The 144,179-nt window shown below is 39.4% G+C and overlaps 5 protein-coding genes and 1 pseudogene across 7 annotated transcripts; 2 read left to right on the forward strand and 4 right to left on the reverse strand.

Annotated features, from left to right (window-relative positions):
• Positions 1–740: 740 nt before the first annotated feature.
• H1-0 (H1.0 linker histone) lies at positions 741–3,224 on the reverse strand. The gene has a single exon (XM_026694910.2). It carries the CDS (start codon positions 2,511–2,513, stop codon positions 1,935–1,937), a length of 579 nt encoding a protein of 192 aa, XP_026550695.1. The 5' UTR covers positions 2,514–3,224; the 3' UTR covers positions 741–1,934.
• Positions 3,225–8,216: 4,992 nt separating this feature from the next.
• Positions 8,217–68,208, reverse strand: TRIOBP (TRIO and F-actin binding protein). Its single transcript, XM_087969068.1, has 22 exons — positions 68,095–68,208; positions 63,467–63,619; positions 61,661–61,783; positions 60,924–61,098; positions 57,849–58,221; positions 56,135–56,267; positions 52,858–54,240; positions 52,040–52,126; positions 47,247–47,474; positions 25,210–25,266; positions 24,667–24,735; positions 24,262–24,351; positions 23,014–23,123; positions 21,811–22,354; positions 19,919–20,014; positions 17,400–17,547; positions 13,974–14,085; positions 12,184–12,343; positions 11,411–11,521; positions 10,753–10,839; positions 9,442–9,595; positions 8,217–8,945 (listed from the first exon to the last, which is right to left on the reverse strand). Exons 1-22 carry the CDS (start codon positions 68,206–68,208, stop codon positions 8,941–8,943), a joined length of 4,512 nt encoding a protein of 1,503 aa, XP_087825194.1. The 3' UTR covers positions 8,217–8,940.
• A 6,025-nt stretch (positions 68,209–74,233) lies between these two features.
• On the reverse strand, positions 74,234–81,926 carry NOL12 (nucleolar protein 12). 3 transcript variants are annotated; one of them, XM_087968336.1, is made up of 7 exons: positions 81,766–81,897; positions 79,563–79,705; positions 79,271–79,376; positions 78,611–78,659; positions 77,611–77,747; positions 76,241–76,326; positions 74,234–74,686 (listed from the first exon to the last, which is right to left on the reverse strand). In XM_087968336.1, the coding sequence occupies exons 2-7, from the start codon at positions 79,577–79,579 to the stop codon at positions 74,515–74,517; spliced, it is 567 nt and encodes a 188-aa protein (XP_087824462.1). In that variant the 5' UTR covers positions 79,580–79,705; positions 81,766–81,897; the 3' UTR covers positions 74,234–74,514. The 3 variants fall into 3 exon arrangements, with proteins under 3 accessions (XP_087824462.1, XP_026550696.1, XP_087824463.1); XM_026694911.2 differs by lacking the exon at positions 79,563–79,705 and having other exon boundaries at positions 81,766–81,926; XM_087968337.1 differs by lacking the exons at positions 79,563–79,705; positions 81,766–81,897 and adding an exon at positions 81,585–81,728.
• A 1,046-nt stretch (positions 81,927–82,972) lies between these two features.
• ADAP1 (ArfGAP with dual PH domains 1) lies at positions 82,973–99,986 on the forward strand. Its single transcript, XM_026694912.2, has 12 exons — positions 82,973–83,191; positions 84,418–84,611; positions 86,604–86,734; positions 87,912–88,003; positions 88,106–88,185; positions 91,501–91,613; positions 91,889–92,035; positions 92,891–92,974; positions 93,247–93,309; positions 94,920–94,991; positions 96,787–97,018; positions 98,879–99,986. Exons 2-12 carry the CDS (start codon positions 84,467–84,469, stop codon positions 98,905–98,907), a joined length of 1,188 nt encoding a protein of 395 aa, XP_026550697.1. The 5' UTR covers positions 82,973–83,191; positions 84,418–84,466; the 3' UTR covers positions 98,908–99,986.
• Positions 99,987–100,683: 697 nt separating this feature from the next.
• Positions 100,684–101,973, forward strand: LOC113430396 (urotensin-2 receptor-like; annotated as a pseudogene).
• A 5,650-nt stretch (positions 101,974–107,623) lies between these two features.
• LGALS1 (galectin 1) lies at positions 107,624–115,044 on the reverse strand. Its single transcript, XM_026694913.2, has 4 exons — positions 114,982–115,044; positions 112,371–112,450; positions 108,747–108,918; positions 107,624–107,838 (listed from the first exon to the last, which is right to left on the reverse strand). The coding sequence occupies exons 1-4, from the start codon at positions 114,985–114,987 to the stop codon at positions 107,692–107,694; spliced, it is 405 nt and encodes a 134-aa protein (XP_026550698.1). The 5' UTR covers positions 114,988–115,044; the 3' UTR covers positions 107,624–107,691.
• Between the last annotated feature and the right edge of the window lie 29,135 nt (positions 115,045–144,179).

Genomic DNA, 144,179 nt, shown 5'->3' on the forward strand with positions numbered 1-144,179 from the left:
TGGAGGAACCGATGTATTTGTTCCTTGAAAGCACTTTCTACACTCCAAATATTCTATTCAAGTTGTTCCTATCTCCATTGCAAATTCCAAACCAGGCCATGTGGAACCATCTGATGATTCTAATATCAAATGTGTTTGCAATCTATGATAGTATGTAACAGAGTTTTCAACATAGTAGCAGACAATTGTGAGACACACACACACACACATTTTAATGTAAATGCAACTTTGTCTATAGTTCATACAGGGTTTAGACAAAGAACTAAATAACAGATTGGCTATTTTTAATGTAAAACACATTTTCATAGTAAAATGAGATTATGTCTTGTTGGGCTGACATCTGGTGGCGAAGTGATATTGATTTTTCTGTGATGAAAACTTATTTTCAACCTGTCAAATATCCAATTCCTTAATTTGCCACCAATGCTATGTCTATATAGAATTATAATAAAGCTTTCTTAAACTCATGCTTCCCAGATCTCTTTGATGGGAGGAAAGGGGGGGGGGGAGAGAGAGAAGTATCTGGAGAATACCCGAATGGAGAAACCTAGACTTGGGCAGTTTTTTCTCTGACTGCTTTGTTTTCATGACCAAAGAACTGTCTCCTTTTTCCTTTCAAGTTAACATATTTGATCAAGAATAATGCTCTTGATTTGTCTAGTGTTGAGGATATATAACTCAATTTGCAATGTTATAAAAATGATTTTTACACAACATAATGTAAATGAATAAAATGTTAGTTTGTTTTACATTTTATTTTAAACCCTAAAATTACAAAGACAGCTAAACCTTCCTTGCACAAAATTACACATACAAAGTAAAATGAACAATCAGATATCAATCCTATAAGAATTTTCTTGTTTAAACATAAGCATACTTAATTTTTAAAATCTGGAGTACTTAAAATTGTTTTTCACTCCCCTCTTGGGGAAAAACATTCCAAACCTTAGCAATAATTGTGTACAGCTTCCTAGTTTCAACATTGGCTACTGTTTGTGTTATCTATTATCCCCTAACATTTGTTCTTCCTCCTTTACCCTCAAAAACACCATAATTTAAAAGTGAAGGTTGGAAGGAATCTTGTAGATTATTCTCATATAAAAGTTGCAATTTTACATGGCAGTTACTGCAGAATTGGGAGGCATCCAACTGAGTCCAATAGCAGGTAAGATAGCTTTTGGGACTCTCTTGAAATTGCCAGAATCAGATGGTGGTCAGAGTCTGTGAACACACCCCCTCCTGATTATTTCTATTCTCTTTTGAGGAACAGAATTAACATCTTCACTTTACTCCAATGTGGCCAACATGTACAAATATTAATAGGGAGAAATTCAAATATTTGCAGTATTTTTCACTGACCCCATTTCAATCTTCCCTGCAAATAGCACATGAATGAAGTCAGTGGAAAGCTTATTAACCTCAACGAATCCAGCCTTCATTAGGTCAAGAAACAATCATCCACCATATCAGCTAAATTGGAAGCTTATTTATCCATGATAAAACAAAGTTGTTTTTCTCAAAAGCCAGTTACAATGATCAGTTGTGAATATATTCAGTTGAGGAGATCCAATTAAAGAAGGCCCACCCATAGCACATCCCCTCCATCAAATATTTCTCAAATTTTCCACAAAAAAATAAGAACACTAAGATTTCCCTCATTAATCTTCCCTCATGCTTAAGACACATGTATTGCATACCTTAATAGAGAAGGGAAATAAAATAATGACATAAAAATCTCTTTCAAATTACAATAGAAAAACAAAACCAAACCCCAAATGTAGCTTCCATATGAATTTTTTTTTTTTAAAGTATAGGGCAAGAATTGTTCAGTCTTTATAAAGCTGCAATAGAAATGAGTAGAGAATAAAGAAGAAATCTATTTACAGAATAGAGGTCAAGAAGAAGTTCCAAGAAATAAGTCCCAAACTTGCCCCTCACTTTTTCTTGGCCGACTTCTTTGCACTGGACTTTGCTTTGGGTTTGGAGGCTTTTGCTTTTTTAGGCTTGGAGGCCTTCACCGGCTTGGCCTTGACAGTCTTTGGCTTCTTGGCTTTCTTTGGAGCGGGTGCGGGCTTCTTTTTGGCTTTCTTTGCTGCAGGCTTAGGCTTTTTGGCCGGGGACTTGGCAGCAGCTTTCTTGGGCTTAGCAGCTTTCTTGGGTGTTGTAGCCTTCTTGACTTCCTTTTTGGCCTTCTTGACTGGAGCCTTCTTGGGTTCATCATTTTTGGCCAGGCGGAAGGAACCTGAAGCCCCGACACCCTTGGTCTGCTTTAGGACACCTGTTGTGACCAACCTCTTGATGGACAGCTTGATTTGGGAATCTGCATTCTCCCCTACCTTGTAGTGGCTTTTGATGTATTTCTGGATAGACTGGCGTGAAGAACCAGCCCGGCTCTTTTCAGCCTGGATGGCAGCCACAATCATGTCAGAGTACTTGGGGTGGTCCGTGGACTTCTTGGCTGCCTTGGCCCGCTTGGGTTTGGCAGCAGGTGCCGTGGTAGAGTTTTCAGTCATCCTGCTGCGCAGTCTCCCTTCAGAAGGACAGGTCTGGTCTCTAAGCCACCAGTCTCGGGGCTGGTCCTAAACTTTCTTTAGACACGTGGGGGACTTCTTTCCAGCAGCCTGCGCGGTACAGAAGATCCTGCTGAGATGTACTGAACTTTGACAAGAGTTCCTTTTTAATGCCCAAGGAGGATGTCACCTCCTGACAGTCTTTCCAGGCAGCTGGTGGCAGGGCGTGGTCAGGACAGTCTTCTTCGGGAATGCACCCTCCTGAGAAGCAGCTCTGGCTAAGGCCTTTCTGCTTCACCAGTCTTTTCAAGGAAGCAGGTGTCCGCACTCAGGCTTGGGGACGGCTTTGTGCCCAAGCCCAGCTCCTGCTTGCCTTCTTCTTTCTCTTTTTCTCTCTGGGACTCAATTCCCCACCTCTTCTGACAGCTTCTGCTGCGCCCTGCCTCCGCTTCTTGCTCTGTGTCTGGCTCTCTAGGCAGCAGCCGGCGCATCCGGGTATTTAGCGCTCAGGCGCGGACCGCGGTGAGGACAGGGTTGCTGGCTGCCTGTTCAGGCCCCGAATGGCGCCGCGCCGCCGACATCTGTGTTTCTTCCGCCGCCTAAAGCGGCTTTTTCCCGCTTCTCCCCGTGGCTCTTGGGTTCCGCACCACTGCCGCCGGCTGCTCCGGTCCTTGAGCTCTTGGTCCCAGCGGCCGGCTCCCTCTGCAGCCGTCCTCCGCCGCTTCAGGGCGCCCCAAACGGCGCTGGGTGCGAGTGGGGCGCCTCGACATTTCCCCTTTGCTCCCCCCTAGCGAAGCAGCCGAGGGGAGCCCAGCCAAGAGGGAAAGCGACAAGCAAGAGGCACCCCTAGGCCAACGGGAAACCCCCGTTCCGGCACTCCAAGAGCCCCAAGAGCCGCGCGGGGAGCCCTGGAGCAGACCCCAACTAACACAGGGAGCCCCGAGCCAGCCGAGACTCAGCTAAGACCTGGCCAGGAAGGGTGGGGGGAGCGGCTCCCCCCGGGTTGGGGGTGTCTTTGGGGGGACCCTCGCCCCCCATACTGTGGGTCCCGTCCTCCAGCCGCCCCCTCCCCAAGTCCTAGCGCTGAGAAAACTTTCCTTTTTGTTAGATGGGAAGTTTGCAGCCATCCCCTCCCCCAAGGACCACTTAGCAGCCCCCTGCTTGGAGTTGGGGGGCACCTAGCTTGGGGACGCATCTGGATCTTCCTTTTGACTTCGGATGAAGAGGGGCAGAATGGGGTCTTTCTTCACTCGCCCCCCGTTACCCCAAAACGCACTTCATTGCCTGCAATGGGATCAAAATAATAAGTGTGTCTACATAAGAGGGAAAGGGGAGGGGGACACAACACCCCCATTGCCTAAGTACCCCACTATCGACTTATCTCAGACCCCTCTCACCACACCCCAGGTCAACTTGCCTTCGTACCCCCGGCCCCCCGATTTATTTTGTCCCCCACTAAAAAACTGTGGAGATTTATACGAGCTGTTGTTTGGGCTTTTCAGGGTGGAATCTCTCCTCTTACTTAAACACTTTCTCCAAATAAGTTCCCGAGAAGGAAAGGGGGTAAGAGGCGACAGGGGCTCGAAGAGCCATTTCCCTAAATGAATTAACCCTAATTTGCCAGCCTAGGCGGAGGGCTTAACTGTTGGAAGACTACATGTACGTGCAATCGCCATCTTGCTGGAAGAACTGAGGTTGTTTTTCCCCCCTTCTCCCCTCAGGAGTGTTGTTGTTAATAAAGAAATTAATGAAAAGCGTCGTGGATGCAACCTGAAAGACTCGGAGCTGCTAAGTGTCGGTTGGTGGTATCGGAAAAACTCGGGAGGAAAAGTTAAAAAAAAAAAAGCACACCTCTGAATACTTTTTTAAAAAGAGGGAATTATAAGATCGAACTGGCATCCTAGCAACCCGGAGAACACCACCCCAAAAACACATCTAAGTACATTCGCACTTCTCCCCGTTTCCAAAACACCCCGTCGCTTCTTAGATCCAAAAACTGAGTTAGCAATATGTCTGTGTGGTTTTTTTTTTTAAAGCACAAAACCATGAGATGCAGTTTTATGGCAGCAGTAGAATGCGAATAACAAAACGTCAGCACCTTTGCAATGCCTGCGTCTTTTCTCTTGGGAAGCTTCCTTAGACTCTTTCAAAAAAGAAGGGGGAAAGCAGGCGTTCCTCGATTTGGAAAAAGTAAAGACCCCCGTGGCGTGGGGCATGACGCGGGTGTGTGTATTATAGAACAGATGAATAAACCGCAAGGCAGCTTGTTCTACTACCTCCAACTCCCGATATTACTCGAGGACTTCCAAGTAAGTTGATGGCAATAGAGGGGTGGGGAAGGGTCTTGGTCCCAGCCCCCGGCCCGTCTCTCTCGATTTAATTGCTTTGACTTTGACATCGTGGAAAAGATTGGGATTGCTAATCGTATTGTTTTGTCAAATGATTAGGCTCTAGGCTCATTAATGTCTATCCTTTATCGCTATCTCAGTATCATGCACATTACTGGAAATATTTTTTTTTTTTAAAAATATCCAGGCTACTTTTAATTTGGACAGTTGAGGAAAAAAATGGTGGGGTGGGATACACACTCATGTAAAACTTCTCTTTTAAACCTGTCTTTTCCCTTGACTCATTATACCGAAAAACTGCGAGGAACGTAATAGAGGAAAAGATTGCGCCAGTAGATTAAATTTCAAATTTACCCGTATTCCAGGATTGTAAATAGGAGGAGGATATAGAAAATTAATCGGTGAGATCGAAGGTTACTTTCAGGATTCACTAAAGATATAAAAAGTATAAAAATGTTACATAAAATTCTAAAGTATGCTTCCCCGAAAGTTAAGAAATAACGTTTAATTTATTGAAATTATAAAGTGGGATTTTGCTTCTTTAGTGTTTATTACGAGCCAAGATCTCAGGAAAGTAGTTTTCTATGAGCCGTGTTAAGTATTTACTGAAGAATTTAAAAGGATTGCGATAAGGGCCAGCGATTAAACAGCCCTGTGGGATGTAATCGCGTTGACAGTTCTCTGTTGACAATAGCAATAGTTTCTTTGAAGAGCTCTCAGCAATCAGCTGATTAATTCTTACCGAGGGAAAGGAATCGGTCAAAGTGGTTTCTATGGCTAAAGGGCCGCCGTACAACCTGCGAGCAATGTTTTGTGGGAAATGTAGTCGGAGAAGGAAGGCTTCTACCTTACTTGACAGCGCCAACATTGGAAGGATCGAAGAAATAGGAATGTGACTCCTCCCTGCGATTGGAAGGCGACAGTCTAATGCTTCTGGATGGTCGCACACGCTTCCTCTTCGGCACAGACTACACGCATCGCCCGAAAGAGGCTAGCCCCCCTTTCCTTTGTTTCGCACGGCCAGAGATGGGTACTGGACACACGTGCCGTTTAGTTCCTCAGTTGCTTTACGACAAAATTTAAGTTTAATTTAGCCGTCATCCTTTAAGGACCCCGTCGGCTGCTATAGAAAGGCATTGCGAGGGAGGGACGCGTTACGAAATGAATGAGAGAACGGAGGAATGGCCGGATCGGGGTGGGGGGCAACGCATACGCGACTCTCTTTGCAACGAAAATTATTTTTCAGATGACCGGTCACAATTTTTAGTAGGATTTCTTTAAGATGAATTTTACCTATTTAAAACCCAGCCGTATCTTACAAATATAATTCGAAAGAGCTACGTTTTCCCTTACATGGCTTTTCATGGCTGCGACAAATTGATTCACAACCACCTTTCAGCCAGCGGAATCTGCAATTCAAGTCCATGCGATGTTTGATTTGGATAGAGTAAACTATTGTTAATCAGAATGAGGTTGGAGAAACAAAACTCTTCCTTAGCTTGGACTCCAGTATATATGCTATATTCTCTTGGTTCAGTCAAGGTCATTTTTTAAAGGGAAAGAATTTAAGTAGTTATAAAATACCCGTTTTTCTTACAAATGAAATTACTGCACACATGAAATTGCTGAACATTTTTAATATATCATTTTGCCATATCTTGTGAATGAGAAACCTGATATGCCAGTTATAGAAGGGTGCTTTTGTGTGTGTGTGTGTGTGTGTGTGTGTGTGAGAGAGAGAGAGAGAGAGAGAGAGAGAGAGAGAGAGAGAGCTAGTAAATACAAGAAATGTTATGAACTTACTGGAATGGTCTCATGAAAAAACTTGGATAAAAGCATGCATGTTAAAAAACATGCATCTCTGCTTGTTTTATATGGGAAAAGGAGACCAATTTTGTGCTATCTAATTAAATTGCATGATGGAATGGTAGTGTGATGGTCTCAATATTTATTTTTAATTTTGAAATTTGATCTTGTGTAATATAATTAATTCAAAGACTACTAAATGCAGAGCATTTTTTTTTAAAAAAAAAGAAATTATGGGTAGGAGAATATCTGAAAGAGTAAAAGCATCTTTCATAATTTTTGGAATATTTACTACTGATAACATTTTAACAAAATTCAAAACATTTTTATATTATATATATTATGCATTTATACATTTTTATAACGGATTTGCAATCTTCATCTGCATATTTTAGTTTGCAAATAACCTCTGCATTCAAATGTGATATGTCACTGATAGAGGGCTCAGCATATGATAGGAACAGAGAAATAAATTCAAGTTCCTAAGTAACGCATTAACATACAAAAACTGGGTGACTTGGGGTCAAGTTCAAGATCAAGTTTGGACATTTTAACTCTTATGCTTTCCAAACCTTGGTATATTCCCAAAATTGGGTAAAAGTGGTTTTACTTTAGGTGACAACATACAAACCCAATCGCAAGTGGGACATTTAAATTGACTTGAAAGTGTTTTAAATTGACATTTAAATTGACTTAAAAGTGTTTTTTTTTTGTATTTTTTTTTGTATTTTTTATAATAAAATAAAAATGATGAAATAATGTCTTATTCAATTACAAAATAGGCCATGCCTTCCGAGCCAGCCAAATTCAACTTGATGCTACTATCACTGTCCTAAGGTACAGGAATATTAGTGGTTTACCTATCATGCAGCAAGATTTTATTAAATTATTAAAGATTTTATAGTTACTCTTCCTTTTAATTAAACAATGAAAAACTATATTTGCAGAACAGATTATAACAGATGAATTTAGGAGTAGAAATTTGTTCTTGTTGCTATTGCCAACAATTCAGAGTCAAGTATTTGATATGTTGCACGGCTGTCAAACTGGATTTCTTCGAGGGCCGGATCAGCACTGTAGTTCTCATCTGCAGGCCGGCCAGGGTGGGGAGGGGAGGGTGGTTGGCCAGCCTCCGTTTTCAGTGGGTAGAGTGCTGCATGAGGCCATGCAGGGTGAAAATGAGGTGCGCATCCCCTCACATGGCCCGTTTTAGCCACCAGAGGCACTGCAGGCCAGTCCTTTCATATTTCCAGGCTGGCCTCATGGGCCAGATTTAAGCACCCCATGGGCCGGATTCGGCCCATGGGCCTTGAGTTTGACATCCCTGATCTATTGTAAATCATCCCAAATGTAAATAAAGGGGCCCACTGCCCCCATTTCTGCTTAAAGATTTCTAAGATTAGAGAGAAAACAGGGAAAGTACTTTGAACTTCCAAAAAGCATTAAGATCCAATAATGTTAATATAAGAAGAAGTGGTGCCAACCTTTGGGGAATGCAAAATGGTTCAACATTTATACTTTCTACTGCCAAGCAAAAAAGCACACATTTCTGTAGTCAATGATTTTATTAAGTTAACTCTGCAGAAATAAAAGAAAATTAGCCACCTTCATTGTTTGGCTCTGCAACATCAGCAGTAAAATTTCTCCCCCTGAGAACACATTAGTTGAACCCAACTTTTGGGGAGGAAGACTGAGTTTACAATGGGATGCACAGGCATTTAATCAACATTAAAAATAATCTTCCGTTCTGAAAACAATTGCTACTCATAGATCCTAAACATAAACTCTGCATGGTCTTTGGACAAACCAGTTCCACTGACAATGTAACTAATACAACGTTCTTTCGGCACAGCGTATTTCCAACATGGATTGCTGTGAAGCAACACTATACAGCCTGAAGTTGAGAGTTATGTAATTTTGTTTCTCCATTTAGAAGAAAACTGAAAGCAGATAAATACTTTAAATGTAAATACAGCTAAATATTTGGAAGAAACAATTAGATCTAAAGGAACGTTAGGGAGAAATATCTGGCCCACCTTTGTGGTTAACTGCTGGGAAACTTAAGTATAAGATTTTAAAACATATCCCCAACTCCATCCCCAAAATATAAAAATTATTTTCATGTATAAAGTCCCAAAAAGGTGCTAGTAGTAGGATCCAGCCCAAAACATGCCCAAGTGACACAGATGCATGTGCTGGCTATTTGGTAAAGTCTTGCTCAGTGCTCCTGGAGAGGAACGCTGCTTTATTCTCCAAAGTGGTGCGCCGAAAAGTAACTAACCTATGGAACAAAGAAAAGTAGAATCAAGAACAATACATTGTATTCAAAAAGTGTACCTTTGCTACATAGTAGGACTGGTGGCCATGCTAATGGTAATGGAAGACAGGTGTTTAAAACATTTCAAGTGTCCTGATGATGACAATTTATAGATTTCAGCTGTAACATCCTTGGCTTATAAACTTATTTTAGATGCAGAATGAAACTGACTTGGACTAGACCAATACAGTAGCTGTGACCAACATGTAGCTTTCAACTTGATTTCATGGAGCCTTCTACAAGCAGTTTGTTTATGCATTTGTCCTCTGGCATACAGAAGAGGGGAGGAGAGAGAAGAGGAGGCAAGGAGAAAGATTTTGAAGCAATCAGCAAGATAGCCAATACAAGGTGCATCTCTGCTGTTGAGAGATAAAAGGGGCCCCAATGCCTTCTGCCTTTGCAGTTTGGCTAGCTCTACTTTACACAACCTGTGTCTTTAATGCAAACATGTCTTTCATACCAATATTGTTGTGCAGCATCTCTTTCTCTTGTAGGGCTTCCACGGCCAGGCGCAGATGCTCTTTCAAATGTTTAATCTCTCGTTCTGACCGTTGCTTGATGTGATTCAGCTCCAGGTAAATATCATGGTACTTTCCTGAGGCAAACTTCTTGTCCTGCATGGGGAAGGAAGTACCATTGTTCAGAAAAAATAGAAAGCAAGGATACAAATGAAAGATACTGGCATCTTTTGAGGTAAAGTACACGTTATTAATTATAAACAGACTTGAATTATGGAATTGTTTGTGCTGGAGTTCGTTGCTCAATATAATAACAGTGGTATATAATTGCAACAAAGCATATGTAAGAATAAATGCTGAGCAGATAACTCAGTATTGAATGGAGTGTAAGACAGGGATGTTGGATGTTTTCCTGGTTGTTTAATGTACAGTATTTATGGACTTGTAGAGATGTTAGACGAATACTGGACATGAACCAGAATATGCAGATGATATTGTGTTGGCTGAGAAGTTGAATGATTTGAACTGAATTTGAACACAATCTAACACAAAGATAGCTGTGGATAACAGGAAAATAACAGGGAAAATGGATTAAATGTTTGCAAGTAGTACAAAAAATAAGGCAAATGTATGATTTGTACACCAATATTGTAGAACATTAATTAAAGATGGGAACCTGGATAGAAAAATTTTAAGATGTGCAAATGTTTCTAGAAAAATAGTAGATAGGTCTATTGCAAGAAGTGAATGTTCATCAAAAGACAATAGCTATATATAAGCATACTTTTGCCCACTGTTTTATGTTAGGTATATCAGGAGAGAAATATAAAGTTGAATGCAATGTAATATAATGAGATCAAGGAGAATTAAGAATGAATGTGGGCTGAATATTAAGTGACTAGTATGGAAGAAATGTATTAGTCATAAACAATGAGAATCAAATTACAAAAAAAATGAAATAAGTTGAGAGGAAAAGAATGACTGAGAATTTATAGAGATTTGAAGAGATCCTCAAAAAAGAGAGCCTAATAATTTAAAGAATAAAAGCCAGAGTATGAAGCAAGGCATGGATATGATGGAAGCAAAGGTGATTTGCCAGGGCAGAAAGGTATGGGGCAATACAGAGAATTTGATTTGGTGCGAAACAGCTTTAGCTGGGTTTCCTTTTCTACACGATGCCTTTAATTTCTTTAGTTTGCTACTTTTCTGGATAACACAGCATACCATTACAGGGAATGGAGTGATCGGTTTGCGCCTATGTGCGTACACACTTCTTGCAAACCGGCAACTCTGATTTGCTTTTAGAAATCTACCTTCTGCATCATTTGGAGTTCATCCCTCAGACACTGGACTTCTTGTTTCTGATACTGGAGTTCATTCTCCTTCACTCGAAGAAGCACCTTCAGAAGAAAGATGGAAAGGGAAATGTTCAGGACACAACTGCCCACTATCAAAACCACTTTCAATGTGGTAAGATGGGTGAGATACTGCCCTCAGAAGACAACAAAAATCAGGTTGCCCAAGCATTCCCCTAAGACTAAAATCATGTCTGATACAAAGCAGGAAATTGATAGTGTTCATAAACAAACTGATTTTCTGTGGCTTAGTTTACCTGAGCTACTCAACCACGTTTGTTCAACTATACCTTATTGCCTGGTAGATTTCTTTTTAAAAAAAATCTTACAAGTTTGACAAAATAGAGATTGATTTTCTTTTTTTGATTTTCTTTATGTCCTTGATTACCGTTTCTACCAATTGTCTTGAAGAAACATTAAGCTGGCTAATCTAATTTTCCCAATCTCCCCTTTAAAAGAGCTATTTGTTGCCACAAAAGCTGTGTGCATCTGCTTCTGGATTCAGCAGAGATTTATTTTCATTCACAATACTACATAGCCAAATTAAACCTGAAACAAAACAAAAAACCTGCAAAGTTTGACAGGCAAGAAGTAACAAGCAACCTTTCCTCCTTACCTGTAGCTCACAAGAACTCTTCTCGTTGTGTGAAGCATTGTCACGTGCGCCCCGAGCAGCAATGAAGTCTCGTAACTGGCCAATCTCTTCTGAAAGACGCTTCTGCAACTCCTGGAAGAATGAGGATGAAATAGTTTAACATATTCATCAAATATAACAGGTGGAGGAAGACTTTTTGAAGCTGGTAACCATTTAAACATTCCCCCCCCCCCCCAATAATTGAGGGCCACGTAGGGAATACACTTAATGTCCTCAAGGGAGACAGATTGTTTCTGGCTTTGCGCCTTCTATTTCTTAACTTTTTAAGTTATTAAAAGATGAGTTACATATAGCAAAACCATGGCTGTCTAACTTCTTATATTGACAAAAGACTCTGGACAATTGCACCATTTTTACACAATGGCCTGCTACCATCTTCAATTGTGCAGCCTTGAGAAGAAACATCTTAGGCTGCATGTTGCCTGGGGCTCTCTACCAAGCTTGACTTTCCAGAGCTCAATAGTGTTTGCTATTCTATTGCTCAACTTGACTCAGCATTTTAGGGATCCCAAACAGGTCTATGGCTGACATCACAATTTTTTTTTTGCTAAATCTCCCAGAATTAGCTGCTAAGATAAGGACCATCAGGTAAGAAGAATGGCAAGCTCACTGGTATTTAAATTTAATTTGAATTTTAGATTAAGGAAATTGCAACTGTCCTCCTTTCATGAATGCAAGTTTGTCACTGTTTTTCCCTCAGAATTCCTGCTATTGGCAGCACTACCAGCCCTTGCCTGGTTTTGCCGAAGCAGCTCTTTCCCCTCCTGTTGACAACGCTGCAGCATTTGTTCCTGTTCTTCTGCCTTCTGCACCAGGCCCCCGATCTGCAGGCACTTCTGGGAATACTGTTCTGAAAGCACTTGCAACTCCCTCTTCAGAGACTCCACATCAGACCTGCGGCAGATATCAGGAGTTCACCATCAACACCACCTAAGTTTTCTCTGCTAGTCTTCCATCTGGCCTGTCCCCTCCAAAATAAGAATCTTATTTTGCAAATCCTGAATAAAATGTGACCGTCATGGGACAAAAGCCGTTTGAAAGGCTAATCTATACCAGCAGTCGCCAACCGGTGAGCCATGGCCCACTGGTGGGCCGTGAGAAAATTTTGGTGGGCTGCAGAGAAATGTCACCCCCAGAGAACCTCCCAAAGCAGTTAATCCAGGCTGCACAGAAACACAAGGCTGCGCCGTACACATGGCCCGCAGGAACGCTCCCTGCCCACTCACTCCTTACCCAGCAAACTTGCCTGCTAAATTGCTATTTTTCCTTTTTCTGACCATCATCTGTTCTGCTGTGCCGGGAGATTTAGATTAGCTAGGAAGCAGGAAATGGTTGGATTTCTTGCTTTCTAGCTAGTCTTTAGATCTTCAGCTCTGCTTTAAAGTACAGTCGAACCTCCCTTAGGACTGAAGGTTCTGTTATTCAGTGCAGACTCACAGCAAGCAAATTTGAGAGACTGAGCTAGCTGATGGCAGATAGATAGATCACTGAATGATTCTGTGAGCAACTCAATCTGCCTTTTGGGTAAAAGTTGCTCCTTTTCTAAATAAAAAAAATCAGTATTTACATGCATGGTGTTGTGAGTTAATTTTGTGAGTTTGCTTGCTAGCAAATTTTATGAGTTTGCTTGCTAGCAAATTTTATGAGTTTGCTTGCAAGCAAATTTTATGTGACAGACTGAGCTAGCCAATGGCAGATAGATAGATTTCTGAATGAATCTGTGATTCTGTGAGCAACTCAATCTACCTGCCTGCTTTGCCTGATTTTGGGTAAAAGTTGCTCTTTTTTAATAAAAAAATTCAATATTTATATAAATATTTATATTTACATACAAGCCATGCCTAGCCAGTCACATGACCACCAAGACCACCACAAATTAGGCCACGCTCACAGAACCAGTTAGTGGGATTTAAAATTATGACTTTGGTGGTCCCTGAGGTCCAAAAGGTTGGCGACCCCCGATCTATACAAATATAGCTTACTGCTAACATCTCCATTTCCAGGTCTGATATGCATCTTTTTGAATTGCCAGAATTCCTTTTCTAGGCTATCTATGGTGCAAAAGGGCCTTAAGTGGTCCTATTTAACCTATCTTTCTGACCTATCTTTCTGTCTGTTGAAAGAAAAACAAGCAATGGCTTCTAGTGAAAACTGAAAGCGCAAGGTCATTAGCTTTTCCTGTAAAAGGGTTGCACTTAGCTGAATGAGCTAGAGGGGATGCATCCCAAAAGCACAATGGGGTGAGTCAAATGACATATTATAAATAAAGGTAGGACAAAAATTGAATTTGATCTAAATGAATTTAAACGAACACACAAATTAATAGGACTACTCTCCAGCTATTTTATATTTTTCTTTTCTCTATTACACTTACAATTGCTGGTGAACTCAATTTGCTCCCAAAACGCACCCAAATATTTTCATCAAATGCTACAGCAATCAACATTTTGATAGATAACAATTATATCTCCCACCTCAATTCACCAATCAAGATTCCCTCAATCATTTTTCAATCGTCACTTACTGATGCTGTTGCTGAAGCCTGTTTGGATCTGAAAACCCTTTCTGAAAGTTGCGTGTTCTGCCCAACTCCTTGTTCATTTCTTCCCTGTGTGCCTTCTTCAGAGCTTCAATTGCTAGAGCAAAAGGAAGGGTAGGAGCAGAGAGGCAAGACACAGAAAGGATTAGTAAAGTCTGCTAAACTGGTAATTTATGTATCTTATGTATTCCAAACTAAATTAGTTTAGTTTAGTTAGTTTACTTTATTGTCACTGCACCTCGTACAATGAAATCAAACACCATCTTCGGTGCACATCATGACCATGACCATGAAAATAAACACAAACACACATCCTTCACCCTTCACACATTGAACCGGAAACCCCCGACACTACACCAACACTGTACTATACAGCAGAATTCAAAAGAGCTACTGCCCTGGGATAGAAGCTGTTTTTCAGCCTATCTGTCCTTGTTTTCATTATTCTGTACCGTCTGCCAGATGGTAATAGTTCAAAAAAAGGGTTCCAATGATGAGATGGATCTTTGAGAATGTTTTGAACTTTCTTAAGGCAATGGGAGCTATACAGCTCTTCCAAAGAGGGGAGAAGGCAACCAATGATCTTCTGGGCAATGACATTAACCCTCTGGAGTGCTGTCCTATTTGCCACTGTGCAATTGTCAAACCATACACAGGTGCAATAAGTTAAAATACTCTCCATGGTGCAGCAGTAGAAGGTCACCAGCAGTTTTTCATTCAGTTGTTTTCTGAGAAGTCTCAGGTAGTATAATCTCTGCTGGGCCCTTTTGACTAGGGCTGCAATGTGGGCACCCCAGGTCAGGTCCTCTTTTATGGTAACACCCAGAAACTTAAAACTGGCCACTTGCTCCACTCGGTCTCCACTGATAAGCAAGGGCTGGATGTCAGATCTGTTCCTTTTATAATCCACTATAAGCTTCTTGGTCTTATTGGTGTTGAGGACCAAGTTGTTGTCTCCACACCATGAAAGCAACTGGTCCACCTCATCTCGGTAGGCAGACTCATCCCTCCTGGAGATAAGTCCCACCACTTTAAATTAAATTGTCTTGGGAAGGAGAAAAATCCAGTGGATTAAGTTCTGCACTCATTGTATCAGGTGACAAAGAGAACATTGGCCCACCGATGTTTAAATAATGGAGATGTCAGTGGCTAGAGCTAAACATGTTATATGTGAATTATACATTGTATTTGATCATTGTGAATATTCTTTACCAAAACGCACTGCCATAATATTAAAAGGATGCTGAATTATCAGGTTATTCAATTAAATGGAGAAATATCATTTATATTCCCAATTATAATTGCTAACAAATTAGGTTTTACTTTGAGGTTTTTCTTAGGTTTCTCAAAACAATTATTTGAAGAGAAATTCACTTGTTTATTGGACTACTGGCGATGGTATGGCGAATTAAAGACAGTTTTGCAAAAGTGGTGCTTACAGCCAAGACAAAGAGAGGTTGGGAGATTGGCCACATGTGCTCTGGACAGCTGCTCCTCATGAGGAGATTCAGGACAACAGGTTTCTGTGGATTGGAGCTCCAGAAGACGAGATCAGCCATCTCGCTTGCAACCATGGTGGAGTCTTTTAAAGCAGGGGTCTCCAACCTTGGCAACTTTAAGACCTGTGGACTTCAACTCCCAGAATTCTGGGAATTGAAGTCCACAAGTCTTAAAGTTCCTAAGAATTCTGGGAATTGAAGTCCACAAGTCTGAAAGTTCCCAAAGTTGGAGTCTCCTGTTTTAAAGGACACTAAGTTTGTAAACTTCTCTTTCTAATCACTTTAACAAACTGCCTATTGACTATCTTAAAGCTATTAAAGATTTTTGAAACCACAAATATGAAGTCTTCATTAGGTGAGTTTATCTTGATTCAAAAGATTCTTAAATATAAAATTGGAACCAAGAGTCTTCCTTTTAGGTTTAAGGGACCAAGAACTTGAAAGAAAATTTGGAACCTTGCAATTATATGTTTATAGTGGCAAGAGCCTGATATGCAGAAAGATGGATAGATGCGCTAATGGAGTTAGGGGAGATGGCAAAACTGTTTTACTTAAAGAGAAGAATTTATCTAGTTTTAGTTCTACTTGGGAACCACTTCTGGACTTTTCACTTAAAACTGAAAAAAATGATACTTTAATTTTAGGTTTTGATTATTAGAATACTCTTCTTATTATAGGAATAGCCTGGGATGTTCTAAAATGTAAAGCAAAAGGTTGAGGTTGTAATTTTTTTTTATTTTTAGTTTTTGGTATCTTATTGAGAGTAAGTCGAGTCACTACTTTTTTCTTCTTTCTTTGCACTTCTCTTTCTGTCAGTTTTCTAACTTTTGTTTCTTTTTGTATTTTTATTTTATGATATTTAATAAAATGTATTTAAAAAGAATGATTTATTACAAAAGGAATTTGAATTGTCTAAACATGCTGGATGGCAGCATATATCTAATTAAAACATCTGATGATTTTACCGTTTGATTTGGATGCATTAGCAGTTCTATAGCTCCTAAAGATTATCAACAATGAGATGCATTTTAGATTACAAATAACTAAAAAATATTTTTAAGATGGACATCAGGATGCCCAGGGCTAACAAGTCAACAGCTGCGAGTTCAAGCTATTAAAATGCGTGACCTAACAGAAAGGCAGGAAACCACTTCAATGAATCCAGTCCTACTTTTTCCAGGAGTCAGGGCAGTAGAGGACAAGGACCAATAAAAAATGAAGTAACAGTTCCCCCAATTCTCTAATGGGATCTCTATCAAGAATTTTATAGCTTTGTTCAAAGCTGAGTATAAGATATCTAATATAAATTCCCTTTAACTTCCCCATCCTTTGATTTTCCCTTGCCTGTTCTTCTTTTGTTCCCATTCGTGTCGTCAAGACTTATTTTCTGCTTGTTTCCACCCTGAAAATATTGTTGTGGTTGACAACCATATCTTCCCAAAATTTTACATGCTCTGCCCTTGGCATTTAAAGGGATAACTACAGCCTGAGGACTACAATTGTTTTTGATGTTTGCTTGTTTTCTACCAAAGTACATGTTTTGCCTCTCCTCATCGAGAGAGGGCAGCACTACAGGATTTTAACTGTTTAGGAAAAAATGGAATTCACTAACAAAAGAAATATGTACCAAGTACTAGGCATGGGTCATTAAAAATTACTTTGTTATAGTGAAAATCTGAGTCTACTTTCTTGGATTGATGGTAAGCGCTCTCTCTCTCTCTCTGCTTTTGAACTGGCTCACTATTGTCAAAATGGAAAATCTTTATCAACGTGATTGGACAAGGTTTAATATTTAAAAAATAGATGGCTAGAATAGGCACCTGTATTTTCTTCCTTTTTATACAGTATTATATACAGGAAGAAAAATAAGCATTACACCTTAGTTTTGTGTGGTGCATCGTGTAGGTTCTACCTGCAGCTGTTGCAGCTGCCTCCTCAGTCAAAAGGCGCTCTTTTTCCTGCCGCAACCGCTCCATCTCCCACTGGTGATGCCGTTGTACTTCTGTCATGACCTGTTGATGGGAATTTTCCATCTCTGCTAAACTGCGCTCACATGCCTCCTAGAAAGGGATGGGGGAGAGAAGAATGGAAAAACACATTTTATGTGATTAATTAACAAGAAACGCATCTCTGCTTGCCAAAGGGGAGCACTGAGAACAGATAACTGCAAAAAAGTTAAGAGGGACGTAACATATTAAAAAGAGAGATACAAAAGCATCTCTACCCTGCAGCTCTATCAGGTTACACGTTAAGACATTTGTTTTACAATACAATCTGTTTTACAATTCAATTGAAGATGCTGTTATTGTCCTATATGTACTATAAACAGTAGTTTGGGTCCAACCTATCTATGGGACCTAAAAATAGAATTTGGTCTTCCTGTTAATTAGCCAGGAAGGGGTGGAATTATGATTTTAGAGAGCCCCATATGGATTATCTCAGTCCTTTGGGTCACAGTTCAGAACTGACTTATGCTGTTTGGGACTTAGAAGGTGAGTCCTATTTCTCTGAGATTAGAGATCAGGCTTTGTGGTGGTGGCTCCATCTCTCCAAAGCACTGTGGAAAGTTGTGAAAACTTTCCACCAGAACTGGCTTTTCTGGTGAGGATTTGGGGGAGCTATGTGTGTTGCAGAATCATTTTAATCTTTTTAATTATAACTGGTAATTGATAAAGGTCTTAAAATATTTAATTTTATTAAAACTCACCTATTGTTTATTGATATAATCTAAATAAATAAATCTCATAAACAAAGTTACAGGGAAATCAAGTAACCAAGTTAGATATTAACATTTTACATTTTAGTATGTGTAAATGTAAAATTTAAGTTTAATATAAGTAACTCAATTCTGAGTCACAATACATGCTATGTTTTAGTATCAATAGGAGTATGTGGAGGATTATCTTTGGGTTTCATTTTTAAAAAATCAATTCTACATTTTAGACTTTTTTAGCCTATAACTTGTACCTTCCATATTTTTCATTTTATTTTTAAAAATTGTTAGCAATTATCAGGTGTTTAGTCTAGTGTTTATAGCCTGCTCCAATGTATAATGACCCTGAGAGGCATAGCAGTTTCAATAGACAATTAAAACTACCCATAATCATCATCTTGCTATATTTTAGAATGATTTTATAATTGGTCTAAAAAGCTTTAGATTATTCTGTAATAAGAATTGAAATATTTTTTAATAAAAATAAAGTTAACAAAAGAAGTTTTAAAAAGTAGAGAGGGTCTCCAATTTACAGTTTCAGTTAACAAGTTCAGCCTGTCCAATTACTTTATTAAATAATTTAGTTGATGATACTATTTTGCACTATAAACTGTAAATACTCCTACGCCTCAAAGGCAAATACTCTTAACCATATCTGTATCTTCAACCATCTTATTATTTGGAAATGCTATACTGTAATTTAAATTATAAAAACAACACATAATGAACCTTGGTTTCAACCTTCTCTGTTGGTTGTGCAACCACCAAGCAAACTTGACAATTCACACTGGTTAGGGTTACAGTTTTGCCTGGCCTCAAATGCACTCAAAATAGCCTTAGCTAAAGTTAAAACAACCGTACGTTACTGTTTGAAACTGTTTTTTTTCAACAAGTCATAGTTACTTTATCCATCTGTTCATTCATTTTTAAGTCTGTAATCATTGCTAAAGGAAATAAAAAAAATCCCACTATTTTAATGAACTCAAGTTGGTGCTAAAAGTTCCCAAGATTTGGTAGAAACTGTTATTGTGTGCAGAGGAAATTCCACAGCTGAGTGCCTTCTACTGGTATTGAAAATACTGTCCTGAGTCATTGCAGAGTGCACTGTTGCCCAGTACAGGACCTTGTGAGTCCATTCTCACTAAATCTTAGCTGGTCAATAAATATGCAAGAGAATCACTCTGTTCAGATATGGATAAATAACATAATGGCTTCTGGTCAACATGGAAATAGACATTTCCTGCCTTGTCCTCACTCCATATCAGGCAAGCAGGCATTTACAATTATAATCACAGGTTGAGACTGAAATGGGATAGGGTGAAACCCCATTTACCCACCCACACCCACTTTATCCAACTTGGTATCAGTTTCAATCCCTACAGTCCCTCAGTTATTGTTGAACTACCAGCATACCTCAGCCAATATGGTAACATCAAGAGGTTCTGCAAATCAAAGTTAGCAGCTTCTGGAGCTCCACAGGCTTCCCATCTCTACTTTAAAGAGCAGCACAATCAGAAAGAGCTTGCATTAGAAGTCCTTTCCTTTACAATGTTTGCCATATGTTAAAGGCACTGCCCCACTGCAGATACATCAAGCATAGATAGGAAAATGATGGACATGGTCCCAGCATTTCTCTATCCACGTTGGCTGGTTAGCGACTGGAGTGGAGAAAGGAAAAGCTGGAGAATGTAAAGATTATGTTGGGCTATTATCATTACCTGGGAAATGTATCCTTGGGGTACATGCCCATTTTTATGGAGGTTTGCCTCATTGTGGGAACGCAAGGACTCCAGCTGTGACCTCAGGACTTGGACCTGTTAGAAAAATGATTTAGCAGAATAACAAACCACCACCAAAGAATAATTTTCTGTTAACCTGAGTCCCAGGTCACCAGGAAAGGCAAATGGACTTACTCCTTAATCCATCCACACACCCTTGATATTATGACATAGGAACATGCCAGCATGCTGATACATCAATTTAGTACATCCATTTTAAACCCCTTACTATTTCCCCATTTTTGCTGCTCCAAAACATCATAATCACTGCTGCATGGAAGTCAACTCCTATGTGACCGTGGATTTTGGAAGCTGCTGGCAACATTCAAGAGTCATTTTTCTATCCAGATGACTCTATACTCTGGCCACCATAGTCAAGACAGCTTCAAAGTACTATGTTATTTCTGCAAGTAATGACACATAGAACCATTCCAATGATCTCTGTGTTCTGGTTTGTGTCACATTATTTAGTGTTATGACCAAACCACAAAAATTGCACAATAGTTATATGGATGTTTCATATCCTGTATTAAACTAATGGTTTGTTCCAGTTTGCTTCAGTGTGTCAGGAAAATCTAGCCAGTGGTTTGTGAACGCAAGGACTCCAGCTGTGACCTCAGGACTTGGACCTGTTAGAAAAATGATTTAGCAGAATAACAAACCACCACCAAAGAATAATTTTCTGTTAACCTGAGTCCCAGGTCACCAGGAAAGGCAAATGGACTTACTCCTTAATCCATCCACACACCCTTGATATTATGACATAGGAACATGCCAGCATGCTGATACATCAATTTAGTACATCCATTTTAAACCCCTTACTATTTCCCCATTTTTGCTGCTCCAAAACATCATAATCACTGCTGCATGGAAGTCAACTCCTATGTGACCGTGGATTTTGGAAGCTGCTGGCAACATTCAAGAGTCATTTTTCTATCCAGATGACTCTATACTCTGGCCACCATAGTCAAGACAGCTTCAAAGTACGTTATTTCTGCAAGTAATGACACATAGAACCATTCCAATGATCTCTGTGTTCTGGTTTGTGTCACATTATTTAGTGTTATGACCAAACCACAAAAGTTGCACAATAGTTATATGGATGTTTCATATCCTGTATTAAACTAATGGTTTGTTCCAGTTTGCTTCAGTGTGTCAGGAAAATCTAGCCAGTGGTTTGTGAACCATAGTTTATGTTTTATTCAGTAAACTGTAGCTGATCCAGACTTATGTGTGTGGAATGGCCAAGTGATTGAAATGTTATTGGTGAATGTGTCAAACTCAAAATGAACCTGGACTGGCACCTCTTCTTTGCACACTGTTAAAAGCATGGAAGGAAGTCTTTTCCTATTCAGTACTGTAGTGTTCTCAGTACACCAGACTGATGGCATGCCATGGGATTAGAATGCAGTATTGCAGGCTAACTCTGCCCACAGCCCGGAGTTCAATCCTGACCAGCTCAAGGTTGACTCATTCTTTCAAGGTCGCTAAAATGAGGACCCAGATTGTTGGGGGCAATACACTGACATTGTAAACTACTCAAGAGAGTGCTGTAAAACACCATGGAGCAGTATATAAGTCCAAATGCTATTACTAAGTGCTACCTCTACAGAGAAGCTTATGTTTCTCCTTCCTTCTTATTTCAATAGATTTCAAAGAGTCAGCATCAACAGCAGAAACAATTCAGGGAATGTGCACATTTGCATTATTCAGGCTTGTGAAAAGGACAGAGGTATTTCCTCCCACACATGATGACTCAGGACATTACCAGTGGCTACTTCTGTTTATTTTATTTATCAAACTTTAAAAGCACCATCTCCCTTTTTCTCTACCTCTTTCTCCAGTGCCTCACTTGCATCCTCAGGGTTCCCTCTGCCCTGGTTCAGCAGCACCATCAGTGGGACCCGTTTGGACTCCTTTAGAGGCAGACATTCCAGCTCCTGCCACTTCTTCTCAATGTCTTCATTTAGCCGACTCCTCTGAGCTTCGGTCAGAGGAGTCCCTTGAGGTTTCTTAGGACAAAGATTCTCTGCTGGGCCGTCGGTTTGCAGGCCCCCACTGAATGAAGACTCAAACCACTTGCGCCTCTCTTCCGAGCGGAGCGCCAGGTCCCGCTCCAACTCTTCCCGCTTGACTGCTCCATCTGAACTTCTCGTGCTCCCTCTTGACCGCTGAGGAGACCCCTTATTTAAAGCTGACCGCTGCTGTAAGGGGGATAACTCAACATAGTCAAAAGCCTGTTGCTGCCCTTCAGCCTTCCTGCTGCCAGCTCTGGATATCACCTCACTTCCAGTGTTGGGCTGCAGCTCAGTTCGGAAGGAACTCTTGGGGGATTTATTGTTGCAGAATGAGTTTTCCTTGTTGTGGTCAGATAGCCTGAAACCAGGAGGAAAGTCATGCAAAACTTAGAAGTAGAAACCATTCAGGAAAGTGTTCATAGAAACTGCCTACAATGGATCTCCAATCTCACTGTAGATGACACCCACATCTGGAAGCCACCCAAGCACAGTCAGCCCTATTACCCCACATAGTAATTCAAGAGGAACAAGTTCTCAAGGAGTTACAATAACTGGATTGTTGGAAATATAACAAAAGATATGTGATGAATAATACTAATAAATATTTTCACCTGGACCAGTTGGAGAGAAGAGCTGGCATCCCAGACTGATAGCATTGGATCAGACTAGACAACTTTTGGGAATCGGAAAGAGGCCCAGCACAGCAACCTAACTCTTAGTCAACATTTAAAGGATGCTATATCCAAACTCATCAGGGCTAGGGAAAAGGGATTTCTGAAATCTAGAAAAGAACTATTGACCAATGAAAACAGTACACCGAAGGGCAACAGTTTTCTCCACTCAACTCCACAAGAAACCTGTTTTTTACCAAAACCTTCAGCACAGTTTGCTTGTAATTCTCAACCACCATGTCTGTTAAAGAGCACCAGATTTAAGATGATTGCTCTGCCACCTCCATTCTAACACCACATTCTAGCAAGGAACGTATATCTGTCTGAATTTTGATGCACCACATACTTTGTGACATCAGGCACACTGGCTGGTCGAATACTCTTCCTTAGAGCCTCAATCCAGTTCCGGCGGATTCCTGATGTCATTGCAGATAATGTAAAAACACCATCTTTAGTCTGGAAAAAAGAAACACACAAAATATGGCTTGATTATACACCTCAAGTATACCTACGGTTCACCTTCAACATAGGAAAGGTAACGAGCCAAATGGAAGGCAGTGTATACTAGCAATAGAAGAGAATATATGCAGCTCAGGATTGAACTATGTAATCCTTGGTGCTTCTGAGCTTTGTTGATTGCTTGCAATGTTTCATTTGACTGAAAAGTTGGGAAATGAAACATCTGTAAGCAAACAACAGAGCTCAGAGAGCACCAAGAACTCCAAATGCTGGCAAGTCCTATGAGTACATCTGACTTCTGGTTTGGGTTTTGATTAAACAGGAAACAGCCAGATTTCAATGAGGATAAAATCACATAAGAACTTCCTTACAATTTCAATGAGGATAAAATCACATAAAAACTTCCTTACAAACTAAGTATTACAGGTATTCCTCAACTTATGACTAGTTATTAAGCAACAGTTTTAAATAATGATGGATCCCTACCCCCAAAGCTACTTACAACCTGATTTTGAATTTACAAGGGCCACATCCCCCCAAGGTTATGCGCTGGCTGGTCAGGTTCACCTTTACAGTCATTTGCACATATTATAGGACATTTATGGTGTTTTTTTTGCTGGTTTTCAGCATTTACTTCCAGGTCTCTTTCACAACCATGATGTTTGATTAATAACCATTGCAAAAAATGCCAAAAAAACCCAGGTCCAGTCATGTGAGACTTAAGATCACAATGATTCACAACTGTACTTATGGCCTCCATTACAGTTTTAAGTCAACTAGCTGTAACTAAAGCTGGATTCCACTTAGTTTAACCCTTTGTTCAACAGTATTTACACAAACTGCCACCTATTCCTTTTGAAAACTTCATCTTGGTCAATTCTACTCTGTCTCTTGGGAAACAGAAAGGTAAGCACTGGGGTTCTTTCCTGTTATAATTCTATGACTGTGGTTTAGAAAATAATTTCAATTCACAAGCTAAATTGCCATCCTTTGTGTTTACTTCACTATGGCGGCAACACAGAAGCATCTTCTCCACAGAATTACAGAACTTTAGAGAATTCCTTGCTGGACTCAGTAAACTATATGGCCTTTTATTTCATTTCCAAATACTTTTATTTCATTTTTGAGCACTTACATGTATCTGGAAGCCGTAATTCCTCTGCACTGCATATTCTGTCACGTCGGTACAAGTACGTAGGTCAATTTCTCCATCTAGCTCATCTGCCTGAAAAGACCTCCAGACCATAAGCATTAAGCAAATCATCTACTCCAGGAATTTCCTATCTCCAATATACACCCTTTCCAGCCTACTGGAACCTCCTCCTTCCTCTTATCTACTTCAGTTCAATAATTATTTCCAAGCTAAGCAATCCCATGTTATCTTTTCAGTGTATAGAGAAGTACATGACATTTCTTTGTCACTTTTAAATAAGCACATCACTTCTACTTTCCCCCCAAGGAAATACATACAATCATTATACAGTACTCTTCCCTTGAATACTTGACTACCACATCCAAAAGATTCCATGAAGGCTCTTACCTCTTCAGCATTGGAGTCCCTGTAGTACTTCAGACTTGAGTCTGTCAGCACAAACCAGTGCTTTGTCCACTGTTGGCCAAACCATCAACCGAAGGAGAACAGCAAGATAAAATATGTTTTTTTTTCAATTCTCAAAAACATGGATTATTCAACACCTATACTGCTCAAAAAACACTCAGACTCATGTGTAGCCACTTAATTATGAAAAAAGAGATATCCCAATTTATTTGTCAGCCATTTTTTACAAAAAACATGCAACAGAATTGTGAATCACAGAAAACATGTATCCATATTGATATTTTACTGATACATATAATTCATTTATGTTACATAGCAAAAGCTTCTGTGTAAAGCAATACATTTAACTATGAAGAAAAATCAAAAGCCTATTTAATTTCCACATTTTTAAAAAGGGGTTGTTGTAAAACTATTATTTTTATGGAATGGAAGAAAAAGAAGAGTAAGAGTAAGAAGAAGAGTCCTAATAATTCTTCAAATGGAGAGGTGGGGATGAGGTAGCCTCTAATAATTCTTCCACCTTACCTCTCCTGGCTCATCCAATATGGACATCCATCCCTTCTTGAAATTCAGAAGATCTGGCTGGAAAGAGAGATGAAGACAGAACAGATTTAATACAGAGCACAAGATTAAGCTGACCATTCCCTGTCCTTGTACTCTCCAGTATGCAATGTTTATCATTCATAACGTTCTAGAACACTCCCCCCCCCCCTTTTGGGCACCAGGGACCGGTTCCAAGATGAGAGGTTTTTTCGCAGCCTGTAGGGGGCGTGGTTTCGCATGCTGCCTGCATCCCATGGATGGGGCTTTGCTTTTTTGCCTGATTTCTGGCATGCTGCGTCCACAGTGCTGGTCCACAGACTGCTCTAGAAGATGGGAAAGACTAGGCCAGAAGTCTTCAAACTTGACAGCTTTAAGACTTGTGGACTTCAACTCCCAGAATTCCTCCTCCAGTCATGTTAGCTCAGGAATTCTGGGAGTTGAAGTCCACAAGTCTTAAACTTGCCAAGTTTGAAGGTCCTTGGACTAGACTAAAGCATACACTGGGGAAATATGCAATAAACTCTTACATCTGAAAACATGAAAAAGACGTCACACATAGAACCACTGCTGCATTTTTTATCTGCCTATCACTAATTAACTCTGCTTTATAACTAGAGTAACTAAGATTAGTTTCTGGTTTTTTTTTTAGCCTGCTGGGAGTTGTAATAATAAGAAAGGGATTCAGATGAAAGGGTTTCCTTCCTTAAAGCTCTTACTTGGTTTCTATGCAGAGAGATGATGAGAGACCAAGTCCTCTATATCTCCCCAACCAATCTACACAATCAACCAGAGCTCTTTTATGTATTCAAAACATCCACAACTCCCCATTTCCCTGAATTTCAAGAATGTACATTAAAACTCATCTACAGAAAAGAATAGCAAACATCTACCCTTACAGCTTCCAGAATATCTAGGAGGCTTACAAGCTTACTTAAAAACAACAGGCACGCAAACAGGTCTTTCTCACTGTATCACTACATGAATGCCTTTAGGGGAATAATAAGGATTACTGCTTTTCCTGTATTACAGTTGTAGCACTAAAAAGAAACATTTTGTTGGCCCAAATTCAGTTATCAGATCTATAGTAAAAATGATACTAAACCCAAAGCAAAGTGAATTTATTATCTTTCTAAAAATAGAGGAAGGCTTTGTTCTTAATATAGAGTGTGTGAATATATGTGTACATATATTGAATATACGTGACTGCGTTTGGCCAGATTTCTATTATGCTGCTGTAAATGCTGTTACATTCCATTTTCAAAGAATTAAAACATAATGTTATTTATTTACTTAATACCCTGACCTTCCTCAGGGTAGATAAGCATTTACTGCCAGATAAACTGTTATGATACGGTACAGACACGATATGCTACTTATTCGATGCTTGGCTCCATCCTGCGCTTGCTTATGGCCAACTAAAGCCCAGAGATTTTAACAAAAAAATAAACTTTCCTAATTATGGTTGGTTTAGAATAGGTAGCAAACAGAAGCTGATCATTCTTCTAGTAACCGATAAGGCAGGAACAACATGTAAAAAGTGAGCCAATGTATTGTTTTAACAGTTTTATGTACTGGCGTTATTTAACAATAATGTTGTTTGTGCAATACATTTATTACATTTGTTTGCATAACTAAATTAAATCTCAAATAAATTAGTAATCAAATCTTTGATAATTAGATAGACATAATACAACAACAATACATAAATTGTTTGCCACTGCCTTCTTTTGGGTTGTTTTCTTGATTTCATGATCTTGCCTACAGCCCTGGCTCTCCATCTATCCATGACTAGGTCAGAAGCTCCTTTCTCTGAAACACTTTTAAAGGTGCTTGATCCATAGCGATTGAATAATAAACACTTAAACTTACCTATATGAATAAATAATTAGACTTGAACTAAATGAACTACTCACATTTTTTCATCATTTACCTGAATTATTCTTTTATGGACAGAGTCTTTTTTTATATTTGTAAAAAAAATTGAACTTTCTTTTGAAGGGCTATCCTGCACTATGAACCACATCTTTAAAAAATACATTTTTCCTTTTTCCTAATACAAGACACAGAGCAAACAAATCATAGTTAAGCTTCGCTTAACATAGGAGGTGTAATTTATAAATATTAAAATCACCCACTCAAGGCTATGGCACAAGTCAGATTTGAGAAAAAACAAAGTTAACATAAAAACATGCAGTAGGAACTTCTCAGGTGAGCCAGAAGCTTTCCACCTTTGCCATTCCCTTCCTGTTTCTGATAGGAAACTCTTGCATAGGTAGGGTGGATGCCACTCAAACCAAATTTGTAATGCCACACATGCCAGCTGTTGCTGCACCCCAACCAGTTTAGCTTCCTAGTTCAGGACAGCTGCCATAGGAAGATCTCCCTGGTTTCAGACAAACAAAAAGGATACTAACCCCCTTCAAATACAGAACACAATAGTTATTTGGATGCACTATGTAGTTCTACCGTAATAATAAAGAAAAATAAGATGCCAACAAAAATATTTAAATCAGTTATCTAAGTTCGGTTTACACAAGCAAAATGACCTTGGGCTTCAAACCCGAGGCTCCCATAGGTTCTTCACATAGAATATCTGAAATAATATATCCATACCAGAGAGCTGTCTGCAGCAGGAAAAGCATTTATAGAGAAACCATCCAATGACCGCATCTGCCACATTCTCCACTCAGGGATACAGTACTTAGAAGCAGTTCTTGGATGGATCCTCAGATCTTGCTGAGTTTCCAATACTTCTAAGAAAGGATCAAGTTGAGTCTGCAAATCCAGCTTGAAGGAAACTTTCTCTGCTTTCATTTCAAAGGACTGAGTTTGGTTACACCCACGCTGATGGGCAGGCGTACTGAAGCATGTGTGCTAGGCCCATCCCAGATTGTACAGCCTGATTTGATATGGGGAAGGCCACCTGTTACTACAACTATGAATCCCAGCCTATCATTTTGGTTAGCTTTGTACTGTAGGTGCTTCAGACACGAATATGACTCGTTTGCTGAAGTGCAGGAACTTGATATCAATAGGAAAAAACAAAGAATTTTTTTTTACATAGAAACTAAAGCCAGGAAAGCAAGGTTTTTCTCATTTCTCATCTCTATATTTCTAGCCACTGGAAAGTGAGAGATGGTGTGGTGTCCACATGAATGTGTGAAGACAAGGGGGAAATTAGGATCTTATCTATGTATATCCTCACTATTTGTCCATTGGTATTTAATATACGGTAGTTTCTTGGGTTTCTTAGCATAGCAGAAAATGTTAATGTCATTTGGTGCTCAGCAAGATTTTTGCCATCCCAGACTTTGAACATTTTTAAAATGAGACTTTTAATTAAAAAAAAGCATCAGCTAATGACATAGTTTTTACTTTCAAATGCCAATCAGCACCACAAGTACAGGCAGTTCTTGGCTTACAACAATTCATTTAGCAACTGTTTAAAGTGACAAAGGCACTGAAAGTGACTTATGACCATTTTTCATACTTATGACTGTAGCCTCCCCATAGTCATGTGATTAAAATTTAGACCCTTGGCAACTGACTCATGTTTAGGATGGTTGCGGTGTCTCTGGGTCATGTGATCACCTTTTGTGACCTTTTAAAAAGATAACTCAATGGGGAAGCCAGATTTGCTTAACAATCATGCTACTAACAACTTCAGTGATTCGCTTAACAACTGTGGCAAGAAAGGTCGTAAAATGAGGCAAAATTAAGTTAACAACTGTCTTGTTTAGCAACAAGAACTCTGGGCTCAATTGTGGGCGTAAGTCGAGGACTATCCGTATTTTTTAAAAATAAAAATATTGGGCAGCTGCTACCAAAGTTTTATTTGGACGTATGCCAGTTTAAAAAAGGATTAAAAATAATAATTGGGAGCACCTAGCAGGAGAAGAGAGATGAAATTATCCCATCTCAATGAGGAATAGCCCCTCAGCAGATATTTCACAACAGGGCCTATGATCTAATTCTCAAAGTGGTCCTCGCACTTCCAGTGGTTGCAGTGTCCCTACGGTCATGTGATTGTGATCCAGGAACTTGGCAACCAACTGGCATTTACAATGCTTGCAGCATCCCAGAGTCACATGATCTCCATTTGGGGCCTTCCCAGCCAGCTTCCCACAAGCAAAGCCAAGGAGGAAGTCATATTTCCTTAATGACTACATGGCTCACTTAGCAACTGTGGCAAAAAGGGTTGTAAAACCAGGTGAGGTCACAGGATGATTCCCTTAAGACCACATCACTTAACAACAGAAAGTCTAGTCCTGCTTGTGGTCATAAAGTGAGGTCTTCCTCTAGCCTACCATTCTAAAGAGATTTCAATTTCAACAGATTTCTACATGTCAGACAGGTAAGGACAATCAAAGTCATGAAGAAAATGTGTAAAATTCTGTTTGAGCACCTGAAAGAGCTGCAAGGTAATTTTCTTGCCTATTAACAAAGTCTCATCTATGCATTCTACCATAATATTTTATAGCAGTAATGCATAATCTGGTATCCATATACTATGGATTCAAAAGGGTGTGAATCAATGTCTTTTTAAATGGCCTAAGATCAAGGTATTTGAAGGACCAATTATGCCTCTAGGAGCTTCAACAACCTAGGACAGTAGTGGCTAACCTTTCTCAGCTCCCGTGCTGATAATTGCGCGAGCTCACATGCCAGCACCCAGAAGGCCTGTGCGCGCGATTCCCTCCTTAGACACCACCCGTCTTTGCGTGTGCATGCGCAATTCCCCACTTCTGGCATGCATGGCACAGGTTCGCCAACACGGACCTAGGACCTCCCTTACACATTACTTACAATTCTGATCATTTCCCGTCAGGATATAGAAGAGCTCCAAAATATCATACAGATAGTCCTCGACTTCTGACCATTGGGACCAGAATTAAGCAATGTTAAGCAATGCCATTATTAAGTGAGTCACACCCATTTTTACAACTGATACCATCTGTCTCCAACAGCATCTGCCCAACCAATTTGATCCTTCAGAGTTGGGTGTACTCTGGGTTCCTTTGAGTAAACAATGTTATCTAATGCAGGGGTCTCCAACCTTGGCCACTTTTAGACTTGAGGACTTCAACTCCCAGAATTCCTCAGCCAGCAAAACTGACTGAGGAATTCTGGGAGTTGAAGTCCACAAGTGTTAAAGTGGCCAAGGTTGGGGACCCCTGATCTAATGGGATCCTGGAAGTCTGCCTTCTCTTTGCAGCAGCATCTGCCCTCTGAAACAAGGGTCCTCACAAAACCCAGATGGCCCTGATTCTAATGGCCCCATTATTATACGAGGGGCTAATTCCAGCTGCACAAGACCAAGCCTTAAGAACTAATCCAGACAACAATTGAGAAGACAGCGAGCGAGAGCAAATGCCGTTTCTACAAAGAAGTGGGAGAAATGGTGGACGCCTAGTTAGCTGCTGCAAGAGGACTGCACAGACCGACTACAAATGGCATGACAAACTAGTTTGTAATGGTTTGGGGGAGGGAGAGGCTCTTTCTCAAGAAGCCAAAAGACGAATCAGCTTTGAATCCTTGGCATGCTGAAAGAGCCCCTCCCTTCTGCAACCAGCACCAGATTCCATCACCACAATGGTGCATTAGAATATCTGCAATAAATACCACTTTCCTGCAAGCAAAAACCTGGTGCAACCATAAAATAGGCAAAGTAATAGCTAATGATGAAGCTAAAGTGCTCTGGGGTTCTATAATTCAAGCAGACAAGCGCCTACCCCATAACACCCCAGATGTAACAGTTATTGATAAGAGAAACCAAAAAGAAAAGTCTGGGTAGTGGATCTGATAGTACCTGGAGACAGCAGAGCAGAAGCGAAAGAACTAGAGAAAATTGCAAAATACAAAAACTTGTAAATGGAAGTAGAATAATTGTGGCAAAAGAAAGCAGAGATAGAACCAATGTCTCTAAGTTGTCATTTCCTTTTTTGTAAGACAAATTTTATTGAATAGTTGATATTGGCACCTTTTACATATACAGGTATTCTATACATTAACAAGAATAATAGAAAAGATGTGTCATGCAAGAAAACAAACAACTTGCTACAAGAAGTAGTAAACCATCTTTGTGTGTGTGTGTGTGTGTGTGTATATGCGCATGTGTATTTCACAAATCCTCCCACAGGTCTGAAGAGGCCTATCCTGCATGAGATTAAAAAGAATCAAAAATGCTTACCCTGCTAAAATGAAGTTGATGGGGAATATGATAATAGTGAGCAAGTACGCCAAGAATGTAAATACCAAAGAAGGAGAGGAATTGCTTAGAATGGCAAAAGAGGAGAAGAACAAAGAAGGAATTCTCATCAGACAACGACCAAGTGTGAGATCTAGCAGTTTATAGCAAGATTGTGTAAAAGGGGAATCAACAGATCCTGAGAGAATGACAAATACCTTGTATGTCTCAGAGGTTTGTATGTCTCATTCTCTTAAGGAGAAAAACTAAATAATAAAGCTATAATATTCGGAGCAGTTTCCTCCAAGTCAAAAACAGAAGTCACAGGGGGGGGGGGAGGGGGGGGAAAGGAGGCTAAGTAAGTCAGGAGTCTCTGGAGCACAATAGCAATAAAAAAAAAGTTAGCTTAATGAAATTGTTGACTAGTTTAAGCAGACTGGTTTTTCTTTGCCTATGGTTATTTCACAGAATTGTGGAGAGGATTAAAATGGCACAAAGTCCATGCAAACTTTGGGCACAAAGTCAAGAGAAAGTATAAAGCAATCTGTAGCATGGACATTAGGACATCCCTCCAATTCCATTCCAACTTTTGATTTACAGTGGCTTACCTTGACGGGAAAGGCATAATCTTTTTCACATGCAAGTTATAAACATATACTGCCAAAACCAATTAGTAAATTTAAATAGAGAAAAGTTAGCACACTAATTCCCTGTTAGCTAGAAGTTTGGCAGCAAAAGCTGATCAAATAATGATATAAACTTGACGAAAAGGAGGTGAGTTTGAATTTCAAAGTTGTCAGTGGCTGTGCAATCTACCCTTCCTCTCAACTTAAGTCTTTCAGGTACACAAGACATCCTACTATTGTTAGCTAGCATAGCTCTATGTAGTCCACACACCGGAGGTTCAGGAAGTCTATAATGATGAATTAGTTAATTAAGGGATTACTCACTGAATACATTAAAGTGTTCTTGGTCACTGTGCAGTTATGCTAAAACGAAACTGAGCCATCTGCGGCAATGATCTAATTCTAACCAAACTTCATGATCAGACACAAAAGGCTGCTGTTATCTACAATCTCTCTGAACTGTGCCACATCCCCAATATACCTGAAATAGGAAAACAATGACCTGCTCCTGTTTTTCAGAAATGAGGTTACAGAACCCAATCGAAAGTATTTCACAAAATCCATCAAATCAGAATGGCTCATCACAATTAAATACTGCATTCACCCAAAAGCAAACAGGACTTCGTAACTAGGGCAGAGAAAAAGCAAGCAAACAACAAGCCCTTTAATAAAAAGGTTGTATGACAGAGAATGAGAAACCTTCTGGACACAGCAGTAGAGAAAACCAAACATGGCACTGTATGCTCCACCTTAACTACAACAACTTCTGGCTTTCTCTACCAGGCACCTTACTAACAATGTGTTGGGACTGTCATACCAAGCTAAGAACATCTACAAAAGGCCTAACCAAGATTTAAAAATTTATTTAGAGTAGCACTGAATTACTCTGGCAGTGTACAATCTTTGGGTGAACAAAGGTCACACATAAGATTTGAAGGGGAAGTGAGAATGATGAGGTGGTTGGGGCTGAGTTTTATTTATATATATATATGTAGTTCTTGAATTACGGCCATACATGATCCTGGAATTATGGTTATAAGTTGTGGCAGTCATTAAAAGGATCACTGCATGACTGTACCTGATTTTATGACCCTTTTTTGCAGCAGTCAATAAAACTGTTTTACTCAATAGGTGAGGGTTTTTTTGTCCAAAACCAGAACTAAATGCTGAAAACTGGCCAACCCCCGCTCCCCACTAAAGATTGTGGTCACATGAATGTGGAATGCTGCAAATGGTCCTAAATGCGAGCTGATTGCCAAGCATCCAAAATGTGATCACATGACTCAATGGGGGAAGAGGGAATAACATACCTGTTGGAATTCTGGGACTGGGTCATAAGTAGTTTTTGGAAGATCTATTAGAACTCATTAAGTGAAGACTACATGTACATACAAATTTAATTAAAAGATTTTTTTTTAAAAATATACAAATTAACCAAAAACTAAAGTAATGAATGAGAAGAAAAGGTAAAGCGAGAAAAACAGACAAAAGTGCAAAAAGATAAAAAGAAATAGAAGAAAGGTCTGATTTTCTTTGCAGCAAATACAAGCACAACATTCTCTCATATTCTATGGCTACAAAAGGAAAGATCTTTTTCCCCCATTAACTTATTTTTTTAAATTATCAAAACCATAGTTCCTTTTTTCTGATTTATGTCTATAAGGGTTTTTAGGCAGCAATAAAATGGTAGGGCTAAGTTTTGGAACATTTCACCCTCAGTTAAGTGATACGTCTATTTATCCAGCATTTCATCCTAGTCATGCCCACAGGAACATTAAGGAACATCAAGCAACTTGAAAAAGGATACCTGAGGACTACAAGCAACTTTAGAAGTTTGGCGTATCTGGCTCCTCTGACCTGGATTCAAATTTCCAGCTTCAGAGCTTCATCTATACAAGCTAGTTACTTTGCTTTCTCTTGCAAGACTTAGCATATTTTTCAACACTAGTTGTGGTTTCAACTTGGAAGAAACTCTATACGTGAGATATTATTATTAAAGGATACTAAATTGACTTGAACTGTTAGGGATTTTGAGTGTATTTATAAAGGAGTTTCATGTAAACTTCTTCTAACATTAGAAAACAAAGTTAAAAATATTTTTTACCTACTTCACTGCAGATATAAACATCCTTATGCAAAACAGTATAATTTGCATAAAAAATAAGCTCCTTTTCTTTCTGAAAAACTATAATCATGAATGGCCATCTTTAGTGCTATTACAAGGTCATTCCAATTTGCAAATTCAGATCTGGGACCATTACTGTAAGATGTACCAGCCAAACTAACGTTACACATATATATTGCAAAAGGATATTTGTCGGTATGAGAAACACAACATTTGTCAAACATGTTTTAAAAAAGCAATGTCCCCTGATAAGTTTTTCTAATAGGTTGTTAATATTTATTATTTCCGATTCTGCTCAGATGTAAATTAAGTTAATTTTTAAATCAATGTAAATCAAATAAAAGAATTTTTTAAAAGAAATTAGCCATTCACCTAGATTGCCTCTCTCTTTTATACAAATTAGATACACCTCAACCTCACACCCATTTGTTAAGCGACTGCTTGAAGTGATGAGGCCCTGAAAATAACCTAGTACTTATGAAGGTCACAGTATCCCATCATGGTTAAATAATAATGATCCAGGCAGTTAGCAATCAGCTTGCGCTTAGGATAGCATCCTGCAATCATTTGGCGCCATTTGCAATCTTCCAAGCCAGCTTCGAATAAACAAAGTCAGTGTGGAAGCTAGCAGGGTAAGTCACAGGCAAATGGTGTCCTGCCTAATGACTGCACCACTTAATGATGAATTTTTTACTCCAACTATGGTTGCAATTCAAGGACTGCCTGCATACACAGGTGATTATGTAAGAACATCTTATAAACTGTCCCTTCCAATTTACACATCACAAAATAAACAAATCTGTGGAATATACACAAAGGCTCACTTTTCTGAATTTGACACTTTTATAAAAATTGTCCCAGCTCCATTTCCCTCCTCACAGCTTCTCGCCTCCCTTTGTAGCCCACGTGGGCTAGAAGCTGCAGGGGAAATGAAGCTGGGAGAATGTCCCTTTTTTCCACTTGGACTAGAAAGGGAGGACAGAAGTTGTGAAGGGGAAAATGAAGTTGGGGCAAAGCTCACACAGCTTTTAGCCCACCTGAACTAGAAAGGAAGACACTGCATAAGAAGAGCAAGCTGCTTCATCCCTCGGCTGCATAGCTTGGCCATTCTCAAAATGGACTCAACAGGTGGATAAAAATATCAAATCCAGTAATAAAAAATTGAAGGGAACAATCTTCAGCTCAATTCTGACTTAGGTTTTGGTGTTGGCACCTTGAGAAGCAGCAAGAAAACCTATCTAATCTAAACACTAGAGAAAATCTTTTCTAACCAGCAGCAAAGTGTAACTGAACAGATTCTACTGTAATTATATTAGACATCATTCATTAAATTTGCCTTAATTCTTTTTAAAGCATAACTGTACAGAAATTAAGAAAAGATCATGCAAACAGGCAAACATGTATTACATTCTGCCAACCATGGGTTAAGTTTTTTTGTATAACTACTCTCCACCAAATATATCGTTCCTTACTCAAGTTACTTGCACAAATCATATCCATGCAACTCTTTTAGTTTAAATAAATGCTGACCAACTCTTAATGTCTATATTGTTTTCATAGAAATAGTTAATGGAGAAGACAAGAATAGATTGAGTGACAGGGCTCTTGCCATAATGCTAAAGCATGAGTCTCCCATTAAAAAAATAAATAGCCTCAAACTCTTGTATTTCCAAGTTCACAGTAATCAGAACTCCCAATTCTTATACATGCCAAGTTTTAAAATTATATCATACTAGGCCAAGAGTTGGCAATCACTGAGCCATCACTGACTCATTTGCATTATTTTTCGTGGATAAAGTTGAAAGGATGTATTTTGACTACTTTATTATTTTAGAATATTCGTAGATCTTGAACACAAGATGTCTGCAGAGATAAAAACTACAGTTACTTAATGGGCCCATACTTGAGGAAAATATTCAGTTCAGGGGGATATCCCCTTCCAGCCAAAGAAGGGTGAGTAAAAAGTTGTCTGTACAATTGTATCACTCTTAAAAATTCAATTTCTGGGAAAAGGAATCCAAACATATGGTTGATGTTCTAGACACATTTCAATTACAGTTTTTGGGCAATTTGGTGATGATCTGCAGTGAAACTGGAATGTGGTTTTTGCAGTTCTGCTGGAGCTTTTGGACATCACAGTTGCTTTCAGAAGTATCAACAAGGCACCCTTCCAGATTATCTGATAGAACTGGGCCAGCTTTTACTGTCATTCCAGCCTTTCATATAAAGCAATACCCGATAACACGGTGGTTGGGAACTTCTATTTAATATTAAAGTTTTGATCTAGATTCCCTTGTGTTTTCCCTGCAGTGTAACATCTACATAAAATTGCAGGGGAACACAGTAGCTGGGTGTTATCCAGACTGATGAACCCAGTTTTGGTGCTTATTAGCATTCAGGTATTTTAGATACCTTTGAGTCTCGCTTAAGTCCAATAACGGATTGGATGAAGAACAAGGTGAAACCTATGTAATATTAATGTGTTACTGATAAATAGGTAACTCAACTCAGTGACTGTTTTGTACAGGGTTGTACTCTTCCATAAAGAGAAGTTCCATAGTTTGTTGAGTGTTCCTTAATCCTCAGATTTACTTAATTTAAAGAGGGTAACTATAGCAAGAAGTATATTTGCACAATTGTGGATAATGCCAATGCACTAATAATTATTCTACATTAGCAGAATTTAATGAGAATGACTATGCTGATTACACCTGACTATTGCAACTTATTGTGCGTGGGCTACTCTTAAAAAGTGTCTAGCAACTACAGTACAACTACTGTAGTATAAAATCTAAATACCGTGTTTCTCACAAAATAAGGCCAGGCCTTATTTTTTTTTTGACCCCTGAAAAACGGCTAGGCCATCTTTTCGTGGGTGACTTAATTCCCCCCCCTTGCATCCTCGGGTGGGCGGGTGGCGACAGCTTGGATGTTGACCTCAGCGTTGGGGGGGCACTTCGTATCGGGAGACCTTCCGCCACCGTTGCTTTCCCTTCTCCCTTGCTGCCGCGGCGTTAGAGCGACGCTGCGGCGTTTGGCGCAGCCACGTGCAGCCAGTCAGGGCTCCTCCCTGCAACCGGAGCCCTGCGGAGACACTTGGCTTCAGGCGCTCCTGTCGTCGCCTTCCCTTTGCCTTCGAAGGTAAAGCCAATTATTTTAAAAATGACATCCTACTACAACAAAGCCTCCCCTGCCCGAGAGGGCAGCCCAACCCCACGTGGGGAGGCGAATCTCCCAGGGCCGTAGCGCAGGATAGGCTCACCTCGGGAGAAGTGCCCAGCCGCCATCCCTGCCTGGCGCCGGGCAGAGCGTGAAGAGCTTCGCCTGGGGCACCCAGAGCAGCTGACAGGCGGGACCTCCTTCCCAGCAGCAGAGCTCTCACCAAGGCAGCGAGCGCCTCCCCGCCGGACCCTCCGCTCATCCCACCAGGGCCGCGCCAGAGCCGTGCGGGCTGGGCAGAGCCAGGAAAGTGAGCCGCGGGTGCGCGCCCGCCTGCCAAGCAAAAGAGCCGGGCCGACCTGAGCTTGGCTTCCTTCCCAAGTCCCTCCAGCGCGAACCCGAAGGTGCCACCGGGAGAGGTTGCCCGAGGCAGTGATAGCACCCACCCGTCCGCGGACAGGGAGATGAGGTGATGGCAGCGCTGCTTCCCTGGCTGGCGGAGAGAGCCCAAAGCCCCCTGTTAGGGTTTGAGGATTAACCCCTAGCATAGTATTGCAGCAGTAGTCAAACCAGGCAGCCAAAACGAGAGTGGAAGGGCCCCAGAGTATACACACACTGAACACAAACACTGTTTGTAGTTTAAATAGTTTTTAATCCAGTTAGAGTTTAAGCATTGTCATTCAGTCCATTAAGTCATTCACAGTATTTCCATCCAGTAAGACTCACTAGTATAGTCCAAGTTAAGAGTCCTTGCAATATCTTTATCAGCCGATAAAGATATCTTCTCTCTCCTCCGGTTTCACTCTCCAGAGAAACAAACGCTGGATATTCAGTAGACTTACGCAGTAAATCAGCAAACAGTAGCAAACAAAAACAGTTCAGTCACAGGCACTCACAGTCAGTAATCACAGTTAGTCGCAGCAGCACACAGTAACAGCAACACACAGTTACAGTTACAGCCAGTAAGCTTTCCAGCTTCTAATGCTTCCTTATATTGTAACTTCTAACCGCACCCTTAATCGGCTAATTGCCTGCTGCATTGTGCTTAAAGTGATAAGCACTTAAACCATGATATCTAAGTTTTATATATTTATTCACCCAAACCATATTTGGTATCAATGTTATACCTAACATACTCCCTTTTGGGTGAAATAAATATATAATACCTTACAATCTAATCCCATATTTTTCACAACTCTCCTGGTGCTTACTGGCACCTTGGGCTTTAGTAAAATTATCAGCTAAATTGTCCTCCGACATACAGTACTCTAGCTGAATCATCTTACTTCTTACAGATTGTCTCACGTTTAGGTATCTTAGATCTGTATGCTTGCTCCTTGTTTTTACTCCAATATTTGTGGCCATTTGAATTGCTGCCTGATTATCTTCATGTATAATTATAGGATAATCTACAGTTATACCTATATCAATTAACATTTGTTTATACATTATTAATTCTGTACATAACAATGATAAACAGGAGAATTCTGCCTCCATAGTAGACAAACTTATATGCTGTTGTCTAATTGACTTCCAGCCTATTAATGTATTACCCAGCATTATGGCTGTTCCTGAAGTCGACTTTCTAGTATCTTTTTCTGATGCAAAGCTAGCATCTGCATATGCACTCAAAATTAAATCACCCTTTGGTTCTAAATACAATGAATAATTCATTGTCTTTTAAGATATCTTAATATCCTTTTAGCTGCATTCCAGTGTCTTTCACATGGTGCAGAATTGAATCTAGCCAACTGATTCACGAGTACGATATATCTGGTCTAGACCAATTACTAATATAACTCAAACTACCAATTAAAGATTGATAAATCACCTTATCAAACTCCGGGCTTTGTACATCAGTGTTGCTAAACTCCTGACTCATTGGAGTCTTAGCTGGCTTACAAAGCTCCATCTTGTAATCTTTTAGTAATTTGCTTATCTTATCTTCCTGAGATATCTTAAAACCTTTCAGTGTTTTCTTTATATTCAAACCGAGATACTTCTTTATCTCCCCTAATTGCTTGATCTTTATTCTCTTTCCTAATGATGCTATTATTTTATTTGCTTCATCATTAGTTTCAGTTATCAATGCAATGTCATCTGTGAATAGTAATAATAATGATACTTTCCCATTTGTCTCCCTCTTAAACAGACATGGATCGGCTAAACCAGCTTTAAATCCTATATTGTCTAGTTCCTTTACAATATACTGGTTCCATTCATAGCCTGATTGTTTAAGACCATAGAGGCTTTTCTTTAACAACCAACAATCATTATTATCCTTATTTTCACTTTTAATACCAACAGGTTTTTCATATAAATAATATGTTTTAATGGGGCGTGCAAGTAAGCAGTTTCCACATCTAGATGGTTAACTATATAGTTTTTACTAGCTGCCCACACTAAAGCTGCCCTCAAGGTTGCTGCCTTAAGACTAGGTGCAAACACCTCATCGTAGTCATTAGCATTCTGCCTAAAACCTTGGGCTACTAACCTTGCCTTATGGATTAAATTACCATCTTTATCTGTTTTTACCTTAAATATCCATTTGCAGCCAATGGATTTCTTTCCTACAGGTAATTTAGCATTTTCATACACCTTCATATCTCTTAATGAATTCAGTTCCTTATTCATTGCTGCATACCATTTTTCTTTTTCCTTATTAGGATACTTTTTAATTTCTTCAACAGAATTAGGAACTTGATTAATCTGGCACACTGTGTTAGCCTGGTACCTATCAGGCGGTCTAGATATACGTGTAGTTCTTCTGGGAATTACAGGGCTTACAGGAGGACTTTGTTGAACTACTACCTGTTCATCTTCCTCATCCTGTTCAGCTATTGAATCTTTTTCTTCCTCTATGGGCACTATTTCATCCTGTATTTGTCTCTTTACTTTATTTTTAAAGTTACAGGGATAACTAATGGGATTTCTATAGGATTCAATAATTACATCTTTATTGGCATCCTGTTCTAATTTCTCCCATCCTTCATGTTCTAGAAATTGGGCACTAGCACTACATAACACTTTAGATGTGCCTTTCTCCCAAAATCTATATGCCCTATGGTTTGCCTGATAACCAACGAAGAAAAATCTTTTAGCTCTATGTTGCCCTTTTTTCTGAGTTGTGCAGGAATATGCACCCATGCTGGTGCACCAAATGTGTGCAGGTAACTTAGGTCAGGTTTCCTGCCATGCCACCTGGTGAATGGAATTTCACCTGTCGTTGTATTAACAACGTTGTTCAATATGTTATTAGCACACATTGTAGCCTCCCCACAAAGAATCAGGTAACCCAGAATCATTTAACATTGTTCTAACCATTGCCTGTAGTGTTTGGCCTCTTCTTTCAATAAAAGCATTATGTTCTGGCCTGTATGGAGCAGACTTCTTATGCTCTATTCCAGATATCTTAAGTCTGTTCTGGAATTTGTTATTAATAAATTCCGTACCATTATCTGTCACCAGGGTTATCAGTTGTCGTTTAGACTTTCTTTCAGCAAACCTAAGCCAATTGAAAAAATGTTGATATGTTTCAGTTTTGCTTTTCATTAAATAGCAAAACCCATATCTAGAATAATGGTCCATAATGCTCAGTATATATCTAGCACCCCCATACTGGGTTTCTTTGGACCTATTATGTCTGCAAATACTACTTCTAAAGGTTCTTTTGTTTTGAAACCATTTAGCCTATTTGCAGGCAATACCTTGCTCTTATCTTCACAGCAAACATTACAACGCGAAATATTTATCACAAGGTTTTAACCTTATTCCTTCAGATAACTCAACTGTTCATTTTAGCATTTTCAAATTTACATGCCCCAAACGCCTATGCAATAAATGGATACATTCTTCATGAGGCTTTATATTATTAAATACAGTTTGAGCCTCCCCTTTCTTACTATTATCTAATACATATAATGTTCCATTTAAAGCTGCAGTTACCCTTTTGTTATCTTTTTCAATTATGCAATTATTATCTTTAAAAGTAATTACATAACCTAATTTATCTAATACCCTTACTGAAAGCAAATTAAACTTTAGTTGCGGTACATACAACATTTTATATCCTGGTTTATGTACGGACAACGTGCAAAACCTTGACCTTTCGCTTTCAGGTTCCAGCCATTGGCAAGTGATATATGTTGAGAACTTGTAGACATTTTTATAAATTTTGTCTTATCTCTTGTGATGCAGTGGGATGCGCCACTGTCAACCACCCATAAATTATTCTTCACATCAGAGTTTCTAAACGTGGCTAGTTCAAATGCTTTCTTTGGCTTTTTTACATTCTGGCTTTTCTCTTTTTGCAGAACTTTGCCAGATGTCCTCTGCCTCCACAATTAAAACACTTTTTAATTGTGTATGCCGTCGAAGATAAATTCTCTTCTTCCAGGTGCTTTACTTTGCTTTGCTGGTTTCTTACAAGCTTTGAAGATAATTTCTCTTCTTTCTTATCTTCTCTCAGCTCGTCACGCTCACGCCTTCTTCTGGCTTCTTCTAGTAGCCTGCCTGTAATCTCGGTTAATGAGAGGCTTTCTTTTGGCAATACTTCCAACGAAGTCACATAGTCATCATAGCTTTGATCTAATGAAGATAATATTATGTAGACTTGTTGCAGTTCATTAAATATAAGCTCTTTTTCTTGCAATTCTTGAAAAATGCTCTTCATACAGTTTAAATGAACTAACATATCTCCATTCCTCTGAAGATGCGTTCGAAAAAGCTTCCGTGTAAGATTTATATGTGCTCCTACACTGTCCCGAACATAAATCTTCCTGAGGTTCTCCCAGCAGTTTGCAGCATTTTCTTCTCCACGAATATGGACAAGCTGCTGATCACAGAGAGTCAGTCCTATGATGCATAAAGCCTGCTCATTCTTCAGTTTAAAGTCTTGTAACTTTTCGTTATCATCATCATTAGCAGGATCCCAGCTACTCACATCTGGTGGGTTTGCTATAATGTCCCACAAACCTTCTCTGCGTAGAAGTAAACTACATTTCATTGACCATGAAACATAGTTTGTTCCATCCAGCCTGGATATCATGGACAGTTGTGACAAATTTACTTGTGCCATTACTCTTCAGATATTTTGACTATTTTAAACTAATTAAAACAGTTTGTTTTTTACAGTAATGTGCAACTCACACCAACTCTCTCTGCTATATCCTGGTTAGTTAGACTATGTAGCTGGGCCCATAACCATTGTTAGGGTTTGAGGATTAACCCCTAGCATAGTATTGCAGCAGTAGTCAAACCAGGCAGCCAAAACGAGAGTGGAAGGGCCCCAGAGTATACACACACTGAACACAAACACTGTTTGTAGTTTAAATAGTTTTTAATCCAGTTAGAGTTTAAGCATTGTCATTCAGTCCATTAAGTCATTCACAGTATTTCCATCCAGTAAGACTCACTAGTATAGTCCAAGTTAAGAGTCCTTGCAATATCTTTATCAGCCGATAAAGATATCTTCTCCTCCTCCGGTTTCACTCTCCAGAGAAACAAACGCTGGATATTCAGTAGACTTACGCAGTAAATCAGCAAACAGTAGCAAACAAAAACAGTTCAGTCACAGGCACTCACAGTCAGTAATCACAGTTAGTCGCAGCAGCACACAGTAACAGCAACACACAGTTACAGTTACAGCCAGTAAGCTTTCCAGCTTCTAATGCTTCCTTATATTGTAACTTCTAACCGCACCCTTAATCGGCTAATTGCCTGCTGCATTGTGCTTAAAGTGATAAGCACTTAAACCATGATATCTAAGTTTTATATATTTATTCACCCAAACCATATTTGGTATCAATGTTATACCTAACACCCCCCGTCCTTTCCACCCCTCGCCCAGCCCGTCCCCGTCCCCACACATCTCCAAATGCGCTGGCAGCTCCAAACGCTGCAGCGGAATGGGCATCAGGCAGAGGCGCTGACTCGGCGTGGCTCAGCTTGGAGGAGGACATGGCGCAGGCCATCGCCTTGCCTCCCTGTCCACAGATGGGTGGGCGCTATCACTGCCTCGGGCGAACTCTCCTGGTGGCCCCTTTGGGTTCGGGCTGGAGGGACTTGGGAAGGAAGCCAAGTTTGGGTCGGCCCGGCTCTTTCGCTTGGCAGGTGGGTGCGCACCCGCGGCTCACTTTCCCAGCTCTACCCAGCCCGCATGGCTCCGGCGCGGCCCTGGTGGGATGAGCGGAGGGCCCAGCAGAGAGGCGCTCACTGCCTTGGTGAGAACTCTGCCGCCGGGCAGGAGGGCCTGCCTGTCAGCTGTGCTGGGCGCCCCAGGTGAAGCTCTTCATGCTTTGCCCAGTGCCAGGCAGGGATGGCGGCTGGGTGCTTCTCCTGGGGTGGGCCAATCCTGCGCTGCGGCCCCGGGAGATTCGCCTCCCCATGTGGGGTTGGGCTGCCCTCTCGGGCAGGGGAGGCTTTGTTGTAGTAGGGTGTCATTTTTAAAAGAATAGGCTTTACCTTCGAAGGCAAAGGGAAGGCGGCGACAGGAGCGCCTGAAGCCAAGTGTCTCCGCTGGGCTCCGGTTGCAGGGAGGAGCCCTGGCTGGCCACGCATGGCTGTGCCAAATGCCGTGGCGTTGCTCTAAACGCTGCGGCAGCAAGGGAGAAGGGAAAGCAACGGTGGCGGAAGGTCTCCCGATATGAAGTGCCCCATCAATGCAGGCAGCACCATATCCGGGCATGCAACAAAAGTACTTCCTAATGGCAAGCCCCCCCCCGCCATTCCCCCCCCCCATTTCGCATGTTTAATATGGGCCTTAATTTGGGGGGAGGGGCTTAATTTGATTTTATGCCAATAAAACATGGTGGGGCTTCCTATTGGTGGAGGCCGTATTGTTGGAGAAACACGGTATATATGGTTCTGCTTATATCAGGATTACTTTTCCTTGTATGAATTTGTTAAAATGGATAGAAGAGTTCCTTCTAAAGATGCCCTTGCTATTAGAGGTTTGCAGTCTGGGTGGGGAATTCTGGGAGTTTGAAATCCACACATTAAAGCTGTCAGAGTTGAGAAACACTGATATTAAAAATTCATGTAAGCGTATCTTTTACTAGTTTTTCATGTTAATATTAATGGTGATTCTTATTTTGATTTTTTGGAATTGTTAAAAAATGATAGATGGTTTGAATATTGTTGGGGTAGAAAGATGGAACATAAATCAAACTATGTTTCACCAACTATAATGGCTAGTTTTTAACACCCTACATCAAAAACAAGTAAGATACATTATAGTTTAGCAGAGTTGCTATTGCATCTTAACAAGCAGTCATCCCCGCTTAAAATCAAAAACTCAAAACTAATCCTTGTTTGTAAGCTATCACAGATCATTGCCTCTTTGGATGAAATTCAAAGGCTTTGTTTCAACACGAAGATCAAGCATCGCTATGCAGAGTTTTGTGTTTATTTCACAAAAGTTCAGCTGCCACAAATTCCAAGGTTTTTTCTTTTCTTTTAGCATTTGTCCTACTTGTTGAGGAGTCTGCTGGAATGCTCTGTGCTTGCCTATTTCACAAAGCAAAGGCATCAAACCATGATGCAATGAGAGGTTAGGTCTTCAGCAGGCTAATCAGCTAACTTGATGCTGTTTGGGAGCTGCGAAATAGAGACTGGCCCAAGGTCACCCAGCTGCCTTCTATGCCTAAAGGAGAACAAGAACCTTGGTCTCCCTACCGCTAGTCCAGCACTTAATTCCACCACCATAACTGCAGCGTATTGGCACTCATTCTCAAGAAAAATGCAGCTGCTTTAAATTCTTGCAGAAATGTGTAACATTTCTATCATGTGTAAATCCACAACTAGTCTTTGGTACAGAATTGGAAGCACTGATCTGTCCTTTCTTCAACCGCCATGCCTTGGGAGGGAGACTGAGACTCAAACCTCATTAACTTATTAAATTACTTAGCACTGTATTTGAATATCTCTATAGGAAACCACTATGGGTGACATTCTTACATACATCTATGCAAACTATTGGTTGTTGCCATTTATTAACTACTAATTCCTTTGGGTTAAATGTTGAGGAATGCATGCCTGTAACAGAGACTTTACTGCAGAGGACATATTGTCTCCAACAGATTCCACCAAAGCACAGGTCTGTTTAGGGGTAAAGAAAGATCACCTGACTGTTTTGCCTACAAGAGTCATTAGAAGAATGTTCCTGTGTAAGCACTGAGTGAGAACTCACTAAAACTGAATAAAAATGACACTGTCAAAAGGAAGAAAGAAATGTCAGCAATAGCAAGGGATATATATCACCTACTCTAGCGAGATAGAATTCAACACTATTGAAGTTTTTTTTTAAAATAAACCATCTCTCCCTGCTGCATTGTAGCCAAGGCTTGACAATCAACTCCGCCCACAATAAAAAACAGGGAGAACGGAAAACCAAAAGGAGGAAAATCTAACCAGGAACTATGCCATTCTTATGGAACTGGGACTCCACACAGACCTCAAGGTGGAAAATCATTTTCACGTGGCCATTTCCTCCTCCTCCTCCTCTCTAAGTAATTATTCTGAGCCAGGACTGGGAAGGGTGGTCGGAAGGGTAAGAGAAGAGGAAAAGGAGTGGTGTCTCCAGGAAGGATAGGAAGGGCTGCAGGATGTTAATGAGGCAGTAGGAAGCACGAAGCAAAACTCAGGGTCATGGCTTTCCCCTAATATGGTTGTAAAATCACTTGAAGCCTTCATTCTTCATGCAGCCAGCATAAATAACCAAACGTTATCAACACACACACTCTCTCTCTTTCTCCCTCCCTCCCTCCCTCATTATGCCAGCCCTTTCTCACAGACTTCAGGACATTACAAATATCCCTAGATCACTGCTCTGCCCTCAAATATCTATGCCGAGGCATTTCATGGCCACTAAACTAAAAGCGCTGAGATTCCCCATTTATTTTCACCTCTTCCATAACAGGCTCTTTCACCTCACACAATCTGACGAGGAGGAGGCCTCACATCAGCCTCCATGATCGACTGGCAAATCTGTTTCCTGCCAAACGGCCTGGGAAGGTAAGGTTTTTGTTTTGCCAGGGGCACCAACTTGTTGCTGCATTCAGTTTGTCCAATCTCATGCTAGGTAATTCTGCTCCAGGGTCCTAAGGCATTGGAGAAAGGTCCATAACGCACATTTGCAAAAAAACAGACAAAGCTTTTTCAATTGTTTCAGCATTAGTCCTCCTGTCCCCCATCCCTTTCCAAATCCGAGCCCATCACCCTTTCAGGAACAATCTCCTCTCCCTTTATTGGGTGGGATTCAGGAACAATCTCCTCCCCTCGGTTCCTTATTTTCTTAAGCATGATAAGAAAGACCATTATTGCCAACTATTTTTCAGAAATTCCACAAAATGTTGGATGCTACTCTTCTCTGTAAAGATGCAGAATGAAATGTTGAATTTTTTTTCAATAAACGGGAAAAACCACACACTGTTTATTTATATTGCAATATATTTTATAAGGTCCAATTCACAGGATAAGGAGAAGAAACAGATACAGAAAATATGTCTGCTTGGCTAACAAAAACAAAAAAAACCCCTGCTTTCCAAATCAAAATGTTCATCTCAAAGCTGCTCCATGCTATGATTACAATACACCCACTCCCAGGAGATCAAAATGGGAAAGAGAAGAAGTGAAAGAAAAGAGATTTCACAAAGCCAATTTTCTAGGCCTGCCTAAGAAGGATGGTGGTAGGTTCTGGGGCAGGCAAAGAAGAATTTTCCCACCCAGGAGCAGCGGCTCTTCCTAGTTATATCCGCTCTACGGATATGGATATTCTACGAACACAATACTTTCATGGGAATACTTTTTTCTGCCGGAATAAGCGTTCAACAGGTTTTCAGAGACTTCAACAGAATTCCTTATTCGACCAAAGAATTCTGTGTTGCCCAGAAAGTTTGCATGGCTCCTTTTCCGTAAAACTTACAAACTTATGAAGCCAGTTGCTTCTTCTGCCCATATTTTTTTTCCCTCTCCCTGCGGGAAGGGGAAAGAGAGAACCGGCGTCCGCCCCTCTCAGCAAAAGCGGGATCGGAGGGATCGCTCGCCTCCCTTCTCCCTTCCGAAAGCCGGCGGCGGCGCAAAATCTTCCCAAGTCATCCCGAGGCGCGCGCTTGTGTGTGCAAACGCGTGGCCTCTCCCCAAAACGAGAGGGGGGAAAAAAAAAAAAAGAGCCCGTGCAGGAGGAGGAGGAGGGAGGCAGGCCTTCAAAAGCGGGGGAAGTTCAGGTATCAGCCCACCTTTTCGAGGGGGGAAAAGCGGGGGGAAAGCCCCGCGAGAATCGACCTCGCGAGGCTTAGCTTCGAAGCCGAAAGGCAGCGGATTGCCCGACCGCTCACTTGACCGGACACGCCCTCCCCTCCATAGGCAAGTCGACGCGGTCACAAAAACCTCCAGCGGGACCGACCCTTACCGTCATGTTGCCGTCGAAAGCGGACGGCTGTCAAGCCTCCCCGGGGACGTTTCAGTTATCAGCCCCCCCAAGCGACGCTAAAGTCCCCGCCGACCGCAGCGGCATCGATGGCCATTTCTCGCCTTCCGCTCGCTCGGCTCCGAACTCGCCTCGCTTCTCCGATCCGCCCAGGAGAAACTTTTTTTTTTTTTCCCCTTCTTCTTCTTCTTCTCCCTTTTTCCTCAAAACTTCCTGGCAGGCTCTTCCCCGCCAATAGGGACGTATCGAATTCCAACGTTCGTGACGCACTATCACCAAGCAGCCAACGAGGAAGCAAGAACGAAGATGGGGGCGGAGCCCAGCTGCCCCGAGGCAAGAGTAACCAATGGGGGAGGCGGGCGCGAGAGACTAAAGCGGCGAGGGAGAGCAGGCAAAAGTTCGGCGAGAGGCGCCGCGCGGTCCCTTCCCAGACGGGGATTGTGCGCGGGGCAGCGCCTGTCAACCGCAGCAAAGGAGAGGCTGGCTGATTCAACGCCAAGTTAAAAAAAAAAAAAAAAAGCCTATCGTCCTACGGAAAGCCTTGGGGCACGAATGCCGAATTACAATCCGACGAAGAGGCTCGCAGTCCAGAATATCAGGGGCTTCCTCCTTTTTAGCAACCCTCCAGATTCCCGCGCGTAATTCCTCCCCTGCCTTTCTCTAATCCTGGGAATTATTGGGAAGGAAAGAGGCGTCTGGGTTGTAATTTAAGAAAGAAAAATAACACTCTTACATTTCAGACTTCTCCGGTGGCATTTTTTTCAATTTGGGGTTAATTGTGTAAAGAAGCCTGAGAGGGGAAACCTAAGTAGGATTAAAAGTGTGTTTTGTGGAATTCATGATGATGGTTTACATATACATTCTGGCTTGCACAAATGGGAAGTGCAATAATAACCTGATAGCTTCAGCCTTTACGTTGATTTGGGGGGAGAGAATCTATGGCTCCTATTTCTGCACAATGGCTGACAAGATCAGACACTCTGAAGTATGCAATGCTGTAAAATGAGTATTTACATTTCTGTCTTTGCCTAAACCAGAAAAAGTTACTCACAGTTTCTATCATACAATCCAAGAGGTATGAAGAACACTAATACTTTAAATGAAGGAAACCCAATTAGAGCAAGCATTGTGCCAATTACATTTCCTAAATCAAAATGGGGAATGACATCTTCAAGACCAAAAGCAGTTTTAAGTGTCAACCTTTTAAAAACAATTGACTGCATTTCATTTCTTTTACCTTCATAATTCCCAGCTCCAGGGGTGGGATTCAAATTTTTTAACTACTGGTTCTGTGGGCATGGCTTAGTTGGTGGGCTTGGCTTGGTGGTCATGTGACTGGGTGGACATGGCTTGGTGGTCATGTTATTGGCTGGGCGTGGCCAACTCAATATCACTCACATCGAGGCACACATCTCCTCACCTAGCCTCTCATGACTGGGGATGCTGCAACAGTCGTAAGTGTGAAAAATGGTCATAAGTCACTTTTTTCAGTGCCATTGTAACTTTGAATGGTTACTCCACACAAGCAAAGTATCAGCAAAGGAAAGGAAAAAAACTCCTGAGACAGGAAGTCTAGTCCTGCCAAGAATGTAATAATGGTTAATGGAGAGGCAGTTTCTGTAAGCAACACCAGAATGTTTCCTTCCTGCCTTTCTTACAGGATTAGGCCAGTAATTTATTCTAACAACCGGTTCTCTGAACTGCTTAGAATGTTAACAGCCGGTTCTAGTGAATAGGTGCAAACTGGTAGAATCCCACCCCTGAACATGTGGCTACTGCAATAGCATGAACCATGAAAAATGGCCATAAGTCATTTTTTTCAGTGCCATTGTAACTTTGAACAGTCACTAAATGAACTGTTGTAAGTTGATAATTACCTGTACTGTTCATTGTTTTTTCTTAAATGGAGTTCTGTTAGGCAGCAAATGAAAAGCTTACTGCTTCAGAAAATGCACACTTCCCTTCACATTTTACTAGCACTAGCTGAACTTGTAATGACATGATCTCTGGAAAAGCCCTAAGAAATATGTAGCATTACCATCAATGCTTCATTCAACCAGGACACAATAGGCCCTAACTCTGCTTTCCAAGAAGTCAACTGACTTTGTAACCTAAAACTCTTAAATATATAAAGTAAGGAAAAAATCAAGCATTTTCAAGCATGCACAATTGGAAACAAAAGTACTTGCTTACTGTACAGCCCAGCTGTTTCGTTTGAGAAAATCTATTGATGCCCACCGGAAAAAAACAAACAAACTGTTTGATGAGAAGGTTCACTTGCTAGCAAGGAAAAATGCAGGATGATGGGAAGATAACACTATGTCAATGATAGCCATAGAGAAAACACACCATCCAGCACACCATCTCCTAAACAGGGTGCTAAGCAGCTGCTTCTGTCTCCCACCTGTCAACCTTGCTCAATATTACATCTGTTGTAGCAAATCACTAAATTGCTTCCATCTTCAGTTAAAATTACATGGCTGTACTTAAGAAATTGCCATTTAAAATTACATGGCTGTACTTAAGAAATTGCCATTTAAAATTACATGGCTGTACTTAAGAAATTGCCAGCTTTCGCTGTTGGGTATTTATAGGTTGTCTAATACAAGACCATTTGTTTCCTAGAAAGAACAGAAATTATTGGCAAAGGTACTTCAACATTTTCTATTCACAAAATACAAGTTCTTCATTTTGAACATTCAGATTGAAATGCAATAACATAGGGGTGAATTGCTTTATGAACAAAAGAAATGAGCCTACTACTTTATATTGCCCAACTCATTTGTAAGTATGTACTATTTATTAAAATATGCCAGTGGAACCTGAAAAACCAAGAGTTTTCTTGGATAGCCATGGAGCATGACATCCAGGGCAGCTCTCTCCCAGCTATACCAATCCCTCCTTCTACTCCCTCCCCTCTCAGAAATCATGCAATTCGGAATACTTAGATGTAAAAAAATCTTAATACTTGGTATCTGTAAAAATATAAACAGGCCTATTTTTACAGCAAAAAAATAATAATTGGATAATACATTTTGTCTTTTAAAAAAATTAAGATTGTATATTTGCAAACTCTCCTCAAATATGTATCTATCTTGTACTACAGAATATAATCTTTTCCCACTCCAGAAATATTTGCATATAGCTTTAGGTCATTTCAGTGTCATCACTTCTAAATAGGGATTAATGGTTCTTTCAGGCTATTTACTTTGCTGCTGCCTCCCTTAAGGGTGTAACATGCTTAACAGTAGAGGCAGTGTCTGGAAGAGCAGATATACAGGTGCTAAACTGGCCTAAAGCACGAAGGCAGATTCATATCATCCACTTGCAGCTGCAATTTGAGCAGAGGCTTGCTCTAAAGGGGTTTTGGAGGGAGGGGGAAGCATTGATGCAATGTTTACAGAAGAGGCCAGCTGGCCAGCCATCTCCACCTGAACAATAAATAATAGTCCCCAATGTTGTCTACGTGCCCTGCTATTCATGCACTACTTTTTAAATCAGGCTTTCCAAGTTCAGATTCAATACTGCACTGTTCCTGGACCCATAAACTCAGCCCAAATAGCAGGGGGGGACTCTTCTCAGTCTTACACCCAAATATTAGTGGGACTGGTATTCTTTAATCTTAAAGGATGATCTAGAATTTTCTAGTTCTGTGCATTTCATTTACTTGCAGTCTATGACCATTTATTTGAAAACATTGAAATTTTCTGTGGGTTTATATCAGTAGTGTATTCCCCACGTGAGATATAATAAGTCTTTTTCACGTCAAGCTCCAACTCCTGATGATTTCATAGCTACTTCCATATTTTCTTGATCAGAATCCAGAAATGGCATTGCATTTTTACAAACTTTTTAAGCTATTGTTAAGAGGGGGGAAAGGGGGGGTGGGGAAAGGGGGGGGGAAAGAGGGAGGGGGGGGGGGGGGGGGAAGGGGGGGAAGGAAGAAAAAAGGGGAAGGGAGGGGGGGGGGGGGGGGGGGGAAAGAAGAAAAAAAAAGAAAAAAAGGGGAGGAGGGAAAAAAATAAAAGGGGAATAAAGAACAAAAAGAGAAGAATTGTTAATTATTCTTTCCAAAACAAAGTATAAGGCTTTTTTGAAGTGACAATAGTAGGCAATGCTGAACAGCTAAATGAAGAGTAGACAACCTGTGGCCATGCAGATATTCAGGACTTCATTTCCTAATAGTTCCTTCCCTTTTGACCATGTTGACTGGAACTGAAGAAATCCAAAACCTAGAAGGACATCAAGTTGCATCTACTTGAGCCAAAGGATATAAAGTTGTACTATACCTTATGTTTCTTACTGGAGTCCAGATAAAGGATTTGACTTCTAGAGGAACAAGCACTTGTTGCAATATGCCCTTCGCCTTGCTGCTTCTACAAAGGAAAGTGCAGAAAAAAACATTTTTGAAAAATCTCCATTTCCTCCATTAATGGGATAATTTAAAAAAAGCCTCAAAAAGCAAAAATTACTTCTGTTCAGAAGCCAATGCATGTCTTTGTCAAGGATTTTTAAATTAAATAATCATAGTTATATGTCTTTATAAAACAGCAATTCTAAGCTATTTTAGTGCTTTACAATATCAGTATAAATATGTTATTTTACATCACACTGAAAACTTTTATATTCTATGTAGTTCTGATTGCTTACAATAGCCCTTTTCTAATAACTTTTCAACAGTTCAGATTTGCTCTGCTGAATGAGTAAGCCTTCCTCTATATTAATACTGCATATGCAGCAACCGTTGGTGGACATTTGGCTAGTTAAATACGCCATGGTTTTTAAAATCCTGAAAACGGACATTAGAGCCATGAAACCACACATCCACAAAGATGTAATAGCTGCATTTTTCTATTTTTATATAATTCCACTCCTTAACTCATACAATAGTGCCAATGACATATTTTACAGGGACACACACTGCACATACATACTTAAAAATGAGACATATCAATGTTGCTTCAGGAGACAGAAAACAGGATTCTTCTCTGAAGCATGCCTGATTATCCACCCTGCATTTTGAGGACCAGGCAGAAGACAGAAACCAAAAGAAAATATGGGACAACATGAAAGCAATTTCAGGTAGTGTTTTTAATCTCTTCCTTACCATTCTTTCCTTATTATTTCCCAGATGCTTCTCTGCTGTTAAGGGACTGGGGCACCTCTGCCAGTTTATCCATTTATCCTCTGCCCATTTTACTGGAGTTCCTTGGTTTTTCCTGTTATCCTCCAACTGTTGCTGCCCTGGCTTGGCAGAATGAAAGCACTCCCCTTGGTTTACCCACTCTTTTTCCAAGGATGGCATTGGATGTACATGGCTTTGGGAGCTTTCTTGGATTCTTGGGACAGTCTCTGGTTTGATGGAGTGTGCAAGAGCTTCTTGGACCATCCCTTTCTGTCCAAAAACTGTAGGGTCTGTGGGGCTAAAGGATGTGCAATAACCCTTCAAGTCATTCCCTTTCTTAGGAGTGAAAGCAACTGAATGGTCTCCTTTGCTCAGCCCATCACTACCGGCACTGGCCCTTAAACTCCTGGCTTCCCTTCGACTTTTCCAGTTATTCTCTTGGCGCTGCTGTGAAGCAGCACAGCATCTTGCCTGCTCAAAGCATATTTGGGTACTTTCCATCAAACTCCCAGGACTTGGAGAATGTCTGAGCTCTCTCAAGTTGTTCCAGTTGTCTTCCTTGAATCTCCCTGGACCACAAGAGTTTCTGATATCTCTTTTGCTTCTACTAGCAGATATTCCAGGACTAGAGCTATTCACAGCTGCACTAGGACATTTCAAACTGATTTCCATTTCTTGCCTAGGATTAAAAGAATACTTTTTCACTTCTTGGGCTCCGCACTGATCATGCCCAAGCCTTGAACAAACCACTGGCCGCCCCTCTTTCCCTCTAGCTGCTATTTCACTTCTTGAGCCAACAGCACAAATAATATCTTGGGAGTCTCTTATGTTCTTTCTTGGCTGGTCAACTGTACCTACAAGGAGCAAAGGTTTTCCTCGTGCCTTCCGGTCACTTTCTTTATACCTATCTAGTTGCCTTGTGAGCCTTGCTTGATTCTTGTCCAAAGTCTTTGGAGGGTTAGCAGTATGCAAGGTACTTGGACTGCTTTTCCATCTAGTGTCTGTGTCATTCTTTCCAGGGCTCTTGTGATGTGAGATCTCTGCTGGCCTCTTTTTATCATTATCCACTTGCCTCCCATGACTCATAGGACAAAGGGCAGCCCTCTCTGCACTGGAAGTCAAACGGGACACAAGCTCCTCCAATTTCCTTCCTTGTCTCTGCATCTTCTGAGAGGTTGAAGTTGTTGAGTACAGAGGCATCCCTCTACTTTGAATTTCTCTCTGTGATTGCTGATTTGGGTTCTTTAAGTGCAAGGATTCACCATGGCTCTGGCTACTTATCTTGAGTTGCTGTTCTGCTCTTCCTACGCAAAGAGGTTCTCTTTTCCTGGGCTGTTCTGGCTCCCATGGAAATCTTTTCTTCACCTGTAGCAGAGAAGGGAAGAGAACAAATTATGCAAGTCCCATCAATGTACCTATTGCAAACAGTTAAACTTAATGAATTACCTTGGAAATTAGAAATCCATTAGAAAAACATTTCTCATGCTGAAATTTATAACTTGAAAAATTCGATTTCCTACAGTGGCTAGTTTCCTCACATTCCTTTTTATTCTTCAGTAGTAAAACATCTCTCTCACTGTTGAATACTCAATACAAGGCAACGTAGTTTATTAAATAAAACACCAACCCTATAAAACTTGTTCTCATTAGCAGGGGCTGAAATAACTGCTTCATTCCACTTAATGTGATAGTAAAGCCATCCTTATTCAATCAAACCTGCTTGAATTTACCAAGATTCTTTGCTGAATTAAGCCTTCTATGTATCCTCCACTGCCTTATAGTCCCAAGCAGAAATATTTAATTAAAGCAATATTTTTAAAAGATACGTATATTCTATGTTCCAAAAGAAGTGCTGCCATTTCTTTTAGAACATGAAATTGAAGGTTCTCTAGATATTGTACAGAACTACAAATATCATTGATGCCTGTGATTGGAAGTGTTGGGATTTGGAGATAAGCAACTAGCAGTCAACTATTTTTCAGGTACTACAAAAAGAGATAGTGGAGTTCTAAGATTTAAGCAGATGGGTGTTATGTATGCAGAAAAACATTCTACTCTAAAGCTCAATAGCTCAAGACCAGTCTTTCGCAATCTAACATCTTCCAGATTGGTTGGAATTGCAATTCCCATAATTCTCCAAGCATACTGATTAGGAATTCTGGGGATTACAATGTCAGCACGTCTGGAAACCAGTAATGTAGGTCAATGTAGTAATGGTTAAAACATTAATTTGGCGGAGTTAGGAAAATCAATGATTACTCATTGGATACTTTTCTAAATCTTCTGAGATTTTCTTTGACATTTTCAACATGCTTACAAGCCTGCTTTGTAGTCCAGGATGCTAAAAACCACAGTATGTTCTATGGATATTGCAAGTAGTTCTAAAAAAATTCTAAATCTGAAATACTGAAAAGGCTAAATTCTGCACTAGTAAGGAATTTTCAAAATATATGGAACATTCTCAACAGTCCAGAAAAGTTCACATAGTGCAATCAAAAAATCAGTATCAGATTAACTGGTCAAGCAGGTTATTCTGAGCTGACCTCTGACCCTTCCATGCCCTTGCTGCCCCCAGCAATTACTATCAGTATATTTAACACAAACAACAAAAGATTATTTTGTTAAGATAAAGTAGATCCCTATATTGTGTTGGTTCATACATAGTGGCTATTTTTCAGATCTATGTTCATATCTGTTATTACAAGTACAGACATGCCCTGAGACTTGGGCCACTGGCAGCCACCACTAGCAGTTGAGAAAATTAAAATATAGGTTTCAACTATTTTTAGTTGCCATGGCCACACATGAAAAAGTGTTCTGTCATCCTTTGGCAAATAAAATAGCAAAGCAATTTCTTCCCAACACCACAATGCAAAGATGTTTATAAGGGACAATCTGATATCCTTGCAAAACTAGCACATCAAAGGGAGGGTTAAATTGATTTGCTTCTCCCTTGCACCATGGTGAATTTTGTGCAACCAGGAAGAGTTTGTCACCACAGCGTTTTCAAGATAACAACTCTTCTTATATGCTTAGAAGTGGTACAATCTTCAGCTGTTGTGGATTGGTCTGTTCCTCAGTATTCCACCCCACAGTTGAAAAATGAAGCCGAAAAAGCAAGAATTTCATTCTTTGAGGTTGACCACCACAGAAAGCAAGACAAATCAAGGAATGCAACACTGAAGATATTTTTTCTTTCCCCCTTCAATATCCAGCTGCTAAATGGAACTGAAATTCTTCCTGTGGACCAGCCACTCACTTCTCGGCACAGGGTGGGGCTCGATCGCCTTCTGACTAATCGCCCTTCCTTGGCCAGCTTCAAGGACTTGCTGTCCAAACGTTCCAGGAGGCCCTCTTCCAGCGCCTGGAAGACTTCCAGGGTCTCTGACTTCCTAACAACCAAAAATAAAGGGACAGTCTTCAGAAACAATTGAAATAACCTGCAAAGGATCTCCACATTCAAATCAAGGGTTGATATGAGCATTTACACTCCAGGATATGTTTTTCATATTATTTCTAGTACCTGTAAAAACTTCTCCCTGTCTGGTAGCCTTGAGCCATGTTTGATCATAAAATCCATTCTCCCAAAGTCAAGTGTATGTTGGTATAATAAGAATGTAATGCAGGCAGTCCTTGACTTGTGACCACAACTGAGCCCAGAATTTTGGTTGGAAGTCAAGTCACATGAGTAGACCAGTGGTGGGATTCAAATATTGTTGCCACCAGTTCGGTGGGCGTGGCTTTGCGCGCATGCACATACTTTGCATGCATGCGTGCACCAAACGTGTACTTTGCGCAGGCACAGAGCTGTTCTAACTCGCCTCCTGCAAGCCTGCATGATCCCGGTTGCTTCAGCAGCTGCCGCGTGGCACTCTTCTGTGCCGCGCAAAGCAGCTGAGCTTCAAATTCAGCGGATAAAGGTGAGTATGGGAGCCTTGGCGGGCGGGTGGGCCCAACAGCAGAGCCATTAGAGCAGCGGAGAGAACTGGTTCGGTCTTTGCTGCTCATCGCTCCTACCGGCTCTTCAGAACCAGGCAGAACAGGTCGAATACCACCACTGGAGTAGACTCGATTTTATGACTACTTTTATGATGATTGTCAAGCGAGTCACTGCAGTTAGGAGAGGGGATGGGTCCAAGTGGTAGGCGAGTGCCCACAGCTCCACCTGCACAAGCGACAGGCATGTGTGTCCCATCCCCACTCAAACAAGGGGAGCTGTGCATGCATGCTCGGTTGCCTGCTGCATGCACAAGAGGAGCTATGTGTGTACTTGCCCACTGCTTCCATGGCCCAGTTCTGAATGGGCTGCAGCCCAGGGTTTGGGGATTCTACCAGTTCGCACCTATTCTCTAGAACCGGTTGTTAACATTCTAAACAGTTCGGAGAACCGGTTGTTAGAAGAAATTACTGGCCTAATCCTGTAAGGAAGGCAGGAAGGAAACATTCTGGTGTTGCTTACAGAAACTGCCTCTCCATTAACCCTTATTACATTCTTGGCAGGACTAGACTTCCTGTCTCAGGAACTTCTCTGGAGTTTTTTTTCCCTCCTTTGCTGGTACTTTGCTTGTGTGGAGTGATTATTCAAAGTTAGAATGGCACTGAAAAAAGTGACTTATTACCATTTTTAACACTTACGACTGTTGCAGCATCCCCACAGTCATGAGAGGCCAGGTGAGGGGATGCGTGCCTCGATGTGAGTGATGTTGAGTTGGCCACGCCCAGCCAGTCACATGACCACCAAGCCATGCCCACCAACTAAGCCACGCCCACAGAACCGGTTGTTAAAAAATTTGAATCCCACCCGGCTGCAGCCCAAGGCTTGGGGATTCCCTGCTCTAATGGGACCAAAAGGAACGTTCTCCATATTGTCACAGATGAATCTTTGCAGTAATATTGTTTGCACAAAGACTTATCTAGTTCCCATGCTTGTGGCTGAGAGAGGATGCAGTTTGGGACGCAACAGCATTTCTTACCTGCGTTCCTGCCCAAAAATCCGTTCCACCTCTGCTCGGCCTGGGCTACGAGCACGGCTGTGCTCTTTTTCAAAAGCCTCCTGGTGACGGAGCCGTTTTGCCTTGGGCAAGTCAGCCAAGATTGTATAGTTCTGCTTTATCAGCCCACATCGGCCCTCACTGCTGCCACTCTTGTGAAAGTTCAGCTCAGAATCTGCCAAGCTGAGGGAGGCTCCTGTGGCCTTGCTAGGAGTGGGCAACATGCTATGATTAGGACAGGAAGTGGAAGAGATCCAATTTGACTCTGATTTACAACACTCCAAAGAGAAATAGCCACTCTCAGCTTGATGCTTCCTCCTGCTGTCGCCACAGTCCTGGCTCATAGCCCTGGATTCTAGAAGGAAGAAAAAATGTCATAATGACAAATTGTTTGAAAAAGGTGTTCAAAACATCTCTGAACAGAGTTGCTTTTAAGACAGAATTGGGAAACACAGACCCCAAAGCACTAACAAAAAGCATTCTGGCTTATTCTTTATCAGAATCTTCTTAGTGTTATTCTAGACCAAATGTCCTCCGGACATGTTGCACTACCAGTTTCTAAGCCTCAGCCTGCCTGCCCCTTGGCTGTGCTGGCTAGTGAAAACATGAGTTACAATCCAAGTATGTAAGTGATGCCAATTTGGTGAAGTCTCTTTGATTATCAATTATGCTTGTTGATGGCCAAATTGACATAGCAGACCCTTCTGGCCAATAGAAAGCTTAATTTAAAAATACTTATGAGGCTAGGGAGTTTAAAAACAACCTTTTGGCATTTACATGGTGAGCAAAAAGGAAAGCCCTCAATCTCCATCTAATAATTTCAAGGTGGCTGAAAGGAACTGTGAGTAGATGAGGATAAATATGGTTTTGACTGGTTGCAGTTGCAGCTTTTCCACCACCACTCAGGACAAAATAAGTCTTCATCATCAATGAGGAGAGTAAGACGAAAAAACAGATAATCTTTACAAAGAAGATTTGTAATTGAATATTTTGTACACTGAACTAAAGCAATGTGCATTCCATTTCTTCATGAGGCCATTCCATGAATAGATTCCAGTTTCTACCTCTGAGATATGATCTGGAGAATGCCAGTTTTCAAAGAAGGGAGGGAAGAAGTATTTATAAGCCCCTGGCACAAACTTGTTCACACAGTGTATGGAACTATTACTGAATAAATAAATATTAGTATTTAGTAATACAAAGGCTATTTAGATATCCAATGAAGACAGGGCTGGGCTTTCACTGGTCAAAGGAAAAGACGTTAGTGCTTAATACTGGTTCATTTTCTCTTCCTCCTACATTTTCTTGGTTTTTTTCTGCCTTCTCTGGGAGGTTATTTCGAATTTTTAATCTGCTTCTTCATATTACTTTCTTTTGCAGCTTCTGGGTGAGGATCTATAAGGGGTTAGACATTCCTATGAGTGGAGACAACACCGCGGCAAAGATTGCTAGTTCTGACCAACAAAATTTTTCCCAGAGAAGAGACCAAGAGATCATCCACTTGTGTTCTACAGTAGAAGAGGAGACCGCAGGAATTAACCTTCTTGCGATCAATCATAGGTTGAGTGGCTTGGAAGTAGAGGGATTACCACTCAAAAATACTGTGCAGCCCTTTATGGACACTTGACTAGCCAAAGCCTCACTTAAAAAAAAAACCTGATATAATTAATTTATGTCTTAAGAAAGATTTTCTAAGCAACAAGAAAGAATAAAGACACTCAGTGTCTTTTTGGAATTAAGCCTTCTTTTTGGAATTAAGAAGAGAGAAAAAAACTAATTTTGATGTAAAAGCAAACAACAAGATTGTGATTTAAATTTTTAACAGATAAAGGGCACAATAATTTTAGAAACAGAAGAATTGTGTTTGACGTCTCTTTAAAAATAGTAAAATTAACTAGACAACTAAACTGAAACTTTAGGGGAATATTGATTATTTATTAAAGAAATTAGATACTTGATAGATTTTACAAAATAAGAAGATAAGTAATGTGAGTCCGATTGTGTGACTGTAACTATGGAGAGCTAATTAGGACTAAAATGTTAAAGACAGAGAGAGCAAAACAGGAAAACTCCCCAGAGAAGATAACTATTACTCACCAAATTAAGCTTCTACAGAGGTGGTTGTCTATGTTGACAATGAGAGAGATGGAACTAAAAATGAATTATGCAAAATGGCTGGCATATGTTGTGAAAAGAAAAATAAAGTAATACTAAAGTTACAAGAAGGAAATACTGCAATAACAGATAATGCAAATATGCAGAATTATTTCTCCAGCATTGTTCTACTCTATATAAAAGAGCAAGAAAAACATAGTAAAACAAGAAAGGCAGCTGGCCCAAATGGTCTGCTGGCCTCTTATTATAAATGTTTTGAGGATGAATGTTTATAACATTTACAACAAACAATGAATATTATTCTACAGAATGGAAAGATTCCTGACAGATGGAAAGAGGCCAACATAGCATCATAGGGTTTTAGAAAGAAGAGGATTATGGTATAATTCTACAGAGAAGTTTGATTAGAATTGTATGTATGACTGCCAAGAGGATGATCAGAAGCATTTTCCATGTTTTCTGTTATCTTCTCTTTTCTTTTTTTCTATCTTTTTTCTTATATTTTTTTCTTTAAAAAGTACTTGTATATAAAATCCTTTAATAAAAACTATTTTAAGAAGTATTATTTCCTTTTGCCCTTCAACCACCTCTAACCGGACTAAAATCGTCAAGTTCTTTGAAACCTAGATAGGGCTTTTCCAAACAACCATACAATATTTCCTGACTACTATTTGAAATCCAGTGTAACAGAAAGTTATGTGAATTGAAGACCAATACATCTGGAAGGCATAATATTAGAGAGGATTGATATAAATGGTGGAGCAAAATTAACTGTGTGCATGAGTTGAGAGAGAAAATAATTTTTATTCTACTTATAAAATAAATAAAAAAATTTTTTTATTTGAATGCAGATTTGTTTTCCGTTGTGGAGCACTAGGACAGGAGTTGAGCATTTCCTAAAAATAAGGTCAACAGAAAGTTGTTGGTGATAAGAAAACATACCTGGTTTTAGACAACTCCAAGACACTGTTCTTCTACAGGATGTTGCCTCAGCCCATCTGTGCCTATCAGAGTGCAAGTTTTCAGATTGTACCTTTTTCTTCAGACTTGCAATGTGTAGTGAGTTTTCTTTTTCAGATTCCAAAATGTTGCTGAGCAGTCTAGTCATTTCCTGGTCCTAAGTGAATAAGAATTAGCATGTCACTAAAAAGTCCCTACCAAGAATCAGATTTATTCATGTACTTGTATTTCATAACATGAGAATGTTGAAAAATAGTGAGGTTGCAGGTATATGAAGGACTATTAAAATACCGGACTTTTGCTTGTTAAGTGGATGTACAACTTGTTTAAAGTTTGTGTGAAGACTGCATCAGGATCTGACAATTAGAATAATGTTATTATTCTTTTGAAGAGAAAGTTTTTAAGAGTGAATGCAATATTTACCAGGGTCTGGTTTGTTAACTCTGCCTGCAAAAGTTATTTTGGCAGAATTCTGACTAGAAGGTTTCCGGAAGGAGACAATAAGCAAATTTTGGGAAGTGCTGTATAGTTCTGTACTAGGAGAGAATGTGCAGACTCTGCCCTTTAGGTCACTGAAAAATGTATGAATGGAAAAAAGTTCATTGTACATTTGTTGATTTAGAGAAAGCATGGTAAAAAGAATAAAGTTAACTATGGAATGTTTTGCATGCATATGGACTAGTAGATTGTTAAAGTAGATATGAGAATTGATCTCTCACCTCACTAAGCATGGCATTGCCATCTGCATCAGTGCTGAGAGTATTGATGGCATCAGGGCATGTATTTGCTGCTTCAGATTCTTCATTGCTGCAGTTGAGCTGGGTGTATCCCAACCTTTCCTGCTGGCTGTGGGGAAGAAGAAGTGAAACAAATGAGAACCACCAACATTTCAGGTACAGTTGTAATGTTAAGAGCTATGTCTATAATAGAAACTTGTTTAGAAGGCTCAGCCTTGCTTTAAAAAAACTTGTGCTCAAAAGCAATGGTTATACTAATTAGTTAATGTAAATCTCCAGATTTAATTACTTTTATTTGGTGGTGACTTTACTGACTTAAACATGTGTCACATGAGTCACATTTGGATGTTCTACTCATTCTGCCAAGCAAAATTCTATATTTTTGCCCTGCTCCTCTATCATCATTGGTCTACTATAAGAGCCAAAAATGAATGTATTAATTTCACTGCTCTACTCCTAGTTGTCTGAAGTAAGAAGGCTGGATGTCTCCTATTGGCCAAGAAAAAGGTAAGGTTGCAGTTTAAGTGGGAGAAACTCTGTATAGAATCCAACCAGCAATGGATTTTACTACTTTGAGATACTTCCATGCAAATCATTTAATAGCACCGTTCTCTGATCACGCTAAAACTGAAATACTAGGTTTTACTTTATCTTTGTTTATATCTCACCTTTATTATTTTTTACAAATAACTCAAGGCAGTAAACATATCCAAATACACCTTCTTCCTCCTATTTTCCCAACAACAATAACAACCATGTGAGGTGAGTTGGGCTGAAAGAAGAAACTTATGAAATGTTTTAGCTTCCTGGAAATTTGGATGATGTAAGGGAACTTTACATCAACAAATAGTCATTTCTCAAAAATATTTACAAGTCTCTCAATAAAAATAACATTGAAAAGAATGTTTGTATACAATACGAACAGCCAATTAAATGGACCATACTGAACATCTTCCCCTTATCAAATATTCCAGTTCAATTACATGACTACTAATAAAAAAAAAAACCACTTGAAATTAACATATCACACAATAAAAGAACTGCTTCCAACATTATTTTTTCCTTATGCTTAACATGAAAAGAGTGAACGGCTGAGGATAACTAGTGACATCACAGAATGTGAGATACAAACAGTGGATTCTTCCTTTCACTTGTATCTCAGGAGAATGAATTTCATTTTGATTTTTTTTCCAAAAAGGAAAAAAAATACTATATTGCCAATTTAAAAAACAATTTAAAAATGTTCTCAACAATGTGAAGAGATTCCAACAGATGAAAAATTTGACAATACACAGAATTTCTAAGTGCTGTCCAATTTTGTGGGGTATGGCACCCAGTGTGCTAACAACCATCAGGACCACTACAGCCAGTTTATGCCATTATCTTTCTACTTCTATTTTCAGATCTTAATACTTTGTGATCTTCTCCAATTCTTAACATTATTATTTCAGAAATGGTTTGTTATCTTCTTCCTGGGACTGAGAGTGAGTGACTGGCCCAGGGTCACCCAGCTGGCTTTGTGCCTATGGTGGGATTAGAACTCACAGTCTCCCAGTTTCTAGCCCACTGCTTTAACCACTACACCAAACTGGATGTCACGTGTATTAATATCACTTTATATGTAAGGCCTGTGGACATTATGCAAAATCACATGTTGTCTACCATATAAAATTTTTGATCATTCCTATTACATACTTTTGAAACTTGACCAGGAAACTCTGCATGCCTACTGAAGAACCAGCTATAAGTTTCAAAAATAAACCATCTTTTGCCTCACAAATATAGTACTTGCCTTTCTGTTCTGTCTTCAGAGCCCACATATACATAGACTTTACACTGGGATGCTAGAATGCACAAGGAGTCCCATGGATCAGCAGGATCAGATTCGCTGATATTATTAGAAATACAGTTAGGAAGGTTTATGACATCTTTTTTGAATACCTGTCAGGAAGAATTGAGAAGCTATAAAACATGGGCACAGAGGTACTTTAATGCTTCTTCAGTAGCTCTCTGAGGAAAGATGGGATTACCTTCTGTAAGCAATTAAAATCACCATTATTCCAATGAGCCTTTGGCCTCTGTTGGTTTGATTATTAGGTGTCCATCTTTTGGTTATCTGATTTTATTTTAATTCAGTTTGTTGAGTTTTATAACTTTTGTTTTGATGTGTTGTAGTGCATTGCCCAGAATCCTTCAATACAGGTAGTCCTTGACTTACAGCCATCATTGAGTCCAACGTTTTTGTTACTAAGCGAGACATTTGTTAAGTGAATTTTACCCCATTTTACAACCTTTCTTGCCACAGTTGTTAAGTGAATCACTGCAGCTGCTAAATTTAGAATCTGGCTTTCCCATTGACTGGGCTTATCAGAAAGCCTCAAAAGGTAATCCATGTGACTCTGGCATACCACAACGGTCATAAATGTGAGTTGATTGTCCAGCATCTGAATTTTGATCACGCGACCATGGGGATGCTGTAACGGTCGTAAGTGTGAAAAATACTTTTTTCAATGCCGTTGTAACTTGGTCACTACCGTTGTAACATGGTCACTAACTGAACTGAAGTCAAGGACTACCTACACTGGGACTCACTGTTTTTTAAGCAGCACCTCAACAAAAAATATCTCAAATATTTTATTCATTTTACAACATTTAAGTTCACCTTCAGTCATGATTACGGCTGGGAAATCTGGGCCAGTCGTGCTCTTAGACCAACCAATCAGGTTAATTGTTAGGATTCTCATGTTAACCTCCTTGAGCTCCTGAAGGAAAGGTTGATATAACCTAACAGAGAGGCCAGAATGCACTTTGAACATCCTGAACCAAAAAGCTCATAGAATAAAAAATATGAATAGCCCATTCCAACACTGGTCTCCAACATCTCAGTCAACCTCCTCTGGCCATTGGTGTCCACCTTTCTTCAGAGGGGATAACTCATCTTAACATTTAAGATAGTAATCTAGTGCCAACAACACATCTGCAATATAGCTTTCCCCAGCCAGAGATACAAGATTTATAGTCCAAAATATCTGGAGAGAGGTCATGCACTAGCTACTCGTATCACACCGAAACCTCTTCATGGACACATCTTTGTCTGGCAATATTTCTAAGCTCCCACTCAGGCGGAGCTCACATACTGTTCAAAGCCGAGGTTGTTGAAAAAGCCATTAGCTGGGTTCACACAACACCAAAGTCAAAACCAAACCAACCAATACAGCTTCATGTAATGTACAAACCCAATTAGAGGGTACTTTTTTTATTTCTAGCTTATGCCAGGCTAATGAAATAATTGTATACTGAAGGTTACAATTGGCCACCCCAGTTCCAATTCTGCAGACACTGTTAAACCACAGATTTGCAACTGTACTTGGGTCTTAGTGAAGGTGGAGATTACCTGACTGATAGGTTGAATTCACATACCACAGAGCCATAAACCACTATTTAGAAGTGAAAATCAATCATATTATGGCTTAGCATGCGGTTCCTGATCAAGCCCATAGTCTACCAAGGATGAACCATCTAATGGGAAGCACTGCCCACTCTGCTCCAGAGAAATGGAGCGGCTAGCAGCAGGGGTGTAGGTGAAGTATCCTCTCCTACTCAGATCCTAAGTTGAATTTCAAATGTGCCTGTCCCTTTAAGAGCATCTTATTGCCTTATTAAGCTAGAGAGCCATCCACCACCTCATCCCAGTCAGGTTACCTTAACAGGTTTTGATCAGCAAAGGGAGGGTCCCTAGCAGACTGGCTGTCAGCACCTCCATTTCCCTTCCATTGTCCTGCTGAAGCTCAGGAGGACTGGCTCTGGGCTGCACATAGCTACGCCAGAAGGAAATTCTAGAGGGCCAGGACTGGAGAGAAGAAACCTCATTACTATTTCATAATCCTGGGCTGATGCAGCCCACTGAACAAGACATAATATAAACCCCTTTGTTTACAGTATACAAGTTGGCACTGTATAAGGAGGGACGGTGCTGACGTTCAGCCAGTCAGTCTACACCAGGCCAGAAAGCATCCTACAGCACTGCAGAAAATAAACAGGGCAGTTTCACCTGCTGAATGGCTGCCTGCCACATAGCAATGAAAGACACAGAATTCCTAGCCCTTTAGAAAAGAAACTTATCAGGATCTCCACAGTAGACACTGAGCTGTCATTTTTAGCCACTGATACTCCTAATACTATCCTTAATTTATCAAGATTTTTTTTTTACTAAAGGTTAGAATTTTATTGGATATTCCACATTTGCAAACAGCACTAAAGCAAGAAAGCAAGCTATGGGGAAGGAGTGTTCTTTCATTTGGCAAGCCATCATTGTTTTAGGAAGTACTGGGGCTATGACAAGAATACTCTGCCTTCTTCAGGATGCTCCAAAACAGGAAAATAGAGGATAATCACTTCTGATACTTGCAGCAGCCTCTCTCCATCCACTTAGCAATCTTCAGCATGCTACCTGAGAATTGGAAGTTGGGGGAGGTGGGGGAAATCTAAGACCTCTAAGAACACCAGGTGGAGGAAGGTTAGCTTACAGCCTGAATAATCAACCTTCTGGTATAATAGGTAGTTGCAGAAAGCTGAATTTAAGTAGATGTAGTGCTATAAGAATAAAAAAGGACATTATTTTCAATATTCCCACTTTACATTTTTAAAGGTAGACAAAGGGACATGGCTTGCTGGTTCTGTGGCCAAAGAACCCTGGTGAAAGAATCAACCTAAGCAGAAGTCAAAGGAATCTAGAGAGAACAAAAGGAAATAGAATAAATCCCAAATAAAGAACAGCCAGCAGTCCCAACTAAGCGATTGAAAACAGCTTATGAAGAAAATGCCCCGTCATCTAATTCTCCTGGTGGGAGCAATGGAAAGAGGATGAGGCAATTTTTTCCCTAGGTATTTCAACCACAACAACCTTCCCTATCCCAAACTTAGCATAGGATCATGGATCAGCACATCTAGAATATTCTTGAGGGAGAAGAGAGACTGCAAATATTCAAAGTCATCCTGACTTCATTGCAGTTCTGAAAAATAGGTAGATAACTTTGGAGAAGATCTCTCTTGAATCTGAAGTCACTTGCCATTTTTCATACTGGCTAATGATAGTAAAAGTCAATATATCTGGAGGCCACCAAGTGCTTATTCCACAATTATCTGAGTGCTTATTTCTAAGATAAATTATTTAGCCATTCTGTCACTATTACAACATACATATAATTTTTATTTCTGTGGTATGACTATTGAAGTGCACACCTGCTTTAAATGTACCTTTCTTATAATCACTCTGCGAAGTATCCAAAGTTTGAATTTTCTTGTGTTTCAAATGAAGAATTCCATAGATACATGCCCGTTTTTTCAGATCTGGCAAGACACAACTATATTCCATCCCTTGATAGTCCGCTCTTTGAGATCCCTGTCCGTCATATATTATCACAGTGCCTGTAGACCACTCCAGCAATTTGTTATATTCTGTATTTAGAACTGCATAAGAAATTTGGCTTGGCAAGTCAAAATACCCCAAAATACTGAAATTGATTAAGCTAACTACTGAATCTTATTTTAAGATTACTTTAGTCATGTGCTATTCCTCATGAAAATTATATTTATTCTAGGCTGGTTCAGTATATTATATACATAGACTTACATTTAATGTAACTGATTTTATTTATACATTTTTCCCTTTTGATGTTTTAAAATTGCAATCTACAGTATGAGAAGTGCATCACAACAAAGATAAAGATTCCTTGAGTTCAGGTCAGCTCCTGGCAACTACATAAATAGATCCACTCAAGATTTTCTGGAGGATTTACAACATGGAAATGATTTGCCATTACCTTCTTCTGAGGTATTTCTTTCTTTCATTTAGCCTACAGCCAGAGGAATTCCTAGTTGTGTCCCATCCAAGTACAATATTAAAAACACCTTTTGCCCTCTGAGGACAACATCTGATGGGGGGTGGGGCTGATGATAAATTGCCGAACTTCTTACTTCCATCTCCATTCCACACCTGCAACATTCACAACTCAAATATCTGTACCAACTCTAGCACAAAAGTGCTTTTAAAAATATTTTAAAAATGTAAAAGAGAAGCAGTTCACTGAAAAAGGATTCCTAGCTTTATCCTTTATTCTCTTTTACGTTAAGAATTAGTATGCTGATAATCTTTAAAAGGGAGAATGAAGCCGCAGCTGATGAAAGCCTGTCCTTTTTAATAAAGTCTGCTAGCTGGAAAAGGTGCTAACAGACTCTTGATTTTTTTAAAAGGGGATTGGTTGCCATTGCCTTAAATCTTAATTACCAGAAATATTGCTTGTGTTTTAACATCTTACTGTTGTAAAGCTCCTCTTGTAACATTTATGATGCTACCCTTCCCAACATTGAGCATTCCTCATGAATTAATTTTTCCTCCATGTCAGAATTAAGCTCACCTGGTTACCGTGTTGATGAGCAGTGATTGTTCGCAAACAGTTCTGGCATCGGTTTTTGGCAAACATATTGGCTTCAAATTTCTCACAGAGAGCATAATCAGCTGGTTCGGACATAGTCTATGCAAGGAAGGAAAGATGCCTTAGGCAAGTAGTTTTGTGGAGAGATGGAGAGAGCAGGGAGGGAAGAGCAGCTGTGAAAGGATCAGGAGACAAGACACAACAAATACCCCTTGTTTCCTTTAAACTTATCAAAGAGAAAACATTTTGTACATACTGGTATCTACTAGCAATTGTAAGATTGCTCTCCCATCACCTGGAAAATAATCTTCAGATGGGAATATCAAAGCTAGAGAGATGCTTGAAGTTACATGGGAATCAAACACTCACCCACAGAAGTATATCCTGTTTAGGTAGACCTGCTATGTGCATTTTCTCAATTGAGAAAATCACATTAAAGAAGTTTTCTCAATCTGTTGTCTCCAAGATGCAGTACAACTGCAGTTTCTCAAAAACAAAAAATTGGTAGTTTGCTGGGACCCTCCAGTAAGGCTTATTCACATATAACTAACCACATATAACTGTGGTTTACAAAGGGAATGCATTTTCACAGTTCTTACCTGGATGCACATAGTTCAGCAAAAGCTTTTCTAATATTAAGAAACTATCATTGGTGTGATTTAAAAAAGGCAGCTAAAAAAGTATTGTCTGCCTAAATACCCTCTGTTCCATCATCTCGGCTGGGAGATATTGCTAACTTTCAGCTACATATAAATATGTTACATGCTAAAATACTTGCACTTATTTTGATGATTCTGCATTATATGTTTTCAGATGCCCAGGTTTACCACATGCATCTCTGTGAAGTGTTTGATAAGCTTGTTCTACTTTCTAACAGATAGTGGAAAAGGTGTGGGTCAACATGAAGATTAAAACTTTGGAAAAGGAAAATGAGAGCAAATCATAACTCCCTACTTTTAACAAGACAACAATTATTGCACAATTCCATCAATGTAAGAACCAACTTAATGACAGTGAGTACTGTATTTTTCTATACTTTTAATTATTTATGGTCATGAGGATATAAATGTAAGTCCAATTCCTTTGACTGAACTAATTAAACACAATTGACCTTGCCATTTAATATTTCAAACTTAACATTGATTTTATGTTCTTAATTTCCCATCTCAGTTTCTTCAGTATCTTTTTTAATGTATTCTATTTCTTGTGTGATCAATTTATGAACCCTATTGTGCTTTTTACTGCCAGTTTGGTGTAATGGTTAAGGCATTTGGCTAGAAACCAGGAGATGTCTTAGACACAAAGTCAGCTGGTTGACTATGGCCCAGTCACTTACCCTCAGCCCTTGGAAAGAGGTAATGGCAAACCATTTCTGAAAAACCTTGCCAGGCAAACTGCATTGACTTGTCTAGACAGTCTCAGAGAATCAGACATGAGGAAGGAATAAATAGGAAAACAAAAACCTTATCAAGATGTAACATCTCCCTAGATAACAATGGTTGTAACTCATGCTACCATGCAGTTATATCAACTGATTCTTGGGATAACTTTTAAAAAATACTCCACAGTGTAAGTTTTACACAAGCACCTTGTATTGTTTTGCTTCCTATCACACAAAATGTAACTCCTGCTCATTCATTAGAATCCCAATTTAAGGATTTAGCACAACTTAGAAGTTAACAGTAATTTTTAGAAAAAAAAAAAGATTTTTACAATGCATGCTATACAAAGACTCAAATTTCATAATCCATGTCTGCTGAACATCTTTATTTTTATATGCTTCCTTACGTGATTTTTCATCCTTTTTCTGCCACTGTTTTAAATTATCATGTAATACATTCAGAAACACATCAAAATCAAGCACAGTCACTTGAAACCATTCTGGAATTTAGTAATAGAGGAAAAAATTTTATTGGGCCCACGATAAATTCACAGCCTCTAAAGAATTCACTTTCTGCCTGCAACTGAAGAAAATAAAATATATTTTCCAATTATCAACAATTGGAAAATGTAGCAATATCAATATCACTAAGTCTTATATACAGCTTCGCAGTGCTTTACGGCCCTCTCTAAGCGGTTTTATAGTCAGCACATTGCCCTCAACAATTTGGGTCCTCATTTTCCTCACCTCGGAAGGATGAAAAGCTGAGTCAACCTTCCATGTAAAGAAAAAAATGTAAATTCTTTTCTACTTAAAATTTAAATAAAATAACACCATCTTATTAAGAATTGGATAGTTTTTAATACTAATGTATAACTAGTTTGTGACTAGAAAATAGCAAGCTCATACATTAATCATTACAGCGTATAGGAGAGAAAAAAAGAACGCACCTTGAGAATGCAACTCCTACTACGCACGCCTACACTTAGCTACAACTGGAACTCATCCACCACTGACTTTTTTATAAATACAAACTTTCCTCCGAGGAAGTGGATCAGGACTCCACCCACTAGCCTCCTTTCCATTGGCTAAATGGACCACACTCATTTGAATGTAATATCTCAATTGATTGCCTCAGAGGGGTGGGCCGATCAGCAACGAATTACATTTCTGACAATATTGGAAGTTTTTGAGTTGGATCTTCTTCGGCTGCGGGTTTTTTTGCAATTAAATCGACGCCTCCTCTCTCCCAGTATTTTATTACAACCCGCGTTGCAGAGTCATTGGGCGTGTGGCTGATTTCTCCCCTTCGTGCTTTCTGTCAAGAGTTAGCACGCGTCCTTTCGGGCGAACCACTATTTTTTTAAATGCTTTCTGTCTTTTTTCACTATGAGGAGATAAAATGCGAAATAGCGCACATAAACAATGACACACGCTTTGACACCGCGTGGAGTGGATCATCTTGATTTTTTGCCGTGTTTATAGCCTCTTTGGAATCTCTCTTTTCCATGGCAGTATGTGCCAACTTTCCTGGATCCTGCTCTAGGTCAAGTCTACCACAAGAGTATATTTTTGGCAGGATGTTGTTTGCTGCTGATCCAACATTGTAGCCTTTTAGGTACATAGTAACTTATTGTATGCATGTACAATAAGTTTTTGTTCCACAAAACGTCCTCTCAAAACAACCTGGTTGGTGTCTAATATAGAAATCATAAATATAAAACAGATACCTCAACTAACTTTAACCTCCCCAATGAAGAACCTCCCCAAGCCCCTCGGTACAAACTTCAAATATAATGTATCTCACTGGGTGGTTATGATGAAAAATGATAGGAAGCACTATGGCTGCCCCCATTAATAGGGATATAAATCAATCCCCAATATGTTGTTATATTGATTGACAAGGAGATTCTATCGCAATTATATGTGGGTTTTTTTTTCATTTCTCATGTACAATTTATCTTTACAGCAATGTCTTCTCCCTTTTCTCTTGATCTGTCTCTCCTTTGAAAATCTTTAACACTCTGTAGTTGGATCTTCATTAATCAGGATTATGTTTCTCTTCTTTCTACACAAGAGGAATTTTGATTAAAACAAAGCTTATGCATTTCTTTCTAGACCACCCAAGCTTACTCTTCTGCATATTAGTAGGAAAAACTAATCTGTTGCACATTTAAGTACTTATACAGTAATTATGGATGGCCCCCAGATGTAGCAAGCCAAATGATAAACCCTGCCATCCTATGCTATAGGAGCAGAGAAAAATTATCTTATCATAAAGCATTACAAGCAATTCCACCATTATCTGCTCATACAACACACAAAGTCAAAATCAGATAAGCCACTTAATCTAAGAACACCAACCATTGTAGCAGCCATCTCCAGTCCTTCCTTCATACATCTTGCCCATACTGGCTGAAAATTCTGAAGCCAGAATCCAAACACATCTGGATGGCATCAGGATAGGGAATGGTCTATACATTCATTTAATGTGGAGGGGGAGAATCTTCAAAGGAGGCAGGGAAGAAATGCAAAAATTCTACTTCAAGGTACATATGCTCTCTGGAAATTAGGATCAAAGGCAACCTCCCTTTCATTGTTGTCCACTGGAAACCGGTGAGAATATTAATAATAAACCCCATGTCTTAATTACTGAACCTCTGATGGAATACTGATACTGAACTTGGTCTGATCCAGCAGGGCTCTCTAAATTCCCCCTCCCATTTGTCTGGTGTTTTCTTCCTGCAATCCCCATTATAGAAGTGGGGATGAGCTATCTGGCAGTTGTTTGTAGTTCAGAGCAAAGTTAGCAACCTGGTCTCCAAATGTTTGGACTAATTCCCATTAACCACATTCACTGGAGACAGTGGGCTGCCTATATGTTTTAAAGCGTTGAGGGAATATTTCCAAGATGATGTTCCTGCTAACAATTCATTTCTTATGCTTGTTTCTACTACATTTAATGCTGAAGTATTTTGCATGACCAAAGTCCACTCAATGTGTTAGCAGCTACTCATTTTACGCTATGTATCCAATATAGGTGATGCACATGTGTTCCTGTTGATGAACTGTATTCTGTGCATGGTTAGATTCTATGTTCCAACATGATATTGGAGGGAGACATACACACTGTAAATTCATCAACTCCTGACTGTGGTCAGTAAAACCAGCTTGCTGGCATAAAGTGAGATGGGCAGTTTGCAGTCGTGATTTTCCAAAAATTTCAAAAATATAGCCATCATACTATTAACTAAATCCACTAATAGGACCGCCCCAAGGCCTCCCCTCCTGGTTGCAATGCAAGCTTTGGACAGTGTTGAAGGAGATATTCTTTTAAACATTTGGATCCTTATAATTTTACAAATTAATCTCAACACTTGAAGTACAGTTCAGTAATCACAACCAATGTGACACTTTTCAAGATTAGTGTGATACTATAGCCACCCCTCTCGACAATTAGGCAGATGCAGTCTGCACCAGTTACAGCTTTTGGGTTAACTTCAAGAGAGCTTCATGAAGAATTAATTGCAGCAATCCAATCCAAAAGTTCCTTGGGCACGGAGCACTGACATTACGCTATCCCAGTCCATGTAGGATAGTAGCTGGGCACATTTGTCAAAGTTGGATGTGGGTATGCAAGTATCGTCTTTAAAAGATTGTACCATCTTATTTTTTTGTTTGTTTGAGGGCTTTCCAATAGCTGAGAAATCAGAAAACGTACTCTCTTCCCTCACCCCTCCCCCAAACAGCAAACCACCCAACTGCCATGAACCTAGTGCTTCTGGCATTTAGCCTTCAAAGACAAGGAGAAAAAAATACTTTATCCAGCAAGACAAGTGATGCCTTTCAAAGTCTTCACATGACTTGAGGTCACGAGACATATATAGCTTGACCTCCAGGTCTCACCTCTCCCCCTTTCCCCTCCTTTGTTTTCCCCATCATAATGCATTCTTTCGCTGTTGTTCTGAGCTCTGTAACCAATTACAAATAGATCAGAAATATTCTGGCTTGGTGTGATTATTGCCAGGGCACAAGCAACAGCATCTGCATTGGCTGTTTCCCCAGCTTTCCAGGCTGCTGTTAGAACATAATACAGAAAATCCTCTTCCTGCTCCTTAGTTTTTTTGCTGCACATCCAATAATTCTTTTTGATCTGGAGATCTAATTCAGGAATTTAAAATGGCAGATGCCTGACATTTAAATGTACTGTAATTAAATGATGCTCAGACACAGAGCCAACACTTTGAGAGAGGACTTCTTCAGAAAAAAAAAATGCAGTTATGGATCTACCTAAAGAAACATTTGGATCCTGGTCGTTTTAAAAAAGTCCCTGACAGCTAATAGATCAAGTATGGGGTTTTAAGCATAGATATGGATTCATTGTCACTGCTTCCATAGATTCATTTCTTGCTAGCGTTGGTAAGTTACTCCTTGGACCTACTGGGAATGGGGGCAGGTTCTGTTTTGCCGCGAGAGCAAAAACAATTCAAAAAGTTAACAACTACTTTTATCCTCAATGCTTGTTTATGAGTAGTGGTGTAAATGTTGGCATGTGTCACCAGGATTTATGAGAAACCTGTTTCTTCCTCAAGAGATGAAAATTAATATGAATAATAGTAAAACAATGTGCAAGAAGAAAATATTGCTATTATCTGTGCCAGTCTTAGACAACTTCATACTTGACAGATGTGTTGCACAATATTTGGGTGTTTGTCCCAACAAGTGGAGAACACCTGGTTGTCCATGGCTACTCTTTTATACTTATTTCTTTATCTGAATCCAATACATGAAATGATACTGCATGGGGATAAAAATTAAAATGCAATTATAAATGTGGCCTTCCTCAGTCTTGGGAAACATGATATTAATCAGGGATCCAATCTCTCTCTGGAAAAAAAGGCCTTTGTCCACCCAAATAAGGGGAAGTTGAATGAGAGATCCTGAGTAGAAGACTGTGTTCACATAACACTGATCTTCCTCCAAGCCAATTAGTAGAGTTTAATAGTCCATGTGTCAGCTATTCAGTCTTGGACATGTCTCTTCCTGCCTGTCATTTTCCGGCGCTGAGACTTGCTCGTTCGTCCTGTTCTTGTGTTTTGGCCTCTATTCTTTATCCCTTGTTTGTGGTTGATCTGTTTTCTTTTCCTCTTTTTCTGAGTACGGGAATGCAGAGAAGCAGTGAGGGAAGAAATTCTGTGGATAAGAGAAGAAAATAATGATTGTTTCTTAGTTTAAAAAAATAAAAGCTAGCTTTTAATTCTCAGGTTTATTCACCCTCACCTATGTTCCTTGTAAACATGGCTGCTGTGGTTTTCAAATTACCAGTAGTCCTTGACTTACAACCACAATTGGAACTGGAATATTTGTCGTTAAATTGTTGAGGTTGTAAGTCAAATTGGACCTGATTTTCCAACAATTTTTAAGTAGTTGTTAAACAAATAATTACAGTTAAGCAATTCCAGCTTTCCCAATGGGCGTTTTTGGCTGGAAATTGACAAAAAAGGCTGCAAATCATGATTAATATGCCACAGGATTATGCAACTGGTCATAAATATGAAGCAATTACCAAGCTCCTGAATTGTGATTATGCAACCCTAGAGATTATGCAACCCTAGAGATGCGCAAGTATAGGTTATAACTTTTTCCGAAGCCATTATGTCTTTGAACAGACATAAAATGAAAATTTCATTGGTCAAAGGTATTATACTGGTTTATTCAACTGTATTATAGTGGTTTATTTAAGAAATCATGATTATAAACACAGCTCAGTGCTATGTATGTCCATCCAGTTTTAGGATGTTTGAATATCTAAAGACAATTCTAAGCTCTAAAGAGAGACAGTAAACAGATAAGAAAAAAATAGTCTCCTTGGACTAATTCTGACTTGAATGTTCCTGTTATTTACAGAATTGTCAGTCCTCATCTCCTTTATTTTATTTTTACATGCGTTAGAAAAACTGTACACCTGAAATTCTCTGGGCAGATTATAAAAATTAAACAAAACAATACAAATTGCAGCACTATTAAGAGATAACAAATCAATCCATATTGAGTAAATAAACTCTGCAGCAATAAATTTAGAACTAGAGGGAGAACAGGAACTGTAAAAACAAAAATAAAATTTCCAATATATTTAAAAGGACTAAAAAACTAACTTATTTGTCTGGTGGGAGAAATATATTTACATAGACAAAGGGGTAGGTATAGGAATATTGGTATACTTTCTAAAGAAAGTCTATCATAAGAAAGAACCAGCAGTGAGAAGACTCTTCAGTCACATTTCTTCCTAACTCAGACAGTTTTGTTTTTTTAGTGGATGGCACGTTAGCCAGGGATCACTGAGGTGGCTGGCTGCCTCTGTGAAAGGAATTTTTTCAGGCAGTGTTATCTTTACTCGCGGGACGCCTGAATGCTGGTAGCCATTGGGGGAAGCTCCTTTCTTGTCCCTACGCGGTTTATTCTCTCAGACAGTAATATCTTTATATAAAGTGTTATATATAAATAATATTTTCACATAATCCTCTATGCCTACTTCCACCTGACCGTATCATACTTACCTCTACTTTTTCTATTTAACATAACTTGACAGCGCATCCCATATGTATCTACTCAGAACAAAAGCCCTTTAAATTCAACAGAGTTTACTCTCCACTCAGTGTTAGAATAATCTCTAAGCAAATCTTCAGAGAACAGATGGGACATTCTGAATGATTTGGTAATTGAAAGTAAGTCACACAATTGCAATACCTCTCAGACAGAAGAGGATCTCTAGCTTTCTTAGGCAATGTACATGTATTCAAGGCGTCTTCTCCTTCCAGGTCAGTATTTTCGTTCTAAAAAGAAGGCACATGAGCTAATAAAGAACACCACAATAAAATCTAGACATGCAACTAGAAACATGATTTAATTTTCTAAGCAAAATATTAAGATTAAATGCTAACACTTTAGATTAAAGAATAATAGCAATCAACACAAACATGTAAAGCCAAAACTTGGCATCAATCATTTAGCACAGTGGTGAACTGTAATCCATAAATTATGGTTCGGAATTTGGCTTCTAGCTGGATTCAGGCAAGCTTTTCCCTTCCATAAACTTTGGGAATAACAGCTCAAAAGACATTATATTCAAACATAACACTAGGATCTTGCATATTTGGATGCACAAATATATGTATGTGAGAAATGTGTAGTATAGCAATAGACTTATATACCACTTCACAGTTCTTTATAGCCCTAAGTGGTTTACACAGTCAGCATACTGCGCCAACAATCTGGGTCCTCATTTTACTGACCTTAGAAGGATGGAAAGTTGAGTCAACCTTGAACAGGTGGGAACTGAATTGCTGGCAGTTAGCAGAATTAGCCTGAAAAACTGCATTATACCCATTGCATAGTGCATAGTGATTAAAGTATCAAACTATGGCTGTGGAGTTAACAGATTAATACCCACTCAGCCATATTCCACACTGTAGGATGTTGAGCAGTCCTGGGCTCTTCTTCCAAGCCCCTTTTGCACATTTTATTTTTGTGCTTCCCAGTCAATATTGATTCCTAATGACGATCTGGACTAGAAACTTAAAATCAAGTTATTTCCCAAACACGTCTTCTGGGGGAGGTTATCCATTGGCATGGGATTAAGTATCATTAGTCAGTATGCTAATGGTATGTGGGTTTCCATCTTTATCCTGGGCTGACCAAACAATACCTTCAGATTCTCTGTGTCAGGGAGCCTTGGGGATTTAGATGGGGAGGTAAAAACTTTGGCTTAACCCAAACAAACCTGAGTAGCTGTGGGCTTGTTCACTCTCCCTCCCTCCTGAATTTCTGTACGACTTTAAAAACCTGACACACACACACACACACACACACACAAAGTAAGATGTTGGATGAGCCCGTTTGAAACAAAAGGTTTCGGATGTTGAGATATTATGTTTTTGTGCCACTTTATATTGCATGGTACGGTCCTACAATTGTTGTTCACTAGTCTGCCTTTTACACCTAGGAGAGTCAACTAGAGTTGAATTTGTGAGTTGGGCAGCCATATAAAAATTACATATAAATATTTTTTGTTAAATTAACAAGTGAACAAACAAGTGAATAAAAGACAGATATATTACCTCAGTTAGCCCTAGCACACGAGCACCAGAAAGATCCAGATCACTGATGGTAGTAACGGTAACCGTATGGTTTGGGTGATCATAGCTCACCGATTCTGTTTGAGATGTCACTAGATGTTCCAACTCATCAGCTTCCTCTGAGAAGATGACATAAGTACAGTGATAATTTTTTGTGTAAAGGCAGTTTCTTCAATCACTCTGTTGAAGAATGGCATCTATATTCTAAATGAAAACTTTATGGGAGGAATTCTTTAAGCTTAGACTGTTTAGTCCTGCTACCATTACATTCTATTATTCCTTTATATACTGTATGTGGTTTAATGACAATTGATGCCTCTACCTCCATAACTTTAAACTGGAATATTTTAAGAGATGAAGCAGGTTCTTTTGTTATCTGTATTTGCCACATAATCATCATTATTTACTACATAATTCTGCCAGTGATGGGCAAGCTTCTTCAAGGAAATGAAAGAAGGAAAGAGGAAAAAAGAGAAGAGTAGGAATATAAAAAAAATTCCTTCCAATCTTCATCACTGCAAATGTAAACAAATTTAACGACTCTTCACCCTTTACAAATTTCTTCATCTCATATCCCATTGCTTATCTATAAATAAATCCATAAAACATCATATTTTCAATCCTGGCATTAGCAGAAAGTCCATATAGTAACCATTCTTCTAAAGACCGAAAGCTTACACAGTGCAGCAAAAAATCAGCACTGAATCTCTGTCTCCTTCCAACTATCTGTGATTAACAACAGTGACCTAAACATAATCATACTGAGTAATACAGAAAACAACACCTAGTAAAAGTGTGCTAAAGATTATAGATTAGAAAAACTAATATATTAACAGAGATTAAATGAAGATATAGTTTGAATCATGATTCATATTCATTTAACCTTAAAGAAATTGTATTGATAAGCCTTCTGTTCTCTAAGTTGTCATCTTATACATTTTGAGATTCTAGGCTAGGTTACATCTTCAAATAGGACACTTACCTAAGGCTTCTTCTCTCTCCTTCAGCATCTTCATGTATTCTTTATGTCTCTACAAGAGAAGCAAACAACTAGATATTCCAAGAATTTTCAGATCATCTCCTAAATTGCCTCATTCAAGTTGCTAGTTAAATCCTGCCAATGAAAAGTAATGCACTATTTCTTCCTACTACGGTAGTATAGTACTGCATTTGGTAGAATTTTGGTACTGTGTGGTATTTCTATATTAACTTACCAAACTCAATTTACTCTATAATATTACACTATCAAAGCCTACAAGATCTGGAATCTCCCTTAAAACAAGCCAGTTTAAACCATGGTGCCATAAGCAAAGCTCTCTCTTTTTCCCTACAAAATCTTTGCCTAAAAATATGAGTCACACTTGGAGGTACTCCATTTTATTTCCAAGCACCTATGTCTTTATTGTTTGTAAGGTCAGTTTAATTTGGTAATACACTGGTATAACATATTTAGAGTGGAGTCAAAATGGCGAGGATAAGCTTGCTAAAATACATTTTTGGAGTATCAATAATAAAAGGCAAAAATGAAGGCAGCTATCCAAAATGTTTGAAAAAAGTCATTTTTGGAAGGAAACAATTCTGCCTTACTTTTGCAGCTGTTATAGCCTTCCATTTCCCAAACAGATCTCAGATGAAATCATACCTCTTCTTTCATCTTCTTTTCTTCCTGTTTCAGTTTACGCTTTATTTCCTCCAAAGCTGCTTTTCTCCTCTCAACCTTACGTTTGTGAAACCCTGTCAAGAACTCCCTGGAAAGAATAAACACAGTATAATAGGCAACAATAAGTTAAGATTACCCTGCAGAACAGATTGGATAACCATAAAGTATGAAAGTTATGATTTTTTTTTTATGCCTAAGGTAGTCCTTAACAACTGCAATTGGGACCAGCAACTCCTTTGCTAGGGGATATGGCTACCCTTCATCACAAACTTACATCATTTTCACTGCCATGCATAAAGTGAATCATTCAAGGTTAAGCCTGGCATCATATGACTGGCTTCCTGCTGGCTTCTCCATTGATTCTGCTTGCTGGACGCCAGTGTTTGGTTTTTAAGAAGAGCCTGGGTAGTCACTTGTCTGAAATGGTATAGGGCAGGGGTGTCAAACTTGCAGCCTGCAGGCTGGATGCATCACACACTGGCCACCCCCACCCCCATTTTAGCAAAGGGGAAAAAAGTTGCAATACGTCACATGATGACATGACAATGCAAGTTTGTCACCCCTGGTATAGGGTCTTCTGCTTAAGCAGAGGGTTAAACTAGAAGAAGGTCCCTTCCAGCTCTATTTTGATTGATTGAAGCTCACAAATGGTGATCACATGACTATGGGATGCTGCAACAATTGAGTGAGGACCAGTCATAAAACTACTTTTTTCAGCAGTTATATAACCGAGCAATCATTAAATTGGGCAGTTGTTAACCGAGAACTATTTATAATTCTGAATATCCAGGTAGCCTTGTGTGATTCTGTTCCCCTAAGTGGGCTAGTTTTCTTGGCAATGTAACTGTTGCCCATTACTTGCCATTTTATCTTAGCTTGTCTACCCAATCGAGACAGAATGATAAGCAGACTTTCTTGCTCCACACATTTCACGTCTCTATTTCCCTCTTAAGCTGAAAAAAATCCATATCTGTTCCAGCTACTATCTGAAGCATGCCTGGATATCTGTAGCTCAGATATAGTCCTAAGCAAGAAGGATGAAGAGGCAATGGCCAAGGGAATAAAGAAGTAACTGTGAATGTCAACCACAAGAACAAAAATTGGATTTTACTCTTTGAAGAGCTGGTTAACTATTCTGTGGATTGTTTTGAAACCATGACTCCTTCACTTTCTTGATGTCGCCCAGATGAAGAGGAGGGCAACTCCCATCACTCTCAGCCAGCTGTTGAATAGGTTCTGGAATCCAAACCAACTGGAAGGTATGACATTAGGGAAAATCTACTTTGAAGAGAATTCAGAAATTCTAGCAAGTTGCCCCTTTTGTAAATAAATTCATTATGCATACATTGTTGCACGTGTATACTAACTAACTTCTAGTAAGGTAAAGCAGTGTTTTCCAAACTTGGCCACTGGCTAGGAATTCTGGGAGTTGAAGTCCACTCATCTTAAAGTGACCAAGTTTGAAAAACATTATACTATAGAGCAAAGAATATTCTTTCTGCACCAAATCAGAAAGCTCAAACTGCCCACCTGCCCCTTTATAACTGTCTGATTTGGTTCTGCAATCCAACAGGAAAGACACAGACTTCAGAGGGTAATTAGGACTGCAGAAAAAACAATTACTACCAACCTGCCTTCAATTGAGGACCTGTATACTGCATGAGTCAAAAAGTGGGCTGTGAAAATATTTAGAACCCTCTCACATCCCGGACATAAACTGTTTCAACTCCTACCCTCAAAACAACGCTTTAGAGCACTGCACACCAGAACAACTAGACACAAGAACAGTCTTTTTCCAAATGACATCACTCTGCTAAACAAATAATTCCCTCAACACTGTCCAACTATTTACAAAGTCTGCACTACTATTACGACCAATCTTCTCATCACTCCTTATCACCCATCCCCTCCCACTTGTGACTGTATGACTGTAACTTTGTCGCTTATATCCTTACTATCTATATTGACTGTTTCCTAATATTTGATTGCTTATTGTACCCTATGACTATTATTAAGTGTTGTTTGTACCTTATGATTCTTGACAAATGTATCTTTTCTTTTATATGTATACTGAGAGCATTTGCACCAAGACAAATTCCTTGTGTGTCTAAACACAGTTGGCCAATACAGAATTCCCTTCCCTTCCCATTCCCATTCTATGTAAAGCAGGCATCCCCAAACTTGGCAACTTTTAAGACTTGTGGATTTCAACTTCCAGAATCTAGGAGTTGAAGTCCACAAGTCTTAAAGTTGCCAAGTTTGGAAACCTCTGAGGTAAAGCAACACGTGTCTGAACCTTGCAGCAAGCATCCCTGTTCAGCTTTAACTCTTCTCTCGCCATGCAAAGAGCCTCCCGGTAAATCTCCACGCTGTGGGCTCCTTCCCACGGGAGGGATCTGCACACCGAGGCATACGGCCAGCGAGGGGCCAGCGGTAGATCTAGTCGGGCAAGCGTCTTCCTCCTCTCCCGCACTTACCGCCGACTCTTCTCATCGAAAGACACAACTCTCCGGAGCACCGCAGTCCCATCTCGCCGCTTCTTCTTGCGGCCCATGCCGGCGATGACTTCTTCCTATTCCGCCGGCAGAAGCGCACACCAGTGCACCGCCTCTTCCGCCCCGCAGTCGCCTCCTCGATGAGTCTTTGCGGGAAGCTCCGCCTCTGCTCTCGCCTTTCATCGATCATTGTTAGGCTAGTTATATATTACCAAGCTTTTTTTTTTTTTAGTCATGCAATCGCTACGCAACTTTTGAGATTGACCTGCAGTATCCATAGTCAAAATATTTGGGGGGGCCAGGAACCTAAATGCAGCTCTTTCCCCAATTCTTCTGCACGCTTCTGGTTAGCCCAAAACGAGAGATCTGGTCGTATGGATAGCAAAGGCTGTGTTGACATGGGAAGCTTCAAATACGCGCTAAATCATACTGTGAATGTGGTTTAGTTTTGTATGAGCCCAGTGTGGTTTGCAGTCTATGATTTAAGCGTGTGCTTCCATTTCTTTTTGTAAACCATGATGAATTGGGTTAGGATGATGTGTGAAAAAAACCCTGTACCTATATCTCAGTCTCTGTCATCTGAAGTAAGTTTCTGTGGAACATATGGCTAGCTTGCACTTTTAAATGGTTTCCTGGATCTTTCTATACCTACTCCAGTATATGCATGTGAAACTGCTCTCTGAAGTTCACTCACGGGTACAAGCAGCAATACGGACCTTGTACTTTTGTTACAAAAAGAGAATAACACAGTGACTGCATAAATAAGCACTAAGTAGGCTCCCTGGGGGAAGGCTGTAGGTAGTTTTGAGAATCTAGCAATAGTACTTAGATTTTGTGGCACTCTAAGCAGTTTACAGAGTCAGCATATGGCCCCAATAATCTGGGTCCTCATTTCACTGACCTAGAAGGATGAAAGGTTGAGTCAACCTTGAACCGGTTGAGATCGAAGGAATCAAACTGCAATACTGCATTCTAATCACTGCACCACCACAGATCATTGGTTAGCATTTCACTGCATGTTACACAGTTTACCTGCAAGAGCTTCCAACTGACCATTGTTGAACTGCCTCTGAATACCACCTGGAAGGTACAGCCAGATCAAAATGCAGCAGCAATGGTACCTGTTGGCATTCCTATGTATCACCTCTGCTTTGCAAGCTGCTTTGGCTGCCATTGGGTTTCAAATACAATTCAGTGTTCTGGTTATTACTTATAAAGCCCTGTATGGTATAGAGGCCTGGAGATCTGAGGAAACCACTTATCCCCAATTGTTTCTGCCAATCTAGTTTCTTCTGGCAGACCGGGTGTGCTCCAGGTTTCCTTTGTTAAAGATTGTCATCCTTCAGGATTGAGAAAGCATACCTCCTCTGTCACAACCCATTCACTCTGGAACAGCTTCCCCACAAAGGTAAAGATGGAGCCCTCTTTGTAGAATTTAAGAAAGCCTTGAAAACCTGTTTTTTGTGTCACTTTTAAATCATTTTAGTTCAAAATGTATGGTTTTGTGTATCTCTTCATAGAATTTGTTCTTGGTTTGTATATTGCCTAGTCCATCAGAACTATAATACATTTAAATGAATAGATAAAGCTATAAAAAGGATCCTTTTCTAAATGAAGCTGTCAGACACTATTCATCGTTGTATTGTACAATCTTGGGATGTAATGGAAAGTCAGATTTACCCTCTGAACCACAATTTGTTTCCAGCTAAATCCAATCTCTAATTTGCATATAAAGCAAATTAACTGTGGTTGTTTGGGCTTTTGGGAAAAAAAGGAAAACCCTAATCCTTGTTACTTGCCCAACTGTGGTGGAAAATTACAGATTCAGTGCCTCAGTCTCTTAACTTAAACGATCACAAATAGATGGGCATTGCTTGAAAATGTAAATTTATCTTCATACTGAATACCCTGGAATTACAGCCTCGTTCTGATAGCCATCACTGGATTGGTCAGTGACTCAAGTCACTGAATTGGTCATTTTGCCTTTTCTTTCAAGTCTGTAATAAGGCTACTAAGACAGTCTGGACTACAAAAATCCAGACTGTCTTTAGATAACAGCATAATTAGAATTGTGTGTATTTGATTGCTGCCACTTTTACTGCTCATCAGGATTGAGCAGTTTTATGGAGACCTTATTTCATGGAAGCAGCAGGCAAAGTGGAATTGGAGGCTCTTTTAAGGGAGCTGTTTGTCATGTGTAAAAAAATTCAGGACAACTTGAATGTGTTTGATTCATCTTGATGTTCACACACCCCACTTTTTTTAAAAATAATCTCCAAATAGGATTCATTCCAATAGGTGACTGATTACAAGTACTCTGACCTTATCAAAGGGGTGGGGAAGTTACACACAGTATTGTTAATCACAGAGCAGTCTGCAAAGTGCTTAAACTTATGAGCTTGTCCTTCAGCCCCTTCTGAGATGGAAAATCCGGTTTTGTGGTTAATAGCTGTATTTCCCTTTAAGTTTACACCCACAGGGTTGGTCTCCTGAACTATAGCACTCTCCTGTCACTTGAGCCTACTTAGTACCCTTCAGCCTGAACTTGCTTTGGATTATAAAAGCAGCCTGTCATTCAAGTTGCCATGCAGGGACACTGACTGTTGTTTTCCTGTCACTCTTCCCATGCAAAAGAGAAAAGAAAGGAAAACCTACTTCTCTACATAAGTCTGATCTCCTATGCATGCGGAGGAGAGAGAGAAAAAGGCACTGGAGGATTAAAAAGCAACTGAGAAAAATGGCTGCAGAAGATGGGAAGAATACAAGCCTCCTCCAGGAAGTTCGGAAGAGAAAAGAAAATGCCATGTGTGCAGATTGCGGGCAGCCTGGTAAGGAAAGGGGAAAATGGTGGCGGTAGCAGAAATGAATAGCTAACAAAAATAGCTCTTGAAAAAAGCAATTGCAGTAACTTGGAAGAAATTCAGATGGAGGAATTATGCCTGGCATTTAGGACAAGGAAGAGATGGTTAATATTGTATGATTTCTTAAATATGTCATGGAATGCTGTGTATGCTATATATTATACGTTAAATATTTTGTTCTACTAAAGATTAAGAATTCTGTAACTCTGCAGACAATAGTAGCCATCTAAACTGGAATGTGCTTGCTGTTGTCTCTGTGACTTTCCATTCAGGGATGAGAATCTATGGCAATCTAGACGTTGCTGAACTACAATTCCAAACGGCCATCATGATTGGCCATGCTTCCGATGGGTGGTGGGATTTCAAGTTCAGCATCTGGGAGTAAGTAGGAAGAAAGATTGCTTCTACCACCAAAGAATAAGAGTGAATTCCTTGTAAGATAGAAATGAAGAATGGTAATACTACTGTATGGAGATTGTGGAAGCATGAACTCACTGGATTTAGTTAAGTGAAGAATTACCATCCAGGTAGAGACAAATATTTGAAGGTATCCAGTTTTTTGAGGTATTGGAGAAAAAGATTGGTATACTGGGGGGATTTTTTCCCCAAATACAGGAAATGGATGTAATTAAGAAAACCTTAAGTATTGGGGGGAGTGTGTGTGCATCCTGGAGATGGCATGTACATTGGAGGTTTAACAAACCACTTGGGCTGCAGGGCTGGGTGGACTTGGAACTGATGCAGGCCACTGAAGAGCCATATATAATGAAACAATGGGATATTATCTAATAAAATCTTTTGTAGAAGGTATTTTTTTTAACCTTCGATATTATAATTAGAAACAGCAGCGTGCAGCTTTTTAATCCTATTTGCATTGTTTATAGCTTCGGTAATCTGGATCAGAAAGGACAGAAATGAAATGCCTTTGTTAGGACGTGGAGTTAAAGCCTTTTCCAATTCTCTGATATCACCATATTTTTGCCAGGCCCTTAACGGGAGTTCCCGCAAAGTGCAGGAGACTAATCTGGGATTTTGATCTATTTTTAAAGTATTTGCAGAGACTTGCCTCCTTAAAAAAAAGGTTTAGGGGATTTATATTTTTATTTTGGATAGCACAAATCTCACCCTTAAAACTACTCCCAAATAGAACAAAAAAGAAGTTTAAAAAATTCTGCCGTACTCATTCCATGACATCACAGTACTGTGCAGCCTATACATCTCCAAGTAGGACTCCGAAAAAGGCCCCAAGGAGGGTCCATGCAGGGGTGGGATTCCACCAGTTTGCACCTATTAGCTAGAACCGGTTGTTAACATTCTAAGCAGTTGGAAGAACCGGTTGTTAGAAGAAATTACTGGCCTAATCCTGTAAGGAAGGCAGGAAGGAAACATTCTGGTGTTGCTTACAGAAACTGCCTCTCCGTTAACCCTTATTACATTCTTGGCAGGACTAGACTTCCTGTCTCAGGAATATCTCTGGAGTTTTTTTTTTTTTCCTCCTTTGCTGGTACTTTGCTTGTGTGGAGTTCAAAGTTACAATGGCACTGAAAAAAGTGACCTATGACCATTTTTCACACGTATGACTATTGCAGCATCCCCACAGTCACGAGAGGCCAGACGAGGAGATGTGTGCCTTGATGTGACTGATGTTGAGTTGGCCACGCCCAGCCAATAACATTACCACCAAGCCACGCCCACCAACTAAGCCACGCCCACAGAACAGGTTGTTAAAAAAATTGAATCCCACCCCTGGGTCCATGTCAGTTCTTGACTGATAAATAGTCTTGAGACATTAGGTTGAGGAACGGTGTTGCAACTCACAATGACGTAGGAATAATAAGTAGCCGTGATAATTAACTGATAGCTACTTGGACCTTAAGGAACTTTAGCTCCTTACAATTTATTGTGCTGAATTTCACAACAGTCAGTCCATAATCACTGATGTTGTTTGATTCTGTTCAGATCCTTGCTGGGTCTCCTGTACTTTGGGTATTTTCATCTGCTGTGAGTGCTCAAAAATACACTACCAAATCCCTAACATAAGTGAAGTTAAATCAATAAAGAAGAACTGCTGGGAAGAAAGCCAGATACAGGTAAGTGCTATGCTGAGAAGTTTCTTGGCCTGCTATTTGTTTTAGTCATGTAACCATCTTTTCTCTCAGAGGCATTGAGGGAAGCAGATGGCAAGAGAGGGAAAATTATTTTTTTCATAAATTGCAGCAGCAGGGAAGGAATTATATGCCCCGATTTTAGACAAAGAAACTATAAATTCCCGGTTCAGCTTTAACTGCAGCAGCTGAAGTCCTTTTATTTACAAGTCAGATACTTTTCAGATGTGGCTGTATGCTAGAAGAATACTTTTCTTACAAGATCAGGGATATTGCTTTGCTGGCTTTCCAGCATGCCTACTTCAGATTTTTGTTTCCTACAGTTAATGGAAAGAGATAGTCACGAATCTGGACAGACTGACAAATCAGGGCTGTTTTCAGAAAATTAACTGCCTAACTTGAAAGACTGCTGAGGGCCACAGGCAATTCTACTGCCTCATACCACTCGTGTCTTTGAGCAATTTATGAAGCAAAAGGGTGTAGCGGTGTAAAGAATTCAGAAAAGGGTTCAAGAAAAACCCCTCTCAATCTCAGATGCTGTTAGGCCTTTGATGTAGGACAGGTCAAGAAACAGGTGCAGTAAAGATATTAGTTGTCTATTTTATTGTAATAAGGTAGAATAACAGTATCTTGAAAGGCTGTCCAGATTTCTCTCTGTCCCACCTTTTCGCAAACAAAATTAAGGGGCGGTTACTTTGATTTTTCTTTCTTTCTTTTTTTGTGCCTTGATTCTTGACAACTGCCTGGATGTGTCCCTGCAGTTTTCTTGGCAAGGTTTCTTGAAGTGTTTTGCCATTGCCTCCTTCATAGAGCTGAGACAGAGTGTCTGTCCCAAAATCACCAAGGCAGGATTAGAATTTGCAGTATCATGGACTCTAGACTGATGCGTTAACCACTAGGCTAAACTGTTCTCTTTCAAGACTGTAATCATTTCTGAAAGCTGCCTCTTTAATGACTTGCTTCTTCCTTCCAGAAGGTCAGCTCTGCATTCCTTTACAGGAGCTAATTGGCAGAGAGAAAGTTTTCTACAGAATATGAGGATTGAGGATAGTTGGAGCTTGGATAACTGAGAGGCAGAATGCTCTCAGCTCATCTTCATGCTACTAATGAAGATCATTTCTGTGCAAAGGGAGATGTGCAATTGCCTTTTCTTGCTTTACAGTTTCTGGCCCAGCACGGGAATGCACTGGCCAAAGCAACGTACGAGGCTCATGTACCTGCTTATTACTACCGCCCATCTTACAATGACTGTCAGTAAGTGCTATAACTCTTGATTAGAGAAGGTACAGGAGATTGGGTGGTAGGCATTCTTGGACTTCTCTTACTGGCTTAATCCCTTGTGGTGATGTCTCACAGAGTCCTGAGAGAGCAGTGGATACGAGCCAAGTATGAACGGAAGGAATTCTTGGAGCCAAAGAAAGTTCTTTATTCTAACGGTAACAATTCTATGGTAGAATTTCTACAGTACTTTTATTTATCATTTATTTATGCAAAGGTATATTTGTCTTAAGCAAATTAAAACTTGGGGAATATTTTTTTCCAAACAGCATGTTGGAAGCCCTGAGACAAAGCCCAGTGGGAACTGCTTAAAAATAATTGGACCCAGACATTTAACTTGATACCGATAGAAATCTATCTCTGAATATACACCTCTGCCTAAATGGAAATTAAGGCTGAGTTGTCAATTTTGCTTTTATACAAGACTCCTGAAATATATTAGTGTTGTTCATATATGCTAAAGTATGATGTTTTTTACGTTGGTTGGTTGGACAAGCCATAGTGCTCTGGATCACAATCAAGACAAGAGATAATGGATGCTATCAGGTTCACATAAAATGCTATGCCCAAAGCAAGCAAGCAAATAAATTACGACTTCAATTTATGTGTGAAATGCGCCATTCGGACTAATTTTCAAAACTGACTGTAGGAGCTATCAGAGAAGACAGGATGCTGCTATGGAGCTTACAATATAGTCTGGGTAGCATGTATCAGCAGGATGATAGATTGTAATTCAAGAGAAAGACTAGAGTTTGGTGGCAAAATATGTGGTTTGAGAAATTGCCAGTTTCCATTCCTGGCATATTCTTGTAGCCTGGTGAAATTGAAACTTTGGAAATGGCTGCCCATCTATGTCTAAAATACTAGGCCAAATGGTTTAGTGCTATGACTGATTGCCACTGTACTTATAATATCATAGTTTTGTTACTGTTTGCAAGCAAAAAACACAGAAAGCATGTAGTAGCTAGTTTGGTTTAGTGCCACTGTAAAAGCTCCTTTGTTTTCAGAAAAAGAGTTTCACACACCTGAAGAAGGGAGAAGACAATTGCAGAGTCTCAGAGATGGTGGTACAGGTGTAGTTAAAGCTGATCCCATATCCCACATTGCTTTCCAGAGGAATTAATATCAGCTCAGACATCAGTTAATCAGGGTTTGAATAACATATTAAACCATATCCACAACTAACATCATAATTGCAGAATGTCATTAAGTTTCTCATTTAACCAAAATGGCCCAGAAGGCCAAGTTACCTTCCATGGCAGAAGGCAGCTGCTTATGTTTCCAATGCTTAAGCAAATAACAGGCATACAGTTCACTTTTCAGAAACCTTCCTTTTAACAGGCCCACCGATAGTTGATAAAGTGGTATTGTCGGCGCTACTGGTAATACTTCACAACATAGGAAGTGTCATAGTGTGGCAGCCTGCAAAAATGCAACAGGAAGAATTCTAGCTCAATATTTGTGGTCTATGCATGTTAGAAGATGTGAAATTACACATCAGAGGATTTGAAGACTTTCTCATGGGGAGACAGGCAGAGCAAATTTAGAAATAAAAAATTAAACATTTCCCCCCACATTCTTTACTGTAGAGTGTCCCCAGTTGAATTACTAGTACTGAATAAGGTAATAAAAGCCCTGCTTGTACAGGCTCTTAACTAACTACAACTTGTACAGGCTCCTAAATAACTACAATTAAGGAATAATAAGGAAAAGGGACCTCTTGCAAAAATGAGTAGAGTTTAGAGTAGAGAAATCAAGGATTTGGCCTTGCTGAAGTTGAATCAGTTTTGTTCCTGATTCAAAAGATGAAGTAGCACGATGAGAAAGAGTTATAGGTACACAACAATTTAGAATTACCATATCTAGACTACAAAAAATTAAATGGGCAGAATGAGATACTGGTCGCTTGAATTTTAGTAGCTGAAATATGTTAGGCCTAGTTACAGCTTCTATGAACCTGGGCACTATGGCCTGTAATTGGAAGTTACAGGATTATAACACAAAACATCTGGAAGTACCAAGTATCATCATTCCAAATAATGAACTCCAGGCAGACAAGACTCTGACAGTTCGTTCAGTTTCAAGAAGCTTTTTATTGAATACATCGTATCGGCATTCAGAAAGGTGAAGCTAGCTCTAAAGGGTTCCCACGCTTAGTAGGTAAAGGTTCCCCTCGCACATACGTGCTAGTCGTTTCCGGCTCTAGGGGGTGGTGCTCATCTCCTTTACAAAGCCAAAGAGCCAGCGCTGTCTGAAAACATCTCCGTGGTCATGTGGCCGGCATGACTAAATGCCAAAGGCGCACTGAAAGCTGTAACCTTCCCACCAAAGTGGGCTCTATTTTTCTACTTGCATTTTTACATGCTTTCAAACTGCTAGGTTGGCAGAAGCTGGGACAAGTAATGGGAGCTCACTCTGTTATGTGATGATTTGAACCGCCAAACTGCTGACCTTTCTGATCGACAAGCTCAGCGTCTTAGCCACTGAGCCACCCATACTTAGGGATAGTTAAAAGAATAGAAATGTCCCACTCCCCTGTGTCCTTTAGGTCTTGTGGGCCAATCAATTCAGGCACAAGTTCCCACTCAGTTCTGGCAGGTGTCTATTGACATGGCCTTGGTTCACCCGCCAGCTGGTAGATGTTTTCACTAGTAGCTGAGACATCACATTCCTAAGTTCCCCCATCCCTTCCCCCATGAATGGCAACCAAGAAACGAAGCAGGAGTAAGCATGAGAAAGAATGGCTTCAGCTGGAGCCATTTTGCAGGTTGACACCAAATGGGAAAGATTAGGCCAACTGGGTGATTCTGACTTGATATATACAGGCAATAATATTTGCAGTAATGAATTTAGCCTTAATGTGGTTTTTTTTAAAAATGTGGTTAAGCATATTGTCAGAAGCTAGTTGCAGTTTATAACCTAGGCTTTAGGTTTTAATCTGATATTGATAATTTGATAAATGGGCAGTTCTCACTTAATGGCCAGTTGCTTAGCAGCTGTTTAACATTCCAATGGACCCCAGAAAAGGTATTTACAACCTGGATTTGAAGTTCAATGTTTGGAATTGCAAATGTTTGCTCCTCAGTCATGTGATCACATTTTGGGCTCAGCAACCAGCCTGCATTTATGGCTGTTTGCAGGGTCCCGCGGTCACATGACTGTAATATACAACTTCTTTTTTTTGCAGGAAACCAGTTTTTAATTCTGGTTGCTGGCAAGAAGTGTTCATTGGGTATAATGGGCTTGCTTCACAACCACTGTTTTGCTTAACAAGTACTCAAAAAAAAGTTGTAAAATAGGATTGATCAGGTGAAGACTTACTTAATGATGGGGAGAATTTAGAATGTAATTCTGAGCTTAATTATAGCCATAAGTCAAGGACTACCTGTGTGACCTAGCCATTGTGACTTCATATATCAAAATTAAAAAAGATTTAACACAACCAACACTGCAGCTTGCATTTCTTCTCCTAGGCCTGAAGGAAGGGATCCTGTGGAAACGAGGCCGAGATAATGAGCTATATCAGCCACGCAGATTTCTTCTGTCTGAGAAAGAGAGATGTCTGAAATATTTTGTCAAACAGGATGTGCGTAACAACCAGCTTTTAAGTGACTCTTCTATGCAGAGTAGAGCCTTATTTAGGGTCAGAGAATCATTTGATGTCTCTTCAGTTCCTTTTCTTTCGTATTTTCAACTCAGCTTCCTGCAAGAACTAAATTTTTAAAATTCATTGGGGACAAAAAGATATTTCCTTTTTTTAAATGGGTGAGGGCAGAGATAGAACTTTGTAACACTCTATGTCTATCCATTAATAGCAAATGGATAGCAAAACAAATAATAGCAAAACCACTTTCTTCTCAGGCAAAAGAACCCAAAATAGAAGTTAAAATCGACACTGTCAATGCCATGTTCCAGACAGAAAAAATGAGGCATTCCAATGGCTTGCAGATCACTTATCTTAAACATAACAAGACTCGCAACATCTTTGTTTATCACGAATATGGGAAGGTATGAGGATCTGTTGTATATGTTTATTGCACAGCTATAGGAAATGATGGAAACAGTCTGAAATGTTGCTGCAAACTTAAAACGGTACATTTAAGACCCTCACTAGAGCAGGGCCAGATCATCCCTGCTTCTTGTGTCTTTTTCCTGTCTTCAACTCTTCCCTAGAAAAGAAGTCCTTGAAATGCAAGAACTCTCCATTCGTCATGACCTATTTATTGCCAGTAAATATATGCATAGTTGGATGCCTAATAAAGAAATTCTCTTTAGATGAATCTTCAGCAAGCTTCTCCAGAGCATGTTTAAAAATTTTTGCAGAGTTTTATACCTAACGTATCTAAAGATTGTTTTTTTCTTTTTCTCTTTTAATTCTTTCAAAGCTTTTTCTTTGTGCCAATAATTAATTTAAGAAAAAGGAAATATAGTTAGATGCACACTTATTACAACAAATTTGTATTCTAGTGTATTCTATGAATTCCTTCTGGAAGTTTCTATGGAGATTCTCAGTCATCCAGGTCATGGTTGTCCCAAAGATGCTTTTTTCAAGAGGCAACTGGACTTTCTGTTTTTTCTTTCAAGACGTTTTATTTCTCATGCAAGAAGCTTCTTCAGCTCTAACTGGATGGTCCCACCATCCAGTCAGAGCTGAAGAAGCTTCTTGGATGAGAAGCAAAATATCTTCAAAGAAAACCAGAAAGTCCAGTTGCCTCTTGAAAAAAGCACCTTTGGAACCTCTGGAAGTTCTTTATACCAATCAAATAAATTCCATAAGTAAACTGAGGATTGTTTCTAAGTAATCACCTTAAGACCAAGTTGCCAATCCTATTTTAATTTTTAATGTGCTTTTTCTCTTCCTAGGAAATTGTGGACTGGTTCAATACAATCCGTGCTGTAAAATTCCACCACCTTAAAGTTGCCTTTCCTGGAGCTAGTGATCAGGAGGTAAGAATCTTGCTAAACTGGATAGCTTATTAACAAAACTATATTACGGATGATGTAATTCCCTTGTGACATAACCAGTCTAATTATTTTCAGATTTTTGGCTATCTCCGTGAAATGGGATAATCATATGTCTCTGGACTCGTGCATGTTTTCTTCTCTGTCCAGCATGAATAGCTGGATAAAATAACAATTCATCCTAATCTTTAATTGTTGAAAGTAGCTAAGGCATTTTCACAGGTAATCCTCTTCTTCTTTTTTTTTTTTTGCTGCAGCTGAAAACCCGATTGACAAGGAATTTCCTAAGAGAAGGTTATATGGAAAAAACTGGACCTAAGGTACAGCTACTTATTGCTACTTATTGTTGTTTTTTGTTACCATTTACCCCCCCAAAAAAAAACAATAGAAGAGAATATCAGTAGCTCGGGATTAAAATGTGAAGTCCCTGATGTGTCTGATCTTGGTTATTTGCTTGCAGACATTTCATTACTCAACTAGATAACATCATCTGTGCTAGTGAGTATAAGATTTGCTCCCTGCTTTATTTATAGTAGCTTGCCCTGCCAATGTTGGGGTGTGTGTAGTTTTGCCCTTGGTGGTTCCTTGATTGAGGTATTGTTTCCTGCTTTCTTGTCTAGTGTTAATCCCTGCTTATCTGACTGGAGAGGATGTGTTTTGGTCTTTTTGTTTCCTTCTTTTCGTTTTGTTTCTTTTGAATGGTGTGTAAATCAGCAGTGGATCCTACCTGTTCCACTACGGGGGTTCGGTGATTGCTCGTGTGTGCAGGCACACCTAACGTACGCGCATGCGGCTTTCCTCACACCAGCTGAGGCCTGCAGCGCCAATCAGCTGAGAGGATAAAGAAGAGAAAAATGCAGGGACCGGTGGGAGGGCCCATCCTGCGCTTTCCTCTACTTTCTCCTCTCAGCTGATCATTGAGGATATTTTCTTTTTACTACCTGTTCAGCCCAACTGGTCCGAACTGGTAGCGTACCATCACTGGTGTAAATGTGGTTTATTTCTATGTGTCTATTACTGACTGAAAGTCTTTGATATATGAAAAGAAAAGGAGCATGAAAGACAAGAGTGTTCAATGATGTGGAATTCCAGATTTTCATAAAATGAACTGGTTTTTTTACTAAAGAAAGTGCAATGTTTTTGAGGTGAAAAGCCTCACGTTATCTTTGAGCAGGATGATGATGATGATGATTACCGTTACATACCATCAAGTTGTTGTCAACTCTTAATAACTATATAAGTAGATTTTCCCCAACATGATCTGACCCTAACCTGGACCTTCAGCTCTTCCAATAGTGCATTTATTGCTACTGTAACTGAGTCTACCTATTTGGCTGCTGGTCATCCTCTTCTTTTTCATTCCACTTATCTCAGCTTTTGAGCCTTCTGCAGAGCATTACATCTTTGCATAGGTGTCCAAAATAGGGTAATTTGAGCCTCAACTTTTCTTCCATGATTGAGAACTCTTGAGTTGATTTGTTCAATAAATCATTTGTTTGTTTACTGGTCAGCCAAGAAGTATTGAAAATATTCTCCAAGGTCTTCTCCAACAGCAAAAATCAAAAGTATTATAAGACCCAGACTCCAAAAAATGGCTGTTCCAGGACTAAAAATGAATTTGATTTATTGACTAAATTCAACTTCCTGTGTTGACATAATACACACTAAGCCATGCGCCATGGTTATTTTAAGTCACAAAGTCCATTCTGGTTTAGTATTATATGTGAAACCTTTATTGCAATGTTCTTGGAAAGATTAACTGGGAAATGTAACAAGCAGCACCAAAGGAAACAAGTAAACCCAAGATAGCCACTCTAGAAATTGACTCTAACATAGGTTAGGAATTGAAGTTGTTTTTAATGCTGCTTCCAAAGAATTGACCAGGTGAGGGCTCTCTCTTCTTATAAATGTCTGTGGTTGGTTTTCACAGCAAAAGGAATGTTTCAAGAAGCGCTGGTTCAGTCTAGATCACCGAAGGCTGATGTACTTCAAAGATCCTTTGGTAAGCCAGTAATTGATTTTGCCTTTCCTCTCATCTTCCTGATTTTCTCAGGTATTTAAATATATATTAGTCCAGCTGAAACATGGCCATTTTGTTGCTTGAAATAAAAATAGGGTTATTAGTTTTTGAACTCAATCCTATAGCTACCTAAAAACACCTATATTAAATTTCCTATTTTTTCCACTTGATTTTTTGCATATCAAACCTCTATTAAAAGCAGACCAGAGTGTTTCTCCTTTTATTGGTTGTGTACTCTAAGTTAGAGAGAAGAATTATCTCCTCAATTTGTAAAGTTGAAACAGCCTTTCCCAATTCAGTGCCTTCAAGATGTGTTTGAATTGCATGTCCCTGAATTTCCTACCAGGATTTATTCATCTTTGTTTATTCATCTTTGATTTTCATATGTTCCATATTTATAATCCATTATTAGCCCCAAAAATTGAGGAGAGCTTGTCAAGAGCCCAACTTTGACATTTTCCATTCCTAACTTCTTGTACAATCAAGGAAGATTTTGATTGCTGGGATCCTGAGGGCTCTAATAGCTCAGAAATTTGAAAGGTTCTTCCCACCCAAGGCTAAGAAATCACCATCTTTAATCCCTCAGTGTAACACGTAATTGTCAAAGTGAGTCTATAATAGAAAAAGAAAAGAAAAATATAAACAATATATATGTATATTTAAAACAAAAAATAGGCCATGTCAAATTTTTCAACTTTCAATTTCCAAACATTAGGGCTGCTCAAAAGTTGTGACGTGCCTTGGGGATTGTAAAGATACTTTGGTTACTTCAATATAATTTAGTTTGGTAAATAATTTCATAAACATCATAACTTTTTAACATTTGATTTGTTTCATTTTGGGCATTTAAGAACAAAAATAAAAAAAACCACGATATAAAATATACGTGTTACTGTTACAGTGAGATGTAAAAGTGACTCTGTTTTGAAATAACAATTTAAACTTTGCACCAAAGGAATCATATTGGTCAATCTTTTCATTAGCTCACCAGAGAGTCATTTCAAAGACTAAAAGTGAACAAATTTCTTCAGTCCAGGATTTTAGATCCAAAGTGATAGTTCCTTTTCAGCTGCATCCAAAGCTCTTTTTTTTTAAATTAATGCATTATTTTATTGCCTTTCAAATAATGACAAAAAACAACATAAAAATACATACATTGTCAAAGAAAAAATACACATTGTAAAATAAAGTAGGTTTGAAAAAAGATGATAGTTATATGAACCTATTAGAAATATATATGTACTTGAGTGATTGCATTAGATAGCTTTATATAAAATTGTAACTGTTCACTGCTAAAATGATATATTATGGCCTAGCTACACCCCAAGCTTGAGAATTCAAAATTGTTTTTAAAAAATAGATTCTAATTTTTGGTGTATAGTTTAGCTTTGCTAAACTATATGTGTATATGTGTAAACCTTATTTATCTTCCCCAAATTATATTAATAATATAATGGCCTTAACACAGAAGCAATTCATCAAAGGTTTCTTGTTTGTGTTTAATTGACTTCTCCACGAATGTTTAAGAAGGGCTATTAGTCAATCTTTTTTTAGTTACAAAAATGTATTCTGCTATTGTTTCAGTTCTTCCAGCTGCTACTTCTCTTCCTAAAGGTAGAATGTTGTAGCTAAAGAATCGGCACATTTCTCCCTTCTCAGTGATATCCCAGGAGAACAACCAGAGCACCTTTGGTAGCATTCTGTTATAAGTTATAACTATAGTCTAGAATCCCAAAATTACTTTTAAGGCAGATTTTTTTCTTCTTATCCCATGCAGGATGCTTTTGCTAAAGGTGAGGTTTTCCTGGGCAATGGGGAACAAGGATATAATGTCATAAAAGGATTGCCACATGCCATGCAGGGTAGGTTCACCTGGAAACATGGCATAATTATTGTAACTCCTGACCGCAAGTACATCTTCACCTGTGAGACAGAGAAAGAGCAGGAGGAATGGAAATCTGTCTTCAGCCATGTGATGGAGCAGCCCATGACGCCCCAGGAGTATGCAAGTAAGTTTCAAGAGGATATTTTCATTCTATTCAGCCATGAGAAATTGAAGACAGGGGATCGCCCTAAGGTGGTTGCTGATTTTTCTCTTGGTGTTCTTCCCCTTCTAATTTGGTAAATTAAAAAAAATGAATTAAGAAGTAAGGAGTGGCAAGCTACATTGAAAACTGTGTATCTTTGTCAGTGTGTGTCTCCACTTGCCTTTAAGTTAAAAGGTTGACTTCTGTTGACTGCCTTGAGAAATCCATGCAGTTTTCTTGGCAAGATTTTGGAAATGGTTCTCCATTGCCTTCTTCCTAGGACTGAGAGGGTCTGGCCCAAGGTCACCCAGGTAGCCTTTTGCTTAAGACAGAACTCAGAATCTCTCAGTTTCTAGCGTAATACCCTATCTATTACACCAAACTGTCTCTGTGGTAAAGTGGCAACCTCTAATAATAATTTAAGGCTCAAATGGACCCTGTAAGCTTAATGGGAGACTACAGCTCAGTGGCTTGTTTGTGACTATGCCAATGTACCCAGAAAAAGGACCAAGGTAAGCAATGGCAGTCGGGAGAAGATGGCAGGTAGCATTTTCTCAAACGAATGTTTTGTAATTGGTTCTGTCCCCTATGGAAGCTATTTTGTGACTATTGCAAGATTCCCCTTTACATGCTCTGAACACTCTAAATATACCTACCAATCCAGTGTTTCTCAACCTCAGCAACTTAAAGATGTATGGACTTCAGTTCCCAGAATTTCCTAGCTGGTGTGTTGTTTGTGGAATTTTGTGAGTTGAAGTTCATGCATCTTAAATAGTTGCTGAGATTGAGAAACTCTGAACTGACCCATAAGAAGAGCTCCATTTTTGCTGGCAGAAGGTTGCAGGAGGCCGTCACAACTGAAAACAGAGCTTGGGAGCCTGTTTTCACTGGCATAGCGCGCAGACCACCACAGGTGCCCCCGACAAGAATGATGTCAAGCTGGCCACACCCACCCTGGCCATGCCCACTCTGGCCCCCCCGAGGTCAAACACAACCCTGATGAGGCCCTCAATGAAATTGAGTTTGACATTCCTGGCTTAAATTATTATGCTTTCACTAGTCACAAGGCAAGAGGCTCTCTAAGGTAAAGGTAAAGGTTTCCCTTGTCCAGTTTTGTCCAACTTTACATGGTGGTGTTCCTCTTCATTTCTTAGCCATGGGAGGTAGCATTGTCTGAAGAAACTTCTCTGGTCATGTGGCCAGCATGACTGTACGACGAGGCGCATGGAAGGCTGTTGGGTAATAAAATGCAGCTATTTTCTCTTGTTGCCACTAGGCACTGCCCACAACCCTTGGTCTCTTCAACCAACAGGGCTAGAAAAGTAATTCTAAAATAAATTATGTCATATGCTCAGCAATAAAATAACTGTACAGAGTTGCAGAATTATCACCCCACCCCCCCTTTGCCTATGGCTATTCATATTTGCGGGGGACGTGGTGGCTCAGTGGCTAAGATGCTGAGCTTGTCAATCAGAAAGGTCGGCAGTTCGGCGGTTCAAATCCCTAGCACTGCGTAACAGAGTGAGCTCCCGTTACTTGTCCCAGCTTTTGCCAACCTAGCAGTTCGAAAGCATGTAAAAACGCAAGAAGAAAAATAGGGACCACTTTGGCGGGAAGGTAACAGCCTTCCGTGTGCCTTCAGTGTTTAGTCATGCCGGCCACATGATCACGGAGACATTTTCAGACAGCACTGGCTCTTTGGCTTTGTAACGGAGATGAGCACCACCCCTAGAGCTGGAAACAACTAGCACATATGTGCGAGGGAAACATTTACCTTTACTATTCATGTTTGCCATAGTAGATTTATAATATATTTTCTTTCTTTCTTTCTTTTTTTTACAGTTGAAGCTAATTTCAGGACCAAACATTAACATCTCTGGGGAACAGTGAGTTGCTGCTAGTTTCTTGGTCTACAGTTTTTGGATAACAAAGAAGAAAAGACATTCTGGAGTCACAACAGCCTATGCATTCTCTCAGAGCTGGAAGAAGTGTTGAAAGAAATAAAATCCATCTAGACAGCCCTCTGCCAAAATACTGCTGGACGCCTGCTTCTCAAAATCGTTTATCATTTTGACCCTAAACTACACTTGGTATGGAAATAAGCAGCACAAAGACTGATGTAAAGCAGCTGAAGGATGCTACTGCCATGCCCTACAATATATTGAATGGTTTGTTTTTTATTGACCAAAATGTTCATATTCCCATTTTGTGCTACCACTGCTTGCTGCAGATTGGCCACTATTTGCTCTACTTGCTTGGTATTATGATAGAAGCGAAGCAAATTCTGAAACAAGAGGAAGGATCATTAGCCTGGAAAGTAAACTTTGCACACTTCAAAAATGGCTTGGAATTATCTCAGTTTGTCTTTTTTAGGCTTCCATGCAACCCTGAAATAAGATATGTCTGTTTTAATTGTTCAGTTGTGACTTTTAAAGCAGCGGAATCTTTTTTTCCCCTCATACACACACACACACACACACACACACAAATAGCAGGAAGCTTTACTAAACAGTAAAGAAGTGAGGTAGGTGCAAGATTCATAGCACATTTCTTTCAAAACATTTTCAAAGTTCCTGGAAGCTATGTCAAAAGAAGAGATTGCAGGAATTGGATATGTTTAGCCTTGAAAATGAGGGTAGTGGGTGGAAAACATGATAAATGTCAATTTCCGAAATTGGTGAAAAGATCCTGTCTAAATTAAAGTAGAGGAAGAATCATAGAAATACGAGGCTTGCTTTAATATGAGTTCTTGCATTGATTGGGAGTTGGCTTTGATTGTTTAAAAGCTGCTTTAAAATTTATGATTCTCCAAACCTCATGACATCTGTCACAGACCACTGAGCATCCTGGTTAGATCAAGACAGATATCAGGTATAATTTGATTAAAAAGACCTGTATTTTATTTCAGATATATTTAAAATATCTTAAAATTACAATGCTACACAAGCAATTCTGTGTGTCCCATTTTTTCACACGTAAATTTATCAAAAGGGGAATTCTTTTCAGTGCCAGCCAACCTTTTCTGTTATACCATAGAAAGTTGTGTTGATTCCACTAACTAGTTTGTCTTACTCCATCCTAGCCCTCTTAATTTTCTATTTTTATTCTAAGACAATTAAAGACATTCCTTCTCTATTACAACAATGCACAAAAAGGCAGAAACTTGACAGAAAGCCGAAGGAAGAACATGGGGGTTAGATGGGTGGGAAGACATCAGGGTTTAAATACACCGTGTCATTCTCCATTAGCTAACAGTCCACTAGTTATTGCTGAGAATATTAGCATTTGAGTGTGAAGCGATGAGTCAGACACATTCCTCCTCTGTAAAGGGGAATGCTATTTTTGAGTAGGGGACAGGGGCAGCAGAAGAGATGAGGAAGAAATCTGTTGGATTGCTCCGAGAAGATTGATTTGCATTAATGGTCTAGCAGATGAATACCGGAATACAAAGAGAAATTAAAGACTCACAGATGCACAGAGGACTCAATCTTTGGAGGTAGAAAACAGAAAGAAGAAACCATACTGTTTCATTCATAAAGTGCAACGGATGTCCTTCTTTCAGTTGTGGTCTTTCTGTAAGGAATGATAAGAAGCATGGCTGAGCAGGATGTGCAAAGAAGGCAGTTGCCATCATTCCTTATGAAGAACAGGTTTCTTTCCTCATATCCAACCTATTTTGGTTTTTGCCCCATCAGCATTCCCAACCCTCCTTGTTGATCTCGATTGCCAGACTTGTGAGGCACAAAATGTGTCTATGTTACTTTTCTGTGGAATTGGAGTGCATTTTGACTATTCAGTGATGGCAGAACTCATTGAAGAACCATTCTGGGGCAATTTCTCAGATGAAGACATTGACTTTAAGGAGCAGAGTTCTCTCACGGGAGTTTTGGGAGCAATCCTGATGTGCTTCGTTGGGATGACAGGGAATATCTATACACTGGTGGTGGCGTTTGGCAGCATGGCAATTCGTTCAGCAAGCTGTTTGTGTGTGTTTGTTATTAACTTGGCCTTGGCAGACTTACTCTACCTTTCCATCATCCCCTTTGTGGTCTGTACCTATTTTCCCCAGGACTGGTTCTTTGAGGATGCAGGATGCAGATTTTTGCTTAGCTTGGACTTGCTCACAATGCATGCTAGCATCTTTCTGCTGACAGCCATGAGTTTGGAGCGTTATTGAGCAGTTACGATTGTTGGAAACAGTTATCGTAAGGTTGCCAGCCTTGCTGTGTGGCTTCTGTCAGTGTTGCTTACAATACCAATGATGGTCATGATCCAGCAGCGGGAAGGTGGAAGCCATAAACATATTTGCTTTCCCACGTGGATACCTGATGCCTTCCGAGTTTACCTCACAGTTCTCTTTGGCACTAGCATCCTAACACCTGGCCTTGTCCTAGCCATATTGTACTCACGTCTTGCATGGAACTATTGGATTTCTACAAAAACTATGCAGCCTCAGGTGACGGGCAGAATGTTGAAACAGAAGCTGTTCTCCAGAATCTTCAGCATCATTGTGGCCTATTGGGCTTGCTTTGTACCATTCTGGGCCTGGCAATTAGCCAAATTGTACTGGTCAATGGACTTGGAGATTGGCTCTACTGCTCAGGCTTACCTCAACTTCGGTGTTACCTGCTTGACCTATAGCAACAGTTGCATCAACCCATTCCTTTATACCTTGCTAACAAAAAAATACCGTGAGTACATAGCAACTCAGTGTGAGGAAAGACAAGGCAGACAGTTTGCCTTCTTCAAAAGCGGACGAGATGCAAAACCTCAAGCGGAACATGTATCTGCAGCAGAGGGACTTGACCAGATTGAAGAAACTGAAGATATCCATTAATAATGAATGTCAAATATGTCATTGTTCCTCAGGTTCATCCAACTCACTTAATCCAAGAACTTCAACCTTTTGGGCTCCATGGGTACACTGAGAATTTTGATAGCACATGATAGGAACTCATGCAGATTAGTGAGAATATTCCTCTCTAGACCTTAAAATAATCTCAGTCTACATTTTCCTTACTCTGAGCTGTCAAGCACACTTCCAAATTAAGCAGGGGCTGCAGCCACTTAACATTTTTATTTTCAAGGATTGCTGGTGGAGATTATGAAGGCTTAGAGGGGTATTATTCAGAAGGAAAAATAGTGCTAAAGAGTGGCATATTGCTTTGAGTCCTAGTAAATTATGATTTGATTATTCTTCAGAACCAGCTGGGAAGGGTAATCAGCATAAAAGGAGATATCCACGATAAACTGGTAACAATAGGCACCTTGCTGCAGATGCTAGATAAAGGTGTGCAAAATGTAATGTGTTTCGCTATCGGTGATTCAGTCAGGTAGCCTAAGGGGATGAATCATCCTGGCACCTATTGGCCATTTCAGGCTGGCGTGGGGGCAACCTTCCCTTCTGGTCTCTGGGCATCTCCTTCAGGGTCATTTTCTTCCAAGGAGATGAGAGAACCCACCTTTTTCAAACCAGGTTTTCCTACCACCTGACAGAAATTGCAGATCACTTCATGGGCAGGCTCAAGATGCCACACTTATGAAAAAGTATCCCGCTGAACCTGGGGAGGTTTTATTATTTTTAAGGGTGGCTTTATCTGCAAATTTGGATGCTTTTTTTCAAAACCCTACAGCTGCACGTGCTGCTGTTGCTGAGAAAAGGGTAGGTGAACCATTGGGAAGAGAAGATTTAGAAAAGAATAGAGAAAGAGACTCAAAATAACCCTGCCTTGATTTTGTTTGGCATAAGATATAGTAAACAAAAATAGACAGGCTTAGTTTCAAGATATTGCTATTCTATCCTAGAACAATAAAAAGCATATCTGAAAACTCTACTGGCTTGTTTCCTGTCTATTTACCTCCAAGTGCTGACAGCAGTACAGTTCCTTCTGGTTCCAGGGTGGGTGGTGGGTGGGTGGGTAGCATTTTAAATGTGTGGTGGGGAAAAGTCTCAATGTCTCCTCGATGCTAATGCTTACATTCTTTTCTCAAAATTGAGAAAACAAAAAGTTGAAAGTAAAATGTTTGGTTAAAATCAGGGATTTAAGAATAAATAAATAGCTGTTCCTTAGCTTTCTGCAGTAATATTGTATTCCTGACATGGATGCTATTTCTTAAGTGAGAACTCTGCATTAATTTAAAAATAGCTCTAGACCTCTGAGCTCATTATGTTGCCTTGTTTAGAAGTGGAATTAATTTGTTTCTGGCTCAGCTATGGTGCATTTGAAACGACTTTTTTTTTCCTTTGAAAACACCTTGGGTCATTTGACCCTGTGGATGATTGTTTCTCCTTTATCAGAACTCCTAGCCTCACCATGCCCAGAGTTTGGGCTTCATCCGGTTTTTATTTTACAAACCACCAGACAAGAACAGATATCAAGAATATAGATGTTTATGAGGCAATTTATTTATTCTTGAGATGGAATGGGGGTGAGAGGATTTTTGTTAGTGGAGAACTTCTGGCAGCTCTGAGTGGATCAGTGATCTTTGCTCCTCATTTTCGGCATTTTGAAATTGGCTGGTTTGTAGAGGATGACAGATTGTTTTGCAAAACCAGGGAGTGGAAGAAATAGTAGTGTGGAAATATCCTTAGAATCATTAAATTAATATTAATTTTAGTTAAGCCATGTTGATTTTATTAATTTTAGTTAAGCCATGTTGACATACTGTAATCAAGTTTATTGGATCTAGCCTACTGTTGCCTGTACATGATATACAGGGGTGGGATTCAAATTTTTTAACAACCGGTGCTGTGGACATGGCTTAGGTGGTGGCCGTGGCTTTGTAGACATGTGATCAACCCTTAATCCCCCAGCTACAAGTCAGTCTGGGCCCCATCCAAAATTCAATAGCAAAATCAGTAATATAATTTTTAGCTGATTTATTTTAAAATGCCTGTTAAATCTCCACTGGATTTAATGAACCTATTTTGCTTTTAAACAAAATAGAATATAAGTGTTCCATTTAAAGTTCCATGCCCTTTCTGGCAACAGATATTTAAAACAACAGTAACAATTGCAATTCAAAACCCTGGCCAGAGCGATGCTAACCACCCAAGCAGATAACATAAATCAAGCCTTTCCCCAGACTCTAGGGCCTAGAAGGAGTGGAGACAAGAGCAAAGGGGCACTGCAGGTGGGAAGACCCTCTGTTGCAGAGCACCCAGCCTAGTTGGGTTGCTTACATCTTTCATTACAATACAGCTGTGTGATTCAACCAGTGTAACAACCACTTCAGTGAGCGTGTGCTTTGTGCACACGCAGAGTAGACGCACAGAGCACTTGCTAATTCCTTCTCTCTGTGTTAAACAGCTGACACATGGCAATCCGCTGTGCTGCACAAATCAGCTAAGCTTGAAAAACAGGATATAAAGCACAGACTAGAGCCGGGGCTGGTGGGTAGGCCCAACAGCTGATCATTGGAGCAAACTGGCTGGCTCACAGCTCATCCTTGGAGCTACCGCTTCAGTTGAACCAGGCTGAACCAGGAGAATCCCACCGCTTTACAATACCAGCCTTTCCAGCCATTGGCCATCCTGGCTGTAACTGATGGGTGTTTAAACTAAGCCCAGCATATCTGAAAGGTGGGAGAGAAGTAAAACTCATGTCAGAGTGATGGAGTCATTTTGAACTGATTGCTACTCTTCCTGTGGGGCAAAGCTTCAACCATAATAATACATGGGCAAAGAATCAATACAAACTCAAGGTAAACTGCTTCAAACCCAATTGCAGAAAATATGGCTTCAGTAACAGAGTGGTCAATGCCTGGAATGCCCTACCCGACTCCATTGTTACAGCCTCAAACTCTCACAGTTTCAACCTCAAACTGTCGCACCGGTAGCAAGAATTTGGCGTAGGTCACCGAACTGGTAAGTTCTGGCTGGCCACGCCCCCCACCCGGTCGCCCTCCTGCCCAATACTCGCTCAACCCCGCCCACCTGCCTGACATTCACCTAAGGTATTTCTTTTTTTTTCCTCCCGACAATCAGCTGTAGATAAGATCAGCTGTGTAGAGATTCCCCTTGCTGAGGCCCAGGAAGGCAAAAAATGGAGGGAGGAGCTCAGCCCCCCCTCCATTTTTTGCCTTCCAGAGCCCCAGAGGAGTCTTAGGGGAGCAAAAACGCCCCCTCGAGGCTCCTCTGAGGCTAGGAAGCTCCCAAAAACCGGTGGGGGCTGCAAAAAAGCCACACCCACCCAGTCACATGGCCATGCCCAGCAAGCCACGCCCACAGAACCGGTAGTAAAAGTTTTTGAATCCCACCACTGACCTCACCCCATTCCTAAGTCCGTAAAGGGGGCGTGCATAAGCGCACCAGCGTGCCTACCATCCCTGTCTTACTGTCCCCATTGCAATCTAGAAGAGGTTGTAGTCTGCATGATTCTTTCCTCACCACCAGATGGCAGATTGCCTTCTTTAGATAAAATAGGATAATTAGGAACCTGGTTTATCAGGACGTTCCTTGTGGGTATATCCAGGGGTGAGATTCAACCGGTTTTACTACCGGTTCAGTGACTACGTTTTGTGCGCACGTGTAAAAAAACCTTAAGTTGTTCCATCTGGACAGCTGAAAAGTGCTGTGTGTGGGTGTGCAGCGTTTGAAAAGCCTCTATTTTCCTGCTTTTTCAACCTCAGCTGTGCCGCGCAAAGCAGCTGAGGTTGAAAAAGCAGGAAATAAAGGACAGGTAAGAGCCCGGGCGGGCGGGCCAAACAGCAGCAAACACAAAATCGGTTCGGTATCTGCTGCTCTTCAGAGCTACCGGTTCTATAGAGACGGGCAGAATCGGTAGCATCCCACCCCTGGGTATATCTATGTCACATGCCCGGTTTAAAGCTGAGCCCCCATAGCCAGGAGGTGGGCAAGACTATTCCCTGGTGGATAACAGGTAACATAGCCAAGAGAGATTAACTCTAAAGTTTGTCTTTTATAAAATTGGCAGCCCACAGGCATTGCTCCGTGCCTTTACTCAGAACAGCAAACTGGTTCAGATATACAGGTAGTCCTTGACTTCTGATCACAATTAGCACCAGAATTCCCATTGCTAAACAAGGTAGCTTTTAAGTGGATTGGATTTTACGACCTTTTCTGCCACAGTTAAGCAAATAACTTCAGTGAATCATGTGGTTATTAAGCAAAGCCAGCTCCCCCCAACCCCGAGACCTTGTTTGTCAGAAACTGGCTGGGAAGGTGGCAAATGGTGATCACACAACCTGGAGACATTGCAACCATCATAAAAACATGCTGGTTACTAAGTATGCAAATTTTGATCACAAGATTGTGAGGAAAGCTGCTATGGTCATAAAATGTGAAGCCTGGTCATAGGTAACTTTCTTCAGTAGTGTTGCAACGTTGAATGATTGCTAAATGAATGGTTTTAAGTGGAACACTATATTTTAGAAATCCCCAAACTCTGAGTTTATCTCTGCTTTTTATAAGATTCTTCCTGCCTGACATGGAGATTTTAAAATGTATACATCTGTCATATATTTTGTGTTGGCTTAATAAAAATCCCTAAATATTTCCCTAGTAAGGATTTTAGATTTCCCCTTTTTGCCACATTCTTGTAGCCATGAATATAATTTAAAATGCTTGCACTGCACTTTGAGGTGGCTCATATGTTTTAACAATTACTGAAGATTATTGCACAAGTAGGTAGCCTGAAATAAATACTTATAAATTCTCATTTTTCTTGCACAGTTACTCCAGGAAAGTTTCACATAGATGTATGTTCTACACTTCTAGAATATTCATGATGTAGTTATGGTTGCACAAGTTAGCACTTGGAAGTTGGTGAATTTTCAGCAGCTGGTTATGCATACTTTCCAATAGGTGAAGCAAGCTTCTGCTAATTTTTTGTTTTTTTTCCCCTGGAGTCAGCATTGACTCCTGGTGATTGCCTGGACAAGTCCCTGCAGTGTTCTTGGCAAGGTTTCAAAAGTGGTTTGCCATTGTCTACTTCCTAGAGCTGAGAGTGAGTGACTAGCCCAAGGTCACCCACCTGGCTTCTACTGAGGACTAGAACTCACAGCTCCTGGTTTCTAGCCAGGTGTTAAGGCAGGGGTGTAAAACTCATGTTGTCATGGTGGCATCATGTGATATATCAAGACTTTTTTCCCCTTTTGCTAAACCGGGCATGGGTGTGACCAGGACGTGATGCATCCGGCCCATGGGCCAAGAGTTTGACACCCCTGCATTAAGGTATCAGGTTAACTGCTACAACAAACTGGCTATCTATTTCTGATAAGCAGTTACTTATATAACATATTTATTTAATTAAACTCTGTATCGATGAGTGACTATTGGACAAAACTGAAGTAAGCTTATCTCCTTGTCTTTTCCCATGGTCAGAAACCTTCTATGTGGTAGCATCCGATCTGTGGAATAATTTCCATTTCTATGACAGACCAGGCCTCAACAATAAGGGCCCCAAAATATATTTCTTTTACATTTTTTTATGTATACAGCTTTTATCCCTCAACCAAGCAGCCGTATGCCCAGTCAGCCACCCTCAAGATGTTATATAGAGATGTTCGGTTTGAGAAATCCTGAAGTGCAAAGGCAAGAACTGAAAGGACACATCAACAGAAGACCAGAATTCAGTTGCATTTATTTTGTTGCCTTATTAAGCAAAAAAAAGGTGAACAGATCAGGAGGTTGTTTAAACTAGTGAGAGGCTTCTGAAATTCAGACCCCCTTCTGTGCAAATAAATTCAATGGTTTCCAAACCAGTTTCATTGGGAAACTTGAACTGATGGCCTCCAGGCAATGTAATATTCACTTCTTTTTTGTCGTTTGTGAAGACCACCTGAAAAAAAACCCACAATGGAGTGAAATATAGAGTTCAACAGAAGATACAGCATCCATTTAATTAGCCTAATAAGAAGTTGGATAGCAGTTGGGTAGGTGAAATAATTGCCAAAGAAGATCTAACTAATGATTGGTAATTTCATAAAGCTTTTGAGCCTTTAATTATGTGATGGATAAATGTTCGATAATACAAGGTTGGGGAATATAGAACAGAAACCAGTTCCCAGTAGTTTCACCCAATATAGCCAGTGATCAAGAATGCTGGAAAGTGCACAAGTCCTTAATTTCCTCTTTATTATCTACAACAGACTTACATAATTTGACAGCTTCATTTATGAAAGACTTCCCATCATTCTTAAAAAAAGTATTGCCATTAGAAAGAGCTAGGAACTCCCAATGACAAGTTGAACAAGTAAGGAGATCAACCACTCCAAGAGCTACCCATCACAAAACCCTTAAGAGCATCAGTTGGGACTATCAGAGGAGTGATTAAAAGGACTAATAGAGGAGTATTAGAAGTACTAGATGAATAATGTCTAAATTATTCTCTAGGTGTATTGGAATAGAATGCTGATAAACCACTGGCTGGGAGAATGGGCGTCAGGGGTGAAATTCAACCATCTCACACCACCTCCGGAGAGGTGGTAGGGATGATTTGAATAGCTTTGGAGAGGTGGTAGGGACGATTTGAATCGATTGGCCCCGCCCATGCACGCCTGCCTTCTTCCTTTTAGAGACTGAGTCCCACCAAGCCATGCCCACCAAGCCATGCCCACAGAGCCGGTAGAGAAAAACTTTGAATTTCACCCCTGATTTTTGACATTATCAAACATGTGCAGAGTAAATGTTGGGGAAAGCATGCACACACACACATTTTGCCTCTTCTTGTGCCCTTTTAAGACTCACCTCAACAGTTTCACCCTCCTGGAAAGGGAAGTTGGTCTCCCTGAGTTCTTTCCCCCATTGCCCTTTGTTCCTGGAATTGCACACGATGGTTCTTACGTCTCCATGAGCGTTAAAACGTGCATTGAAGTGTAGTGCAAGATTATCTTGATCTTTGCCAAGATTTATTACAAAACTGTGAAGGATGGGGAAAATATATGGTAAGATCCTTGTGCAGGAATAATAACAGAAATAGACTGATTAGTGGCATTTATATTCCTCTCTTCCAAAATCACTGAAACCAAACTATTTCTAGGGCAATTTACTAGAGCGTAAAGCAAATTACTCCCAGCAGTATCTAATACACTATCCTGCATTTAAACTAAGAATTTATTAGCTTGGGTTAGCAAGCAGCATTCTAATGGGATGTGAAAAATAGTGGCAATATGTACATGAAATATTTGCCTGGCATCCTTATTTATTCATACTTTATTAACCCAATTTTTGGGCTTGACAAAACACTAAAGTATAAAATAAACTGGCAGACCGAGTTCATACAATGAAGTAGGCTGAAGCGTGCTTGGCTAGTGTTGGAAGAAATATCCATCTGGGTTCAGTTCCAAGTGGGGAGAAAGACACTGGGACATGGAGGCTGTTTGGAAACATGGTGTAATGGTGGACAGGACCACATGATTTGAGGCCCTGGGCAATTGAGCACATGGGTGTATGTGTGAGAGAGATTTATCCCTCTCTTGGGCTTTGAACTTGCTTCCTGTTCCTATGAAAGAAATGTATTCTGATTGGTTGTCAGTCTCCCATGTGGCCATATAGGGGTAACTTTGTAGGTTGTCTTTAGTCCCAGGCTTGGTTGAATCTTGCTGGGTGATGAAGAGGGTGTTGGGCAATTCCTATTATGGCTTAATGGCTTTGTCCATTAATGGTTTTAATTAATGGCTTTTTAATGGTTTGGATCTTGAGTGAGGGCTAATCCTATCATGTCCTGAGGGTGAAAGTCTTTTGTTTTGTAGATAAGCTGGCCCAGCCTTTTGTCTTGTAAATAGGTTGGCACCAAAATATCTGCTGTGGGTGGCAGGAAACTGAGGCTCTGAGTTTATGTCTTTCAAAACATGTTTCGCCAGGGAAAATATAATATTCTGCTTTTTTAATATTTCCTAGAATATTTCATTTTTCTAGGAGAGGGATGGATGCTAATTTTCTACACTAGTTTGCAGTATGCTCCACAAATGTAGCCATTGAGAATTATTGTGGTAGCTTCCCCCTTCCCCTTTTCACATTGTAATCTGAAGCAAGTTCAGTCCTAAACAGGTATTCTCTCACACTCTCACTTCCCACTGCACACTTTTCTACTCTGAAAAAGAGCAATAAATGAAGATAAGAATAAGCATGCATGAGGCAGGATGGGGGATCATCAATGGGAATGGAAAATTTCATGCTGGTAATTTCACACCAACTTCAGGGTGGGTGGGAGCTCTGCAACATGGTAATGGGGAAAAGGCATCCACCGCCAATTCCAAGCTTCTCCCATCCCAATTTGGTAGCTGCCTCGCCTTGCCCCTAAGGCAAGCTGAAGCAGTCACATAGTATTAGCAATGTTCTTGCTCAAGCATCTTTCCCAAAGAAGATCAGTTCTCTTGGCTTTAATTAGTATCACCTGTCTCTTCCAGGGATCTTCCCTGCCTTTGGGGTGCAAGTGGGAGATGTCTGAACCAAATAATGGGGATTACCAGTAAGGGAAGAGTTGGGGCATGTAGATCCTCAGAATATCTGTCTCAGTGACAAAATACAGACTCCCTCAAGAGTCCCTACGAATGCCTAATACACTCCCCCACCAACACCATTGGTGCTTGCTAGAAAGTGTTACAACTCCCTTTAACTAGGAACAATGGGAGCTTAAAAGCAGCACATTTGGAAGTCACCTGCTTGGGTAAGTCCATTGTATAGACAGAATAGCATCATTTTCATAATATCATCCAACTTTTCTCTTTCAAATTGTACCTTTGTGCCATGTGAATTGCTTTTTTCTTAAATGGCCTTCAATGACTACATTTTACTCCTATAATTGGTACGTCTTCAATATATTTTAAGGAGGAATGCTCCTGACTATATGCTTTTTGGCAAGATGCTCCACTGTTTATCATTTGGAGTGATTTCTAAAATATTTTCCTGCTCAGACACATGTCCTCCTCTACAGACCCAACACCCACTTTTGCTTTCATGCCAAGCCAAATAATAAGCACTGATTATAGCACTAAATGGTGCTGATCATGCAGTTTTTTTCCCAAGAAAAAGTCTCCAGTCCCTTTCTTGATATTGGTGAAAACTGGAAGAACACGCATACAGTTTTAAAACTTTTTAGACTCATATGTGAGAGCTGTTGGTGAGGTGGCTAAGGCATCAGGCTAGAAACTGGAAGGTTGTGAGTTCTAGTTCCATCAAGGTCATTTTTCTCAACTTTATGAGAAAAGTCTTTATGCATCCCCCACGATTCCTAGTCTGAATATCATTTGAATGTGCTGGCTTGAGCTGTTGAGCTGTGATCCAACACATTTGGAGGACACTTGGTTGATGAGTCAACAAGTGGGCAAACTTGTATCTTTAAAAATGGATAGTCAAATTGGAAACCACAGTCAGAAGAATGTATGTACAGTTTTCAAATTATCATGCTCATGGTCTTTCTAGAAGATCACCAAATTTAGGTTACTGTGTACAGTGAATAGGGGAGGGGACACATTCCAAAAGGAGACAGAAGGAAGACAAAAAATGGGGCTGCTTCCCAACAGCTGGTTTTATTTAGTTTCTTGGCAGGAGAAGCAGAGAGCAGCGGGGACGTGTTCAGATATGAGTCATTGGAAAATGTTACAGTGGCATTAACCCTTTTCTAGCAAATTGTCCATCGAGCTTCTCAATCATCCAGGACATGGTTGTCCCACTGATGCTTTTTCCCAAAAGATGTTTTGCCTTTTGGGGGAAAAACAACTTTGGGATCTTTTAGATTAGAGTTAGAGGAGGGAAGAAGCAACAGGATTCTTCTGTTTTGTTAGTGAGGACTACTAAGTTCTTCCTCCTACTCACATAGGCCCAGACTATATTGTACTGTATATCACTGGAGAATATATCAGTGTAGAGAGTCAGGGAGATGATCTTGATAGAAATATGCAAGAATCATTATATAAACAAAGAGGGCTGAAACACTACTTAAGTCTCGGAAAGCAAGGTAGTATCCAGAGGTAACTCAGGCAATCTCATCCCTGATTCACCGGGATACAAGAAGGAAGGAAGTAAAGCACATCAGGTGTTCAAGATTTCAGTATTATATCCTATCTCAATAAAATACAGTTCTAATTTAATGTGGACTTGATTTTCTAGTCTGGCCTTCTAATGGGATTGGCAATCAGACAGATACAAAGAAATTTCTTTATGACACTTAACAATAGTTCCCAGGCATTTTGGAGGAAACCATTATGATTAATGTTAACAATCTGGCATCTTCCAGATATGTTAGATATCAACTCTTACTGTATATCTGGTCATCACCTGGTGGGGGAAGCTTCTATGAATCAATATAAGGTTCCACTATACACGATTCTAAATATGTTCTAAATTATTGTATTAGTGATGCCAACTTACCCTTCACATCCTGATTGAATATCACCTTTCACTGCTACCTTCTGGCCAGGTTGAATCCTCAGGCTACTACAAACAATTCCCTAGAAAAGGAATTCCAAAAGCATTTAGTGAGTTGCTCCTGTAGCCCACCTTTGTAGGAAACCCCCCCCCCCATAAATACACCTATTATGAACAACTGCTGTTGGGTTATTTGAAGCCAACAACTTGCTGCATTGATAAAACATATTACTGTACCAAGTGGCAGGGAAATATGGCCATGTAGTATTTGGGTCCTTTCACTTCAAAACCAATGAATATTCAAATTAATATCATAAAAAGTGAACAATCAAAACCTTTTAAAGTCTAATTATTTTATCACAGGAAAGGATTGGCAAGAAAGATTCTATCCTTTCCTAAACTAAAGTTGAAGTTGCTACCATGTTCTATTATTGGGATTATTATTATTTTTTTAAAATCAAATGTACAAATTAAAAAATACAGGTATATTTTACCCAGTGTTACCAGTTCAATGAATCATTCTAGAAATGATTGCAATATTATCACCTCAGCCAACAACAATGGAATCAAACCTGTAATATCTCTAGAGATTAACTGGGTTGAGAACAGGTGTTCTAAGCAAATAAAACTGGTACAAAGTTAATTGAACTAGCAGAAATAATAAAGTATATTCCTGAATTGCCCCTTGATATCTGTTTTGTTCCCAGATTAGGATTCTGTCACATAGCAAAGTGGTCCACTAACCAAGCACAAATTTATATTGGATACTTTTCTGCTAATCCAATTAACGTTGGCCAGAAAAACAATAGGAATGATACTTCTGCATAAATCAGAAGGGATAGCCTAACTGGTTATTTCTCACAACATTGTATATTATTAGATGGGAGATTTACAATCTGCACTGTGTTTACAGAAAAATCCAGGAAGTTAGTTATTCCGTTTTAGTACGGCACATTAAAATGTTATCTTTTAAGTAGGCAGCTCTGCTGAGAATGAAAATGATAATCATACAATTAGATTATTTGTTGCTATTGACAAAGCAAAATGTTTTGTGTTAAACATAAAAGTGGCCACAAGTTTGACCAAAATGCTCCAGCATTTGTCACTGTGTGGTTCTAGGCTGCTGCATGAAGGCTACCATGAAACAACAGAAAGAGCCTCATCTGACATTTTTGTCCTTGTCTCTCTGGGCTGGCATTCTTTGGCCCTCAGACTGCAGGCTCATCTTGCTTTTTTCTGTCCTGCCAAACCTAACAGAGCTGAGAGGAGAGAGTCAAGCACCGGGCTGAGTCATGAGGATGCCAGGCTACCTTTTATCTTGCTACATGCTGAATTTCACTATTGGAAAGGCTGGGGGAGAGTAGCAGAGAAAGGCTTCAAACCCATAGCCACCTTCTGCAAGGGAGGGGCAACTCCTGCCCGTTTGACTGTCTATGAGAGAGAGGGGGAAAGGGGTGTTCTGACATCACCATCTGATAGTTAACTTCTCTACACTCATTCATAACTGGAAGCTTGTGGAAAATCTCAGAAGTAAAAGATGGCGACATGAAAGTTTCCAGTCACTTCCTTTATGGAAAGAAGGCTGAGTTCGACTCTTATACTATTGATGCTGAAAGCCTGATGTGATTTTCTTCAGGAAAACCATTTTCAATCCCCATCTGCTATTCAGACAAATGGTTACAAAAGGCTTTGGGGTATGTTTAAGAGATTAAAATTGGCAAAGTATGTTTATAAAGAGGCAAAAGAAATCTTAGTGTTTCTGATGCCTACAATTTTCTTTTTTTTAATAAAGCAGCCAAAACAGAACTCAAACAAGCAATATTCTTTCCCGCCACTGAACTAAAACAAAATGGAAAAAGATTCATTTGTTTAAAAAAATTTCTGTTGTAAAAGTTAAAACTTTTAAACCATAAAAGACAGAAAATGATAGATAATGTGAGGAAAGGCCTAATAGGGCAACGCCCCAGCGAGTCTGTGCCAGCCTGAGCCACACCAAATTGCCCCAAGACTTTGAACATTCCTGTTATTTATTCCCCCCGACAGATGTTTTCAGTTCCTTCAAATCTCTGGATTTAAAATCATGCTAGACTTATATTATAATAATGAGATTACAGAGTCTGCAAAACTGGGGCTTCCATCAGCAGTTTTTCCAGAAATTTTCTGCAGTTACTGCAATATTGGGAGAGAGCAAACTGGACGAGAATAGGGAGAAAAAAAATGTTAAGCTGAAGCAAATGTAAGCCAAACTTCTCTTCCCAGATATACTTCCACAAACTTCTCCCAAACAAATGAGAAAATTACAATAACCTCATAGATATTTGATACTTCAGAAACCCTGTGCTAGATAGAAGCCTGTTAAGAGATAACATTCTAGTTAACATTTTTAGCTAATTTCATCTTTCACTCTGGTACTACTACGATGGAAAAATTTAGGAAAAACGAATCAGCCAGCTCAAAATCAAGGTCCCTTCTCCAGGAAGATCAGGGTAGATTGGGGTATCTTGCCTCTGTTTGCAACAGCAGGGAGGCAAGACACTCTCATCTAATTTGAGTGCCTGGTTTCAACAATAGCCAGCATCCTTAAGCATCATACATCACTGCCCCATAAACTTACAGGCATGGCTCTGTTCTTTGTTCCTGCAGCTCACAGAAGAAGATTCTGCACAGAGATGAAGGGAACTATGATGCCACTCCCTTGCTTTTAAATACTCTGCAACTGAGGAATTACAGATGCCAGCAACCAATAGAAAAGCAGCAGTGAATGATGGCTGGAAGGATTATCAAGGCAGTTGTTTGTGGGGGATGTGGCAATGTGGCATAGTTTTTTCATTATGCATTGAGGCCAATGGAAAATACTTTCACAATGAGAGGGTTTTATTGTCCAAGATCTCTCCCCTCCCCAATTTAAATTGACTAGTTGGCAGGGACTTCTAGGCCTCTTTATTGTAAAAGCCTACAGAGATCAGAGCCAATTTATTTTAAAAATAAGAAGTGGGAGAAGCTTAAACCAGAATTGCTGAATTAATCTATTGTTAAGGCATGACTCTTATATCTAACTGAAGATATCTAATTCGTGTCCAACAAACAGTGATGGCCACACATTCATTATTAGATTGTTTTGCTGTCTGACTTTCTTCCAAACAGAGATTTTATCCTAACATTTTACTCTTACCTGTCATATCTCCAAGGTGAGACAGAAATATAGTTGATTTTGATTTCAGGAAAGATTGCGATATGTTTTCCTTAACCAGAATGATTCTATTTTAGACTATTTTATGGATTATTTTCTGGGTCCTTCAGGTCATTCTTCCCATGAAAGGAGAACATAACCATCAACAGTTAATGTGACTAAGCTGAAATCTTATGATCGGTGGGAGGGCTTACCAGGGATCATAAGATATTCTGTAATTTCCCTCTGAGGCTGGAGGGAGAATGGGGAATTTGGTATTGAAAAATCCTTCTGCAGAATTTCAGAACCACATCTTTGTCACACCAGAAAATCTAACACTGGGAAAGGATCAAAAGGAGGTTCACAGAATGAGGCTGTAAAACTGCAACATGCTAGTTGAAAAGTCTGAAAGTTACAAATTCATTATTTTTGAAAAACATCAGATTAGAGTTAAAACATCAGACTAGAATGAAGTAGATTAGGGTATCTACTTAACAGTACTTAATACATACTCCTTTATTTAGATCTCTAGTTTTCTTTCTCCATGACATTAGTTGCCAGCACGTTATAACTTTGCTCTCATCTTTGCAAGCTGTAAGGATGTTCTAGGTATCACCATGACAAAATGAGCATTGAAACTTTTCATCAACGCTTAACAGCAGTAGCTCTTAGACTGATATATCTTTTCACAGTGCTTTACAGCCCTCTCTAAGCAGTTTACAGAGTCAGCATATTGCCTCCAACAATCTGGGTCCTCATTTTATCCACCTTGGAAGGATGGAAGGCTGAGTCAACCTTGACCCTGGTGAGATTGCAGTCAGCAGGCAGTCAGCAGGCAGTCAGCAGAACTAGCCTGCAGTACTGCACTCTAACCACTGTGCCACCATGGCTAATGGTTTATGAAAGCCAGAGGGAGAGGAAGCCATGAATGGATGTTCACATTGAAAGAGGTACAATATAAAATACAGCAAAAGGGAAAAAACAGAGGCTATATTATGTAGCATAATAAACGAACTGAAAACAACCAGTAAACCCCACACTCACTCGCACTGATGCTGTAACATAATTGGCTAATAAAAAGTCTGCGAGCAAATAACCAATCTAAGAGAGCAAGAAGCTCTCCATAGTTCAATCCTGAGCTACAGATATTCTCTTCTATTCAAACAAGCCATATTACCCAGCAGCGAGTAGAATCATTGTGTTGGCTTTGTCACTTGGATAGGTCATCCATCCTGGTTTCTACAACTTTTTTTAAATTAATTGTTCCACTGTAAAGCCACCTGATAAGAGCTCAGGTTTGGTCCAATGCTGCCAAAAGACAAGGTGGGAAGCTCATTAAATTGAGATGCTTTGAATTGTTTAGGCAAGTGGCCAACTTTCAGACTGAATCTATCTATTCCCTTAGGTGGCTCTGTCCTGGTGATAATCCAACTGGTTTAAGATGGAGTTAAAAGAAGAATCTAGTACAGAGGCAAAGACTTCTCAGCAATTTCTGCAGAACTTGAGAATGACCAGGTTTTGGTGTATCATGACAATTGTGAATCATGGCATGAAAAAAGACTTTTTTTAAGTGGAGGATAGTGGGTGGGGTGAATAAATTATCTGAAGAATTAAATCTGCAGAGTAAAGAAAAAGAAAGCCAGAGGCAAAACGTCTATTTCTGTGGTTTGTGGTTTTGCTTATATTTTCATCTCAAGGCAGCTGAAGTCCTTCCAAGCGTTTCAGAACAAACAGTTCTCCTTTGCTCTACTATACTAGCTTATGCTTGCTTATGGAAATAGTATTAATGGATCCCATAGTAGCATTCTCATGGAACTCCAGAATTTAATGCATTGATGATATAATATGTGCAAAGATATAAGAGACAGTTGCAGAGGGTGAATGCTGGATCTAGAAAGAATGAGGATATCTTCTCTTCCAAGCATTTTTCAGCAACAAAAACACCTCTCCATTTCCAGGGTATTAGTCCTGATCTAGCTTTAAAAATATAATGTATGATAAAGGGGTAGATAGCTGCTGGCTTTTGTTTTCTATACTTTAGAGCTAGGTTAGCTAGTTTTCTGTAAACCTGCGGCATCCTTAGTGCTCTCTAAGCTTGGTTGTTTCCTTGCAGATGTTTAATTACCCCAGTAGTAATTACCTCATGTTCAGAGCAGCATTAGCATGCTTTTCTGTAGTCCTTTAAACTCACCAGACATGATTTTAATGTTCTTCCCATTTTCCCTTCTCCCCTCTGGTGCAAGAAGGAAGTTAATTTTTCAATAAGCTTGTTAACTTTTTTGTTTCTTTTTAAGCAATCCTAATTCCTATCTCTCAGACTTGAAAATGGAGGCTGGATTCCCTCTAGTAACGCCACCATCAATCAACAGAGTTCTCCAGGCAAAAACTATGCCTGCCCATGAATTCAGTGAGGGAAAGTGAACGATTCCTGATCTAACAAATTTCTCTCTCCTATACACCATTTATAGTGGTAGATGATAGAAATATTTTGGCGGGAACAGTAGGTCATTGCCAAGCAGGAGCAGTAATTTTGTGTTATATCCCTTATTTGTTCTGGAATACCCACAGGAGCATCTATGCGGGTTTTTTTCAATTCTAGAAGATTCAAAACAAGACAGTTTGGAATGTTCCAATTATAGTTAACGGGTATGTATGGCAAAACGTTTGTGAAGAATACAAACCTCTGTTGAAAATTTGTATATAATGCCTGCTGTCACAGTCTAACTTGGGATTCTGGGAGCTGCAGACCTAAGATATATGGAAGAACCAGGCTGGAAACTCCAATTAGTTTAAAATGAGAGGACTCAAAAAATATCTTGCCAAAGAACTAGAATTATGAAATATTAAATCAATTAGCCCAGTCAATGGAAAGACAGGGAGACCAGGTAAGGTAAAAACTTGGGATTTAAGCCAGAATGAGCTAGGGATGCAGAGATTCCAAGCTTGCAGGATATAATTCCATTTTTTTCTTTAATCACAAAAATCAGATACAAAATAGTGGCTTGAGAGAATGCAAAGAAATCTTGACCTTACAGTTGAGGAATGACTGAACACACATTCAAATTAGAATGTATTCCCATACCAGAACTCATTTACAGTTCAGGCACTTGTAAAAAGCACTCCTGTTTTTCATTCAAAGCTTTCTTCCATCTTGACACTATAATTTAGGAATGGAGAGAAAGGGGTTTTGGTTTTGTTAAACAACTGGGAAACAGAAAGTCAGATCGCTACAGCAAAGCGCTGATTTGTTGGTTGGTAATCTCAAATTAAATTCTCCCCAGCCACAGTCTGGACTATGAACTTGTATATATAACTGTTTGGAACCAGAGACACACTTAGAGTTGCATATACATCTTTGCTATAAACTATTCTTGTCCTTAGCTCCACTAAGGCTGGCTTTAACAGGCAAGAAATGGTGGCGTCCATCTGGTTAGAAACAGGGAGAAACCAAGCAAAAACTAAAATAGATTAAAACTTGCTCCTTGGAACAAATAGTAATTAGTTCCATTCCACAAAGAATGACATTTTGCCTATAGTAGCGTATTCAATTAACGAAGGCAGGGGGGGGGGGGGGGGGGGGGGGGGGGGGGGGGGGGGGGGGGGGGGTATCAGATTGCAAATGTACTAGAATCTGGTGCAGTTTCTTCCTGAGGGAGGGGGCGAAAAAAAGAAAAGGCTTTCGTTTCCTTATCAGCAGCATGTTTAACATAAATACTCACTTTGGGGGGGGGGGGTTTTTTTTTTTTTTTTTTTTTTTTTTTTTTTTTTTTTGTTTTTTTTTGTTTTTTGGGTTCCCCCTGGATGATTCATCTTTATAAATTGGTTCTAAAGCATCTGGCAATATCAGGCTCTTTTCTGAAAAAGGAATATATTAGCAAGTCTATAATGTTAATAAAGTTTAATGCCATTCACTCTATAGTCCATGATCACCTTCCAAATATTTTCTAATTAAAAATGCATAACAATGAGATATTAAACCAGGGGTAGGATTCTACTAGTTTACACCTATTCACTAGAACCGGTTGTTAATATTCTAAGCAGTTCGGAGAACCGGTTGTTAGAAGAAATTACTGGCCTAATCCTGTAAGCAAGGCAGGAAGGAAACATTCTGGTGTTGCTTGCAGAAACTGCCTCTCCGTTATTACATTCTTGGCAGGATTAGACTTCCTGTCTCAGGAACATCTCTGGAGGTTCCCCCCCCCCACTTTGCTGGTACTTTGCTTGTGTGGAGTGACCATTGAAAAAAGTGACTTATGACTGTTTTTCACACTTACGACTGTTGCAGCATCCCCACAGGCCACGCGAGATGTGTGCCTCGATGTGAGTGATGTTGAGTTGGCCATGTTAGGGATAACATTGTTTACCCTAACTGGTTTGGGTAAAAATAATAAATATGGTATCATGGTTTGTTTAGTTAAAGTGTATGTGACTTTAAGCTAAAGGAATGTAATTAAGGGTGCAGCTGTAAAAGTACTATATAAGCAGCAAGGCACTCTCTGGCTCTTACTGGCTGGCTTATTGAAGACTGCATTCTTGCTGGATTGGGGAGGAGAAGAAGTGTTGGATTACTTTGAAGATATTTCTCAACGGAGAGAAGATAAGTTTTGGACAGATTTATTATATGTGTACTGACACTGGCTATTCGACACGGACTTTGCAATTAGAGTATCCTCAACAAGACTTGACTGAATTTGGTATATGACTAATGGACTGTTTATAATGACTATGCTATAATTCTTAAATGGAATAAATTATAATTTTGATAGCACAAGCGTATCTGTATTTTTACTGCGTGTTAACGAGAAGGCTTATCTCACACATTTACCTGTCTTCCTATCTGATTTCGCTGCACGTTCTGTTTAGTTTGTTTTCCTTAACACCCGTTGGGGAATCCAGGCTTAACACTGGTTATGGGCCCAGAGAGACTGCAAAGTCAGTTTAACTAGGATAAAAACAGGTTTATGTAAAAAGTGAGATTTTGTGTTGTTACACGTTACAGTAAACAGACAGCTGTGTTTTATCAATTATAGTTTTATATCCATATAGTGAAACATGACACAAGTCAGTCTACAAAGTTTGTCCCTTATATCCAAGCTGGATGGAACAAACTATGTTTCATGGTCTATGAAATGTAGTCTACTTCTACGAAGAGAAGGTCTGTGGAACATAATTGAAAATCCACCAAACGTAGAAGAATGGGATCCTGAAGATGAGGAAGATAGTAAAAAGATAGAAGAATTTAAACAGAAAAATGAACAAGCACTTTGCATCATAGGACTAACATTAACTGATCAGCAACTTGTTCATATACGTGGAGAGCAAACAGCTGTTGCGTGTTGGCAAAAACTGAAGAGGATTTATGTCCGAGATAACGTTGGTGCTCACATAAATCTAACACGGAAGCTTTTCCGGACGTATCTCCAAAAGAATGGTGATATGCTGAGTCATTTGAATACTATGAAAAGCATTTTTCAAGAACTTCATGAGAAGGAGTTAATTTTCTCTGAGCTACACCAGGTCTACATAATTCTATCTTCATTAGACGAAAGTTTTGATGACTACGTAACTTCCCTTGAAATATTGCCTAAAGAAAGTCTAACTTTAACTGATATCACTGGCAGATTGATTGAAGAGGCCAGAAGAAGACTTGAAAGAGATCAGTTAAGGAGGGAGCAACCTCAAAAGGAAAATAATGAATCTCCTACTGCATACACAATTAAAAAGTGTTTTAATTGTGGAGGGAGAGGACATTTTGCAAGATTTTGTAAGAAACCAAAACGCCAGAATGCAAGCCGGAATGCTGTAAGCCATCAAAGAAGAAATAAGAATTATGAGTTAGCAATGTATAGTAATGGAGTTGTAATAAAATAATTTATGGGTGGTTGACAGTGGTGCGTCCCACTGTATTACAAATGATAACAAAAAATTTGTAAAAATGTCCATGAGTTCACAGCATATCTCATTGGCAAACGGATGGAAATTGAAGGCAAAAGGTGAAGGTATTGCTCATTGTTCTAGTATAAAGGAGAACATAAAAATGTTATATGTACCTCAACTTAAATTTAATTTGCTTTCTGTTAGAATGTTGGTTAGATTAGGATACATAATTACCTTTAGGGGAGATACTTGTTTAATTGAAAAGGAAGGTAAGAAAATTACTGCATCTTTAAGAGGTGACTTATATGTGTTAAATGATAATGGTTTAAAGGTGGCTAACACAGTTTATGAAAATAAGAAACCTCATAATGAATGTATTCACTTGTTACACCGAAGGTTAGGTCATTTAAATTTTAAAATGATTAAGAGAACTGTTCAACTATCTAAAGGAATAAGTTTGAAACCTTGTAATAAGTATTTGCAATGTTCTGCTTGTAATCAAAACAAAAGCAAAGTTATACCGGCAAATAGAGTTGATGGATTTACTACCAAAGAGCCTTTAGAGGTAGTATTTGCCGATATAATAGGTCCTAAAAAGCCAAGTGTAGGTGGTGCTAGATACATATTAAGCATAATGGACCACTATTCTAGGTATGGTTTCTGTTTTCTAATGAAGAGTAAAACTGAAACGTACACAAATTTCTTTAATTGGTTGAAATTTGCAGAAACTAAAAAGAAATTAGTAACTCTTATAACAGATAATGGTACGGAATTTACAAATAATAAATTCCAGAGTAGACTTAGAATGGCAGGTATTCAACATAAAAAGTCTGCACCATATAGGCCTCAACATAATGCATTTATAGAGAGAAGAGGCCAAACACTGCAATCAATGGGAAGAACAATGTTATCTGATTCTGGATTACCTGACAATTTATGGGGAGAAACTATAATGTGTGGGAATCACATATTAAACAATGTTGTTAATTCAACAACAGGTGAATTACCATTCACACTGTGGCATGGTAGAAAACCTGATTTGAGTTATATTCACACATTTGGTGCACCAGCATGGGTGCATATCCCTACACAACTTAGGCACAAAGGACAACATAGAGCTAAAAGATTAATTTTTGTTGGATATCAAGCAAACCATAGATCTTATAGATTCTGGGAACCAGGTACATCTAGAGTATACTGCAGTGCTAGTGCACAATTCCTAGAACATATAGGATGGAATAGATTAGAGCAGGATTCAGATAATGATATTATTATAGAACCCTATAAGAGGCAGAAAGAAAAGACTAGTTATAAGAAAAGTCCAATTAAAGAAGAAGTCCATGAAGAGCAAATAGAACCAGATCAAGAAGAAATAATTGATCAAGAAGAGATAGATAGTCAAGAACAGGAAATAGAGGAAAGTCCACCTGTAAGTCCTGTTATACCTAGACGCACAACACGTATAACCAGACCACCTGATAGATATCAGGCAAGTATTGTTTGCCAAGTAAATAAAGTTCCTACTAGCATAGATGAACTTAAGATGTATCCTGCTAAGGATCAGGAGAATTGGCAAAAAGCAATGGAAAAAGAGTTAAATTCATTAAAGGAAATGAAGGTTTATGAAGAAACCAAATTACCTCCAGGAGAAAAATCCATTGGGTGCAAATGGATATTCAAAGTAAAGACTGGAAATAATGGGAAAGTAACTTATAAGGCTAGATTAGTAGCACAAGGATTTAATCAAAATACATTTGATTATGATGAGGTATTTGCACCAAATCTTAAGGCTACAACTTTAAGAGCAGCTTTAGTATGGGCAGCTAAGAATAAATATATAGTTAACCATTTAGACGTAGAAACTGCCTATCTACATGCACCATTGCAGCATACAATATATTTGAAAAAACCGATTGGTATAAATGATAATAAAGTAAATAGCAATGATTGTTGGAAACTCAAGAAGAGTTTATATGGATTAAAACAATCTGGCTATGAATGGAACCAATATATTGTGAAAGAATTAAACAATATAGGGTTTAAATCTGGTTTAGCAGATCCATGTATGTTTAAAAGAGAATATAATGGAACGGTGTCATTATTGTTATTATTTACAGATGATATTGCTTTGATTACTAAGACCAATAATGAAGCTACTGAGATTATTTCATTATTAGCCAAAAGGATAAAATTAAAGCATTTAGGTGAAATCAAAAAGTATCTAGGATTGACAATTAATAAAACCACAAAAGGATTTAAGATATCTCAAGAGGATAAAATTTGCCAATTAATTAAATTGTATAAAATGGAACTTTGTAAGCCTGCAAAGACTCCAATGAGTCAGGAAATTTGCAAAATGGATGCTCAAAGTCCCAAATTTGATAAGACCATATATCAATCTTTGATTGGTAGCTTATCATATATAAGCAATTGGTCAAGGCCAGATATAGCTTATAGTATTAATCAGCTGGCACGATTTAATAATGATCCACATCAATGTCATTGGCAAGCATTAAAGAGAATTTTAAGATATCTTAAAGGAACAATGCATCATGCATTGTATCTAGAGCCAAAAGGTGATTTGAATCTTAGTGCCTATGCAGATGCAAGTTTTGCAACTGACATAAATACTAGAAAATCAACATCTGGGATGGCTATATTATTTGGTAAGACTCTAATAGGGTGGAGGTCAATCAGACAACAGCATATTAGCTTGTCAACGATAGAAGCAGAATTTTCATGTCTGTCATTACTATGCACTGACTTAATTCTGTACAAACAGTTATTATTAGACATGGGTATAACTGTTAAAGATTCTATTATTGTGTACGAGGACAACCAGGCAGCTATACAATTAGCTACTAATATTGCTGTAAAGACTAGATCAAAGCATACTGATTTAAGATACGTAAATGTTAGAGAATCTGTAAAAAATGGTCTAATTAAACTTGAGTACTGCATGACGGAAGAAAATATTGCAGACCAGTTTACAAAAGCACAAGGTGTTGTAAAATTTAAAGAGAGTTGTGACAATTATGATTTAAAGGTGTAAATGGTTATATTATTGTAATATTATTATTATTACCCAAAAGGGGAGAATGTTAGGGATAACATTGTTTACCCTAACTGGTTTGGGTAAAAATAATAAATATGGTATCATGGTTTGTTTAGTTAAAGTGTATGTGACTTTAAGCTAAAGGAATGTAATTAAGGGTGCAGCTGTAAAAGTACTATATAAGCAGCAAGGCACTCTCTGGCTCTTACTGGCTGGCTTATTGAAAACTGCATTCTTGCTGGATCGGGGAGGAGAAGAAGTGTTGGATTACTTTGAAGATATTTCTCAACGAAGAGAAGATAAGTTTTGGACAGATTTATTATATGTGTACTGACACTGGCTATTCGACACGGACTTTGCAATTAGAGTATCCTCGACAAGACTTGACTGAATTTGGTATATGACTAATGGACTGTTTATAATGACTATGCTATAATTCTTAAATGGAATAAATTATAATTTTGATAGCACAAGCGTATCTGTATTTTTACTGTGTGTTAACGAGAAGGCTTATCTCACACATTTACCTGTCTTCCTATCTGACTTCGCTGCACGTTCTGTTTAGTTTGTTTTCCTTAACACCCGTTGGGGAATCCAGGCTTAACAGGCCACACCCAGCCAATAACATGACCACCAAGCCACGCCCACCACCTAAGCCATGCCCACAGAACCAGTTGTTAAAAAAATTGAATCCCACCCCTGTATTAAACTGATAATGAACTAGAAAATATGTGTCAGCTGCCTTCTTACACTTGTTTATGTGCTTCGCTACCATGTGGTGACAGCCTGCCATAAACTCTGGGGAGGGTGGAGGGGAGGGGGAATGATTGGAGGAAAGCGAAAGTATTTCTGGATCTCCCTGAGATGCTGCTTCAAGGTCACCTGGCTGGCAGAAGAAGACAACTGCATACCACTCTACTTTTGAAGTATCCTTTCTGAAAACATCTTGCTTGAACCTAATGGGTCATGAGGGATTAGTGATGGGAGGAAGTTAAGGAGGGATAAGTTGAAGCTAGGGATTTTGGTGTGCAATTCTCAGTTCTGGTTATGCATTACTGCATATACTTGATTTCTATTGAAAGATATAAAATTATACCTTTCTCTATAAATGGATCCAACCAAGGATCATTTCTATTGAGAGGTTTAAGTGCTGGCAGGTCTGACAATATGACATTTCTATTTTATTGATTTTTGCTCACATATTTTCACATTTTTAAAAATTAAACCACATATTCTCAACTGCACAGAACCTAGCTGCATTATTCCACTTCCCTCCACCCCCACCCACCAAAGTATAAAATGAGTCCAGCTGTGCCTTGAATAATCTCTGCTACCTGTGCAATCAGGCCTGACATAGACCATTCACATATGAAAATTATCACTAGATTTTGCAGTAGCCATGCATGTTGGCAAAGGCAGCATTATGAAAAATAATCCTGGGGAGTCCATTCTGTTTTCAAAAAAGCTGCACTATGGTTTCCTCAATGCCACCCAAGATCTGCTCTGGTGGAATATGACAAAATTGCCCAGTCAGGAGAATTTGCAGAGGGCTACATGAAGACTGGTGATGAAATCAAAACCCAAAATTCTCCTTTGCTTTTCCATCACTTTTCACCCCACCCCCCACCACAACTACCCATTGAAGGTTGCCAGAGAAGAATAAAAAATGACTTTTATTGGATATTGAATCGATCGCTTGCATAGTATAAGGCTTTTGAAATGAAGAGCATGGATCTTGGGAATTAAAATGAAGTCCACCTATGTACTTAGAGCTCAAGTTAATCCTTACTGCTCTGAATGTAAAAATATATATTGTAAAATTAAACTTCTACCAAAAGTGGTTCTCTCCCCATATGATAGCCCTACTCCCAGGAAAGGGGGGATATTGTAAGAAAGGGACTACATCAGCTAACTCCTCCCTATTATCTGATCTGCCAGTTTGTCTTCTGGCCCAATTCAAAGTGGTGATACCGTAACATTAGTCTCAACAGATGGCAATTCCTGACTAACTTTGTTTAAACTAAGAGGTTGAGCAGGTTGTATTAATAGCCTAGTTATTAACTGAATTGTGACTTATGGCCGTAAGTCAAGAACTATCTATATTATGACTTCTTTGGCACTATGTAAACGTTTCTTATTTTTTCCCCTAGATGTTCAAAAACATCAATGTTCATAAAAGTGTATTTTTAGTTTTAAAAAAAGCCATCAGAGCTATGGTAGCAGGAAGTTACACCTCTCCTAGAAATAAAAAGGGGAGAAAAATAGATTAGATGGCCAATGCTCCTGAGCATTTTGAAATTGAAGCCCCAACATATATGAAAGGCACCAGACTGGGGAAGTGATTCATCAAAAAAATAAGTACAGTTTGAACAATAAGTTAATATATGACAGTGTGAGGTCATTCTGGAATTGTGCTAAGGAAATTCTATTGCCTAATAACTCAGAAAGAGCAGGAAGTTGAACAGATTTTAAAACAATGAATCAAAAAGACCAATTTGTTGCACTCACTAGATGAAAAAGGTTCAATAGGAAAATGCCTTCCTAGCTACGTCCAGGAGAATCCACCATCAAATATTCATGCTGATAGATAAAGGATACTACTTCTGTCTTTAGCAGAGAAAAATTCTCAGAGTAATAGGCTAAGATATGCTTTTTATTGCTACGCAATGACTAATGTCTAACTTAACATGGAAGGCCCCACCTTCTCCCAAGTTGATGTGTTTGTAGGCTTGCCTACGGTTTGGCAAATCCACACAGACTCTAGATTCTCAAGTTGGAACATTTCTTACTCAGAATGATGATATCAAGCTTCCACATTGGGCCTACCTTCCAATCGGTTTACATACGAGAGAAATACTAAGCATGTAAATACCTATCACCTTCTCTGCCATCTTTGTATCTTTACTATGAACCTTTGAGTTTGAGGAACTGTTGATGGATTTTGTTTATTCATCAACAATGGCCACCATGATGCCATGTCTGGTGCCAACTTCAATGATGAGGGACAGGAGATGCAACCTTTCCATCACTTGTTCCAATTTCTTATTCATGTATGATGTACTGAAACAGAGAAGCATTCTTCTAGTCTAGGTATCCCACCAAATTACTTTATACTGAGGGAGTTTATCAGTCTAACAAGTCAGAGACAGGACCTAGAGGTAACAGTATCTCCTTGCTGCTGTCCCTCAGAAACAGGAGTTCAGAAGAAACTATTCACTTTTATCAATATTCCTCACCATTGCTTGTGCTTCTGAGAATGATAATTGAGCAGTATCTGTAAGATCACAATGTACTCACCTCTGATGAAGCTACCATATAGCCACTCCATTACTGATATTCTAGCCTCCATAATTCCTCTAATTTAAAGGACAGCACTCTACTTTGTGGCAGTGAGTGAATTCCATAATTAAGCAGCAATATTTCTACAGCCAGTAGGGTCTAGCAATGGATTTAAATCAGTGGTGGGATTCAAAAATGTTTACTACCGGTTCTGTGGGTGTGGCTTGGTGGGCATGGCAGGGGAAGGTTACTGCAAAATCTCCAGTCAGAGGTGGGATTTGCCGGTTCTCCGAACTACTCAAAATTTCTGCTACTGGTTCTCTAGAACTGGTTAGAACCTGCTGAATACCACTTCTGATTTAAATGTGTTTTTGTATTTTCTTACAAGATCTTTACATTTTTGATTTAATTCAATGCAACAAAGTTTATCCAAGAATAAGGAAACATAATTCCCACTACTGAGATATTGCATTCTTTCAGTGTAACCCTGGAGCATGTTCTGATTGTGTTTGGAAATAATTTTCATTTAACTTGGAAAGAGACCCTTTCCTAGGAAAGAAGTAGGTGAAAAGAGATTAAGCATGCTTTTTTTGTAGTGAGAAGAAATTTAAAAATAAGGTTCTAGTTTGTTACTTGAATACTGTTTTGAATAAAAACGCATACATGGTCTAATAATCAAGCATTTTATATAGTTTACCAGGAGGCCTCTCTAAATAGCCTTCCGGAGAGGCAGCAGGCAAACCATTCCTAGCCCTCCATTCAGCAGTTCTTCCCCCTTTTGTGCCTCTTTAAAATACTCATTCTCTCTCATTTCAGAGTGCATTTCAACAGCGGAACCAATTACCCAGTGAAGTAATGGGCTTCCTGCCACTGGATCTGTTTCAGAGGCAGTTGGATGGCCCTTTGTCAGAGATTGTTTGTGATGGATTCTTGCAGTGGGAAAGCTCTCTTCCATCTGTGTTTCTCATTTTTGTGGTAAGGACAAATGATGGAAGAAACGGTGAGTAAACCACAGTGTTTCAAATAATCAGTTGAGCTCTCTGCATCCTCCAGTAATAAGAAGGAAGGAGTAACGGTGATTTCTCAAGAATAAAACAGTCTCTCCCGCTTCTGTTTAGAAATATCATAGGCAATGGTGGGATTCAATTTTTTTTACTACGTTTCTGTGGGCGAGGCTTCTTGGGCATGGTGTGGCTTGGTGGGCATGGCAGGGGAAAGATACTGCAAAATCTCCATTCCCACCTCACTCCAGGGGAAGGATACTGTAAAATATATAAAGCCTTAGTAAGACCACACCTAGAGTACTGCATTCAGTTTTGGTCACCACACTATAAAAAAGATGTTGAGAGTCTAGAAAAAGTACAGAGAAGAGCAACCAGAATTATTAGGGGACTAGAGACTAAAACATATGAAGAACGGTTACAGGAACTGGGCATGGCTAGTCTAGTGAAGAGAAGGACCAGGGGAGACATGATAGCAGTCTTCCAATATTTGAGAGGCTGCCACAGAGAAGAGGGGGTCAAGCTATTTTCTAAAGCACCCATAGGCCAGACAAGGAATAATGGCTGGAAATTGAACAAGGAGAGATTTAACCTGGAAATAAGGAGAAACTTTCTGACAGTGAGAACAATCAACCACTGGAACAGCTTGCCCTCGGAAGTTGTGGGAGCATCATCACTTGAGATTTTTAAGAAAGATTGGGCTGCCATTTGTCAGAAATGATGTAGGGTCTCCCGCTTGGGCAGTGGGTTGGACTAGATGATCTACAAGGTCCCTTGCAACTCTGATTATCTGTTATCTGTTAAATCTCCATTCCCTCCCCACTCCTAGGGGAAGGTTACTGCAAAATCCCATTCCCTCCCCATCCCACTAACTTGCTTTACAGCTTCGTTCTCCTGTGCAGGGCAACAAAAGAAGACCCAGCCAATCAGCTGGGACTCAGGAGGCAGAGAACAGATGGGGGCGGGGCCAGTCAGAGGTGGCATTTGCCAGTTCTCCGAACTACTCAAAATTTCCGCTACTGGTTCTCCAGTATTGGTCAGAATCTGTTGAATACCACCTCTGATCATAGGACTCAGTCTGGACACCCTAAACCTTTATCCTGCTCTATAATCTGTACTCACTAGACATATTTCCAGCTACATGAGTACTGCTAGCTATGTATGAGAAGTTCTTTTGCTTCTCATGATGTTTCTATGCTCTCTTTTGAGATAAATCTTAAGGTTGGGGTTGTGCATATCTATTTGGAAATAAAATTTTGTGAGTGCATCATTAATTCTGCAAGAACGTAAATAGGACATTTTGTGAAAAGGGCAGAATTGCTACAAAAAGTCATACATAGTTACTCAGAATATGTAGCAACAGTAAAAAAAAAAAATCAAAGCTTCTAAATATTAGGAAATAAACTGTGACTAATGTGTACACAAAATCCAAAACATTGTACTATATGCAGTTTTTGTTCCATTTTCAAAAGGACATCACAGAGGTAGAAAGTTATTGGAGGACGCCAATTGAATGACTTAATAACTTATTGAACAAGTTATTGAATAATTTATTCATGTCACAATGGATGGATATAAATAACAAGATCCCACAAAGAATTTGTAATGGGCAATGTTTTAAGTTGTTCCTAAATGATCTGGAGCAATAAAGTGCAGATGTATATACATTGAAGCCATTACTTTATTTAGGGTAGCAATTAAAATAAAAAGAGATACTAAGAACTTTGGAAGGATCTGCAGGGACGCGCATTAAATAGCAATTATGGTCCAATGGAAGCAAATGAAAATTGGTGCACATTGGGCCATAAAAAGAATCCAATTTCACATGCATAGAGGCTGGACTAGCACACTAGAAAGTTGAGTTAGCTAATAATAAAAATAATGATACAGAAAAAAAATCTACATACATTTCCTTCCTTCCTAAAATTAAATTACCATTATCATAAACAAATTTTCAAAATCTATAATGAATCACCCTTAGCTTTCTGCCCACAGCATGGTTGTTATGAAATGCAACTGCTTTTGAAACCAAGGGGACTTCTCATAACAGCTTGTGATTTTGACCCAAGAATCTGCTGATCAAAATAAATGAAGACTCCCACATGTTTAGCCACCTGATACAGCTCTTTGAATTCTGGCTTTGTTGTTTAGTTGAGAAGCATGTGAAATCCTGCCAATGGAAAAGAGCTTGGGGACTAACAGTCTTGCAGAGATGCATTCCAACTTACTGTAATTTTGTAAATTAAATCATAAATCAATTCAATCCGTGCTAATATGGTTTATATATACATGCTCACACACACACACACACACACAATGCATGCATGCAAATACAGCAGTGGTGGGATTCAATTTTTTAACAACTGGTTCTGTGGTGTGGCTTAGGAGATGGGCGTGGCTTGGTGGTCATGTGGCTGGGTGGGCGTGGCTTGGTGGTCATGTTATTGACTGGGTGGGCGTGGCCAACTCAATATCACTCACATCGAGGCACGCATCTCCTCACCTGGCCTCTCGTGACTGTGGGGATGCTGCAACAGTCGTAAGTGTGAAAAATGGTCATAAGTCACTTTTTTTCAGTGCCATTGTTACTTTGAATGGTCACTTCACACAAGCAAAGTACCAGCAAAGGAGAGGAAAAAAACTCCAGAGATGTTCCTGAGACAGGACGTCTAGTCCTGCCAAGAATGTAATAAGGGTTAACGAAGAGGCAGTTTCTGTAAGCAACACCAGAATGTTTCCTTCCTGCTTTCCTTACAGGATTAGGCCAGTAATTTCTTCTAACAACTGGTTCTCCGAACTGCTTAGAACAGTGGTCCCCAACCTTTTTTGTACCAGGGACCGGTTTCAAGCAGAAAATTTTTTCAAGGACCGGGGGGGGGGGAGAAGAGAAGGAGGCTTCGCTCTCTCGCTGCTCCACCATCCAAGGAAGAAACTGCTTCAAAGAAGCGGGGGGCTTTCCTGTCGCCGCAGCTATTCCGAGCGCCCGTTTCACCCCACTCCCACCCGCCCGCCGCACGCGCGCTTCAATCCACAGTGTCCCGTTCTGCCTGCCTGCCTGCCTGCCTTAGTTTCTGGTTGTTTGGGAGCAGCTTTGGCTGAGAATAATAACTATTCGCCTCTTTTACTCAGCCGAAGCTGTTCCGATTCAACCATTAACGAAGGCAGGCAGGCAGGCAGAACGGAGCACTGCGGGCGGGCGGGCGGACGGGGTGGGGGTGGGGGAGAAACGGGCGCTTCGGGGAAGCTGCGGCGACAGGAAAAGCCCCCGCTTCTTTGAAGCAGTTTCTTCCTGTGCTGGTGGAGGAGCGAGAGAGCGACAGAGAGCTGACCCAGAGAGAAGGACAGGCTTCGGTTGCTTCCTCCCTCCCCTTCTTTCATTTGTGTCCTTGATCCCCGATCCCAGCAGCATTCACCGAAGGTGAAGAAAGCTGCCATTTTTTTTAAAAAAAAATTCTTTGCGGCCCGGTAGAGAGTGCTCCACGGCCCGGTACCGGTCCGCGGCCCGGTGGTTGAGGACCCCTGGCTTAGAATGTTAACAACTGGTTCTAGCGAATAGGTGCGAACTGGTAGAATCCAACCCTGAAATACAGAGAAAAAGCAATCTGGAAGTGAAATTTTCCTGCTCTTTTACAGACTCAAGAGCAAAGGACTGGGTTTCTGAATTTGTTTCTTTTAACCTGCCTAACACGGAAGGTTGGGTCTGAAGATCCATTGTCTTCTCAGTTAAAAGAGTTAAATGTAGGCAGTCCACAACTTACAATCACAATTGAGCCCAAAATATCCATTGCTAAGCAAAACAATTGTTTAAGTGAATTACACACCATTTTACCAGTGCCATTGTAACTTCAAATGATTGCTGAACTTCAAATGATTGCTCACTGTTACTTTTTTGTAAGTCAAGGACTACCTGTAATGTGAATCACAAGTTTTTCTTCTACTCAAAGTTGACTACTCAAAGTTGAGCAGGATTTTAGAAGTGTGGCTGACAAGAAGTGTGAGAAGTGTGGGAAATATACTAGACAGATAGTAGGAAAAAGACACCTGTGTTTGAAAGCTTGTTTGGCAGCTCCTGCCAACAAGAAATTATTGTGGCCTGAATGTACCTATAATAAAATATAACCGTATTGCTAAAAATTGCATCACTGCTTGTCACCTGCATTATTTCAGTGGTGTCACTGGATGTCTGCCTTTTTAAAAAAAATGATAATGGTTTAATATTTAGTAGAACTCACTGTTACTTTTTTCCTCCCCTTCAATCATGTCTAACTCTCAAAGACTACCTGGGTAAGTCCCCACAGTTTTCTTGGCAAGGTTTTTCAGTACGACCTTTAACTGTTCACTTTTTCTCCGCCCTGGGAAGGAGGCAATAATAAACCACTTCTGAAAAACCTTGCCAAGAACACTGCGGAGACTTACCCAGGTAGTCTTTGAGAGTCAGACATGATTGAAGGGATAAAAAAAGTAACAGATAGTGGCTTCTACTGGCTTTGTGCCTAATGTGGGACTAGAATTCCTGGTTTCTAGCCTGATGGCTTAACCACTACACCAGACTGGCTTTCATCTGCTGCACTGCACCAAACCGGCTTTGGAAGCACTCCTGATTCCCTCTTCGTGGATATTCATCAAGCAGCATATTTTTCTCAAGCTTATGGTAGTGGCACACAACTGAAATTCCAAAAGGCACACACACAAGGCAAACCATACAGGACATTGGCTGAATTGTGTCTGTTACTCCTGTAAGTGGGCTACACTGAAAATAATCATTAGATGTAGCTTTTTGGCTTCCACATATATTCATCACTGTACACTAAAATTCAAAGTCATACAATGTAATCTATAATTACATTGAAATGATAGGATCCTGGAAAATAAATTCATGTTATTTACTATTCCACAATTAATTAGCAAAGCTACTATCCCCATCACTAACACCACTATTACTCAAGGATTACAGTATATGGAACTACTCAAAAAGCATGCCTTGATTATGGCTACACTGAAAATAATCATTAGATGTAGCTTTTTGGCTTCCACATGTATTCATCACTGTACAGTAAAATTCAGAGTCATACAATGTAATCTGTAAAGCACGATCTCCCATCTTCTTTCCTGATTACATAATTTGTTTCGTTCATGAGCGGCATCAATCTGACTGGTACATGTGCTCCACATTTGTCCAAGCTCGTGGAAAAAAAAAAGTAGCAAAGGAAAAGGTTCTCTATTATTTTTAAAGGGCAGCTCTCTTCTTGTATCCAAACAATTTGTATTGTTGGTCAGATTGAAAGCGTAATAAATACCAACATGTGCCTTGCTGATTGTTCTTTATCATGAGCTAGGCTTTTTTTATATCTATGTGCTCAATACTAATTATAATGCTTTCCATTGATTTTTTGGGTATAAGAACAGGATTATAAAGCCCATGGCTCCATTTTCTATAGTACAAACAAAAGGATGAGCTTCAGCTTTAGCACAGAAAGACAGATATGAATTAATACATACCAGAGCCCCACTGATTAGAATACAGCAATTGAAAATTGTTGTTTTTTAAAGAACAGGAAAGGAGTTACACTGTAACCCATTTTTGTTCAAAAATCCAAATGAATGCTATAAGCAGCACTTGATTTCAGGTAATAAATACTATCATCAGCATCTATTATTGCCTTCTCAACTGATGATATTTTCTAAAAGGAAACTTGACTTTGTAGTGACGGGAGACTTTAATTATGCTAGCATCTGTTGTATCCACTTTGGTAGTGTGCTTAAAGTGTAGGATTGGCTCCAGGAAGAACTGGGTTAGAGAGAGAATGATGTCTACCTCCTTGACCCTTTGTACCAAAGGCTAGATACAACCAAACAAGATCTTTTGGGAGACAAACTCCTTCAAGAATAATTTTGGCCAGAAATTCCTGACTTGTTTCCTAACCACTTTCTTTTTCAGAGGGTGGAGGGAGATATAAAAGGATTAAATATTCTTAACTTAGATGTGTGATCCTAGAAAAATATGCATTTGAGACCTCAGGAAAAGGTGTGGCTTTTTTAAGGAGGCACTAGCAAGTGCAGTGAGCATGCCTTCGGACTCTCAGAAAAGTACCTTTTCTGCTTCTTTGAATAATTGCATTCCCTGAATGAGCCAGACCTTCAGGCCAGTTTAATTCCATTTCTTGGGTACTGAAGAAATTAGTTGATTATATGACTGAATCCTTGTTATATTTTAAACATATTTGGGAAACTGATGAAACACCAAATGACTGAAGGATAACAAATCTTTATCCTATCTTCAAAAAGTAGAAAAAGAAGAATCCATCAAACTACAGACCAGTCAGTCTGACATCAGTAGCTGGGCTAGAACATATCACAGAGATCACTTTGTAAGCACCTTCAAAAACGATGTAGTAATTACATGAAATCAGCATAGATTTGTCAAGTCAGGATAAACTTATCTGATTTTTTAAATCTGACAACTTCCTTAATAAAGTGTGGGAATACTGTAGGCATATCAGAACTTGACTTTTGTCAATGTACCAAATGACATGTTGATTAGCTAGTTACGTGCCTGCTGGATGGCATGGTAATTAAGTAGATATATAGCTGGCTCCAAGAATTGTACTCAATTAGAAACTAAGTTCTAAGTTCTAAGAAGATAGTTTGAAGAAGTTTAGTATGTTTACCCTTGAAAATATGAAAGCACTTTTAATATCTTTTCCTTTCGTGTTATAAGCAAACTTAATAAACTGAACAATACTCCTCTGTACTAATGAATGAGCCAGCAATAACTATAACAGACTGCAGTTTAATATGTCAGTGTTTATTGGTGGCATCATCATCATCAGAAATATAACTATTTTTTAATAAACATTTTATTTGGGTTTTCACAAAACATAATACAAGTAAAATTTCTTTTTTTGAGAATAGCATGGTCCCAGGTTATCACTTCTCCATACAGACACAAATTCAATTTCATATTCATCTTTGTGTTCTATTCTATATCTTATTACTATTTTAACATTTTCTCAATAATTTTTCCCTTCCCTTAGTTTTCTCAATCTTACTTTTAATTATCTCATTCCTTTCTAAATTCAATTATATATATCTTTTTCTAAGTTTCAATATCTTTCTTATCATTATATTTATACTTTTGTCTGTCCTGTTTCAATTTCATATTTGCTTTTCTCATTAAACAAAATTTTCCCCTGTAGTTACTGATTGGAGTATGACACCTTTGCATCTTTTAATTTTTATCCATTCAACTCTTATTTAAACTTCAATTTATGCCTTTACAATTATAACATTCAGTATAACACATACCTTCCAGTCGAATTCTGCTTGGTACATTCTTAAAATACGCACTAAGTTCTTAAAGAGAAAGTATATATATAACAATAATAAATAAAATACTTATTCTACTCCAATTCAGCTCTATCATTAATGTTAGTTATAATCTTTAACATCTTTAACATTTCTTTTCAATAGGATATCATACTTCTAGGAACACTTATAATATTTCCATAATTTTTTCATATTTCTTTCATATTCCTCTTCGCTTAAATTTTTATAACACATTAATAATAATTAAAATGTTCTCCTCCTTTCCTAATTTCATTCTCTCATTCTCTTTATTTCATTTATTTATTATACATTCTATTACATTACAATGAGTATTTTATCTATCATTTTAATCACACTTGTTTCATATTTTCAAAATTCATTTCTATTTCTAATATAACAATACTATCTTATGTACCCTTACGGAATCCCCCTTTCAATTAAATTTTCACCCATTATCTCTGTGTCTTCTAAATAGGCTTATACCCTTAATCTTTGTATGTTTTCCCTGTTTCTCTATGTCCTGTTTCTGTCCTTTATAATTTCTTTTCCTTTCCCTCTTCCCCCTCTTCTTCTCCCTTCCCTTTTTGACCTCATCTCTCTCTAATTCTGATTCTCTCTTGTGTAATACTCTCTTGTTTCTCCCTAATATTGTAATTACTTTTCAAACTATTCTTTTTTGGGGTTGTTTTTTCAAATATTAAATTTTTCACTCTCTTTCCCCACTTTCCTTTCTTTTCCCCGCATAGAAATACTTGGTCATTGAAGATGCCTTCTTCTTTGTCACGCCCTTCTTGTTCAACAGGCATTTCTTGTTGTTTCTCATAGTTCAGCATCTCCAATTCTAAAAATTGAAATACGAAGCCAAAAGAACCTCTTCCTTCTTGTGCATCTTCTTTCTGTTTTTTAAGTTCCATTCTCAATTCTTCCAAGAGTGATACCATTTTAAAAACTTTTAAACAACCACCGATCCTTTAGATCCAATAGCCAAAAATCCAAAAATCACCAAGTAATCCAAATAATCCAAAGCTGTTTCTTCTTGCTTCTTTTTTCCACTTTCTCTTCCTGGGTTTCTATTATTTTGTTACAAAGTTTCAGTTAAAATGTATCTTTTAGGAATCTTGTTAAAGTTTCACTGTTAATTCCTTTCACTTCCAGGTGGTCTCCTCCATTTTTCCAGACCTTTTGTTTTTTCCTTCTTTTAAAAGTTTTTGAGAATCCAGAAAATGTTCCTTTGACATTTTACTTTCAGCTTAAATACCTGTTAATGTCAAAGTGGATTTTTGCTGGTTTCTTGCTTAAATCTCTTAGTTGTCAATATAGGGAAGAAAAAAACAAACAAATCCTTTCCCTTCCCTCTCTCATTTGCCGCTTCAAAGTCTTCTTTGGGAGCAATGTTATTCTTTATAATTCAAATTCCAGGGTACCTTATATTGTTGCTTTTTCAATTCAACCCGGTCTGCCAAAACTTTCTCTTCTTATCTTCCTCCTGCACATCCTTTTCCGGTCGAGTTCTTTGAGGTGACCATTTCTGACCACCGCTGCAACCACCTTTCAGAAAGGGAGTAATGGCCAGCTGGGGAGGGGAGATGCAACTCTCCTCGACCCTGCTGGCAGTCTCCCCCCTCTTCACCACCTCTACGGGGTGGCTTAGCCCTAAAATCAGCTGGCTCGGGGCGCTCCAGCGGTGAGGACAGATCGAAACCACACACGATCGTGGATTTCGGTCTGTCGCCAAAAAAGCTCAAACCGGAAGTCCCGAAATATAAATGTTTTTATATTAACAAAAATACTGTTTTCGCCAGATCAAAAAGCTGGTAATATAAGAGCTTCTAAACTCTGGATCAAGATCTAAAATTATCTTTGTTATCTTCAGTCTTGTCCCTGAAAAGGTAGAAAAAAGATTTCGGTCCAGAGATGGTTTTTTACCTCAGAATCATAATCTGTTTCAGAAGAGTTGGTGGATGTTGTTTCTCCAGTGACAGAATTCTGATAGTAGGGAGCAAAGAAGAAATTCTGGAGAGGAGCATAACTCTTTCTCTCACACACATTTCATTTCTCATCTCGTCTCCCTTTTTACTAGCCATTGTCTTTACTAACACTAATACCAACAAAAAGCAAAGTAAATAAATAAAAATACAACCTGTTTTCTAGCTGAAAAGAGCAGAAGGGCACATTATGGCCAAACCTTTCACTAAAAAGAGGGGAGGAAACTGGAAGATTTCCATATTATTCTCTGCCATACTTAAATAAGAAAACTTGCCTTGGGAATGTCAAGTTCAATGATTAGAGAAAAATAATATCAGGGACTGATGCAACTATTCTATATTGCACAAGAACAGGATATAAACAAGAGCATTTGGTAGACTGTTGGACAAGCATATGCCTGACCCAATGATGTACTGTATATTCAGTTGGCAGAACTTTTTAAATTTGAGATCCATTATCTGGAGTTTGCATCTTAATCACAGCTTTTCAGTGGTTAGGTTTACTCCTGAACTAATGTTACTTCCCTTCATTTTTTGAAAGTCTAGCTTTATAGTGAAAAGATGTGGACAATAATTCTGCTGCCCATCTACTGAATAGGGCCAAACTGCTGACATGAGCAACACCTGTGTTAATTTCATGTTTTATTCAAAAAAAAATTGTACAGTTCACAGATTTCTTATTTTATATTATTGAAATTATTTTTTTAAAGGGAAAGGGAATGTCACATTTTTAAACTAGACAACTTTGTGAAAAAGCTTGGTTCTGGTAAGATGCTTCAAGGGATAAAACAAACAAAGAAAGCATAACTAACAGTAAGGAATTTGAGATTGCTAGATTCTGTTTTGAAAGGGCAAAATATTATGTTCCATAAAGAATCAGCCTGAGAAATAACAACAGAGAAATAAACACTCTTCCTCAGATTTGCGGGGAGAGAGTGAGTAAATGAAATTGCTTTGTCTGTGAGTTAGTTTGAAACAGAAATTTGAAATGATAGGATCCTGGAAAATAAATTCATGTTATTTACTATTCCACAATTAAAGCTACTATCCCCATCACTAACACCACTATTACTCAAAGATTACAGCATATGGAGCTACTCAAAAACCATGCCTTGATTATGGAAAAGACTGCAAGTTAACATCTCCATGGAAAGAGTGAATAATGTATAATCAAGGATTTAAAACAATTTATATTCCTAATGAATCAGAAGTTTGGATTCTCTTTGTTTCTTGTTTTGTTTGTAATTCATACTGTTATCTAAGCCTACTTTTGCTGTGGTTAATTTTACTATTATTTATTTTACTTGGCATTTACTTTCTTCTTTTGAATACTATTTGGAGACCCAAGTATCAAAATGCTTCCAGTCTACAGATCACTGGAAAGGCAAATAAAACAAAATTGTACCCTGATAATTACTTCCTTTATTATTCTAAGAAATGTGTATAGAGTATGAAATGAAAAAAATACTTTTTGTTATTATATTTTTCCTATCCTGTTTTGTTTTGGGATACCCTAAAATATAACAGAGAGGAAATAATTACATCACATTTACTAGAAAGCCCAATGAATAATTTTATGCTAGGAATATATTTAAATGTTAAAAATGGTTTTTTCTACTTTGCTCTATTAAAATAAAAATACTTGTTTGCTTACAATGGATTTCTACATCAATACTGTAGTAGTCATTTTGCAAAACATTTATTGCATTAGAACACCTCTACTGCTGAAATCCTTTATTAAAAATCTGTATTTTCCAGCAGCTTTCAAGGCCAATTGGCAAACTGAAGAACATAAATAATAAAAAGATCCCTTTTATATTGTGGGAGATTTAGTAGTTTCTTTTCAAGGACATGCTTCTATTTAAGCAATTGTGGCATTCTAAAACGTGATTATCTAATATAACTTTATTGGAAAAATGCATTTTTTGTTATTTTTTATTACTTGTCCCTCTCTAATAAGCTACAGGACGTTTTGTAAAGGCAGCTAAAATAGGAAACATATACAACACTACAGTATCCTGCCTTACAAAATAATTACCCTTCTATACTTATAGTCAGTGTAGTAATGTGATTAAAGTGTTGGACCAGGAATGGGTCCTCTCCCTGCCTGGATGAGATGCAGTGGGCTTCACCAGTCTTCACCAAGTAAGACTGAGTGGCCCTGGGTTCTTGGGCAATCTAGTATCAAGTTTTCCCCCCACAGAGATATTTTTATTGGGAATTTTACCTGAAATATACAGTAAGGAATTGAAATATTTGATTGTAAATGTATTAACAGCGGCTAGGATTGTATTTGCTAAAAACTGGAAAAATGAGAAAATACCAACACAGGAGGAAGTTATTAAGAAAATAATGGGAACTTCCGGTTTGTCGGCCCAGGCGGCAGGGATTTGTGAAGCTGCGCGATCCCTGCCGCGCTAGCGTTTTTGGGGCTCCGATCCGGACGGGTGCGGAGCTAAGCTGCCCTGCAGGGGCAGCTGAAGGGATCCGGAGAGGGGTTTGGGGGTGTTGCAGACCCCCTCCCCAGCCGGCAGAACCCCCTTTTCCCAGGATGGTGCAGCGGCGGTCCGTAATGGCCGCCACAAAGAAGCTGGCAGCCGGGTAAGAATGCGCAGGAGGAAGTGGAGAAAGTTTTTCAAAGGAGAAAGTTTTTCTTGGTTCCTAGGACTCTAAGACATATTTAACAAAATTCCTGAAAAGTATGATTTTCTGAATGATACCTTCTAGAAGAGGAAAAAAGCGGCAGTTTGATGGTGCTGAAAGGAAAGCTTACCCTCTTTTCCCTACGGAATAAATAAGTGGATATTAAGAAACCTATTTCTTTTAGGTGAAAACTGGTTTTAAGCGATGAGTGGGAAGAGAGAGGACTAAAAAAAAAATATTTGTATGCTAAGACTTTGTTGGAGGAGATGCCTTAAGGATTTGAAGACTAAAATATATTGCAATAAGATTTTAAGAAATAGATTTGGACTTTCTTTTTCTTTGATTGATACTACCCCAGGAGGAGAAAGTGAGAACTCTGCCTTGGTTTGGACTGATTGATAACTTTGGGACTGTTTTATTTTTCTTTGAAATATTCTGGTTGTTGTAAGAAGAAAGAAGGGAAAAGAAAAGATTTATAATGGCTCTTTCTATTGAGGAACTGAGAAAAGATTATGAACAAGCAAAAAAATGGTAAATCTGGTCTGAAAGAAGCCTTCCTTTTTTAGAAATGGCGCTTATTAACTATCAACAAACATTACAACAGATGAAGACAGCAGAAGAAGAAGAAGGAGAGGAAGCCATTTTTAATAAATTTCAGAACTCGACCAAGAAAGAAGGAAGAGTGAAAGGAAGATAAAGGACTTAAGATTTAAAAAAACACTTAAGAAAGGGAAAAACAAGGTGCAAAATCAATATAATGATAGTAAACAAAAGGGAAAAGGAACACGACAGAGAAGGGAAGCCAGTGGGGCAGAGGCTGGAAGAAGGGGGGTAGAAAGGTTTGCTGGGAGAAGAAAGAAAGGGAAAAGGTGGAGAAAAGCTACAAAGTTTTGAAATTAAATGGGAAAAAGGAATTTTTTTAGGGATAAAGGATAAAATATAATTTTTTCAAAAATATTTTGCAAGGTACATAAGATGATATTGTAGTATGGTATTAGAAATAGTAAACTTAAACGGTTTAAGAGTTGATAAGAGATTAAAATGTTGAAATGTTTAATAATGATTGGTTTTAAAATTTAATAATATGATGGGAGGTTTAGAATATTGAGTTTTAATTAAAGAGTTTAATAAGATTATGGTATTGATGTTATTATAAAATTTCTACTATAGTATTTGTTTTTAATATTTAGATTTATTGTTTAACTATATATTTAATTACTTTGGATGTACTATTTAGATAGAATGTACCAAGCAAAATCGGATTGGGTATTGGGCGTTATTTTAAAGGTTAATTTGATTGATTTAGGGGAGATTGAAAGGCATCATACTCTGATTAGTGATTTCAGGAGAAACTTCTTTTTTTATAAGGAACGAGACAAAGGGACAATAAAGAATGGACAAAAGATATAAATATAATGACTCAAATTAAGATGATTAATTAAGATAGAATTAAGAAGAGTGAAATATGTGGAGAAGTTAATATAGAAAGCTTAGAATGGTAAATAAAATAAGTAATGATATGTAAGATGAGCATGAATATAATTGAAGTCCATGAAGAGAGAGATACCTGGGTCCAAGTTACTTTCCAAAAGATTTTTTTATGTTTTATGTGTTGTGTGTATATGTTTTTTTGGGGGAGAATTAATAAAACCTTGCAGAAATATAGAATGAGAATAATGGTAACTAAGTCAGAAAGAAATAGATGAAATAATAATAATGAAATTGAATAAAGAGTAAAGAGAAGTAAAGAGAAATTGGACAAGAGGTTTTTTGTATGTTTATATGGAAATGGTTTAAAACAGAATTATAGTTTATCTGACTTGTTAAATTTATAATGGAAAAAGGTTTAAACATGTAATGGATAATGATTTGTGTGTTTTGAAAACTAATAAAACTTGTTTAAAAAAAAAGAAAAAGAAAATAATGGAATGTGCTGAAATGAGTAGATTGACATTTGAAATTAGAGAACAAGAAGATAAACAATTTTATAAGATTTGGGATTTATTTTATCAATGGTTAGACAATAAAATATGGTAATGAAATATCTAGAACTTTAGAATATAAAGAATATACACTGCTCAAAAAAATAAAGGGAATGCAAAAATAAGACATCCTAGATCTGAATGAATGAAATATTCTCATTAAATACTTTGTTCATTACATAGTTGAATGTGCTGACAACAAAATCACACAAAAATTATCAATGGAAATCAAATTTATCAACCCATGGAGGTCTGGATTTGGAGTTACACTCAAAATTAAAGTGAAAAAAAAACCCACTACAGTCTGATCCAACTTTGATGTAATGTCCTTAAAACAAGTCAAAATGAGGGTCAGTAGTGTGTGTGGCCTCCACGTGCCTGTATGACCGCCCTACAATGCCTGGGCATGCTCCTGATGAGGTGGTGGATGGTCTCCTGAGGGATCTCCTTGCACACCTGGACTAAAGCATCCCCCAACTCATGGACAGTCTGTGGTGCAACATGGCGTTGTTGTATGGAGCGAGACATGATGTCCCAGATGTGCTCAATTGGATTCAGGTCTGGGAACGGGCGGGCCAATCCATAGCATCAATGCCTTCGTCTTGCAGGAACTGCTGACACACTCCAGCCACATGAGGTCTAGCATTGTCTTGCATTAGGAGGAACCCGGGGCCAACCGCACCAGCATATGGTCTCACAAGGGGTCTGAGGATCTCATCTCGGTACCTAATGGCAGTCAGGCTACCTCTGGCAAGCACATGGAGGGCTGTGCAGCTCCCTAAAGAAATGCCACCCCACACCATTACTGACCCACTGCCAAACCGGTCATGCTGGAGGATGTTGCAGGCAGCAGAATGTTCTCCACGGCATCTCCAGACTCTGTCACGTCTGTCACATGTACTCACTGCTTTCATCTGTGAAGAGCACAGGGCGCCAGTGGAGAATTTGCCAATCTTGGTGTTCTCTGGCAAATGCCAAACGTCCTGCACGGTGTTGGGCTGTAAGCACAACCCCACCTGTGGACGTTGGGCCCTCATACCACACTCATGGAGTCTGTTCCTGACCGTTTGAGCAGCCACATGCACATTTGTGGCCTGCTGGAGGTCATTTTGCAGGGCTCTGGCAGTGCTCCTCCTGTCCCTCCTTGCACAAAGGTGGAGGTAGCGGTCCTGATGCTGGGTTGTTGCCCTCCTATGGCCTCCTCCACGTCTCCTGATGTGTACTGGCCTGTCTCCTGGTAGCGCCTCCATGCTCTAGACACTACGCTGACAGACACAGCAAACCTTCTTGCCACAGCTCACATTGATGTGCCATCCCGGATGAGCTGCACTACCTGAGCCACTTGTGTGGGTTGTAGACTCCGTCTTATGCTACCACTAGAGTGAAAGCACCACCAGCATTCAAAAGTGACCAAACCATCAGCCAGAAAGCATAGGAACTGAGAAGTGGTCTGTGGTCACCACCTGCAGAACTATTCCTTTATTGGGGATGTCTT

Source organism: Notechis scutatus, chromosome 6 (genome assembly GCF_049901735.1).
Source record: "Notechis scutatus isolate UNSWTSFEM ecotype Mainland chromosome 6, rNotScu1.2, whole genome shotgun sequence".
NCBI lineage: Eukaryota > Metazoa > Chordata > Lepidosauria > Squamata > Elapidae > Notechis > Notechis scutatus.

Bases quoted from the DNA above. Each gene is read 5' to 3' on its own strand.
- H1-0 (XM_026694910.2), bottom strand. From the start codon at position 2,513: ATGACTGAAAACTCTACCACGGCACCTGCTGCCAAACCCAAGCGGGCC.
- NOL12 (XM_026694911.2), bottom strand. From the start codon at position 81,842: ATGGGCCGCAAGAAGAAGCGGCGAGATGGGACTGCGGTGCTCCGGAGA. The intron at 78,660-79,270 runs GTATGATTTCAT...CTTCTCTTGTAG, and splicing joins AAAAGAAGATGAAAGAAGAG to AGACATAAAGAATACATGAA. The intron at 77,748-78,610 runs GTAAGTGTCCTA...TCATCTTCTCAG, and splicing joins GGAGAGAGAAGAAGCCTTAG to AGGAAGCTGATGAGTTGGAA.
- TRIOBP (XM_087969068.1), bottom strand. From the start codon at position 68,208: ATGTCCGAACCAGCTGATTATGCTCTCTGTGAGAAATTTGAAGCCAAT. The intron at 54,241-56,134 runs GTGAGTGGCTGG...TCTCTGCTACAG, and splicing joins GCCCCACCCTGTGCCGAGAA to GTGAAGAAAAGATTTCCATG. The intron at 24,352-24,666 runs GTAAGAGCCTTC...AGGTCTTTTCAG, and splicing joins GGGACTCCAATGCTGAAGAG to GCAGATGAGCTAGATGGAGA.
- LGALS1 (XM_026694913.2), bottom strand. The intron at 108,919-112,370 runs GTAAGTTGGCAT...CATCCTTCACAG, and splicing joins ATTCAATCAGGATGTGAAGG to TTTTGTAATAAATCTTGGCA. The intron at 107,839-108,746 runs GTGAGTCTTAAA...GTTTTTTTTCAG, and splicing joins AGGAGGGTGAAACTGTTGAG to GTGGTCTTCACAAACGACAA.
- ADAP1 (XM_026694912.2), top strand. From the start codon at position 84,467: ATGCGGAGGAGAGAGAGAAAAAGGCACTGGAGGATTAAAAAGCAACTG. The intron at 84,612-86,603 runs GTAAGGAAAGGG...GATTCTGTTCAG, and splicing joins TGCAGATTGCGGGCAGCCTG to ATCCTTGCTGGGTCTCCTGT. The intron at 88,186-91,500 runs GTAACAATTCTA...TTCTTCTCCTAG, and splicing joins GAAAGTTCTTTATTCTAACG to GCCTGAAGGAAGGGATCCTG.